Source organism: Rhamphochromis sp. 'chilingali' (genome assembly GCF_963969265.1).
Source record: "Rhamphochromis sp. 'chilingali' genome assembly, chromosome: 3".
Classification (NCBI taxonomy): domain Eukaryota; kingdom Metazoa; phylum Chordata; class Actinopteri; order Cichliformes; family Cichlidae; genus Rhamphochromis; species Rhamphochromis sp. 'chilingali'.
The window spans coordinates 44,196,668-44,307,171 of record NC_137931.1 but is presented as its reverse complement, the minus strand read 5'-3'; the positions used below and the strand labels follow the sequence as shown (position 1 = coordinate 44,307,171).

At 40.6% G+C, this 110,504-nt stretch overlaps 4 protein-coding genes and 1 pseudogene across 14 annotated transcripts; 1 reads left to right on the top strand and 4 right to left on the bottom strand.

Annotated features, from left to right (window-relative positions):
• Nucleotides 1–21,043: 21,043 nt before the first annotated feature.
• Nucleotides 21,044–24,140, bottom strand: uqcrh (ubiquinol-cytochrome c reductase hinge protein). Its single transcript, XM_080877445.1, has 4 exons — nt 23,975–24,140; nt 23,646–23,672; nt 23,144–23,305; nt 21,044–21,271 (listed from the first exon to the last, which is right to left on the bottom strand). Exons 1-4 carry the CDS (start codon nt 24,014–24,016, stop codon nt 21,239–21,241), a joined length of 264 nt encoding a protein of 87 aa, XP_080733571.1. The 5' UTR covers nt 24,017–24,140; the 3' UTR covers nt 21,044–21,238.
• A 1,108-nt stretch (nt 24,141–25,248) lies between these two features.
• LOC308393803 (cytochrome P450 2J6-like) lies at nt 25,249–38,424 on the top strand (annotated as a pseudogene). The gene is made up of 8 exons (XR_013974786.1): nt 25,249–25,488; nt 25,576–25,738; nt 25,982–26,131; nt 26,214–26,374; nt 27,357–27,533; nt 27,656–27,797; nt 28,042–28,464; nt 28,670–38,424. The product of XR_013974786.1 is annotated as a cytochrome P450 2J6-like (transcript).
• Nucleotides 38,425–46,840: 8,416 nt separating this feature from the next.
• On the bottom strand, nt 46,841–62,651 carry LOC308394599 (uncharacterized protein). 3 transcript variants are annotated; one of them, XM_080878999.1, is made up of 23 exons: nt 62,425–62,650; nt 62,107–62,221; nt 61,864–61,995; nt 61,705–61,771; nt 61,402–61,578; nt 60,836–60,961; nt 60,551–60,691; nt 60,248–60,373; nt 59,396–59,518; nt 59,098–59,220; nt 58,880–59,002; nt 57,228–57,350; nt 56,792–56,914; nt 56,290–56,415; nt 54,478–54,606; nt 54,279–54,371; nt 54,015–54,110; nt 53,652–53,747; nt 53,375–53,470; nt 51,501–51,602; nt 51,318–51,423; nt 48,219–48,335; nt 46,841–47,544 (listed from the first exon to the last, which is right to left on the bottom strand). In XM_080878999.1, exons 3-23 carry the CDS (start codon nt 61,984–61,986, stop codon nt 47,466–47,468), a joined length of 2,415 nt encoding a protein of 804 aa, XP_080735125.1. In that variant the 5' UTR covers nt 61,987–61,995; nt 62,107–62,221; nt 62,425–62,650; the 3' UTR covers nt 46,841–47,465. The 3 variants fall into 3 exon arrangements, with proteins under 3 accessions (XP_080735125.1, XP_080735124.1, XP_080735126.1); XM_080878998.1 differs by lacking the exon at nt 62,107–62,221 and having other exon boundaries at nt 62,425–62,651; XM_080879000.1 differs by lacking the exon at nt 62,107–62,221 and having other exon boundaries at nt 61,402–61,575; nt 62,425–62,649.
• Nucleotides 62,652–64,189: 1,538 nt separating this feature from the next.
• ghrhrl (growth hormone releasing hormone receptor, like) lies at nt 64,190–89,436 on the bottom strand. 4 transcript variants are annotated; one of them, XM_080877319.1, is made up of 13 exons: nt 89,307–89,436; nt 79,297–79,402; nt 78,639–78,746; nt 77,141–77,232; nt 76,219–76,322; nt 75,204–75,336; nt 74,869–75,022; nt 73,061–73,121; nt 72,696–72,765; nt 72,429–72,520; nt 71,582–71,711; nt 71,241–71,282; nt 64,190–65,571 (listed from the first exon to the last, which is right to left on the bottom strand). In XM_080877319.1, the coding sequence occupies exons 1-13, from the start codon at nt 89,352–89,354 to the stop codon at nt 65,470–65,472; spliced, it is 1,242 nt and encodes a 413-aa protein (XP_080733445.1). In that variant the 5' UTR covers nt 89,355–89,436; the 3' UTR covers nt 64,190–65,469. The 4 variants fall into 4 exon arrangements, with proteins under 4 accessions (XP_080733445.1, XP_080733447.1, XP_080733448.1 ...); XM_080877321.1 differs by lacking the exon at nt 71,582–71,711; XM_080877322.1 differs by lacking the exons at nt 74,869–75,022; nt 77,141–77,232.
• Nucleotides 89,437–91,093: 1,657 nt separating this feature from the next.
• Nucleotides 91,094–108,949, bottom strand: fyco1a (FYVE and coiled-coil domain autophagy adaptor 1a). Of its 5 annotated transcripts, none has more exons than XM_080877450.1 (19): nt 108,878–108,916; nt 108,112–108,159; nt 107,078–107,189; nt 106,269–106,375; nt 104,161–104,286; nt 102,977–103,083; nt 102,161–102,304; nt 101,927–102,020; nt 99,360–101,813; nt 98,759–98,851; nt 98,020–98,138; nt 97,771–97,938; nt 96,985–97,137; nt 96,574–96,803; nt 96,056–96,203; nt 94,434–94,520; nt 94,003–94,213; nt 93,261–93,370; nt 91,095–93,113 (listed from the first exon to the last, which is right to left on the bottom strand). In XM_080877450.1, exons 3-19 carry the CDS (start codon nt 107,136–107,138, stop codon nt 93,038–93,040), a joined length of 4,488 nt encoding a protein of 1,495 aa, XP_080733576.1. In that variant the 5' UTR covers nt 107,139–107,189; nt 108,112–108,159; nt 108,878–108,916; the 3' UTR covers nt 91,095–93,037. The 5 variants fall into 5 exon arrangements, with proteins under 5 accessions (XP_080733577.1, XP_080733576.1, XP_080733575.1 ...); XM_080877449.1 differs by having other exon boundaries at nt 107,078–107,192; nt 108,878–108,896; XM_080877451.1 differs by lacking the exon at nt 108,112–108,159 and having other exon boundaries at nt 91,094–93,113; nt 96,056–96,158; nt 107,078–107,192; nt 108,878–108,949.
• Between the last annotated feature and the right edge of the window lie 1,555 nt (nt 108,950–110,504).

Here is a 110,504-nt window from a genome sequence, read left to right as displayed (position 1 = left end):
TAAACATTAAAATGAAAGTCAGTACAATGTGCAGATTGCAGAAATATACATAAACAAAATCAGTGGCTTTACCACACTCAGTTTTTCGACATCTGTGAACTACTAGACAGTCATTCAATTAAAAAATATTAAATAAATAAAACTAATAAATAAAAAATACACACATCTTACTGATCTCTGCAGTCAGTAACATTACACATAAAGTGCAAACATAATAGCAATTGTATAAACACACACACAAACACACCTTTAAATTTTAAAGGCGTGAAATTGGACGGTCTAGCCTTCTGAATCAGAAGGCTAGTTCTGATTAGCGTCACCGCTGTCTCGGTGGAGTTTAATAAACTCGGCCGTCTGCTTCTTGCTATCTAAAATATAACCAGACACTGGCGTAAATTCTCGACTGTCTCATACTTCTGTTTAATAAGTTTTCTGTTTGACGTTTAGTCAGCTGTGTGAAAACCAAGGAGGAACCCACCCGGGGGATTAATAAAGTTTTATTTTATCTAATCTAATAACTTTAATCTCAGCCAAACCGATTTACTCACGAACAAACAAAACACTGAAAAAAGCCCAACAATAACATTTTTAGGTTGTCTAAGTGACTTATATATCACGTTTAACCCGAGCAGCGAAACTCCGCGGTGATCTGAAAATGATGTGCCGGGAGTTGTGCCGTTCTCGGCCGCATCAGTAACCCTCGAGCTCCCGGCTAGCTGTCGAGCTGGTGGGTAGCAGACGCCTCTGAAAACGTCGAAGCACTTTTGCAAATATGGGATATCTTGATAAACCGAGCAGATATTTGATGTTTACACAACTACTTTCTCGCCTGAAAATATGTTAAAAGTTTATTTTGTGACCCTGAAAGATTAGTATGAGTAATTTTAAAACTTAGTAGCGGCCGCCATTGTTGGAAATTGGAGTTTGGCTGGGCCGCGCTATGAATTCTGGGATATGGTAGTAATTTGGACAGCCTTCGGCGCGTCGCTGTGACGTAATCGGTCTACAAATGCGGCCTCAGGAGGATGCAGCCCATGAATTTGGACATGTCCAGAGTATAATTGCAGCCTTTGCGGTTAGAAAATTGCACTTGATCATGTCGCGATATTATCGCAAATGCGATATATCATTCAGCCCTAGTTACAAATGATCTTCTTATGGCCTCTGACAGTGGACTCATCTCTGTGCTTGTCCTGCTAGACCTCAGTGCAGCGTTCGATACTGTCGACCATAATATCCTATTAGAGCGATTAGAACATGCTGTAGGTATTACAGGTACTGTGCTGCAGTGGTTTGTATCATATCTATCTAATAGACTCCAGTTTGTGCATGTAAATGGAGAGTCCTCTTCACACACTGAGGTTAATTATGGAGTTCCACAGGGTTCAGTGCTAGGACCAATTCTGTTTACATTATACATGCTTCCCTTAGGCAGCATCATTAGAAGACATAGCATACATTTACACTGCTATGCAGATGACACCCAGCTCTATCTGTCCATGAAGCCAGATGACACACACCAATTAGTTAAACTGCAGGAATGTCTTAAAGACATAAAGACCTGGATGGCCGCTAACTTTCTGCTTCTTAATTCAGATCAAACTGAGGTTATTGTACTCGGCCCTGAAAATCTTAGAAATATGGTATCTAAGCAGATTCTTACTCTGGATGGCATTACCTTGGCCTCCAGTAACACTGTGAGGAACCTTGGAGTCATTTTTGACCAGGATATGTCCTTCAGTGCACATATTAAACAAATATGTAAGACTGCTTTCTTCCATTTGCGCAACATCTCTAAAGTTAGAAATATCCTGTCTCAGAGTGACGCTGAAAAACTAGTTCATGCATTTATTACTTCCAGGCTGGACGACTGTAATTCATTATTATCAGGATGTCCAAAAAACTCACTGAAAAGCCTTCAGCTGATCCAAAATGCTGCAGCAAGAGTCCTGAGAGGGACTAGAAAGAGAGAGCATATTTCTCCTGTTTTGGCTTCCCTTCATTGGCTTCCTGTTAAATCCAGAATTGAAATCAAAATCCTGCTCCTCACATACAAGGTCTTAAATAATCAGGCCCCATCTTATCTTAATGACCTTGTAGTACCATATCACTCTATTAGAGCACTTCGCTCTCACACTGCAGGCCTACTTGTTGTTCCTAGAGTATTTAAAAGTAGAATGGGAGGCAGAGCCTTCAGTTTTCAGGCCCCTCTTCTGTGGAACCAGCTTCCAGTTTGGATTCAGGAGACAGACACTATCTCTACTTTCAAGATTAGGCTTCAAACTTTCCTTTTTGCTAAAGCATATAGTTAGGGCTGGACCAGGTGACCCTGAATCCTCCCTTAGTTATGCTGCAATAGATGTAGGCTGCCGGGGGATTCCCATGATGCATTGAGTTTTTCCTTTCCAGTCACCTTTCTCACTCACTATGTATTAACAGACCTCTCTGCATTGAATCATATCTGTTATTAACCTCTGTCTCTCTTCCACAGCATGTCTTTATCCTGTCTTCCTTCTCTCACCCCAACCGGTCGCAGCAGATGGCCCCGCCCCTCCCTGAGCCTGGTTCTGCCGGAGGTTTCTTCCTGTTAAAAGGGAGTTTTTCCTTCCCACTGTCGCCAAAGTGCTGCTCATAGGGGGTCATATGATTGTTGGGTTTTTTCTCTTTATCTATGAAGCGCCTTGAGGCGACTTTTGTTGTGATTTGGCGCTATATAAATAAAATTGAATTGAGTTGAATTGAATCAAATTTAGGAGTATATATGCACGAAGTTTATTGTGTCTTTAATTAATAAGAAAACTCCAGACGATTCCATTCTGAGCTTAAGAAACTTCTAATAGGTTAGTAGAGTCCACGTGGATGCATATAAGACACCCCAAAACACAGAGCCCGTTTCTTTGACATGGGAAAATCAAGAGATATCAAGCAAGACACCAGGAAAAGAATTGTGGAGCTCCATAAGTGTGGCTCAATTTCTCACCCCAACCAGTCGCAGCAGATGGCCCCGCCCCTCCCTGAGCCTGGTTCTGCTGGAGGTTTCTTCCTGTTAAAAGGGAGTTTTTCCTTCCCACTGTCGCCAAAGTGCTTGCTCATAGGGGGTCATATGATTGTTGGGTTTTTCTCCGTTTCTATGAAGCGCCTTGAGGCAACTTTTGTTGTGATTTGGCGCTATATAAATAAAATTGAATTGAATTGAATACAATTTGGGTTCCATTTGCAATTAAAAAATACAGACAATTTCTCTCTTTACTTTGAAATTTAACAAATATGTTTTTTATATTTATCAATCTAAAATAAATAAACATTTAGTCTGATTTGATGTTTTACAATTAAAAAGTGTTTGTGTTTTTACCTGAAGAGTATGTAAACTGTATATTTGATGATGTTGGTGTTTGGCTTGATTGTCAGCACAAAGAGGGAGAGAGAGGAACAGAGAGGGAACAAGAGCAGGTGAGACAGACATGTTAGTCAAATGGTTGTTTGCCAAAACTCATCAGAACATGTATTCAGTCCCTAGTGTATCTTTTTAGGTTTGTTATTTTTCAAATTCTATATTTATTAAGTTATGCAGGCTTGTTTGCACAACAAGGCTAAATAGTTATGTAAACTTTTCTGAATCTAAATAGTGTACTTTGGTAGAATTAAAAAATAATATGGTACAAATTATGTATTGAAAAGCAATACTTGAATAATATTGACCCTGAAAATGTCATCAATAGGTTCGCAAAACTCAGGCCTCAATGATACAGTCTCATGTTACCACAATAAAGAGGTGTTGTCAGTGTCGTGCAGGTCTATGATGATTTTCAGTGCTACTATCATCTAGTTTTGATTCTGGTTCTGTCTTGGTTAAGCTCTAAAGTAGTCCAGATTTTGAACTGTTGTAGTCCTGTTTTAATTCCGGGTCAGGTCAAAATGCAATTGACTGCCTTCTGTTGTGTGATCGGAAGAGGTCTCTTGAAACGTCATTGGGAGTGTGAGGTGAGATAAGCTCTCTTCTGTGGGAATTTGTAACATGTGTTTTTGTACATTTTAACTTGTGTGACCACAGGTTTTTATGCTGTGTTCAGCCCTCTGGTTCTCCAAATGATACTGTCCCTCAACGATTGTTAAAGGAGATTGCCTAGGACAGGCTGTTCTTACTATTATAAACAGCAGTTTGATATCTGGTGTAGTCCCTGCTCATTTTAAGCATGCAGTAGTACAACCCTAGTACAACCCAAGAAACCTGTCTTGCAGGCATTCATGGTACTGCTTTGAATTGGTTTAGGTCTTATCTTTCTGTCAGAACTGTGTTAACTTTTTAGTGTATGAATCCTTTTCTGCTGCTCTTCAGTTTGAGGTTCGCAATTCTAAGGCCTCTGCCCTTTTCATTACATTTACAGCCCTTGGGAACCATTCTTAAAAGGCATGGATTATCCCTCCACTGCCAAAAACTGCCAGATTTATCTGCCTCTGAAGCAGAAAGATGCTTTCTCCATTAAACCGCTTCTGGCATGTCTAGAAGATATTAAAACATGTATGGCCCTAAACTTTTTAAAATGTAATTCAACCAAAACAGAGGTGATTGTGTTTGGTCCTAGCAGAGCCCTGGCAGGGCTGGCATGGGAAGAAGCAGTTATTTAGTCTATTGGTTTTGAACCTGATGGATCTGAACTTTTTCCAGAGGGCAGGATGTTCAGGGTGTATGATCTCTGGTTGCCAATCTCGACTGATTGTGAACGGTCTGTGAGAAAGTTTTTGGAAGTCCAAGTTGGCTTGGCTATAAGGATGTCTGGGATGATGGTATTGAAGGCCAAGCTGAAGTTAAGGAAGAGCATCCTTACTGATGTCCCAGAAAACATAGGCAAACAGGATCAAACTGCTTTAATTTAATCTAATGTGCTGATTTTATTGTTTTAATTGAATTTTGATTATCATTATTATTATTATTTATTTTAAATTAATTTATAGGGTTTTTTATGTCAAGTGTACAGCACCTTGTTTTCAGCTGGGAGTTGTCTGAAAGTGCTATATGAATAAATTGATTGCTTCCTAAATAAAGCTTGAGCCAAAAAGTGAGTGCTGTCAGGGCACACAGTGACATATCATAAGGTCATAAGGGAGCGACTGTCAGAGTTTTACCCCTGATACTGCTGGATAAACAGAAGCTCACCCAGGAACGAGGTCACACAGAGCTCAAATTTTCACTCGCGAGACAGAAGCAGTTGTCTCCAGCCCACTTCAACTTGCTTTCCCTCTGCAGGCTGTTTTTATTGGTTACACACATGAATATTCATAAAGCTTGTTGCTGTATTACCTATGAGAAATTGCTATAACTGGTTACAAAGTGTGATTGTGCTGTGCCAGGAAAAAAATCTAAGGAGTGAAAGGGTCAGACCCATACGAGCATAGTGGAGCATAGTGGAGTAAGGACGTTAGCGTGCTGCCCATCTTGATGACCAAGATGAAGGAAAAGAAAAACAGAAGGGAATTCTTGCACATTGCTGGGTAGAACTTTTATCTTTGTTAACACCTTTTGTGTAATGATTAGTTCATGAGTAGTTCATCCAATTTATAGAGGGTAAAAGTCAGGTAAGTGACATATCTACTTACTGGACCCATGGCAAGAGAATGTTCTACGTGAACAAAGGCGTAAAAAGAACACAGTGTTAGTTGTTTCCTTATTTCTTATTAATGTTCACAGTTTGAGCTGCTCTAAAATGCCTTTTTTTTTAAATTTACTCATTAACCAGCATCCACCAACATCAGAAAATGAATACAATACAGAGTGAGTACACCACTAACAAAAATCACTGCTATGTGATTAACAGCCCAAAACTCTGTTATGAACATATACATTCTATGTTATAAACCAACTGAGAAACCCAGTGAAAGAAACAATAATATGAAATAACTTATTTTCAGTGACTAGCTTTTGTGTGCTAAAGGAAAAAGTTAAAAATTTACCAAATGTACTTTGGTCTACCCAATTCTTGCCACATAGTAAAATCCCAAATGTTGCACTTGGAACAGAAAACTCCAAAATAACCTCCGTTTTAGCTTTGACCACTCAGTTTGGTTTACTGACTTTCATTATTGAAATATACTTTTGTGGCGTTTGAATTTTAACCAGATTAACTGATTGTGAACTCACATATTCGTTAATGTCACTATTTTACTTGTTAGGACAAAAAAGGGGGGATGGAGCAGAGGAAGCAGAGGTCTCACAGATTACACCTATGCTCCTAATTTTCTAAAACAATGAGATTTGCAGGAAAGATAGTGCCGGTCCTAAATCAACTCAATCATTTGATCACTTATTTATGATCAAATAAAAAAAAGATTTCTCTCAAAGAATTTATATGATGAATGGGAAACTAAACAAAGGCAAGTTTATTAATATAGCACAATTCAACAGCAAGGTGACTAAAGCAAATGCACTATGTACTAATTCATATATGCATACAACGTTAATCATTGAGACTTACTACCACATGCAGTAATTGCTCATGAGGAACAAAGTGAACATCATTATCAATGAAAATACATTTTTTTATTATTATTAAAAAATGTATTTATTTTCAAAGTAATTCAGTGAGTGCTGTTAGGACACATGTTACCTATCAGAAGGGAGCTGTCAGCAGGCAATTAGTGTACTTTAAAGTCCAAAAAGAGAAATTTATTGTTTTCTAACACAATTTCATCCAAAATTCTTTGTTGAAACATATACTGTCGGGTAAATATCACAGTATGTTAATGGGCAGCACTGTGGCACGGTGGTTAGCACTGTTGCCGCACAGCAAGAAGGTCCTGAGTTCAATTCCAACATCAGGCCGGGGTCTTTCTGTGTGGAGTTTGCATGTTCTCCCCGTGTTTGCGTGGGTTCCCTCCGGGTACTCCGGCTTCCTCCCACCGTCCAAAGACATGCAGCTTGTGGGGATAGGTTAATTGGATAATCCACATTGCGAATGAATGTGAGTGCGAATGGTTGTCTGTCCCTGTGTGTTGGCCCTGCGACAGACTGGCGACCTGTCCAGGGTGTACCCCGCCTCTCGCCCTATGACAGCTGGGATAGGCTCCAGCGCCCCCCGCGACCCTGAAAGCGGGAGCGAATGGATGGATGGATGTTAATGATATTTAAAAAATTAAAATAGGTGGCACCAGCTTCCTCAAAACCTTTTTTCAGAAGATTAATATCTGTCTGCAAACGGAGATATTGAAACACAGACGGCTCACTGCCACTGATTAACTAAAATATACACACAAACACTCACGTAGTTTATGTCTGTTTTGATATGTTAGTGACCTTATTTTTTAAATATTGCTTAACTTTCATTTAACCTTTAGCAAATAGACAAAAAACAACGTGTTTAAATTGAGCTTGTAGTGCTTGTAGTGTACTCCACCATTTATCAGCTGGTTAGCTCATTATTACAGGATATACTCAAGTTAACATGTTTCCTTTGAAGTCTGGAGAAAAGTTTATTTACAATCACCAGGTGAAATATAAACAAAGTGCCGGGTCGAGATTTCCAGGGATCAACGGGAAGGAGGGGGGGAGGTCCGTACACACAGTCACGATCACACGCCACACTCCTCTTCTGCCCAAACACACTCTCGCTCCGCTGGCACCACACCACACTGCCAAACTCAGGAATCCAGGGAAGGTAAACAGGAACAGGCCCAGGGTTTGTACAGCCTGTACACACCCTGGAGTCTTTGGCGGATCTAGAGGGGTGGTATGGGGGTGCATGTGCCACTCTAAAATGATCTCTTACCTCCTTAGTGCCACCCTCTTTGTGCATATGACAGTGTTGTTCATTAAAATAAGATGGCATTAACACTTTGAGCCTAGCAGCAATTAAAACTGAATATAAATTGTAACACTGAATATAAATTCTAAAACTTTTTGGTAGCAACAGATGCCTGTGACTGTGCCAGAGCACATTTGAATCAGCACCATGGGCATCGTAACACGGCCATCATGGGGTGTATCTGGGATGATCAGGAAGAGGAGTACAGAAGTCTGGTGAGGAACTTTGTCGCATGGAGTCACACAAACCACCTGCAACTCAACACCTCAAAGACTAAGGAACTGGTTGTGGACTTCGGGAGGTCCAGAGCAGGTCCACTGCCGGTTCAGATAGAGGGGGAGGAGGTGGAGGTGGTCAACAAGTACAAGTACCTCGGGCTGTGGGTGGACAATAAACTGGACTGGTCATGCAACACAGAGCACCTGTATAAAAAAGCCCAAAGCCGACTGTACTTCCTCAGGAGGCTGAGGTCTTTTAACATCTGCAGGAAGCTCCTGAGGATGTTTTACCAGTCGGTGGTTGCTGGAGTACTTTTCTATGCTGTGGTGTGCTGGGGGAGCAGCACAGCAAAGAAGGACTCATCCAGGCTGGAGAAACTGATCAGGAAGGCTGGCTCTGTGGTCGGCATGAAGCTGGACACTCTGGTGACAGTGGCAGAGAAAAGGACACTAAAAAAGCTGCTGGACATTATGGACAATGCTGGGCATCCTCTGCACACGGCCATTAACAACCAGAAGAGTCTGTTCAGTGACAGGTTGCTTCTCCCCAAGACAAGAACTAACAGACTTAAAAACTCCTTTGTCCCACACGCCATCAGACTGTTAAACTCCTCTCTGGAGGGGAGAGGGAGGGGAAACAGGAGGACAAAGGAGGGGGGAACAACTAAGCTGTAGTGCCTCTTCACCTCACTGTACAATACCTTGTGCAATACTTTTTGTAAATAGTCAACAGTGCAATTCACTTGTATTTTTATTTTTATTCCTATTTATTCTATTTATCCCCTTCGTATATTTTATTTATATTTGTCTCTGTATTTATATATGTGTGTGTATGTGTGTGTGTGTATATATATATATAATATTCTGTAACTCTGTAACTTCTGTCGGTGCTGTGCTTTTTGGAAATCGAATTTCCCAGAGGAACCCACCCGAGGGATTAATAAAGTTCTATCTTATCTTATCTTATCTTATTTCAGATTTGGCACAGGTGGTTGGTTGTTACACCGTGGAAATGGAATGAAGGTGAGTGTCATTAATCGTCTGGGGTCACAGGACACGCCGCACCTCCAAATCACATGACTGATTTAAGCTGACATAACAACAAGCTGCAGTCACGCTGAGTCTCTATTTCAGCTCGTGTTGAAAGTTCGGATTTCAAAGTATACATCAGTTTCTAAATTTTAATGACAGGCCACAAAATCCAGAGTTATAATAAAAAATAAAATAAAAAAAATTAAAGAAAGGTAAAAAGCCACCTCTTTCCTATTGGTGGAAACGTACTATGTCGACCAATAAAAAAAATTGCAACACATGATTTGGTTGTTTAGGGGAAGTTTTGGGAGTGACAGCAACGAGAGAGAGATTGATAGCGAGTTTTGAGATGTGAGAGATTTGTGACATTTAGCGTGGAGTGTATAGTTAGTGTGTTGTGTTGAACTTAGTGTGTAGTGTATTCCTTGCTCTGTTTTGTGTGTCAGTGAGGGTACTAATGAATGTCACACAGGCAGATTGGTAAACACTGTCTCCAGGTGGAAAATCAGAGGAGTGTTACACCTCCTGCTGTCAGGCCTGCAGGTTTATGCCTGTGGTGTTCGTGGCAGACAAGTAATTTTCTTTTTTACTTGTGGGGCATCTTATTGTGACACTTGATTCTTCTCTCATTTTAGTTATAGTAGTATTTTTAAATGGTTGTACAAATAAATAAAACAATTTGAAGGTGAGATACAAATGTAAAATCAAAAGTAGTCAAAAATGGCCCAATAAATCATGAAAAATTAGGTTTCAATGTTTGTTCATGACAGTGCAGATCTCTGACATTTTGTGTAAATTTAAGCACGTAACAATTTGATTTTTTTCTAACAAAAAACTTTGTTAAAGTTAAGTTAGACTTTTGTTGTGTTTGTAAATGAATGGTTATTAACATTCCAGAGAAAATGGCATTTTATTAAAAATATTTAACAATAATACTCATTAACTCAGATTATTTTTGATACACCCTAGTGATTTCTTAAGGGAAAATCAAATACAAGCAGTTGAACGTGACAGGGAATGTGGGGGATGACATGAAGTAAACATGCAGCTGGCTGAGAAAGAAAACTTCTCTGACACCATTGGTGGGTCACCGGCTATTGGACATTCTTTAAATTTTTTTATATTATTGAAACTGAAATGCAGCAGACGAACAGCTATACTGTAGGTTCCCTGGTATCACATGACTATCACATTTCTTAAGAAAATTCAGAAATGACTCCACTTTTTAAGGAAACATAAGAAGGCTGACTTCAACAATATGCACAGAGGAGTAATAGGAAACATCCAACCATGAGATCTACAAAGCCTAGGACAGATGTGCTACTGCAGTGGCTGAAACCACATTAAAGTACACGGATACTTTAATTCTGAAGTAGAATCACCGTGGTGATCACTTACAACAAAGATAGCATGTGCCTTGCCTTGGTCTGCGCCTGCTGGTGTAGTCTTTTGGGTTCCTGCCCTTTAGCCTTCACACCTAATTCTCATCATACCATCAAAGACAGGTTTTTATGGTCCATGTTCTTTGGAAAGGAATTACTAAATATTTACCAGTCATAATCACCTGCCTGTCAAGCCCCCGCTATCTCTGCCTACTTAAGGAACTCTAAACAGTCACACCCGTTGCTGCCTTCCTTCTGGAAAAAATCAAGTAAGAATCTAATCCAATCAGCACATTAAGGCTTCCTCTCTTCAAACCAATCAAATTATTCAAAATATACTTTTGGGTTCAGGTCTTACATTAGTCTTCCACCATAACTGCCTTGGTGGATATGACATTGCTATGGTGTGAGTGGATCAAAGTGACATAAATTTTGTCATCAGCTGGTGAGCATGGGGGTTCATGCAGATGTCCACATGAGTACATGTTTCTTATCTGCTGGATACCAAAAGTTGCTCGGCATCTGCTGGCCCAAGATATGTTTTGCTGCCATTTCAAGCAGCAATGCGCATCTACATTTTTATAAGGTAATATAGAAGCTGAAGACACGAGTGTACAATCATTATTCAATTCAATTTTATTTATATAGCAAGCACTTGGCGACAGTGGGAAAGAAAAACTCCCTTTTAACAGGAAGAAACCTCCAGCAGAACCAGGCTCAGGGAGGGGCGGGGCCAACTGCTGCAACCGGTTGGGGAGAGAGAAGGAAGACAGGATAAAGACATGCTGTGGAAGAGAGACAGAGGTTAATAACAGATATGATTCAATGCAGAGAGGTCTGTTAACACATAGTGACTGAGAAAGGTGACTGGAAAGGAAAAACTCAATGCATCATGGGAATCCCCGGCAGCCTACGTCTATTGCAGCATAACTAAGTGTGACAGGTGAGACCTGGAGACTTGGGACCACCCCTGGTGGGCGGAGCTGGTCTTCGCTCCTTTCATAAGCGCAGGTGTGGGCAATTGGGTATTCCTTTGCAAACCTGAAGCTGCGAGTGCTTGGTCCGAGTTGGGCATGTTGGTGTTTCTTAACTATGAAAGTCTGATACGCGTCCTCCCCTAAACTTCTGTTAGAACGGTAGGTTACACAAAAATGTACCACTTGAGCTCTGGCTGTTGGCAGAGGTTTACAGTTATTTGCACCCTTGTAGGTGGGAAACATTGCTCCCGTGAGAACGGTATAGTGGACTTCATCGCCACTGACCCACATTTATTAGGGTGTGACACGAACTTGCGGACAGGTAACAAAACCAATTTAGTGGAGGAATATTCCTGTGTTTTATTGTCCAGCTAGTGATCTCCTGCCTTTTATTCACAGAGTACCGAGCTGCTGCTTTGCCAGGTGGATCTCTGGCTGCGGGCAAAGGACCCGACACATCAGTGTGTTTTAATTTGTTTTAAACTGGTGTAAGCCGACAGACTGACTGCTGTGGCTGTCGATGGTTTTGGTTTTTTTTGTTTTACTTTTTCTGTATCAGTAGGCACCACAGATATTGATTCGCAGGCGGTGAAGGCGCTGCAGGGAAAACAAATCCTTTTTTTTGCCTCCCCGCTTTTGCATGCACAGCGGGGGGCCCGAGTGAAGACGGCACCGAAGATTTGCCTTTTTTTTTCTATAGTGTTTTACCCATTTGGGGTCATGTGTGAGTTGCCGTCCATTTTTAACCTGTGTGCTATGTCGATTTGTTTTTAAACTGTTCCCCGCAGCGCTTGTCCTGTCTCACGGGCAATCGTACAGTTTTATCGTTGTTAATAAGGTAACGTTTTTAATTGTTTTTAGGTGCTGCTGTTACACTGTTTCTTTTATTTTGTATTAAAAATTAAACTCTTTTAAACTGACTGTGCGCCTACGGCTCTGTCCTATTTTAAATAGGTACCTACCACGGACCACAAACTGGCGTTGTCGGACAGGACGAGCCTCTAGGTGTGCACAGCGATTAGTTGGTTTGTGTAAAATTATTTTTTTTTATTTTTATGGGTGTGTGTTTTAAACTGTTTTATATTTGTATTTATTTATTTATTTTAGGCAAAGCAGCAGCTGGTAAATCCTGGTGGTAACAAAGTATAATCTGCATTTAAACACAGTAGGCACTTACTGTTGAGGGTTTTTATTTTTGTATTATGGAGTCCCAATCAGGCATTTCTAGCCCCTGTAGACCTCATGACTCTACCCCTATGGAGGGCTCTCCTCGAGAGAGGCTGGTTTATATCCCTAGAGAGAGGTCGTGCCCCCTGTTTAGTGGAACTGGGGAAATTAGTGTCCAAAGTTGGGTGGAGGAAATAAAATCCGTAATGCGCACTCGTAGACTTGCCCCTGTTGATAGAGCCCATTATGTCTATGATCATTTGACTGGTGATGCTCGTGAGGAAATAAAATATAGGTCCCAGCAAGTAAGAGAAGATCCAGACTGCATTTTTGATATTCTCCTTAGCCAGTATGGTTGCCCCATGTCCTTTATTGCTGTTAAGGAAGCTTTTTATGCAAGAAGGCAGCAAGAAGGAGAGTCACTGAGGGAATTCTCCCATGCATTGTTTTCTCTCATGGACAAAATGATCCAAAGTTGTCCAGAGAGGCGAATTCCTGAGGCTGCTAGACTGCTTTCTGATCAGTTTGTAGAGGGTGTCCGGGATGGAAATTTGAGCCGCGAGCTTAAAAGGATTGTTCGCGAACATCCAGATTATGACCTCCATACTTTAAGAGATGAAGGCCTCAGGTGGGAGCGGGAAGGCAGAGTAGGAGTAGAACCCGGCCGGTTCAGGACTTATTCTGTCCCAGCAGTCTACAGCATTCAGCATACAGGACAAACAAAGGGGCCAAGGGATACTATTGGGTCAGAATTAGCAGAGGTTAAGGAAATGTTAAAACGGCAGCAGGCCCAGATTGATCAGCTTACACATGAGTTGAGAGTTGTCCATACATCAAGTAAGTCTAGGTTCACGCAGAGAGGAAGGCAGGTTATTTGCAGACGGTGTCAGAAACCTGGCCATTTTGCTAAAGACTGTGATAATGAGAGGGTAGTAGTCTTTGAATCTACAGCCCCTAGCCGGAGCTCATCTGGGCAGGGTACGTTTTCCATGCAGGCGGAAAACTAGCACCCTCTGTTATGTTGAGCCACATATCAGATGGGGACATAACTGGCTCCAACAGTTGTAATGCTCAAATGTCTGGTCCCCCACCCAAGTTGGTAGGCTCCTGTCCAAAGGTTACCATTAATATGGGAGGGGTAGATGTCTCCTGTTTATTAGACACTGGATCCATGGTCACTACCATCACGGAGAGTTTTTTTGCCAAACATTTTAAGAACTGGGGTCCAGAGAAACTGAAAGCATGCCATTGGCTGCGGTTACGGGCAGCTAATGGGCTAGATATTCCCTATGTTGGCTACCTGGAGCTTGATTGCCAAGTGTTAGGGAGGCAAATACCAAAACGTGGTGTGTTAGTTGTTAGAGATCCTTTGGAGCCCAGCCACAACTCAGAAACATGTGGAGTACTCGGCATGAATGTGATCCGTGAGTGTTATAGGGAGCTGTTTTTGGAACATGGCTCTGCTCTTTTTGACCTTCCTTTAGTGCAGGAGGATCCTTGGCAGCAGGCTTTGCAGCGTTGCCATACAGCGCAGCTACAGCCTGAAGCACAGGTTAGTGGCCCAGTGAGGGTTAAGGGTAGGAGAAAAATTTGCATCCCCGCAGGCACAATGAAGTTTGTACCAGCTACATGTCGGAAAGCCCCTCCAGCACACACTGGAACAGCGCTCTTTGAACCATTAGATGCCGGTTTGCCTCATGGTCTCCTTTCTTCTCCAGCTTTGGTCCAAGTGGTCAGTGGCACTGCATTTATCCCAGTTACCAATGTGGGATTAACTGAGGCCATTTTGCCACCTCGCAGTCAGCTTGGCACCTTGTGCCAAGTTGAAATTGTCAGCCAATCGGATGGCTCGACCAGGCTCTTGGAAGATTTGGGAGAGGAAAAATGTGTTACCATGGCAACCCAGAGTGTGGAATTCAACCCTCTGAAAACTGCAATTGATGCAATTGATCTCTCAGCCCTCACTGTACAGGATCAGGACAGGGTAAGGGCCCTTTTGCGTGACTACCAATCTGTTTTTTCTTCTCATGATGGTGACTTAGGGTGTACCAATTTAATGACTCATGAGATCCCACTTTTAGATGAGACTCCGGTCCGCCAGCGGTATCGACGGATTCCACCTTCAGAGTATGAGAGCGTTAAGGCCCATATTCAACACCTGTTGGAGAGTCAGGTGATCAGAGAAAGTTGTAGCCCTTTTGCATCCCCAATCGTGGTGGTACGAAAGAAGGACTCCAGTATTAGGCTTTGTGTGGATTACCGTCTGCTGAACTCAAGGACTAGGAAGGATGCTTTTCCCTTGCCCCGAATTGAGGAGTCCTTGGACGTGTTGTCAGGTGCATGTTGGTTCTCTACCTTGGACTTGGCTAGTGGCTACAATCAGGTCCCTGTTGCTGAGCCAGACAAAAAGAAAACTGCTTTCTGTACTCCGTTTGGGTTATTTGAGTTCAACCGCATGCCGTTTGGCCTCTGTAATGCACCAAGCACCTTTCAGAGATTGATGGAGCGAATGTTTGGTTCCCAGAATCACCAGTCTTTGTTGTTGTACTTGGATGATGTGATTGTCTTCTCTACCACAGTAGATGAGCATATTCAGCGCCTAGGAGCAGTACTGGAGACCTTGCGGGTACAAAACTTGAAGGCCAAGTTGGAAAAATGCTGTTTTCTGCAGACAGAGGTAAAGTACCTTGGGCATGTGATCTCCAAGGACGGGGTAGCCACGGACCCAGACAAAATATCTGCGGTGTCTAATTGGCAAACTCCTAGCTCTGTTGCTGAATTGAGATCATTCTTAGGGTTTGCTAGTTACTATCGCCGCTTTGTTCCAGGTTTTGCATCCCTAGCTGCTCCGCTCCACCAGCTGGTGGCCGAACTGGCTGGGACTAAGCACAAACGCCCCTCCAAGCGTGCATTGCAGGAAGTTTGGACCGAGCAGTGTGAAAATAGCTTTCAAGAGTTGAAAGCTCGGTTGGTGCATTCCCCCGTATTGGCTTATGCTAATTTTTCACAACCTTTTATCTTGGAGGTTGATGCCAGCCACTGGGGTCTGGGGGCAGTGCTTTCGCAACAGCAAGCTGATGGCAAGGTGCGTCCTATAGCTTATGCTAGTCGAGGGCTAAAGCCCACAGAACGTAACATGTCCAATTACAGCTCCATGAAACTTGAGTTCCTAGCCTTGAAATGGGCTATGACTGAAAAATTTAGAGAATATTTGCTGGGTAACAAGTGTGTTGTCTATACAGACAACAACCCCTTGAGCCATCTGACTACAGCAAAGCTTGGAGCTTTGGAACAGCGCTGGGCTGCTCAGCTCTCTTCTTTTGATTTTTCAATTAAGTATCGTTCAGGTCGTACAAATGGCAATGCAGATGCTTTGTCCCGACAGTGTCAGCCATCTGATCAGACTGTGTCTTTAGAAACACTGCTTCCTGGTACTTCCCTTCCAGACTCTTTAGTCCAAACAGTTTTACCACCAGAGCAAGTAATCCAATCTATGATTTCGGTTTTACCCTCTCATTCAGTTGCAGACCTTGCTACTTTGCAGAGGGAGGACCCCACGATTAGTGGCTGTTTGAAGTTTTGGCGCAGAGGAACTGGCCCTACTCGTCAGGAGAGGAGAGATTTGCCAGCAGCAGTGCTGGAAATGTTGCGCCAGTGGAGGAAACTAGTAGAAAAGGAGGGCGTCCTTTATCGGCAGATTTTTCAGCCAGATGGGGGGGAACCAGTGTGCCAATTAGTGGTCCCTCAGAGTCTCAAGAAGGAGGTTTTACATGGCTTGCATAATGACCATGGTCACCAGGGAACTGACAGGACAGCAGACTTAATACGCAAGAGGTGTTATTGGCCAGGTATGTTTAAGGAGGTTCAGGATTACTGTCAGCAATGTGAACGTTGTGCACAGGCTAAAGCAGTTTATCCCAAACCTAAAACAACCATGGGTCACCTCATGGCTGCGAGGCCCAATCAGATTCTGGCAATTGATTTCACATGCCTTGAACCCTCTGTTGATGGCCGTGAAAATGTATTGATTCTTACTGATGTGTTTTCAAAGTTCACTCAGGCCATTTCTACTAAGGATCAAAAGGCAACTACTGTGGCCAGTGTTTTGGTTTATGAGTGGTTTTATCGCTTTGGTGTTCCCTCTAGGATCCACTCTGATCAGGGGAGGAGTTTTGAAGGAGCAGTAGTTCAGCAGCTGTGCCAGTTATATGGTGTGGAAAAGACTCGCACCACTCCTTACCACCCACAAGGTAATGGCCAGTGTGAGCGTTTTAATCGGACTCTGCATGATCTGTTGAGAACCCTGCCCCCTGAGCAAAAGCGTCATTGGCCCATGTATTTACAGCAGCTCACCTTTGCTTACAATACCACAATCCATCAAACTACCGGTGAGTCACCCTATTTTCTTATGTTTGGCCAAGAGCCCCAGCTCCCAATTGACTTCCTGTTAGGCAGAGTGGAGGAACCCACCCATGGCCCGGTGCACACTTGGGTCCAAGAGCATCAGAAACGTCTAGATGTAGCTTATAAAGGTGTGAGTAACCGCACCAAAGCAGCAGCGACGCTGCGTGCAGATCGTCAACCTGCCCCAGCTTCTGACCCCTTGCCATTGCATCAGTTAGTGTATTTGAGAGATCATAGCATTCGGGGACGGAATAAAATCCAAGATTTTTGGGGTGTTACACCGTATTGTATTGTCCGGGCCCCTGCTGATGCTGGTCCTGTGTATACAGTGGCCCCACTCCATGATCCAGAACAGAAAAGACAGGTTAACAGACAATTGATCAAGCCGATCCCTGCTGATATCTGTGAGAAAATAAGGGCAGAGCTCCAGCAAACTCCTAACCCTAGAAGTTCACCTGACCGGTTACCCTTGTCTGAGGATGAGGGAGACTTTTATGTGTGGCAACGAAGGGAGTCCCCAAGAGGTGACCCCCAAAGTGTACAAACTGATTCTGCAACTTGTCCCCAACAACCCCCAGAAGACCTGGCTATAGTAATGAGGCCGCAGTCCAGTGGGACTGAGCCTGGTACCCTGACTCCACAGTGTAGTGTCCCCACTCCATTAGCTGAAAGTGGTACAGTTAGAAGAACGACACGCTCAACAGCTGGCCACCATTCCAATCCACATCTGCCCCAATCAGCTGAAGCCAGGCCACCTAGTGTATATTCAGTTACAGCTTTTTATAGACCGTGGCTTTAAAGTTTTATTGTCGGGTCGCCAATGCAAAAACCAGGGGGGAGAATGTGACAGGTGAGACCTGGAGACTTGGGACCACCCCTGGTGGGCGGAGCTGGTCTTCGCTCCTTTCATAAGCGCAGGTGTGGGCAATTGGGTATTCCTTTGCAAACCTGAAGCTGCGAGTGCTTGGTCCGAGTTGGGCATGTTGGTGTTTCTTAACTATGAAAGTCTGATACGCGTCCTCCCCTAAACTTCTGTTAGAACGGTAGGTTACACAAAAATGTACCACTTGAGCTCTGGCTGTTGGCAGAGGTTTACAGTTATTTGCACCCTTGTAGGTGGGAAACATTGCTCCCGTGAGAACGGTATAGTGGACTTCATCGCCACTGACCCACATTTATTAGGGTGTGACACGAACTTGCGGACAGGTAACAAAACCAATTTAGTGGAGGAATATTCCTGTGTTTTATTGTCCAGCTAGTGATCTCCTGCCTTTTATTCACAGAGTACCGAGCTGCTGCTTTGCCAGGTGGATCTCTGGCTGCGGGCAAAGGACCCGACACATCAGTGTGTTTTAATTTGTTTTAAACTGGTGTAAGCCGACAGACTGACTGCTGTGGCTGTCGATGGTTTTGGTTTTTTTTGTTTTACTTTTTCTGTATCAGTAGGCACCACAGATATTGATTCGCAGGCGGTGAAGGCGCTGCAGGGAAAACAAATCCTTTTTTTTGCCTCCCCGCTTTTGCATGCACAGCGGGGGGCCCGAGTGAAGACGGCACCGAAGATTTGCCTTTTTTTTTCTATAGTGTTTTACCCATTTGGGGTCATGTGTGAGTTGCCGTCCATTTTTAACCTGTGTGCTATGTCGATTTGTTTTTAAACTGTTCCCCGCAGCGCTTGTCCTGTCTCACGGGCAATCGTACAGTTTTATCGTTGTTAATAAGGTAACGTTTTTAATTGTTTTTAGGTGCTGCTGTTACACTGTTTCTTTTATTTTGTATTAAAAATTAAACTCTTTTAAACTGACTGTGCGCCTACGGCTCTGTCCTATTTTAAATAGGTACCTACCACGGACCACATAAGGGAGGATTCAGGGTCACCTGGTCCAGCCCTAACTATATGCTTTAGCAAAAAGGAAAGTTTGAAGCGTAATCTTAAAAGTAGAGAGAGTGTCTATTCCCGAATCCAAACTGAAAGCTGGTTCCACAGAAGAGGGGCCTGAAAACTGAAGGCTCTGCCTCCCATTCTACTTTTAAATACTCTAGGAACAACAAGTAGGCCTGCAGCGTGAGAGCAAAGTGCTCTAATAGGGTGATATGGTACTACAAGGTCATTAAGATAAGATGGGGCCTGATTATTTAAGACCTTGTATGTGAGGAGCAGGATTTTGAATTCTGGATTTAACAGGAAGCCAAAACAGGAGAAATCTGCTCTCTTTCTAGTCCCTGTCAGGACTCTTGCTGCAGCATTTTGGATCAGCTGAAGGCTTTTCAGTGAGTTTTTTGGACATCCTGATAATAATGAATTACAGTAGTCCAGCCTGGAAGTAATAAATGCATGAACTAGTTTTTCAGCGTCACTCTGAGACAGGATATTTCTAACTTTAGAGATGTTGCGCAAATGGAAGAACGCAGTCTTACATATTTGTTTAATATGTGCGTTGAAGGACATGTCCTGGTCAAAAATGACTCCAAGGTTCCTCACAGTGTTACTGGAGGCCAAGGTAATGCCATCCAGAGTAAGAATCTGCTTAGATACCATATTTCTAAGATTTTCATGGCCGAGTACAACAACCTCAGTTTGATCTGAATTAAGAAGCAGAAAGTTAGCAGCCATCCAGGTCTTTATGTCTTTAAGACATTCCTGCAGTTTAACTCATTGGTGTGTGTTATCTGGCTTCATGGACAGATAGAGCTGGGTGTCATCTGCATAGCAGTGTAAATGTATGCTATGTCTTCTAATGATGCTGCCTAAGGGAAGCATGTATAATGTAAACAGAATTGGTCCTAGCACTGAACCCTGTGGAACTCCATAATTAACCTCAGTGTGTGAAGAGGACTCTCCATTTACATGCACAAACTGGAGTCTATTAGATAGATATGATACAAACCACTGCAGTGCAGTACCTGTAATACCTACAGCATGTTCTAATCGCTCTAATCGATTATAGTCAACAGTATCAAACGCTGCACTGAGGTCTAGCAGGACAAGCACAGAGATGAGTCCACTGTCAGAGGCCATAAGAAGATCATTTGTAACCTTCACTAAAGCTGTTTCTGTGCTGTGATGAGCTCTGAAACCTGACTGAAACTCTTCCAATAAACCATTCCTCTGCAGATGATCTGTTAGCTGTTTGACAACTACTCTTTCAAGGATGTTTGATATAAAGGAAGGTTGGAGATTGGCCTATAATTAGCTAAGACTGCTGGGTCTAGAGATGCTTTTTAAGTGAAGGTTTAATCATTAACCTTTACTGTACTGTAGATTCATTACATTTTTTACCAGGATTTTGATGATATAACAATACAGAAGCTCAGACATTCAAAGGCAATGCAGATAAAGTTACTGCAATAGTTTGAAAAAAAAGAGAAAAAAAAAAAAAGAGACCTGGAGAAGAGGAAAAAAAAAAAAAAAAGTGATTTCTTTGCTTCTGGGGTTGACTTCTCCTTGATTTTGTCTAACTGGTGGAGAATACAGCAGCAAGTACTTGTGCTCTCAAAAGTGGTATGAATGGCATGGAGCTGCGGCGGTGTTCTGAGAATCCATCCTACCTGACAAACAATCCTACCCGTTGTTTCTACGCATGCGCACAACACGAAATTCAGTGGCGAACCGTCATACCTATGCAAATATAAGCTACTAACGTAAAATTAAGTGGCAAACCATCCTACCTTTGTGAATGTGACCTACAAGCATACTTTAACGGCTAAAATTTAGTGGCAACCCGTCCTGGCTTTATAATTATAAGCTACAAGCATACTCTGATGGGCAAAGTTCAGTGGCAAACCGTCATACCTACTGACAGCAGAAATGTGCATAAACTACTTACAGCAGGACGTTTTGCCAAAGTAGGACGTTTTGTCAGAACAGCGGCACCACTGTTTGTGTAAAACAGAACTGATGTGGCCATCATAGTTGGGATATCAGTAGTTGACTTGTTGGCGGAGCTGGCTTGCTGAAAGAACATTTCAGCAAGTATTTACCAGTGACTGTAGAAAAGCAGAGATTTTATCATATTGTAAAAAAATATATATTTAAAAAAAAAAAAAAATCACCATGGGGCAGATGGTAAGATGTTTAAGTCATCATCTTTAATGAAATGTTGACTCAGACATGTTAAATACTTTTTTACATAAGCAGATAATGTATACACTTCAAGTTACAACATACAGTAGATCCACAAATGGATGTATTTTACTCCAAGTTCTTCTTACGATACAATATGTGAAGAAAGCCATTAGCCAGTGGTCAGTTACTGAGAGCTTCATTTGACAGAATGGAACAATTTATGTGCCACCTGTAGAGAAGACATACAACAAATAATTCATCAGTGCAAACAAACAACACAGACATTTCATATCACTTAAGTTACTGCTCTTACATGTAGGCCATACAAATGGATAGTTTCTTGTATATGTTGCTCTTATGTTGGCAACTGCCAGATAAAGGTGTGTCATATTGCCATGGTAAGCTAAAGTTAACTTCATGTATGAGGGACTGCAGCTTTGCTTGCAAATGTTGAGTAAAAATGTAATGATGATTATCTCTATGATTTCTGATAAAAATCTCCCTTCAGTCACATTTATCTAAGCCTTCAGGAGATCAAAAATGTCTTCAAGAGTAAAAGCAGTCCTACTTTACACATCATAATACCACTCACTTTCAGGTTTGCACTCATACAGAGCAAAACATGGAGCTCAGTCATAAAACCGAAGGCCAGGTCTATTTATTAGTTTAGTTTATTATCACAATCCAGATTGCTCAATCAACTACAATTGGTTATAGATCAACTTGAAACTGGAGAACAGCAGTTCTTGAGACAGACAGTGGAGGTGGAAACACTGTCTAAAGATTTAAAAATTCCTCCAAGAGCATTCTTAAAGTAACAACAACTTTGGGGGTTGTTATTTATTTTCTATTAAATAATAAGACAGCCTAAGCAGCTATTAGCATTTATTATGATAAAAGAACAGTTTTTACAATTCTAACAAACTTCAAAGTCAAACTTAGGTATGCCCACCTTTATTATTCAACACAGCCTGAACTCTGTTAGGCAAGGTTTTCTATAATTTCTTTAAGTAACTTTTAATAACTCCCAATACTTACTGAAAGGGCTTTGAGAACTACTGCTCAAAATCACTTGAAAGATTCTGACACCCTCACTTTGATTTTTCAGACTCCTGAACACTCAGTGACTGGACTGACACACACACACACACACACACACACACACACACACACACACACCAGACTTAAAAACAGTTTTTACCAAGCCATACGACACATCAACCACAACACTTAAACACACAACACAGCACTCAGAAGCTACCCTGCAGCTTCACAAGTACTCTGTTTAAACTGCACTGGTCACTTCACTTTATTGTTATTGATATTTATATTTAAAAGTGCAATACTGTAATTTTCTGCTGCTCATTCCTGTGCAATATCCCATCTGCCCTCCCGTCATATTTCTTTTCAAGATTTTCTTATTTAATCACTAGTGTACATATATTTATAGATACATATATATTTAGTCATCTTTTCTCTTTTACCATGTCTCTCTAATATTTTGCTCCTTACTATTTTTTTTATTATTTTATTATATTTTCTCCTACTGTATCATGCTACTGAGTGACTGCTGCTCATCAAACACATTTCATTGCAATGTTGACCCTGTGCTAACTTGCATATGACAAATAAAACCGAAAACAGAACACACACACACACACACACACACACACACACACACACACACACACTCTATATCAAGCACTTATCTGCAAAATCTCATACACACATGCCTTTTTTAAGTTACTGTTTGTAAAATGCTCAGTCTTTTAGCACAACCCACTGTCATTGTTGCACTTTTCTATTGCACCGTTTTTGTTTTGTTTTCTTTATTTTGCAATTTTTGTACACTTGCACTTTATGTAGTCCTCTGTTGATTGTCTGTTATATGTTATACATAGCACCATGGTCTTGGAGGAATGCTGTCTCACTTCACTGTGTACTGTACCACAGCACATGGTTGACGTGACAATAAAGCCACTTGACATCGACTCTTTGAAAACAAAACATAAAGAAACGAGGGACTGAGAACACCTGCTCTTTTGTCAGTGTTTTTTTTTTAGTCTTTCTGTCTGGTACAGCTGCCTAACGGCACACTTACACAATGGTCTCGAGCATGTAGGAAGTCAAACAGCTCCTCGGTACAGTCCTCCTCCGTTGAAGACCGGGAGCCAACTCTGGTCTCACATTGCTCCAGACGTTCCCAGGTGTGAATGCAGTGTTCTGTCTCCGCACACTTCTGCCGCAGTGATTCAATAGGATCCTGAAGGAGAAAGTTTAACACTCAAAGCAACTGGCTTTCAATAAGAGACACATATGCCAGTGTCAGTGTCCAAATGAGTGCAATGCCATATAGCTGAGGAAAAAAGGAAAGTCCATTTGGAAAGAAAAAAAAATCCATGAAGTGGGTGGTTTGTTTTTGTTTTCTTTTTATATACGGGAAAACTGCCACACATTTTTTTCAAATATCAAATGACAAAGTAAATTATCACTTTTTGTTTTTTTAAATTGGTTTTGTTCAGTAAAGACCAAAATAAAACCATCAGTCATAATGGGATATATTAACATACTTTGATTCTGTTAAGGTTATTTAATTAACATACCACCATCTCTTCCTCTTCTTCCTCCTCCTGAAATACACAAGACCAAATTAATAACACCAATAAACTACCACCCTCGAGAAATTGTTATCAATTGCTTTTGTATCGATTCATCTTCACCAGTTAGTCCGTCATTATTATCACTGACTGCGACTTGATTCTACTGCGTTAATTAACCTTTAATCTTATTCTGAACAGAGATGTATAGAGAGGTTGGCTAATGCTAATGTCAACTAAGGATGCATCGTAGTTAGCCTCGGTGTATTAGCCTATAAGCTGAACGTCAAACGTCACTAGCTTACGAAATCGTATCTGTAACAAATACTAAGAACCTCTGGTTCTCCGTTCGTGATCCTTTTCTCCTCGAAAACCATGATCTGGTCTTATCCTTGAATCAGCTAGCTGTCAAATCTCAGATATTGGAGGACACACCAGGTCATACGAGCTAATAAGCTAACGAAGGCAAACACTTCCGGTTGCTTAACTTTCAAAATCAAACTGCTCTTCGATCATTGCCTGAACTTGGAACAGAACTTGGAATCCTTTTTTTTGCTCGATACGCAAACATGCCAAAGTTTCGCCTCGACTCACAGACGTTTTACATTGAAAGTTCCAAGTATTTATTTAAATGACATATGTTTTATTTTGAAGTTAATCATCTACTTCCCCCGAGGGTAGGATATCCGAGTTTTATCAGTTTTAAGATGTGAACGCAAGGTGCACATTACAAAGCCACTTATTTGTTTTTAAACCCATATAACAGATAATGCAATTCATTCATTTGAAACATGAGCCAAATTTTTAATGCACGACGACTTAAAAATTGTTACACTCTATACTACCATCGTGTGTTAGGAAGTGGTACTACATTATGAATTTGGCCACGTTCTTAAAGCCCTTTTTTGAGTACTTTGTTCTTCCTTTGTTCCCTTTAGAGTTTTTTGCTTCAAATGGGTCATCTGAGTTGCTTTCCTGTTTCAACAATATGAAATAGAGTTAGTTTGTTAAATAAGGTGAGAAGAACACCACTGGCTTTCCCAGAACTCTTCTGAAATGAAAGCTTAATGGCAAATACAAACCAAGCAAAGTTCTCATGGAATGGAAACAGGATTTTAGTTTTGGTACATTTAAAAGTCAGCCTTGAAGAAACGCAGATTTGACCATGGTTGGTTGTGAAAACATGTCGTTTTATGATCATGCAAGGCTTTAAAAATCTCACATCTTCCACTCTGTCAAATGGCAAAACTACAAACTCATTTTCAAGATTCCAATGAGCATTTTTTTTTCTGTGTATGTTAGTGTTGCCCCAAAGATAGCAGTTTTAAAGTGGTAAAAATAAGAACTGAAGTATTAAAGTTTGGCTATTTCTTAAATCTAATCAAGCCACCCTCAAGCCAAAAAGATTCTCTACTGTTGAGCAACAATACTTGATTTTAGCAACCTAGATTAAAAATGTTTTTCACATCCTTTTTTCTCCATGAAATAAGGCCAGAGTTCAGAGTAAACTTTATTTGCTTTACCAAGTGATAGTAATACTGAGCTTCGCCCTCACTGCAGTGATAGCACTTGTTGCCTACTCTCAGACTGAGTCATCTGTCTTACAGGAGAAATCGTACCCACGTACAGTGACTGTATTTACAGAATGGATTCAATCATTTCTGTAATTGGAACCTATGTTTCCTGGGATCTCAAGAGTCTGCTGCTCTTCGCTGCAGTTTTCATCATCACTGCAGACTATATTAAGAATCGTCGGCCAGCAGGCTATCCTCCAGGACCCCGGGGTCTTCCAATTATGGGCAACCTATTCACTATAGATCAGAACAGGGCCCATGAGAGTATGACACAGGTACCTGTGAATCTTAAAATTTTACTTATTAACTCATATTTTCATCTCAAGCCTTGTGTGTATCTTCTTTGATAAATCCTTTGCCAGTTAGCAGAGAGATATGGAAATGTGTACAGTCTACGGATGGGACAGGAACGGATGGTGGTTTTAAACGGGTTTGATATTCTGAAAGAAGCTCTAGTGACGCAGGGAGACAGCCTGGCGGACCGCCCGGACCTTCCTTTACAGATTGATAGAGCACACAGACTAGGTAAGGGTACTAAAGATCAACACAGATACAAAGTTTGATAGTTTAAACTTTTAAGGTTTTTGGCCTTACCCAGAACCAGTTGTATTATTCTGGTTTGCCCAAAGACTCTCGGTTTGGTTGCTTCAAATTTAACTTTAAGAAAGGAGTTAGGGATAAGAATAGAGAAGTGGTTATATAGTCCTAAAACACAACCTTCTTTTTTATAGTTGAGAAGTTTGCTGTCCCTGCTCTTTTTCTGATCAGGTGTCATTGCCAGTAGTGGAAACCTCTGGAAGCAGCAGAGACGCTTTGCACTTTCGACCCTTAGACAGTTTGGATTTGGCAAGAAGTCACTTGAATCTGTGGTCCTGGATGAATTTACATATTGTGCAAAAAACATCAGAAGCTATAAAGGTACGTGCTTATTTCACGGTAAGACTTTTAGAATGAACAGATTCACATAAATTTACATAAAAGTTTCTCTTCTATTCTGGAGGTAAGCCATTCGATCCACACCTCATCCTTAACAATGCTGTCTCCAACATCATCTGCTCCCTGGTGTTTGGCCATCGCTTTGAGTACAGTGAAGAGAAGTTCATTAAAATGATGCAACTGTTTGATAAAGGATTCCAGATTGAAGGCTCCATTTGGGGACAGGTACAGCATTTAAATATACTGATCACATCCTAAATTCACGGGCCACAGCTCTGCCATTTATTCCTTACGGGAATGTTTTTTTTAAATGTCAGTGAATGATCTTTTTCAACACAGGTATGTAAAGTTTATTAATATTAAGTCTCCTCACTACTAGAAGCATACGTACTGAAGTGTCTGACGCAGTAAAAGAAAAATAGTCACCTTTTAGGCGAGAAAAGAGGTGATAACAAACAGGAAATTAACACTGAGCAGTGACATGCAGAGTAGGAGAGAATATCCAAACTGTATAGATGAAGCTATAGAGGTTTTATATTGATGGACACATTTTTACACTAGCAATAAAGAAAAACACTTTAAAAAAACACACACACACACAAAGACAAACGATTCCCCCAATCAGAACTTTATCTTTTAGGTTTTGTACTCAGCAAAATCACTGACAGCAATGCTCAAATCCAAAGTCATGATGCTATATTCATCCTGGAGTCTTGTCTCTTCCTCTTTCTTTTGACCACCACTGTTTTATTTTGCTTGGTAAGCATGATTAGAAATCCCGCAACACTGTTGCCAAAAACCAAATTGTTACTTAGTTAACAGCTTAGCACACATTTTCCACAAAAGGTTAGAAAGAACAAGTAATCTTTTTCCCAGCATGTCTCTCCACCATCAGAACTTTAAGAAAAAACATGTATTTTATTCAGAAACCTATAAAATGATTGAGTTTGAGTTTGCAGTTAATATTCAATTCATAAGAAAAATGTATAGCATACAAAATTTTGGGACCTTTGGATCACAAAGTGGAAATATGACTTAATAAAACTCTTATAATATGTCCACTTTTTTGGCTGCCCCTCCCTGAGTCTGGTTCTGTATTATTAACCAAACTTTTGACTGGTGCTGTACTTTCCAGTAGTTTATTTAGACTGAGGCATGGCATTTGCACTAACGTGAATGTATTGTTCCAATCTGTTTCCGTTTGTAGCTCTACAATGCATTTCCTGTACTGATGAGACGTTTACCAGGTCCACATCAGAGTGTCGGGCAGATGTGGAATGAAGTGAAGGATTTCATACGAGTAGAGCTAAATGAGCACAAGAAGACCTGGGATCCCTCAGAAACACGTGACTACATTGATTGTTACCTCAGTGAGATTCAAATGGTAGGAGATTAGGCTTAATTTGCCATTATAAATTGCCATGTAATTCAGGTAACACTGCCAATAAAGGCACTTTTTTAAATCATTTCCAATGTTTTAAAATGTGTGTTTGCATGTATTTTCAGAATAAGGGGCAGGACGACAACACTTTTGATGAGGAAAATCTGGTTATTTGTGTTTTGGATCTTTTTGTGGCTGGATCTGAAACCACATCCACCACCCTGCGCTGGGCTTTCCTCTACATGGCAAAATATCCTGAGATTCAGGGTAAGAGTATTGACCAGGCCTGGAAAGCTCTCTGTTTTTATTAAATAATCTGGACATGTGTGGCACTAAAGGAACATTCTGGTCATAATTTAAGTGTAAACTTTACTATTTCCAGGTTATACTCAGCTTTTTAGATGTATAATGTATTGTGCAATGGTGCACAAATCTCTTTAATAATCAGCGCTGTTGCACTACGCTGTAAATTTCATTGCTGAAATACTGTTTTCTTTTGTCTTTTGCACAGAAAAGGTACAGGCTGAGATAGACAGAGAGATTGGAGAGTCCAGACAGCCTTCAATGGAGGACCGTGCAAACCTGCCTTACACTGATGCTGTTATCCATGAGATCCAGAGGATTGGAAACATAGCTCCTCTTGGCGTGCCGCATGTCACCAACAGAGATGTCGAGCTGGGGGGCTACACAGTCCCAAAGGTCATTGCTCAAACCAATTTTCAGTAAAAGACAAACATGGTTTATGTCATATTTCATTTTGTGTGTTTTATTTACCATTATTCCAATTGCCAGGGAGTTATAGTAATTCCCAATTTGACATCTGTGCTGTTTGACAAGAAAGAGTGGGAGACGCCTCACACCTTCAATCCAAATCACTTTCTGAATGAGGAGTGCAAGTTTGTGAAACGAGCAGCTTTTCTGCCTTTCTCTCTTGGTAAGGAACGACTCTGTAGATATTTTATTAATGTCTGTGCAAGATTTTTCAGCAGCCTCTCCAAACATGCACTGTAAAATGTGCTGTTTAAGAGATGGCTGGTGAAGGACAAAAAGAGATCCTAAGTAATTCTATTGAATCAGTAACTAATCTGTGCACAGTCATCCAAAGGAAATCTAGGACTAATGTCAGTGTCTTGTCTCAGGTAAGCGGGTGTGTCTTGGAGAGAGCCTGGCCAAGATGGAGCTTTTCCTCTTCTTCACCTCCTTCATGCAGCACTTCACATTCTCCATGCCTGCCGGGGTGAAGCCTGATATGGACTACCGCTTTGGGCTCACTCTGACACCGAAGAATTATGAAATCTGCGTAACCCCACGTCATTAGAAACTCTGATATAGTTCAGAGTTTAGAGAATATGACAAGTTTAATAGTTGATTGCATATTTTGATCTGAATTTCACTACGCACCAGTGAAATTTCTCTGCTTTCTTTAATAATAAGTGCATTATTTCCTTTAGTTGTTTTTGTTAGTTACATCAACGTCATTGTCTCCATACAGTCTTTGGTTTTGGTCCATTTTTTTATGTCAGTCCTTTTTTAGGGATGAGTACCGGTTCTGACATAAACGGTAGTAACCAGACCGAAAAGCAGCGCACATTTCGGCGCTTTATTCCGGTGCTTTTTTTTTACTGAGATGTCATACACTTTGGATTCTAGCCAATCATTTTACCTTTGCAATCGTAGTAGGCGGGCCCAGGTACGTACGTTCTTTTAGAGCAGAGCTACAGATTAAAAATGCCCAAGGCGAAGCAGTCAAAGTCTGGCTGTACTTCACAGCAAAAGATGCAAACTCAGCAGCAACAAGTGCTTTAAGCTGATACTGTGATACTGTCAAAGGAGGTAACACCTCGAATCTGATGAAACACCTGGCGACGCATAGCGGGGGTTTTTTAAAGCCAAGAAATGCACCGTATTTGATAGCTTGCTGCAAGCCCTCACACCGAGCACATCTACTGCGGGTGTGGTGCCTGTTATCAGACCTGGAGTTAGCAACATCCCCCAAGAACCCGAAGAGGAGAGTCCTGGCCCCTAGCCCTGCCAGTGTAGCAGAAATGATGACGGATGATGATGCAGCAGCAGCCGTTCTTCTCTGGGCGAGTAGCTTAATGTTGTTCGTGTGTAATTTACATTGAGTGGGCTAACCACGTTATTACATTAATGCATGTAAGGTGAACTAGCAAACACCGTCGTAGTTACATGCGGCTGTCTTCTTGTTTGATGGCAGATACTCCCTTCACCCTGGCCAAAAAGGCTAAAATGACCAAAGAAAAAGAGGGAAACAGCTAAACATGAGAGGTTTTTGGACAAAGTTTGTGTTTTTCATTCTTTAAGCACTGGTTCGAGCACTGTTTAAGCACCGGCACCGTTTCAAAAGTACCGGTTTGGTACTGGTATCGGATAAAACCTAAATGATACCCATCCCTATCCTTTTTTTTTACCTTTTTCTTTTTGATGGACTTTTATTATGCAGCTAAAGAGAGGACAAACAGGTAGATTGGGTGTCCTTTAATGGCCTAAAAGCAAAACCAAAAAACAAAAAGTATAAAAATTAAATAGGAACCAAATTGGTAGCTAAATACGGCAGCATGCACAGTGGTTAGCTGCATGTTCTCAGAGTCTTTGTGTGGGTTCTGTCCAGGAGCTCCTGCTTCCTCTCACAGTCCAAAAACATGCAATTAGTGGGGTTAGGTGAACTGGTGATTCTAAATTGTCCATAGGTTTTCAAGACTCTGTCAAACAGTCTGTGTGCATCACTACTGTCGTACATACTGTAGTTCCTAAGTTATATTAAAATGGAAATTTTACTCACTGCGTGATAGGAGTGTTGTTTATTCCTCCAATAAAATTCTGCTTACTTGACCTAGATGAGATGTAGTATTTACTTTGACTTGCTGTATTTGTTGTATAGATTCAGTATTTTCTGTAATCAGATCCTGTCTTTCCTGGGATTTCAGTAGTCTGCTGCTCTTTAATACAGTTGTCCTTGTCATAGCAGACTACATCTAACACATAAAACTACATACAGCACACACTTGCATTTAATTTTGGTGAGCCCATGGAAGTTGGAGTCTTGGTTTTCTGTTCTTAACTACTACTGTAGCCGATCCACTTCAAGGTTCACCATGCTGTGTGTTCACAGATGCTCTTCTGCATACCTTGCTTGTCATTAGTTGCCTTCTGCCTACAATTCAAAACCTGTACAACGCCAGGACCATGTGGTGGTGTGACCAGGAGATATTTTATTTTGTATTCTTATGATCACAGTTATAATTAGAAGTATCAATCATTAATCATTTACCATTGTGGAATCTGAGGACAGTATAATCTTTGTTTTATATCTATGGTAATCTGAGTAAAGATTAATGTATGCAGGTTATCATCATTGTAATCAAGTTTCAAATGGTATCCACAGCATTGTATTCACCGTCCATAACTGGAGGGTCTAGCAGGACCTTGTTCTAATTCATTTGCAGGCCTACATCAGAACAGGCACATAGAGAGTTATGTAAACACGCACGGTCACCCTTATTTACACAGGGAGGTCATGTCAGGACATTCTCTAGTTGGACACACAGGCTCACAGAACTGCACAACCTGACATGTCACACACTTGTTTTTCTCTAAAGTATCATCTGATGTTTGTATAAGGAAAACTTTGGACTATGGGGAGACTTATCATTTCCAGTAAGGTCTAACTGTGTGATGTCATCATGGGTTTAAATGAGGATGGGGAACGGTCCACTCTTTGGAGATCTGTGGCTGTACGCTTGTCTTCCCATGCTTCTGTCTTAGAAGTATGTAATAAAATCACTATGTTTGTCACCTACACGGACTCGGCTGTTTTTCCTTCTTACCCAAACTGAACCAGACGTAACAACTTGGTGCCGAAACTCCGGTTGGGGGAGAGGGGAGCTTGCAGCTATCGTGTGGGTGACAAACAGGGGCGAAGGCCAGCAGCCTATCTGAGTGACGCTAGGCGACATAAGAAAGGTGAGTGCCACCTGTTGATTTTTATCCAAAGGCGCTATATTGGAAGTTAAAACTAAATTTAATTAAATAATATTCACTCAGTCTGGGTTTCTGGTGTTTGTCCATAGTGATTTGTTTTGGGTAATTTGTGTTTAAAGTTTGGGGAACATTTGACTGATAAAATTTATTGCTGTTCATTGTGGGAGCGAATTTTAAGAGGTTTAAGAGGTTATATGAGGTTAAAATAATACGGTTTAAGGTGTGTGGAAACCGATGTGGGTGGCTGGATGCCAGCAGTCACCTGGTTAGTGTAGGGTATTTGGTTTAATCGATTAGCAGAGACGCGGTCTCGGGCGTCAGGTAATTAAACGGGGGGGCTGAGAGCTCACCGTGAGGCTTTTAAAACAAGTAAATTTATTTAGGACTGGAGACGCGGTCTCCTAGGAATGTAGTTCGTCCAGCAGGTGGCACTGACCCCTAATCGCGGACGCGTGGTTAGGTTTTAGCCCGGAGTTGGCCTTCCGCGGGGATTCGGACTCCCGTCAAAAAAGGCTAGACAATCAATGGGTGATTGTCTTATACTGCATTTTTTGATCGACAGGGTCGCGGACCCGGCCGTGACCTTTTAACGTGGCTGCCTTGTGAGTTTTAAGTATAGCTGAAGGCGTGGGTTTGATACTAGCGCCAGAGGTGGAGCTCCTTTCCAGCTGCGGGAAACGGTTATAAATTAAGTAGGATTTAGTAATGTGACCGTTTTCAAGGCGGCGTACTTGAAACGTGTAATTGATCAGCAAGGCTAGGCCTGGGCTATAGGTGCTTTTAAATTAGTCAAAAAGTTAGGTGTAACCTCTTCTGGCATAGGACGTCTATGCGGGCCCGTGTGTAAATAGATTATAAATTACCTGTGTGTGTAAATAAGTTGTATAAATCTGTTAGATCTGAAACTCCGGCTAAAAACTTCATCTCTAGAAAAACTCTTTTCTCTTCTCTCCCTCTTTCTCTCAGTTGGGATTCTGTGTGTGTATGTGTGCTGGAGAAAAAAGAAAAAAAAAAAAAAAAAGGAAAAGGGTCTCTCTCTCTCTGTCTCTGTGAGAGAAAAAAGGTGGGGGCCGAGGGAGCCCGCGGGGCCGAGCGGGTCCGCGGGAGCGAGCGTGTATGCTGTATAGAGGAGAATGAGGAAGAAGGGAGTGAGAAGGAGCGAGTGAAAAGAGTAACCGAGTGTTTGGTGATTTTTTTATTATTTCAGAGGCTCTGGGTAAGAGTTTTGACTATATTGATTTAATTCTGTGGTTTTGGAGTTGGTGACTTTAGCTGTGAGAGTTGTGAAAAGAGCAGGTTTTTCTTTTGTTGTGATGTTAAGTATAAATTCAATAGACTGTGAGTAATCGGTGTTTTTCTGCCTATTGTGCTGCGTGGAAGACACAGAAGTGTAGAAATGTTTGTGGTTTATCTTTGTTTGACGTTTTATATAGAGTTGGATTGTGGTTATGTTAAAGCTTTGCTGTAGGGGTATGAGTGTGAATTTGTGCTGGCTTCACATGTTTAAATGGATGCATAGAAGTTTGTGAGTGAGAAATTGTTATGGTGGGGTTTAAAGTTAGTAAAGAGTTAAATCAACCCTCCTCAAGAGTTCAATAATTTAGGCAGTTATGTTTATACGAATATTAAATGTATGTTTAGTGTCCTCATACAGGTGTTTTTTCTTAACCTGGAAACCTGAGTACGGCAGCAGAAGACAGGCCAAGCTTTGGCTAAAAATTCACGGCTGGACACCAGAGTTGTCCCCACCCCTCCCGGAAAAAGAGAGAATGAAGTTTTAGGCAGGTTTTTCTCGCAGAACTGCTCTGGGTGCTGTGTCCCTGAATCTCACCAGTGTTAACCTCTGGCGGAAGACATGGAGAAAAGGAAAAGATGTTCCTGGTAAATGACTGAAACAAATAAAACCACACACAACCAGAGAAAGGTATGAGAAGTGTGAGGAACAGACACATGTGCGTGTTAGAGAAATGCCTCATTTGAGAAAAAGTTAAATTAACCCATATACAGACGCACCCATACATGCAATGAAGAAACAGCTTACATACATGTGCACGTACATGCAAGGTTAAAGTAGCGACACTTAACATACACCTGTTTTTTAAATGATATAGTTTATACATTACTGACAAATAAACTCTCTGGGTTGCAAGACAACAACTTAACGTCAAAAGACAAAGGCACTGGTCTGATGATTAAGTGAGGACACGACAAATTTAGTGGTTAAAAGGGTCGAATTGGGACATGTTTTGTTGATTGTTTGAGACAAAGGACTACTGAATGGTAGAAAATTCCTTTTTAGGTTTCTAAACAGGATCTTAAGAATTTTAACACGTACCTGTGTTGTCCTGTCAACTTGGGGGGTTATGAGTTGATTATGTGGTGAGAAAAAACAAAAAAAAAAAAAAAAAAGGGGGGAAGGGAGATCTCGTTGTTTCTCCCCTCTCTGGATAACACAGCCAACACAGCACAGTCAGCACAACATCATTTTCCTGTTCGCCTGTTTTGTTTTGTTTTTGTTTTTTCTGAAAGCCGAAGCTGACCTGGACTCCTACCCTCCCCTCTACCATCGTTGCCCTCTCCGCGACTATCTTTGACCCTTTGACCCCTGAAGGCCTGAAGACCCTTTGACCCCTGAAGGCAGCTGGACTCACAACAACAACTTGAGGATGTCAACAGTGCTGCAAAAAAGCGATCTCATGCAGCAGAGACGGAGAGCACTAAACCTAAAGCCCGTTTCACTACACGGGGGAAATTCCCAGACTGCGTCAGCTGACAGAGCTGTGACGAGACGCGCATTAAGCCCGGAGGAAAAGGGAGGGTGAGCAAAAGAATGCTGACCTCTGAGAAGAGCCGAACAGCAGAGCTGCAGAAGGCCGTGGAGCAGAGTAAGGACAACATAAATAGACTCTGATCTGACGTGGAAGGAAAAGACTCTGAGGTCTTTGACAGAAATTGAGCATGGCTCCGGAGGAGCTGGCTGCTAATTGAACTCATCAGTCAGACTTGGAGTTTCACGTACAGGACTTGAAATCAGGCGGAAGCTTGCTGGAGTAGGAGGTCGCCAGACCTGATGCAAAGCTCCAACAGCAGGAGCAAGCCCGGAAGGAGCTACAGAAGCAAAAGGGTCAAGTTACAAGGAGAAGATGCAGGCAGCTGCAACAACGGATGAAAACAGACCCAAAGAGGAGGGGAGGACCCCAGGGCATGCGTCAGGCCGCTGGTTTACCTAAACTACAGAACAGGAAGGTGATGAACACAAACATACACCAACACACGAACACACACTTCTGCATGCGCCGACTTAGAATGAAGAGAAACACACACATGAACACTTATGCACTCGTTGAGGGAGTGAAAACTGATACATACCCATGCACCAAAATCAAAATGTTGATTTAATTCACTAAGAAGTGATACACAATGCTCCAGCTGCTGCAATGAAGAATGCTTTACTGACAAAGGCTCAATGCTGCACACAACAAAGTCAAATATAGAATTTGCTATAAGAATAAGCCCAGAGGGCATTTGTGTGGTCTGGGGAGCAGAGTCCAGAGCGGTTTGGTTATGAAAACGATGCCCGTGCGAGATATCTGGGGCTTAAGGCCTCGACTCAATTGTTTACTGTACACCAAAAAGAAAAGAAAACAGCCTGAGTAGTGGTGCAGAGTGAAAACGATGAATTAACAGTGTGAGTCTTATTTCAGAGCGCCACATCATTGTGATGGAGATTGAATAGAAGGAGGAACACACGGACAAAGAAGAAGAGAAAGGGGGGGCAGCCCTTGAACACGATTGCCTGAGGTATTAAAGTTCTGTGCTAAATTCTGGTTTCCAGTGTGAGAAAAGTCACGCAGTGCCAGTAGTAGAGCTAGGTTGAGTGATGATTCTAAATGACTGTAAGTAAATCATCGTACACCCGTTCAAGTTTCATGATAACGGGGATCTAGACTTTGTTGAACTCTAGGCAATTTGAACAGCTAAGATTTGAGTGACCAAGTAGCAGTTGAATAAAAGTCATTGAATAAGTGTTGAAATAAACTGGCAGAATTAAGAGAATTAAAACATTTCAAGAGCTCAAATTACTTAATATGGAAACGGTTCTATTTTGTTTCACGAACGCAAAACATATAGGTTTAGGAATAGGAAAAGGTTGAGGTGGTGTTGATTTGACTCTGTGTAGGTTTAGGTGGGTATTTTTATTGATGGGAGGAATATTCAGTGACAAGTCCTAAGACCCGGGCGTTGGTATTTTTGTTTTTGTTATCTTTTATTTTATTTTGTTTTATATTTTGGACAGTGCACTGATTTTTGTTAGTGAATCTTTTCTTTAAGCAGATCTGCACATCGGAAATTACAAGCGTTACACGTCGGCGAGAAAATTGTTGTAAGTGAGTTTCTCCGCATTGAAATTGGCTCTGGAGGAAACCACTTATGGGGACAATTAGAAAATGAGAGTCCCTGCCCAAAAAAGGATTCAGCGAGGTAATCCGATCTCAAGTTCTTCTTTTTCTTTTTGAAATGAGCTCATTTTGCTGAGGGCGGAAATCTAAATGCGGCGATGGTTTTCACTATCAGCAAAGAAAGAAAAATGGATGAATGAATGAATGGATGAAAGACTGGAAATAAAACAAACGGACTGACTGGTAAAAGCTGACAAGACTTGACTACGACTTAAGGTTAACCTCCACCGAGATAGAACAAGAGGGTGGATGAATTTATGTGTGATTCTTTTTACAGGAAATCTTTTTATAGCACCTATGGGATGTGGATGGCTGACTACGGTCAATATGCTGCTAATGTTTGCTTTGCTTTGGTGAGAAGGGTGCAGTAGAAAACAGACAAGTGACATGGAAACAAGTAATAATAACAAATAACTAATTTGGGGACAGTTTAACCTAGAGCCCACTAACTGGCCATTAGGGGCTCTCTCGCTCTCTCTCTCTCTCTCTCTCTCTCTTGGGGTAATATTGCCCAAGTGTGAATAAAACAAATTGTGGCAATAAAAGTGATTTAATGATCAGAGAAACCTGAACATGATACTTGTCTGTTGTGCTGAATCGTTTATTACTCTTATGATTTGCAGGTGGTTGTAAATAAGCTGTTTGCTTTAACAGGTTTGCTTTTTAGCTGAATTGCAAAATACAACTAGAACGATTAATTGAGACTAATCGCAACTAACCTGAAACTGAGGAGGTTCTATATAAGGAAGAATTAAAACAGGTATAAAGTGCATTTGATCTTTAATTGCAGGTGTGACCATGAAGATTTTTGGTACAGATTGTAGGTTGTTGCTCATTATTGAAGTGTGCTCATAAAGGTAAAAGCTATATAGGGGGTCTATGATTTGGTTTGTGTTTTAATAATTTAGGTATGGCAAAATTAAAGGTTTCTAGACAATTTAGGGGACCAGTGAGAAGCATAATTAGATGATCAGAAACTGAGTACTACACTCAAGTTAGAATTAAGAACGCCCAATTTGTTTGAGGTCTGTTGTTCATTTTTATACACACATTGCAAATGTGCTTATAAGGAGCTGGCACTTAGTCTGTGAAGGTCAAAAGCTTCATCCGACAACGGATCGGATTGATATATTGGAGCTATTGACTTCACGTGCAGAGGGTTAAGTGCATGCACGCTTACACACATAAGCATGGCATAGGATTGGAATAAACAAAGTCAACAACATTAGGTTAGGAGAGCCAGCGCAGGAGAGGTGGTGGCTTTCTGTCTCTTGCAGAGAAGGGAACAGACACCAGACGGGGACACGGAGATATGGGGACCCTCCACAGCAACGGGGGTCAAGTGTCATGGCCTTGGGGCTCCTTGAGAAGATGGATCCCATAACCACAGCGATAACCAGGAAGGGGTTGGCGAAAACTAGGAACACCAGAGACCAACGAGGTTCGAGAGGCTTTTGGCAAAAAGGGGGACACGGCGGTGACAACGGACATCAAACACACAGATCTTTGTTTGAATAATCCCTAGATCTGTGTAACGACTGAAGGGTGGTCTACCCCGGAAGTCGAAGAAAGAAGAATCCGAGGGCGTTTCTTCACTCCAAGAGGAGGTGGTGAAGGGGCCTGAAGCGTGACAGGCTGAAACTCGAGTCTGAAGCTAAAAGAACAGCTGGGTTGTGGGAAAATTGGAAAACAACGGAGGTGTTGGGGTTGATAAGTGTCATAACGTGTTTGTTTGGTTTGGAGACAAATCCTGGTGTGAGTTGGGCTGGCAAGCCAGCCCAAAGAGGAGGAATGTGACCAGGAGATATTTTATTTTGTATTCTTATGATCACAGTTATAATTAGAAGTATCAATCATTAATCATTTACCATTGTGGAATCTGAGGACAGTATAATCTTTGTTTTATATCTATGGTAATCTGAGTAAAGATTAATGTATGCAGGTTATCATCATTGTAATCAAGTTTCAAATGGTATCCACAGCATTGTATTCACCGTCCATAACTGGAGGGTCTAGCAGGACCTTGTTCTAATTCATTTGCAGGCCTACATCAGAACAGGCACATAGAGAGTTATGTAAACACGCACGGTCACCCTTATTTACACAGGGAGGTCATGTCAGGACATTCTCTAGTTGGACACACAGGCTCACAGAACTGCACAACCTGACATGTCACACACTTGTTTTTCTCTAAAGTATCATCTGATGTTTGTATAAGGAAAACTTTGGACTATGGGGAGACTTATCATTTCCAGTAAGGTCTAACTGTGTGATGTCATCATGGGTTTAAATGAGGATGGGGAACGGTCCACTCTTTGGAGATCTGTGGCTGTACGCTTGTCTTCCCATGCTTCTGTCTTAGAAGTATGTAATAAAATCACTATGTTTGTCACCTACACGGACTCGGCTGTTTTTCCTTCTTACCCAAACTGAACCAGACGTAACAGTGGGTAAGAAGTACTAGAGATGAACCTTTCACCATGGACATAAACTCCTCTGTACCAGGAGCTGTAGCCCATCAGGACCAGTACCCCTGGAAATGAGAACAGAATGTTTGAAAGTGTGATATTACTATAACACTGAGCTGTGTACTTTGCACATTATGTTCACAGACTTTGCACAACTGTTCTTCCTAGTTTATAATGTTTATGTATTTTTGTACCCTACTCTTCTAAATATTTCGGTTTGTATATATACAGTTGTGTGAAAAAGAACATTTTCAGTGAATTTGCTGCAGACCTGTGAAAAACTAAGCGTAACCTATCATTCAGGAACTTGTAGAACCATCTTTAGCAGCAGTAACATAGTCATTTTATCTGAGGAATCATTTCTTATATATAATTTACAGTGTTTAAAGTTGGAAGGCCTTTGTTTATGCACAGGTTTCTTAAGTCCTGTGCATAAACACAGCGTTTCATGCATTTACTTTTTCAAACATTCTGTCGTAGATTTGCTGCTGTGGTCAGGATCACTGTCCTGTTTTCAAACCCAGCTTCAGCCAAGCTTTACCTGTTGAGCAGAATTCCTTACTTTGGTATACAGAGGAGTTTATGGTATGGTCCTTTCTTTAAAGACAGTTTGCCTTGATATCTGGTCATCTGTGCAGTCATCATTATACCTCTTCAGATCTCTGGTTCTCCTGCTCTCTGGTAATATTTGCTATGCCCCTAAAGCGTCATATCTTTTAGAGCTCATTAACTGGTCAGAGACCAATAAAGTTAAATTATTGTGAAGTTAAGCAATAATTGTGGTTTGATAGAACTGTAGGCTGGATGCAGTTATTGTTTCCAGGATCATCTTGGAGAAGGACTTTGTAGGAGAATATATTTTGCATTGTGAAGATTGAACTTCTTCCATCAGGGGCAGGTGTGTTGTATTCATTAGTACACTTTTTTATTTGCCTGTCTAAGACTGGGGGTAGATTTTCATCTATATTACACAGTAACAAGAAATCCAGGTCATTAAAGATATAACTGCAATTAATAATAGTTTTTTATAGCACCTGGAGCTGGACTGAACTGATACACACTACTCCTCATGGTACACCCATCTTTGGATGAGAGTAGATAAGAGTCCCATCAAAAATATCAAACAAAAATGATCAAAAGAAAAAAAAGATTAAAAAAAAGATAAAATATTTGCATCTAAAATGCAAAAATGTAATCTTGTACAAGTGATATACAAGAAAAACAGTGAAGGAGTACATAAATATTATGCGTAAGCCAATGTTATTTTTACTTTCCGCTATTGAGCATCGTGAAAATCAACAACAACAACAAAACGTCTGCTGTACCTCCAACTTCAGCTTGTTTTTTTCTTAGCTTGTACTAATTTAACTGGATTTTATAACACAATGTAAATTAAAATACTAACTCTCTAAAACACACTGTCCTCAATACATCGGACAAAACTAAGTCATCATTCTGGTACCTTCTTTGTTATCTGCACTTTAGTGCAAATTCTCAAAGCTCTCTTAGTTAAATCAAAAACCAAACTGTAATTCATGGAGCGCGAGGCTTTTGTGTCCTCAGCTGTCTGCTGCTAATAGTATGCTAGCAGACAGCACAGAGTAAAAGGCACAGTATGAATGTGAGTATCAATGGAGGAATTTTGCTTTTAGTGGAAGAGCGGTCAATAAGAAAAAGCTCTAGAAAGACACAAGCTGATGAATGCCATTCAATTTAACACTCACCAGTTAACTGAACTCACCTGAGTTAGTAGTAGTATTATAGTAGTAGTACAAATACGCTAGTATTTGTTCTGGTAAACAGAACATAATTATAAACATACAAAGTAAGTACTAATTTATTATGAATGAATGAATTAGGAACATGCTCAAGGTTATTTGTCTCCAATTGACTCCAATTCACTTCTTAAAAACTGTATTAGATTTATTGAGAACACAGGAAAAAGAGTCCATGTGTAGTATAGCTTTGATGTTTGACATCGGTGGTGTTTATTTTCATCTTTAAGTAAATCTACCTGCTCCAACTGAAGCTAAGTATGTTTGTTGCGTGCAACGTGTAGCCATCTTGTTACTGGTTAATCTTGAAGGCTGAAGCTGAGCCTTTTTGATGTATACATGTTGTATACACACAAGCCCCCAGGCTCAATGCAAACTCAAGACTTTTCCCAGCTTGCTGCAATGAAAAAGCATGTGCATCAAAATAAACTATTTCCAACAGTGTGATTTGAGTTCTAAGCATCCCAGAAACGATACAGAAAAGCATGAAGTCAAACATAACTTTTAAAAACACCAGCATAGGCTTATAAGGCCCTGAAGGTAAAAAAATTACATTTTCCGCGCAAACGACGTCACTTCCGGTTTCGGGCAGATAATGGCGGACATGCGATAGTTCGCGCTGACCTATATTCCAACGTAGGAAGTGTTATGAACAGCTGATCGGATCAGCAAAGCGTGTTTCTGGAATATTATGTTTTTGTTGCTGCAAGCATTTTTTTATGCAATTTTTGCAAAGCTATATGTGCAAGTAACCCGTGACCTAGGACAAGCTAATGGCATAAGACGTAAGTACAACTCCTCTGGTTTAATATGCAAAAAAAATTATTGCGCTAGCTTACGTGGTTCCAGTTCTACAGGGATTTAAAAATAGTTAGGCAAAACGGAGCGTGCCTGCTCCGACCAGTTTTAAAGGGTTAATGATATATTTTATGTCATAATTTATAAAATTAGGTTAGAAACGATAGAAGACAAATGGCACGATAGACACTTTTCTATCGTCCACAAGATATATATCGTCATATCACCCAGCACTACTGTGGTGATGTGCAGAGGACATTGTAGTGTCAATATCCAAAAACTTACTGACCTAAGTGTACTTGTCAGGGGACTGAGTGAGCCATATGTCGATCACCAGCAAACCCAAGCAAACAAACACTATCAGTCAGATAGCTGGTAATTTAAACTCTTGCCAAAACCAGTGGAGAGAGGAAAGAAAGCCTTCAAGTAACATTAATCGATCCATTTTCTGTAAGGATATTATGGTCCACTTATGAAATAACAGATGCTGTAGCAGCATGACAGCATCTAGCCTCTTTACATGATCATCACACCAAAATCATGACTGTGGATCCTAATGTACAATAGGATCTCATATAGAAAGAAAACCCTGACAAAGATGGGTTATGCCAGATCTTTTAAGTTGAAGTAATAAGATGGTGTTTGAAACTATACACGATATGTCTGATGATTATATTTTGCAACTTTACACTTCATCCTACTTTAGTCACACCGTACAACCAATTATAATTCCTGCTGTAAATGGGAATAAATATTTTTAGGATCCATTTTTCAAATATTATAGGTCATTTTATTTAGGAATTATGGAACTTCCAAGAAGTGATCCCACAAAGACTGAAATTGCCTCCTGCATACACAATTTGTTTTCTCTGCTTTACTGTAGAACCTCAGTATTCGTGTCTTGATGCATCCTCAGTCATCCAGGTAATCCCAAAAGTTGATTCTGTTTATCTGGAAGAAGCATTTTCAGTTTTGTCACTTATCCAAGTGACTGAAGAAGTCACTTGGACGAGCAACAAAACGTTTCTCCCAACTCAGTATTCATTTAGCGTAACTGTATTTGCACGATGGTTTCAGTCTTTTTTCTGTGATTGGATCTGATATTTCCCAGGATTTCACAAGTCTGTTGCTCATGACTGCATATTATATTAAGAACTTGCTATTTTAACTTCTAAACAGAGAGAATGGGTATTCCAGATATCAGTGTAGCAGATTGGAAAGAGGTAGTCTGTCCTGAACTAAGCCAAATGATCAAACTCACCAAAATGAGTCTACATGGCACAGTGGTGATGACTGGCCTGATCTAAAAAGAAAATCAGGTATTAAAGTTCCAATTAAAGTGCTAAAAAAGAGAAAATGCACCATTCTTTTTTGTTTTTTTGTAATGTTAAATTCCAGTTTCACATCATGAATTGTGTTTATTGACTTGGTAAAGATAATCTATTCTACTTAGAATGGAAATACTAACCCATAATTTACATGCATCAAGAAATTGCTTATTATAAAGCAAATTATAAAGTTAATGAAACTGTCTGTAAAAATCTGTAAAAATCGCATCTGCATGAAATAAAACCACACTCTTCATGAAAATGGTGAAAATCACTTATGAAAATAGCAGGAGTCTTCTGAGTGCAGGGATTTACAGGCAGTTGATTAAGTTTGTGATGGCAGGAAAAACAACAAGTAAATTAACAAGCAATTTCATTTGATTATTATTATAATAAGATTTTTTTTTGGGGGGGGGGGGTAACAACAATAACAATAATAATATTTATATTTATAATAATTAATGTAAAATAATAACAGTGTGCAATACACATACACGTATTCTTCATTTTATTACTAAGTTAAGTTACTGTGTCGTGTTTTGTGTTGCACGTAGTGCCAATGTGGGACAGTTTTTTAATTTCATTGTACTATGTATGACTGTGCAATGACAAAGATAAAGAGACAGCTGGAGCCTATCCCAGCTGTCTTAGGGCGGCAAGAATTAACCTATCCCCACTACCTTGAAAGAACCCACGCAAACATGGGGAGATACCACATACCACGTGAACAGATCCACAGAAGACGCCATCGCCGTAGTTCTCCACTTTGTGATGATCCACCTGGAGCAGCGACAAAGCTACATTCAAATACTCTTTATGGATTACAGCTCAGCTGTCAATGCAATCATTCTGGATATCCTCATCACCAAACTGGTCGTTCTTGCCCCCCTCCCTCTCACATGTGCCTGGATAAATAACTGTAAGACTTGGCCCCCATCTCTCCTCCACTTGCATGCAGAGCACCAGCTCCCCACAGGGATATGTGTTGAGCCCCTTCCTGTATTGTCTCTACACCCATGACTGCAGTCGGACCCACAACAACAACCTTATCATCAGGTTTGCTGATGACACCACAGTAGTAAAATTAATCTCAAAGGGAGACGAGGCAGCCTACAGAGAGGAAGTCCTGAAGTTGGCAGTCTGGTGTTCTGAGAATAACCTGGCACTGAACACCAAGAAAACCAAAAAGATTGTCATTGACTTCAGGAGGCACAGCACTGACTTAGCCCCCCTGTACATCAACGATGAGTGTGTGGAGAGGGTCCACAACTTCCAGTTCCTCCACATCCTCATCTCTGCTGACAACATCATAGCAGTTGTCAAGAAGGTCCAGCAGTAGCTGTCCTTCCCGAGGGGCCCCAGGAAGCACAAACTGGACCCCAACCTGCAGTTGACGTTCTACTGCTTGTCCATTGAGAGCCTGCTGACATACTGCATCACAGCATGGTGCGGACGTTGCACCAAGAGAGCGGGGTGAGACTTCAGAGAGTAGTTAAGGCAGCTCAGAAGATCCTTGGCTGCTCTCTCCCCTTCCTGATGGACATTTATACCTCCCGCTGCCTCAGCAGAGCAACAAATATCATCAAGGACAGCTCCCACCCTGATTTTGACCTGTTCAACCTGCTTCCAATTTAATTCAATTCAATTTTATTTATATAGCGCCAAATCACAACAAAAGTCGCCTCAAGGTGCTTTATATTGTATAGTAGATACAGAAAAAACTCAACAATCATATGACCCCCTATGAGCAAGCACTTTGGCGACAGTGGGAAGGAAAAACTCCCTTTTAACAGGAAGAAACCTCCAGCAGAACCAGGCTCAGGGAGGGGCGGGGCCATCTGCTGCGACCGGTTGGGGAGAGAAGGAAGACAGGATAAAGACATGCTGTGGAAGAGAGACAGAGATTAATAACAGATATGATTCAGTGCAGAGAGGTCTATTAACACATAGTGAGTGAGAAAGGTGACTGGAAAGGAAAAACTCAATGCATCATGGGAATCCCCGGCAGCCTACGTCTATTGCAGCATAACTAAGGGAGGATTCAGGGTCACCTGGTCCAGCCCTAACTATATGCTTTAGCAAAAAGGAAAGTTTGAAGCCTAATCTTGAAAGTAGAGATAGTGTCTGTCTCCCGAATCCAAACTGGAAGCTGGTTCCACAGAAGAGGGGCCTGAAAACTGAAGGCTCTGCCTCCCATTCTACTTTTAAATACTCTAGGAACAACAAGTAGGCCTGCAGTGTGAGAACGAAGTGCTCTAATAGGGTGATATGGTACTACAAGGTCATTAAGATAAGATGGGGCCTGATTATTTAAGACCTTGTATGTGAGGAGCAGGATTTTGAATTCAATTCTGGATTTAACAGGAAACCAATGAAGAGAAACCTTTACATGCACAAACTGGAGTCTATTAGATAGATACTGCAGCACAGTACCTGTAATACCTACAGCATGTTCTAATCGCTCTAATAGGATATTATGGTCGACAGTATCAAACGCTGCACTGAGGTCTAGCAGGACAAGCACAGAGATGAGTCCACTGTCAGAGGCCATAAGAAGATCATTTGTAACCTTCAGTAAAGCTGTTTCTGTGCTGTGATGAGCTCTGAAACCTGACTGAAACTCTTCAAATAAACCATTCCTCTGCAGATGATCTGTTAGCTGTTTGACAACTACTCTTTCAAGGATGTTTGATATGAAAGGAAGGTTGGAGATTGGCCTATAATTAGCTAAGACTGCTGGGTCTAGAGATGCTTTTTGAGTAAAGGTTTAACTACAGCCAGCTTGAAGGCCTGTGGTACATAGCCGATTATTAGAGATAGGTTGATCATATTTAAGATTGAAGCATTACTTAATGGCAGGACTTCTTTGAGCAGTTTTGTAGGAATGGGGTCTAAAAGACACGTTGATGGTTTGGAGGAAGAAATTATTGAAGTTAACTCAGAAAGATCAATTGGAGAAAAAGAGTAACTTAACATCAATGGTACTAAGAGTAGCTGTAGATAATATTACATCTGTGGGATCATTATTGGTAATTTTTTCTCTAATGATTAAAATGTTATTTGTGAAGTTCATGAAGTCATTACTAGCTAACGTTAAAGGGATGGTTGGCTCAACAGAGCTCTGACTTTTTTCAGCCTGGCTACAGTGCTGAAGAGAAACACTGACAGACTCAAGTACAGTTTCTTTCCTAAAGCAATAACCGCCCTCAACTCACACATGCACTGACAAAACAGTTTCACCCCCCAAGGACTTCCCTCTATACACAGACTATGCAAACTACCATCATTACTGTGCAATATTTAATTCACATGCAATACCCCACACTGTAAATACATAACCCTATTTATTTCTTTAATATTTGTATATAGCGCCACAGAAACGGTTGATGTCTATATAGTGCTGCAGAACTGTGCACCTTCCCCCCTCTTTTTTTTCCCTACATGTCTGTACTGGGTAGGAGTTGCTCTGAATCTCATTGCACATGTGTATGTATAGTGACAATAAAAGGCATTCTATTCTATTCTTTTCTGTTGCATAGAAAGAGTCCTTGATAAATTCATAAATGCTCTCACAAATGCCGATCCAGTTAAAGTTCTTGTGGATAATGTCAAATGTTAACTACTTTTAATGGAATATTTCAATAATCATCACTTGCATCTGTATGTAAACTTTCAAAACAAATCTTTTTTTGTTTGTTTTTTTTTTTGCAAGATTTTTGTAAGATTTGATCAAATATAAAAATATAAAAATATATTTAAAAAAACCCCCACACAAACATTGACCATATTTAGTGCCATATTTAGTGCCATACCATATTTAAAGCAGCTTCAGCTTGCTTTTGTTAGCAAACTGAATCTGAATCTACATGGAACAGAATAGAGCACAGACTTCTTGGATGAGCTGTTCCTTGCAGAAGGCCTTATTACTTGCCCTAATAGACACTAAAAGGCACCAAGACCACAGTCGATAGGTCCAGTTCAATATTCGCAGGGTCGAGCTTAGCAGGTGGCAATCAACCATGAGGGTCTGTGATGACCCAGCTGTCAGTCAAAGCACTCAGAGGCCAGCCGTGTTGCTTCAGTTCAGTTTGCAGGGATTCATTTATGCATAGATCTGTCCTGCCCCCGCAATTCAGTCAAGTTCAGGTCTTAACATCGACCAGGCCATTGCAACACCTTGATTCTTTCCTTTTATAGCCATTCTGTTATAGATTAGTGTCCTGTTGCATGACCCAGTTTCTGCCAAGCTTTATCTGTCAGACAGATAGCCTCACATTTGACTCTAAAATACTTTGGTACACACAGAGGTTAATGGTGAACTCCTCGTCTGGGTTTATGCCGTCTCCGCACTTTCCACTCTCCTCTGCTACACTTCACAAATATCCCAATAAAATCATTAATTTAATTATTTTTTTAGGAGTTTTGATCAGTTAGGAGTATAAAACACATGCTTTCCTTTGTCAAAAGAAGGAGCAGTAATATAGGCAATAGTTTATTTTGAATTTGTCACTTTAGGCATTTTTTATGTTGCTATCATTGTTAATCTAGATAAAAAAAAACATGAGTAGAGCTCAAAACAAAAAAAACTGGCTGGATGTTAGCTATCTGAGTAGTGACGATCCATGGAGGTGACTGGGTTCGTTTGAATATACGTTCAAGCTGATTAATGTTTTACAGGAATTTCAAACACTGAACTTGTGCTTATTTCATAAAAGGTTGATTATCAGTACTACAGTGATAACATGGCTTACAATAAAACTGCTGCTGTCATGAGATCTACTCTGAGATGACTACAGAAAAACTGTCCCGTTCGAACATCTACGTGCTTGAAATCTTCAAATATTTGTTGATGTGAACTCATTTTTATTCAATCGCTGACATGATTTCACAGACATTATAAACCTTCTTTATGACAGAAGTGTAATTTAATTTCAACACAGAGGCTGATAATCAGGTAAGACTTCTCCCAGAGAAGCTGCAACACCCTCAGCACTTTACATATGATGTTACATCAGTCCGTTTCTATCTTCCTGTGTTGACCAAAAGATTGTCTGGAGGATGACATTTTCTTATGACAAACCACTTTCACTGTATCCAGCGCTGCTTATCTGCTCTTCCCCTGTGGACACTGGATTTTGTAGCCCACCCTGTAGGCCTGCAGGTATACACGTGCCTGGTTTATCCTGAAAACACAACCACAATCACACAACTGTGTGATATTGTATTCTAATCAAACTGGATTAACACAACCTTTAACATATGTTAAATCATTTGCACATGTTAAACTCAGTCAAGCCTCGCTTTTCATTGCGTTATTGGAAACGCTTTAAAAATACTTTCACAGCATATTTAATCCAGTTAAGTGCAAAAGTAATTACATAAAGAATAGCTGACAGTAAAGTCCTTGAAAGTTCATTTCTTTGACAGGAAATTAAACCACGTTGTGATTAGGAAAAACTGCAACTGCTGCCAGATACTTCAGTTCAGTTCAGTTCAGTTCAGTTCATTTTTATTTCAAACATTTCAAACATGTGCCTTCACAATCATTACAAAATATCATTCCATTATTTGTTTGAAAAGGAGTAGGCTGAAGTATTTACTTATTTGTCCCTACCCCCTCAAGTTTTACCTCTCATTCATTTAATTTTTTTTTTGTCTTAAATTAAACAAACAACATATGAAACATATAAACATATGAAGTAAAACAAAACATAACATACATAAATCAAAAACAAGAAATTAGCAAGCCCCACCACAGTATAGTTTCTTTCATATGAAAAATACAGAATGTGTATATTTGCAGATACACAAACTTCATGAATTAGTGTTGGAGAATCCAGGAGGAAAAACAGCTTACCTGTATTTAGTACAAAGCTGAACTCCGAAAGGTCCACAGCGGTCAACGTAGCTTTCCCTAAATGCTTTCCTCACCCCTCGAGCCATACTCACTACTGTAGTGACCACTGGGCATGTCCTAGGACACAAATAAGCACAAGACATGTATTGCAGTAAAGTGCTGTTCCTGAAAAACTTGAGAACAACAGATGACCTCACATTTGACCCAAGAACACTTTGGTACACAGAGAAGTTTATGGTGAAATCGTCACCTCTCCACCACTGTGCTTGACAGTATCACGTGTTTGTTCTGATACACTGTGATTGTTATGTCAAAAGTGGTGCATTATCACCAAATATTTCCATTTTGAAATCGTCTGTCAAAAGGACACTGTTCCAAAGGTTTTCTGGTTTGTTCAGATGCAACTTTGCAAACCTAAGCCGTGCTGCCATGTACTTTTTGAAGAAACAGACATAAAGAGGGTTACATTTCTCTCCATGTGAGAAATCCTTCTCATAAATTTTAAGGGCTTGAATAATCAGGCCCCATCTTATTTAAAGACCTTATAGTACCGTATCAACCCATTAAAGCTCTGAGAAATGCACAGACTGACCTCAGTATGAATTTCTATAACTCCTGGGAAGATTGTGGCAATGTGTTAACACATGCCTGAATGCTCCAGACAATAATGCTGGTAACGCTGATTAACAGTTAATCAAAAGGCCTTTGATTAACAGGGCCAGGCTACTACTTTTTTTATTTTATTTCTGTGTTCACAGAGTCCTGTGAAAACTTTCTTTTGCATATGATTTTAGTTTTGTCCTGTTGGTTTTTTGTGTTTATTATTGTTTAATTACTTCAAGGCACTGATTGATGTTTTGGGGCTAATTTGCAAGCTAGTAAAACTCAAATTTGGGGATTTCAAATCCTCGATGAGATTTCGATTTTTTTTGTAATGCTGAGTTTTATATGGGGAGGTTTGTTTTTCCAAAAAGAATATTGATAATGTCGAATTATGAAATTTGCACCAGGTTATGTTTGGACAAATTAGGTCCACTGAAAATAATTAATTTTAGGAAAGATTAATATTTTGTTTGTAAAGGAAAATAGGAAAGTTTGACCAACAATGTAAATGATCTTGTACCACTTTGAATGACAGACTTTAACTGAAGCTAAACAGCGCTTACAGTTTGGGGGAAATGTTAATCCGAGACATTTAATATTGCTTGTGTGAAGGTGATTTGGTGGCATCACGTTATAGCACAGACAAGCTGGAAGAGGACCCCATAACACTGGAGGATCTGCGTGACAGCAAACAAACCCAAACACCAGGAAGGACACTAGCCAGCACAACCAGGCCGCCAGGGCGCATGCCCAGCAGCACAGGATGACCCAGCCCCCCAGCCCCCGTTTTGTGCTGGGTAGATTAAGTGAGGAATCATGTTTATTGGGGTCAATTAAATAACCAATTGTGAGGTGAATGTTTTCAATATAAATGCTGATGAGTACACATCTTCTTTCTGGGTCTTTCTGTGATTGTAGTTTTGTGAGAGAAATTAATTCTGTTGTTAATCAAAATAGCAGCTTCTCTATCCGGTGTTACAATTAGCTGTGAATATGTGGGGAAACTGCAGTGACTTCAATGCTGTACTTTTGTGTCTGTGTTTCTTGCAGTAGACTTGCATCTGACCATGGATTTATTAACTCTCTGAAAAGCCTTCAGTTGATACAATATTCTGTAGCAAGAGTACTGACAGGGACTAGGAAGAGGAACCAAATTTCTCTCATATGGTTTCTCTTTGTTGGCTCCCTGTTAAATCCAGAATTCAATTTAAAATCCTTCTCATAAAATACAAGGTCTTGAATAATCAGACCTTATCTTACCTAAAGACCTAATAGTACCATATCACCCCATTAAAGGCAAGGCAAGTTTATTTGTACAGCACAACTCAACAACAAGGTGATTCAAAGTGCTTTACAGAGACATTAGAAACAAAAACAAATAAAAGCATGATTTAAAATTGATTAAAACAATCAAACAAACAAACAAACTAATTAACAAACAAACAAACAAAACAGTATATAAAATCAAAACAGATAAAATCAGAACAGTAGATAAAATCAGTAGTTAAATGTAAGTTTTGAAATTTAAGCTTAAAAGTGTGGATTTGGTGCTTTATTCAAATGCAGCTGAGAACAGGTGAGTCTTCAACCTGGATTTAAATAAACTGAGTGTTTCAGCTGATCTGAGGCTTTCTGGGAGTTTGTTCCAGATATAAGGAGCATAAAAGCTGAATGCAGCTTCTCCGTGTCTGGTTCCGACTCTGGGAACTGATAAAAGACCGGATCCAGATGACCTGAGGGATCTGGAAGGTTCATACTGGGTCAGGAGGTCACTGATGTATTTTGGTCCTAAACCATTCAGAGCTTTATAGACCAGCATCAGAACTTTAAAGTCTATCCTCTGACGGACAGGCAGCCAGTGTAAAGACCTCAGAGCTGGACTGATGTGGTCCACTTTTTTGGTCTTAGTGAGGACTCGAGCAGCAGAGTTCTGAATGAGCTGTAGTTGTCTGACTGATTTTTTAGGTAGACCTGTAAAGATGCTGTTACAGTAATCAAGCCTACTAAAGATGAATGCATGGACTAGTTTTTCCAGGTCCTGTTGAGAAATCAGATCTTTGATCCTTGATATATTCTTGAGGTGATAGTAAGCTGACTTTGTTATTGTCTTAATGTGTTTTTCTAAGTTTAGGTCTGCATCCATCACTACACCCAAATTTCTCGCCTGGTTTGTGGTTTTTAGATGTATAGATTGAAGTTCTCTGGTGACCTGTAATCGTTTTTCTTTGGCGCCAAAGACTATTACCTCAGTTTTGTTTAGCTGGAGAAAATTTTGGCACAACCAGTCATTAATTTTCTCAATGCATTTACCAAGAGCCTGTACAGGGCCTCGGTCTCCTGGTGACATTGTGATATATATTTGTGTGTCATCTGCATAGCTGTGGTAGTTTATTTTGTTGTTCTTTATAATCTGTGCCAGTGGGAGCATGTAAATTAAAGCACTTCACTCTGTGAGATATGTTATGTATGGATGCTGTAGAAGTTACTGATACTCACAGTCTCTCACAGCGCAGGCCTGCAGTGCCCTCGGGACAGGTACAAGTGTTGTGAGGGCTGCATGTGCCTCCATGTTGACAGGGTGGCACACAGGGTGTAGTCACCGCTGCAGACACAGCACACAGCATGATCCTTTGTACACATACTGTATATGTACACATTCTTCCACACTCATGGACTAACCTTGTTCACAGAGCTCTCCAGTGAAAGCTTTGGTACAGCGGCACCGGTTGAGGCCCACACACACGCCACCATTTATGCAAGGTTTCTGGCACACAACAGGCTCTGATCAAGACAGAAAAAAGAATGCATAAATCCAAACACATTGAGTCTTCTTATTAAACATGGAGCATAGATTATTTAGAGGATTTGGGCAGTTATAAATTACACAATGAGCAGAACATACATTTATCAACAACAGTGTAAGAACAAAAGGCTGGACGGTGTTTCCACAGAAGTGGTCTGCGCTTTGTGTTTACGTCCTTTTTGTGCTGATTCTGAAGCTGCAGGTTTTTATTTCTCTTGAAACAATATTGACTGAACCAGCAGCAAAAGAAGATCCAAACTATGCTTCACATAAACATCGTCATGAATTCACTCTGACTTTTGCTGTTTTGCTTCCACCACGATAAAAATCACACTTCATGCAAATCTTTTTCCTGCATTATTCGCACAAGTCTACCGTTGTTTACAGGCTGTCGGCCGCTGTTTTTTTCCTTTTACCAACTTCCGAAAACAAAGCCTCATTTCTGCTGTTCAATACTGAACAAATTTAAACTCATGCAAAATTGCGAAACGCTCAGCTGTGTCTCTAAAACCTCTGTAACTTTGCTCTGCTTCACTTCAGCAGCATCAGGTAATGTTCATATGTTGATTAATGGTTTTCTTTCGTTTTTGATCTACTGCAGAATATTTTTATATTTATTTTTATGTGTTTTATCCTCAGCTACTTTGACACAAAGGCATCTGCTGTGATGCTCACACCTTTGATAAAGTCTCACAAATGTCAGCTTTCTTTTTATAGATATAAAAATCTGGAAATGTACTGATGCATGATCTGAATTATTATATTTCTGACTGTCTGAGGCAAAATTTCCCCGAATCAAATCAAATTGAATCGAATTGTGGATCGAATCGATTCGAGACCTTGTGAATCGGAATCGAATCAATTCTAGAAATCAGTGACGATACCCAGCCCTAATGGTGAATCACCGGTGCATGATTAGAAGCAGGTGCGCGGGCCAAAAGCAGAAGCTCTCAGTGAGCAAAACCAAAACACATGTAGCCTTGCAGGGCTGGCCGGGTAGACACAGAGACCATGACAGTAATGACATTTTCCCACTTAAAAACACTGTTACTGATTGGAGAAATAAAAGCTCCAGATGAAAGTCTGGACATTAGAAACGTGTTGATTATGAAGCTATGCACTGGCAGACACCGCCGCATGTTATGATTGAAGGGCTTAGCTCTACACCACTGACACAGAAGAAAAATGTGAAGATTTTCAATAATTACTGAATATGCTCTGAAATGCCAGGTGACAAAACAGGATGGAACAATAAACGCTGCATATTTGTCGGTGTCTGGTTTCAAATATAAGAGAAAGAGTCCAGAAATACGTCACATGATTGCTTCTCTCCACCCATAAGCACATCGAATGAAAAACATCTCATCTTATTTGGTCAACGACAACAACAACAGCAGAGTAGTGCAACAATGGAAACAAACAGCAAGCAACAGGGAGAAGAAGAAACCACGGGAAACCATGCTGCATCCACTGGTGTCAACATCTAATTTCACATCCAATATCACACTAAAGCCTCCAGCTGCACAGAAGCAAATCCCACTCACTGCATAGAGGAAAGTAATCCGAAGACATGAGAAGCTTTATATTACTGTTTTTTTTTAAATAAACACAAGTGGTTGTTAAAATTACATCCATGATCATTTGTAACTTACTGTGTAAACATGGTTTGATCATATTTTAGTCTGAATATATTTTAATTATGCAGGAAAAGCTACACAGAGATACAGTAACAGAGAATGACTGATCTCACCTATCTGGCATCGAGCTCCTTGCCATCCACCAACACATGTGCATTTGTTGACGTCCACACATCTTCCCCCATTTTGACAGGCAGGAGTGCAAAGGGCTACAAAATGCAAAATAATATAGTAACACGCAGTCTGTGCAGAAAAATGTCTTCATGCTTTTTTTGTTTTTCTGCCATCCTATAGCCCATATTTTACCAGAAACTGTTTGGAGGCAGGTGGATGGGTAGATCTCGGTGGTGCCTACACACCTGGGATAATTTATTGTATTACATTACTCACGCAAGAGGCACTGGGGGCCAGTGTAGTCGGAGGGACACTGGCAGGTGTCAGGTCCCACACAGCGACCACCGTTGGCACAAGGAAACTCACACACAGCTGAGAAGAGACACGAAGAAAAGTCAAAGCTAACAATCAGATGTCGAATCCAGAAGAAAATGGCATTGTGACACACACGTAACCTGTGCACATGCATTTATACATGCATGGATATATGTACCAGTGCCTCTTTGTCTTAGGTGAGTGCAGAACATCTTATAAAAGCATTTTCTGGGCAACACATTGATGTAAACAGTGCTTCTAAACACTGTCCACTCTATTTATTTGATGTAACACCTGTCCCTCTGATCCCCAAAGGCAGTGTACCTGTGTGGCAGCCTGCTCCTGTCCAGCCGCGAAGACACAAACACTCGTTCCAGCGCATACAGGTACCTCCATGAGCGCAGGGAGGGGAGCACATGGCTGAAACATGCAACGAAAAGGGCTATAATACTCCTCTTTGCATTAAAACCTTATACTAACCTCAAAGGACACCGAAAAGTGCACAAAAAAAGAGACACAAATTAACTTTAATATTCCTGTGAAAAAACATTTTAATTATATATATATTATGTGCAACGTTTATTGTACCTGAGCAGCCCACTCCAGGATAGCCTGGAGGACAGTCGCAAATGTTCGGGGCAACACACACTCCATAGTTCTGACAAGGGGGGTCGCACACAGCTGGAAAGGCAGAGATGCTAATAAAGATAAGTGAAGGAATTGAAATAAATCTATTTTTAGATTTTTAAAAAGTCCTTAACACTACATAAGATTATGTTTGACTCACGCTGGCACTTGGTGGGGTCATCTTTTCTAACTATATAGCCCTCCTTGCAGGTGCAGTTAAACCCACCAGGATGATTCACACACAGCTGCTCGCAGCCTCCATTAGTGAAGTCCTCACACTCGTTCACATCTCATGACAGAAGACAGAAGGAGGGCAATTAAACATTAAACCTACGTGACAGTTGCTTAATTTATGGTTGGCTAAGTGACAAGGCATGCCCGCCTCTGTATTCATTCAAGGGAGTCGTTAGTCCATAACAGACTATCAAACTATCAAATTTCCTTTTTTATGAATAGCTTCATGAAAAGAAATCACATGGTGAATGCAACGCAAATGAGAAGCCGATCTAATCTCTGAAAGCCTCTCTGGCTCTTTAGCCTTTTCAAAATTGCTGTCTGGATAATCTACAGTCATCAGCCACTTTTGCTAGTACTGGGTTTTGCCTTAATTCTTCAAAGCACAGATTCAACAAGGTGCTGAAAACATTCCTCAGAGATTTTGGGTCTCAACTGGCATGACTGCATTGCACAGTTGCTGAAGAATTATCCGCTGCACATCCTTGATGTGAAGGGCCTATTCCACGACATCCCAAAGGTGCTCTATTCATTATGATTATGTATCATGACATAATCTGAGCTTTCTCACATAGCGCATCATCCTATGAGAAGCAGCCATCGGAACATGGTAAGCCTGTAGTCAGAACGGGATGGACATGAAAAAATACTCAGGTATACAAAACAATGCTCAGCTAATACTAAGGGGTTCAAAATGTGCCAAGGAAACATCTTCTACACCACTGCACCGTCACCAGCCTCAATTACTGATACAAGGATGGATCCATGCTTTCCTCTTGTTTATGCTAAATTACTCACAGCAGAAATCAAGATTTATCAGACGGGTGGTCTGTGGGAATTCTAGCTTCGGTTTCCTGTTGTCAGCTGACAGGAGTGGCAGAGTGATGCCCTGCTGTCGTAGCCCATCTGCTTCAAGGTTACACGTTGTTTGTTCAAAGATGCTCGTCTGCATACTTTGTTTGTAACAAGTGGTTATTTCAGTTACTGGTGTCTTTCAATTAGTTTAAAGCCGTCTGGCCATTCTCCTCTGACCTTTGTTATCAACGTGGCATTTTTACTGCCAAGAGAACTGTCACCCTCTTTCTCTTTTTCAGACCTTTCTCTGCAAACCCCAGCGATGGATGTGCTTAAGAAACCCTCAGACAAGTCTGTCTGGCACCAACAACCATGCCATGTTCAAAGTAATTTAAATCACCTTTCATCCTCATTCTGATGCTCAGTTTGAACTTTAGCAGGTTGTCTTGACCACATCTGCATCCGTGAATGTAAAAAATGTCTTATACAGTCTTTGGTCTACATGCCTAGAAGCACTTAGATATTTGCATTAATGGGCAGTTAAAGAGGTGTACCCAATAAAGTGGCTGGTGAGTGTATTTCTGCTGGATTCAAGAGATGGTAAAGTCATTTTAATTATTATTTTGATATTAGGCGTTATATGAAAAAGGATATCAGGGCTTGTTGCACCGATACGATCTCATAACTATGGAAGCCTGTTTCCATAACTCAAAATCTTTCTCAAAATTTTGACTTATAAACTCGAGATTTTGAGAAAAGTAACTTGAAATTGTAATCTATGTGAATGACATCATTTTCTTATTACCCAGAAGGATATGGCGCAGAGGAATGTGCACACAAACCAGATCGCAACAAATTGGTGCTTTCGAGAGTGCGTTTGCTGATAGTAACGCCATGTGATTCAGCTAATAATAAAGTGCTGGCAGTGAACATGAACTCTCACCCACACAGCTCCTCGCGTCTTCGTCCAATTGCCAGCCAGCTTGACAGCTGCACTGAACGTGGCCCTCAGCCCTTACAGTGCACATATGGTCACAACCACCATTTCTCAGCTTACAGGATGTAGCATCTTTTTGGGTAAAAAAAAAAAATAATAATAATTTTTAGCTTGGTACACAGAAATACTGAACAATAAAGAAGACTGCGTGAACTTGCTATTTCAGCTTTTAAAATGGGAAATTTGGTGCTATGCTTCTTCTTTTTGATAGAAGAAGCAATGTTTTGACTGCTGATCAGAAGGAAAAAACATATTTAGCTGTGTCATGTCACATTAAAAGATTTGATCTTGATGAAAAATCTGTGTTAAAACACCAGGACAAGAGTTCTTAATAAGATTTTTTTATTCAGATTTGAAAGAAGTGCCTACCTTCTGTTTTTGTTTTTTTTAATAATTATATATTTTTGTACACAAAAGACTGTAATGTCAACTCTGTAATCAAACTTACTCCTGCAGTTTAGGTTGTCTATGTCTAACAGCAGAGGAGGGGGGCAATGGCAAGTATGTCCCCCTGGAGAATTAGTGCAGGTGTGGGAACAGCAGCCATTCTGGAGTTTACATTCATCGATGTCTATGTACACAAACCCACACACAGAAACACACAGATCATAAACATCATGTTTGGACAGCTCTCTCTTATGCATGCAACAGATTCCTCACAGTCTGGCTTTCTCATCTCACTAATTTTCCAAAATGTGCCCTCAGGACAACTACTTCCAGAGTGTCTGCACAGAAAATATGCACAAGAAAAACCAGAATCACATGCACCAAAATAATTAGCAAGAGATAAGACATATTCATGGCAGATTACTACTGATGCTTGGCATGTTTAAATGACCGAAAATGATTGGGTAAACAGCAGTGAGTGTTTAAGAGGGACTGACCCACGCAGGTGTGGCCATCAATATGCAGCTGGTAGCCGGGTCTGCAGGAGCAGTGGAAAGAGCCCTGAGTATTGATGCAAATGTGCTCGCAAGTCCCATTTAGTCCCACACACTCATCCACATCTGGAGAGATCAGCAACATTTAGATTACTCTTGCGCCATGGCAAAACATGAAATAGATTCAGCACAAGGACTCATTTAGACTTGAAATAAACATCTGAAATTCTATTAGCACAAAATTGCACAAACCTGGAATACCAGCTAAGTGCAGAGTGACTGAATGGAGAGAGCAACAATGGCTATGTCTTTTGAGAATGATGCAGAAGCCCACAGAGATGATCTCTGCTGCCCTCTGTTGACTAGCCGCACTATGACTTGACCTTAGAACCTCGTCCCTAGGAAATACAGCAACTGTGTTTAGGTTTCAATTTAATGGTTACTGTGTGTAACTAATTAAAATGAAGAGGACGGTTACATTTTAACTACTGTACTGCCCATCTGATTGGCTGTTATGGTGGGTGGTGCAGCACATTTTAGACTGCAGTTTGTTTTACTTCACTCATCAATAATAAAGGCAGTTTAAAGGTCTCACAGCCATGCACTGTGACACTTTAGCAATTTCATACATTTACTGCAAGCAAAAATATGATGCAAGGATCTAATAAAAATGTGTATGACATCAGATTTGACATATACAGACTGTACAATAATAACAATAATAGTAATAACAGAGGTCTTGATCCATAGCTGTAGTTCCCGATCTATTTTTTTGCATGCTTCTGCTGCCATTCCCGTTTGTTCACTTAATCTGTTTGGTTTGGACGGTGTTATATCATCATCATCATCATCAGAGGTCATCCTAAATTTCTGAATTTTGTCCTGGACTACATTTGGTCACAATAACAAATAAACTCCTCTGACAGTAGCAAAGCCCACATTTTAGAGTTAATGCAAACAATATACCCAATACTTGGATTATATGGAGCTTTAGAGAATAAGCAGAGGGGAACAGGTAGACACAATCATGTGACAAATAAAATTTTCACAAGACTATGCAGTCAAATGAAAAAGTAAGCAAACCCCATTATTCAGCAGCTTGTAGAACCGCTGTTAGCAGCAATAACTTCATTTCAGCACCTCGATTCTCTCCTTTTCTCTCCATTGTTGTAGGTTTGCTGTTCTGCTTGGAATCATTGCCCTGTTTCATGACCTAATTTGAGCCAAGCTTTAGCTGTGAGGTCGACTCAGGTCCTGCGGCTGCAAAACAAGCCTAAATCATCAACTCACGTATACCAACTGTCAAGCACCATCCACCATGGTGCTTGACAGTTTGTATTAGCCATTTGCACACATGGTGTGTTTGATCTTTACCAAATGTGGCACTGTGCATTACGGAGTAACATCTCAGGAATTGGCCAGTATTTACATTAAGGGTGTGCTTACTTTTTCAGTAGATCCACAAACGAGTTGATTCTGATTATTTATAGAACACATTTCACAATAATAAAAGTTGTACAACTGTTAACCCACAGCAAGAATTAAGAAGCCTATTTTCTAAAAAGTCAAACTTTTTTTTTTTTAAAGTAACATAAGAAAAAGTCATGCTTACTCATGCCTACTTTAATAACATCCTACTACAGCCTGCCTTTTACCTGTGCAGCTGTGTCTGTCCGGGTCCAGCTGGTAACCCGAGGCACACTGGCAGCTGTAGCTTCCTGGCTCATTGGTGCAGTTGTGTTCACAGCGACCATTGTTCACAACACACTCATCAATGTCTGTAAACAAGCACATGTAATGCTCATACAGAGAAAGTAATGCTTACATGATACAAGTGGGTAACAACAAACACACACACCCACCCCTTACCCACCAAAACAAGAGTGTCCATCGCCGTTGAAGCCCTGGTAACACTGACAGAAATACGACCCGATGATGTTACCGCACCGAGCGTTGGCGTCACACGTGTGACCACCAGATACACACTCATTCTCATCTGAAGACAGACAGAGAGCCGGTTCATTTCTATTCAGTGAAGCTTGTACTACCACTTGGGATAATTTTAATGGAAGGGATAACAGCAAGCATTAAAACACGCGCACACAAGGAAGCTGACCCCGTCCACAGGAAACAGAGTTTTCCACGGAGGGACGTCAGCACTAATTGCTTACCTTCACAGTGTGTGCCGTTTCCCCGGTAACCCGGTCGACAAACACACTCGTAGCTCCCAAGCGTGTTCTCACATACGCTCCGTCCATCACACGCCACGGGACTCTCTATACATTCATCCACATCTGGGACAGAGACAAAAGGACAGAATAGTTTAGTGACATGGATACAACATATGACTTCTTCTTCTATGCATTGTTGACGCAATTTGCAATTAAAAATTATTTCATCTAGAGAAAAGGAAATTTAATTCCTGCAAAGCACTCCCTTAATTTACTGGCAAGCAATAAAGGTACGAAGTCATTTTCATGTCAACAACCTTGTTTTAAATAACTGTCACTGAACCACTTTGGGAAGCTGTGGTAATAGATTTTTTTTCTTTTTCTTCTTTTAATTCCCCTTTAGTCCATTTAACATTGCTACTTTCTGACAGTAGTGGTAAAATCATAGTACATAATCAAGCACAGCGCAGATGTTACTATGAAAATTTAAGCCATGAAAAGCAGGCACAGAAAGCACATCATGCCTTGGCACACAGAGTAACCTGGGTACACAGGATGTGCTGGAGGACCAGGGGCGCAAAGAAGTCGAAAAGAAAGTGAACAGACTTCTTTTTTTTTCTTTACAGAACAAAAGAGGAAATCAGCCTTTAACGTGAGGGTGAAAGAGGGACAGGAGCATATATAAGCAGGCAAAGCAGCAGATTGAAGCTGTATCTTGCTGCAAAGCATTTCTCTCTGTCAGACAAAGTTCTTACTTTGCAGAAACTCAAATGAAGTATGTTAAAAATTCAAAACACCAGATCAAATCTGGACATCGGCCTTTTTCAGTCGTGGTGATGTTTAATGATTTACCGACACAGGCAGCAGTCTCTGCTCTGAAGCCCAGCTGGCACTGGCATGAAAAGCTGCCAGGAGTGTTAACGCACACATTTCCCAGCTCGCGGCGACACAGCTCCTCAAAGCTGCACTCATCCACATCTACAGAGGAGTAACACCAATAAATTATAAGATAAATGGCCAAGTTTAACAGATGCAAACATTTAAGTCATCCCGGGTTATGATGTAGCGTGTCAGCCTGTATTTTATGCTGATATACATTTGGATGTACATGCATATTTTATCAAAACGCACACCAGACTTCAACATTAACCTCACCTACACAGCCTCGCCCATTTGTAGCCATTACATATCCCTCATGGCACGAACAGGTGAAGGAGCCAGGTGTGTTTTTGCACTCAGCCTCGCCTTGACAGGCCTGCAGGCCTGTCACAGCGGCCAAAGCACACTCATCAACATCTGCAAGACCCATAAGAAACACGTAAATTATGATCATACTAAAGAGGCGCTGTGAAAAATTTCTGAAAACCTGCATCGGACATTTCTTTTCCCCCCACAAACACACACACACAAATAGAAAAACACACACAGAGGTTGACGAACCCTGGCACCCGTCAGAACCCATCAGGTAACCACGGAGACAGCTACACGAGTAAGAGCCGGGGTTATTAATGCAGCTGGCATGGAGGTCACATGGTCCTGGTCTCTCTCCTTCGCACTCATCAACATCTGTCCAACAGAGATAATACGCTTAATCTAACTCAGACACCTGCAGTTTTACATGGTGATGTCAAGCTGACAAAAATATATGAATAATATATAACACAGCTCTGAAATATTAAATGCTAAAGTTTTGTAAATAAATTATAATGCAGTTAGATCAGCTGGTAGCTTGTTTCTCATCACTCATGCTTGCTTCTGAAAATTTGCGCAGTACAGTTAAAAGTTTAAACACAACCGTGATACTAATACACATTAATATTTTCCAAGAGAGGTTTAATGAGCCTGCGTGCAATTTTGTTCACTGGGCTCATGTAACGTAGCGTACCTCTATGTTGTGTTGCATTGCTGTAAATGTTAAAAACTCAAAGATGTCAAAAGCATTTTTATTTTTTTTGTGATTTTACAATTCTACAAAAAGCACTTTCCCAGTTTTGATCACTTCTTACCTTTACACTCAGCTGCTCCTTCCAAGGTGAAGCCCTTGGGGCAAGTACAGTTGTCACCATCCTTTACCATGATGGATGGACAGATGCAGACATTGCTGCTCTCATGCATCAGCTGGTTTCCTGGACACTGTGGAGCAAGGCTAGAGTTTGGGGAAGTTGTGGTGGTCAAAGGAGCTGCTAATGCAAAGAAAAAGAGGGAGCTGCTGAAAGGAAATGCTGAAATGTAAGACACAGCACAACAAAAGAGAGAAAAAATAAACACAACAAAAGACAAAATGACCAAAAAAACCCCAAAAAACTCACAGGTTGTAGGTGTGTGGCTTGGTGTTGGTTCACTGACATTTCTGAGTGCACTCTCGTTCACCTGGGTCTGCAGCAGGAAAAGGCAACAAACTGAGATTTATTTATAGTCTGATGCTGTCAGACTAACATACATGTAAGAAGCCTTCCTAAACCACTTGCCTGGCTCTTAGTGAACACTGTGTGTTTCACTAACTTGTTGTCATTTTCCTGAGGGCTGCTCAGAGGTTCAGCCACGGACATCAGCAGCAGGCCTGCTGACAGGAGAGTCCAGAGGTGAGCCATCACCTGAATCTGTGTGGAGAGGAAGAGGAGAAGATGAGGTTACTCAGCCATCAATAAACCAGAGTTTAAAAATAGATAAAATGACACAGAGCATTTCATAGTTACTGTAAAGGTGCTCACCTATTGAAAACACAGAGGCACACAGACACACAGTGCATGTCCGGGCAGGCAAAACAACAGCACGAGGGGGGGAAAGAGCACTCTGTTATTAAGTTAACCCCCGAGGCTGTCTGCACTGAACAAAAGAGACTTACATCACAGATCACACTGAAATGTGTCTAATTTAACTGAGAAGATAAGTTTTGGCAGCATCTGTATTATCCCGAAACTCTTTGCGAGAACAGCTAAAAGAAGGCGATAAAAACAAATGCGGGACTAACTGTTTCTGTGAGTTGGTGCGAAGCAAAAGATGCGTAGAAGTCGCGTAAATCGACGTACCTGGGTTTAGATTTACTCTTAAGTAGAGGGCTCGGGAACACTGAGGTTTCCAGAGGCCACAAAGCGATCCGGTTCTACAGTGTATCTTCTGCAGAGACGAGGTGCTCATGCAGACGCACGCCAGCTCTGTCAAGAATAGGGGGGCTGTACGATCCTGCAGTGACTCCACATCCTGTCCCGGAGCTCTGCACTTCCCATTCCACAAATCCCAAATCACCGCAAACAGGCAGCAAAAGGCTGGCCTGGAGGCTGCTTTAAACCCTGGCGTGGATGTCATAAACGAGCCCCGGAACAAGGGAGGCCAAATCCTTGCAGCTCAGCTTCCCTGGGCGGTTCATACAAACACGCCAAAGTAGAATCAGACTGATCAGAGCGAAAGATGAAAGCTCAACCGCTTCAGCTCACCTTATGCAAATATCAGATGGTTTAGAAATAGTTCTGTCATAACTTGGGACTGTGATAAGTGGGGTTCTCAAGGGGTCTAATCATTTGGCTTAACTGTAAAAAAAAATACCCCCTACAGGGCATTCCACATAGGCCACTGCACCCTGCACCTCACAGGAGAGTGAAGCACAGACCCCCCCTTATTAAAAAAGCCTTTTCCTTCAGGATATTGAGTGAAAAAACCCCTCACAAATCACAGTTCTCTGAATTTCACTGACTCATTGTTATTTTTCCCATAAAGCTTTTTTCTTATTTTTCTGTGCACATTTCAGTCACAGCTTTAAAAAAAAACGTATTTTTACAGAGCTCATCTTGTAGCTCACATCAGACCTACTACTTTAATGTCTCTCCTGTGAGTGACAGACAGACATGATAAAGAAAACCTTTATGTTCCTGCTTCAGTAGTCACTTTAATAAAGGGTGAATCTAACGAATCACAGAAACTGTCTCCTAGTTTCTTACTTTGTTCACGCTTGGTGTTACTTTAAAATAATATTTTAACTTAAAAAAAAATAGAAAACTGTTGTGTTTTCTATTAAAAGAAATCTCTATATATCGATAATTGGAGACAACTTATCTGGACCACCCCTCATACACCCCCCTTCTGGTTCTCTGTCTACGACCCTCCTGCTCTACAATGTTTGTTCTCTTTTTTTGTGTCCCTCCCCTTTTCCGTTCATTCACCTTTCATTAGCCCATAGGCTTCTGCCCAGTCAAGTCTTCTCTGAAGCCATTACTACACTGCAGCCTTAATTCACAATATATTATCTACAGGAAATGCTGCCAAGTGAGGATGTAGTCCCAGCTAGTGAAATTAAATTAATTAAATTGCTCAAGGATGCCGTAACTGTGTTTGGATCAAAGTCCATTATTTGGGATCCTCCTCACCCATTCCCACTGCGTAGAAAGGACTGCATCTTTTGTATGTAGTTGAAATAATGGAAACCATCAAAGCAAACACAATACAGCCTGTGATAATGTGAAACCTCTAATGGGTCATGATTATTTGAATTGTTTCTCCCAACTGGAAACCATCAGAATTTTTCTAATGGTTTCTGTTGATTCACTTCTCCACCCGCATGTGAACTGAACACATACTTCTACACATTTTAATGGCTATATTATAACAAAGGTGAGGACATAACATACAAGCTGCACTGCAAACCAGATCTAATTATTTAAGTATTTAAGCAAGTGGATACCCCATCATCTTTGCAGTGGCGTAAAAGTGTTAAAACATTTTGTAGCTGGCAGCAGATGTTTTCTGTCATTATGAAAGAAACTGCAGAGTCATAATTACACAGAGTAAAAGTGTTTATGCTGTAACCTACAGAAGTCAGACATGGTACAAGGTTTTAAAAGATCACAGAAAGAGGCTCAGTTGAAACAGTAAGTAAGAGGTGGTGATAAAGGAACAGTCTCACAGTTTATACATTCACGTCAAGGATAAGAGCTAATTTACATAAAATAAAATGTACACATTGCAGGCATGAAAAGTAGCGGTAATTATTATGTTTTCATCTTACATTTGATTTTTTTTTTCACTAAACAAGATGCAAAAAGCATATTTATTTGTGCAGTATTAATATTATTCTTTTAGCATGTAGGTGAAAGCACTCGACAATACATTAGCATGTAAAGTTAAACATTATATTAAAAAAAGGCTTTTTTCACATTTTTGTGCTGATAGTAGATGGCAGTGGAGATCCAGATCATTTGTTCACTTTGGCTGACTGAACAACTTGGCAGAACACAACATGCTGCATTAACTTTAACCTTCAAAGTCTGCAGAGTAGTGCATTTCAACGACGTGCCATTTAAGGTTGAGTGTGCAGGTTTTCATTCTTAAATAAAAACAGGCCGAGTGAATACATAAAAGAAAGAGGCAAAAAACCAAAGAAATAATCATAACTTGTACAATACCTCTCCCCCATGTGCCGAATAATATTTAAATACCAATGAACAATAAGAAAGCCATTAAGAATAAGACATTTTAATTGTCATTTGAGTGATTAAAGAGGTGAGTCATGTGTGCGTCAGCTGGCAGTAGGCTACAGCTTCATATGTAGTGTCCTGCAGGCTATCAGATTTCAATATACTTGGTCTTATTTAAGCATCTAAAATGCAAATGCTAATCATAATATGTAGTTTCCTGGTTAATAAAAACAACAACAACACCTAATGACTTGCTAACTGATGGTTACGTAATTGATGGGCTATGCAAAATTATTATTCTTTAATTTGACCTTTGATGCCTCCAGGGATGTTTCAAATTCTAATTCAGTTGTCATAGTGCCCTTTGGGAAATGCAGATGGAAACTGACAGGCTCGCTTGTAGGATGTGTAAAATGTCAAGGGATTTCAGAATTATTCTCCTTTTGATAGTTCACCCCAGTTCATTCAATCTGACTGAAGGAGAACAGTCAGTGAATCAGCTTGAAATGACTTCCAGGCCCCGGCTTCACTGATGCATGTTCGACAACCTCTTTTTATTGTGTGTGCTACGTACAGCTCGTTAGAAATTATGATGTGCACAGAAGCAATTCTCTGCAAATACTCAGCAAAGGTTCTGCAGGAAGGAGCAAAAAGCATCTCGGGCTTCTAGAAAGGCGTGTCCATCTGACTGCCTTTCGGAGCGGGAGACACTACCCCATAACTCCTTTCCTGCCACCTCAACCACTGCATGTGGACCTCTTTCTGGACCTATCAAGCAAACACACAGGCATAAATATCTGTTTAAATCAGTGTTTAGATTGTATCATTATGGTAAGAGCAATAGCTTAACATTTTGGGAAATTCATTTATTTGTTTTCAAAGCCTTTTGATACATGTGCAGTGCTTAGACCACCACTCAATGTAAGGTTTATGCCAAAGCCGCCCTAAACTAATAGTAATGGTCATAACCAAAATCATCTTTTATGTTTCTGTAAAGGTTAATCACAAGTATCTGTAAGCTCTTTGAAATTCTTAATGGTTTTCATTGTAGTTTCATTTTAGTTAACCGTGAATTTTCAAATTTACAGCTTTACAACAACAACAACAAAAAAATAGTTGAAAAAAAGTAAAGCACACTCTTTTTTATTGACATGCCAAATTAAAGTTAATTACTTGCATTCCTGATTGGGAAAATAAGTTTTAGTGTTTGACTGCTGTGCTCGGTCTCTCATAGAAGTCCATATTTGGGTATAAAAATGTGCATTCAATTTGTTATACACAACATAATGTCTTGTTTTACGCAAGTTTTTCACATATTTTTTTTTTTTTTTTTTTTCCTTTTTTTAAATGACATCAGAAACAGCAGTATGCGACATTACGTGATGGCAGAGCTTCAGTTCATCCTTTGTCATTTTTTTTTTTTTTTTTTTTTTTTTTTTTAATAAATAGGACAGGGGGAATGAATGAGAGAAAGAGGGGGAGAGAAAGAAAGAAAACCAAAGGGGAGAAGAGACGGTGAGAAGGGGGGGAAGAGAGAGAGAAAAAAAAAAAAGAACTCCTGGGTCACCTGTATGGAGAGAAAAAAAAAAACAAACAAAAAAAACAAACAGAGGAGACAGCAAACAACAAAGAGCAACATAATAATAGAGAAAACAAAGCACCATCACAATAAACTAGCTAGTCATAGATATCAATATTTACTAAATAATAAACGATATTGTGCAGCACGCAAGATAGACAGCGCACAGTGTGCTTTGAGGCAGCAGCCAAGAAAGCTTTAGTCCGCGTCTGTGAATACCCATGTGTGCATACCTGTGTGGATCAGCATGCTTGCATTCCAAAGGTTTCTCCATGTAATGATCTGCTAGGGAGTGTGGGGGGGGCCACAGCCCCGTCCTCCAGGGTGTGAAGCAGGTATGGAGGAGATCAAAACTCCAGACATCCAGAGGCCCCCAGAACACAAGAGACCATGGAAGACCAACAGAGGGGCAGCCGCGCCACTGTCCCAGAAAGAGCTGAGGAGAGTCCCAGATGAGGGCTCGCCCAGCAGCCGCGGAGCAGAAGTCAGGGGGAGTTGCAGTGACGCGCCCGTGAGCTCCGCCGGCCCCCAGCTGTGCCTGAGTGACCGAGCCCCAGGCCGAGAGGCCGGGGGCACCCCACCTCCAAAGGGGCCCGAGCGAGCCCCAGGCCCCAGGCCCCGACAAGCGGCCGCCAAGGAGTGAGCCGGTGTGTACCCGGACGCCCACCCCCAGACACAAAGAACCACCAACACACCGACACCTGAGGGAGTCCGCCACCGGCAGGGGAAGTGGTGGTGGGTGGAGATAGGCCTCCAAACCTTGGAGGGCCTGAGGTGTCCCCAGAGAGGTGGCGTCTGATACCCAACCTGACATATAGACACAGACATACAGGCACACACAGACACAAACATCCATTCCCACCCTCATGCTCTCATATGCACTCACTCCACACTCAACCAACGTGGAGACAGACATAAAGAGACGCTGTACACACAATCACACTCCCCAAGCGTACTCTACAAACCGGGTCTAGGTACCCTTGCCCCTGGAGGGGGGAATTGCACCCAGACCCAGGTGGTGTTACCCTTTTCCCTGCGGTGGGGAGAGGCAGACCACCCCGACTCCGCAGCAGCAGGGAGGCCCCACACCCCAGACCGCAGTCGGACGGCCAACTCCTCCTACTAGCCCTCCCGCTCCAGCAGGCCGCAGAGAATGGGGGTGGGAGAAGACTCCAAACCTCCCTCCACCCGCTCATTGTAGTGTTGATGCATATGTGTTCTAAGGTGCAATTAAAACCCAGGAGGGCATGGAGCTACCTGCCAAGGAGCAGCAGGTAAGCGCAGGTAAGTTTTTCACATATTTATAAAATATTTTCCTTTATTTTTTATGACAGTTGGTTCTGTGTGTTAGCCCTGCGACAGACTGGCGACCTGTCCAGGGTGTACCCTGCCTCTCGCCCTATGACAGCTGGGATAGGCTCCAGCGCCCCCCGCGACCCTGAAAAGGATAAGCGGAAGCGAATGGATGGATGGATGGTATAATAAATTTGTTAAGCACTATATGGCAAACTGGGAACCCATAATCTGGTATTTTGACTTAGCCTCTTATTACAACAACCATTTTTGTGGTTGGCAGTGCTCATGAATATCCGAGCCAAGACAAAAGCTTAACTGACATCAGACAATGCCGATGGCTTGAGTGCATTTTGGCAAAAGCAATCCCTCATTTAGTCTCCATCAAGCCTTTTACCTGCAAGCTTTGATGGCATGTGCACTACAAATGGAAATCATGTTCAGTGCCTACAGGTTCTGCATATTCATATAAAGATATCTGTTTATTCTGGTTAAATATACAGGGAGCGCAGAATTATTAGGCAAGTTGTATTTTTGAGGAATAATGTTATTATTGAACAACAACCATGTTCTCAATGAACCCAGAAAACTCATTAATATCAAAGCTGAATGTTTTTGGAAGTAGTTTTTAGTTTGTTTTTAGTTTTAGCTATTTTAGGGGGATATCTGTGTGTGCAGGTGACTATTACTGTGCATAATTATTAGGCAACTTAACAAAAAACAAATATATACCCATTTCAATTATTTATTTTTACCAGTGAAACCAATATAACATCTCCACATTCACAAATATACATTTCTGACATTCAAAAACAAAACAAAAACAAATCAGCCACCAATATAGCCACCTTTCTTTGCAAGGACACTCAAAAGCCTGCCATCCATGGATCCTGTCAGTGTTTTGATCTGTTCACCATCAACATTGCGTGCAGCAGCAACCACAGCCTCCCAGACACTGTTCAGAGAGGTGTACTGTTTTCCCTCCTTGTAAATCTCACATTTGATGATGGACCACAGGTTCTCAATGGGGTTCAGATCAGGTGAACAAGGTGGCCATGTCATTAGTTTTTCTTCTTTTATACCCTTTCTTGCCAGCCACGCTGTGGAGTACTTGGACGCGTGTGATGGAGTATTGTCCTGCATGAAAATCATGTTTTTCTTGAAGGATGCAGACTTCTTCCTGTACCACTGCTTGAAGAAGGTGTCTTCCAGAAACTGGCAGTAGGACTGGGAGTTGAGCTTGACTCCATCCTCAACCCGAAAAGGCCCCACAAGCTCACCTTTGATGATACCAGCCCAAACCAGTACTCCACCTCCACCTTGCTGGCGTCTGAGTCGGACTGGAGCTCTCTGCCCTTTACCAATCCAGCCACGGGCCCATCCATCTGGCCCATCAAGACTCACTCTCATTTCATCAGTCCATAAAACCTTAGAAAAATCAGTCTTGAGATATTTCTTGGCCCAGTCTTGACGTTTCAGCTTGTGTGTCTTGTTCAGTGGTGGTCGTCTTTCAGCCTTTCTTACCTTAGCCATGTCTCTGAGTATTGCACACCTTGTGCTTTTGGGCACTCCAGTGATGTTGCAGCTCTGAAATATGGCCAAACTGGTGGCAAGTGGCATCTTGGCAGCTGTACGCTTGACTTTTCTCAGTTCATGGGCAGTTATTTTGCGCCTTGGTTTTTCCACACGCTTCTTGCGACCCTGTTGACTATTTTGAATGAAACGCTTGATTGTTCGATGATCACGCTTCAGAAGCTTTGCAATTTTGAGACTGCTGCATCCCTCTGCAAGATATCTCATTATTTTTGACTTTTCTGAGCCTGTCAAGTCCTTCTTTTGACCCATTTTGCCAAAGGAAAGGAAGTTGCCTAATAATTATGCACACCTGATATAGGGTGTTGATGTCATTAGACCACACCCCTTCTCATTACAGAGATGCACATCACCTAATATGCTTAATTGGTAGTAGGCTTTCGAGCCTATACAGCTTGGAGTAAGACAACATGCATGAAGAGGATGATGTGGACAAAATACTCATTTGCCTAATAATTCTGCACTCCCTGTATGTCTACAACCAGCAATCGCTGAGCCACAGTGACTAGGTACCAGCTAGCTTGGCAAACCCTGCCTACAGCATTTTTTTTATCCAATGTGTTTAATGATTAACAAAAAAGACCAAAAAAAAAACACAAGTCTGATTGCAGTTTGCATCATTATGGAGCATTATATGCCAACCTACTGCTGGCAAGGAGAGGCAGGTAACCAAACTGCTTGGATTAAAAATAATTCTGGATTTTTCGCTTCTACACTTACATTTTTGCAGAACTAAACAAAGTTAAATGAACTAGAATATTAAATTACGTTTTTAAATTAGTGCAAGGATAAGATAGGGTTGCAGTAGTTTTATATAACAGAGGTGCAACTTGTATCAATTTTCTTAGTAACCAATGAAGAAAAAAGTTGTAGAAGACAAACATCTATATTTAGCAAAATGTCAGACTATTTCTTTTATACTTTAAAAGTGAAACAAGAATCACCTCACTGTTGACAGATGAAAGCTAAACACAGTGTTTTATATATGTATATATTTATATATTTCTTGCTGAGAATCAATGCATTCATTCTGTGTATCAGTGAAACAATTAAATAGGTTACATAGGTAATCATACAAATAGTACATTAAATGAAATAATTCTCATGACCATTCGGTGACTCTAACGTGTTTCTCGTGTCTCTAAAGCATGTGAGTCATATAGTGTACACTGTCTGCTTCTGCCCCCAGTTTTTTGGAGGCTGGCCTTACATTAATCTTGCCAGTTACATAAGCATGCTGGGTCCTTTCCTTATGCAATGCTGGGAAGAGAAGTGGAAAATATTTTTTGCATTTTTAGCACTGACAACTCTAAACCAGTTACCTCCTGCTGGAATACAGATTAGCCACAATATTAAAATGCTCACTGAAGCGCCTGGGGAGCAAAGCCTTGCCACACAGCAGCTACTTTAGCACAAACTGCTCAAAATCTTAATGATGGGTATGATAGGGGTCTAGTGGATACATAGCGCATAACAGCTTGCTGACTATATGAGCCATGGCCTGCCAGATACATTGTGAGAAACAGACAAGCAATGTTCCTCTGGGAAACTCCCCATGTTCCTTTGTCATGCATGACATACCTAAATATTGTGGCAGACCATCTGTCACACTTCTCCACGGCAGCACTATTCCCTGATGGCATTGGGCTCTTTCAGCCAGTGAAAATGCTCCGTCGCAGTGCAAAAAGCTGTTCAGGAATCGTTTCAGGAACACGAGAGAGTTCAAGGTGCTGACTTGGCCTCCAAACATTCCTCATCTCAATATAACTGAGCCTCTTTGAGGTTGCGCTAAGTGTGACCCATGCTTCTAGAATAACAATAATACTATGCTTCTGAGACACCATGGGACAGTTTTGCGCATTGTGGCTGATGTGTATGAGTCTCACGTGAAGGCTAATTATGCACCACAGTGTGTGTAAATTGTGTGTGCAATTTTCTGAACACTTTAGAGTAGTGTGGTTTGTGTACTGACCTCTTGATTTAGAAAGCAATACAGAATGGCCACAAGAAGCCCCTGTGAAAGAGATGGGTTTAATCATTAATATTTATGATAATAATAAGTGACACTTTCATTAATAAATGGAACATGCTGCCTAAAAGGACAGAAAGTGAAGCAGATCTAATAACCAAACTGACTTTCAATTCTAGGCCTGCAACACAAAGATCTAATGTCGTCGAGATGCTGTCTCACACCCATAATGCTCAAACAGTGGAAGCCAAGTTAACATGAAGGATTATCACAGGATGCTGAAGAGACTATGGTACAGCATGTACAGTATGTGCCATTAGTGTTGATGCAATCCATGTGTGTACCTGGAAGGACCCCATACAGAGCTCGATACAAAGGCGCAGGTTAATATTGAAGTAGTCGGGCAGAAAATTGAAGAACATGTAGTGAGTTCCAAACAAAGGGATGAGGAGGAGGGTGGATTTAGTCAGGCGCCTGTTGCACAAAAGCAAAGGAAAAAGAGTCTGCTTATACGTACCTCATTTGAATGCTGCACCTGATATCATCATGCATGCAGACACAGTAATGATCAGATGCCAATCAAGATGATCTTTGTCTTTGTGTGTGTCATTCTGTATGCAGCCTCTCTTTACAAGAGGAAAGGTAAGCAGCGGGGGCATGATTTCAAATAGGGCTATTAAAATGTAGCTGCAGAGATAATGTCTTTATGTGTCAGGGAACATGTGAACTTAACTGGTGCAATTAAGTCAAGCATCATTTAACTTACTGTACCTATGGTATTTCTTTTATGAGATCCGGATTTACGTGATGTGCCTGAACATTTTCAGTTAATTAGTGAATCTATTTCAATTAGAAATTCTAATGAGCCTCTTGGTAAGCGGAACTGCAGACGTGGCCAGACTGAATTACTGAATTATTCATGGCCTACAATAGTTTTTAATTTTTGGCACAACTTGCAATGTTCTCAGCATCAAACGGTAACTATCAGAGTAAAAAAGTACCAGTGAGTGAAGAAAAGTATTTCAAAATGTCTGAAAACGTTTGCCAATTGAAGATAAACACGTCTTGTATCAGAAACGAGATGAATTTGATCGTTTCTGTGTTCAAAATGCAATAATGACTAAAATATGAGATTCTGTATCACGGCCGAGTTCCCATTGTCTACAACTGTGTCTGCACCTAAAGGATTACCTGTACTGAGAGGAGTTATTGAACTGGATCAGACGTGGATTGAGCTTTTGTATTAGAATTCTGATGATATTCATGAAGAGCATAAAATTGACCTGTTGAAAGAAAAAGCAAGAATGCAAAAATCAATACTAATACTAATAATAAAAATTTTAAAAACTGTAACAAGTATTACATCAAATGCTGCTTTCAGCAACATGATTATTGAATGTCATGGCAACAATATGAGCAGCCAAGCGTATAATTAACTTAGGCTGGTGTGGCATTTACCGCTATAGAGACAACAATCGGCCCCTTGATGATCCACCAATAGGGTGAGTCCTCATTGATGTCCCAACATCTGTGCAAGAAATGTGCACTTTAGAAGATTTCTTCAAGCATTGCATGCAGTAAATTTAATCGACGTCCTAAAAATAACACCCAACAATTACTGCTGAGTACAAAGTGAGTGCAAATTATCCATGTAAATGCACTTACAATATTATGTACAGTAGACTCACGTTCACATTCCCCTCTAATGCGTTTATATGCATCATTTTCATTAATTTAGCACAATTTAGCATTTCACCTATTGCTGCTTATGAGAAATAATAATGATTGTGGCTATAGAAGCTGTAATTCAAGTTTATACAAACTCTGTGTCCTCAAAATACACCCTGGATCCAATCCACAGGACTATGAAGAGCACCGGCACACCTGTTACAGAAATCAAAACTAGTGTCAGTGAGATGCAATCATTACACACGAAAATGGCTGAATCAGAGTTAGGAAGCTACCAGTGTGTGAACTGATTGGACGAGTATCAATTTTCCTAATATCTGCACCATGCAGAAGGAATAAAATGTAAATGAATTATTTTAAAGGTTGTGTGCACTACAGTGTACATCTTACAGTAAGTACAATGAACCCACATAATTCTATCCAAGATCTCATAGTGTGAGAGGCAGGTACATTCAATCTATAGCAGATCTAATAAATTATCAATATAAACGTTAACCTCCTAAGACCCGAACAGCATGCATTTTTAATTTCTCTTTGATATTTGGGCTGATTGTATTTACATTCATCAGGTCCCAAAGAATTACCAGGATTTTTTTTTTTACCTAATTTTTGTTTCTAAGAAAAATGAGAGACACTTATGAGGATATTCATTTAAAATTTCGATAGAGCAGTAGCAGTACAATGTCCTCGTAAGTGGATATCAGGCCCTTGTAGAGCAAAATTGAGTATTTTGGTCTAAATAACCCAAAATGTGATGTCCACATATGTGGACGCCAGGTATTAGGAGGTTAATATAGATAAATGGTAAATGGCCTGCATTTGTATAGCGCTTTTCTAGTCCCTAAGGACCCCAAAGCGCTTTACACTACATTCAGTCATTCACCCATTCACACACACATTCACGCGATGGCAAGCTACATTGTAGCCACAGCTGCCCTGGGGCGCACTGACAGAGGCGAGGCTGCCGGACACTGGCGCCACCGGGCCCTCTGACCACCACCAGTAGGCAAACACGGGGTTAGTATCTTGCCCAAGGATATTTGGCATGCAGCGAGGAGGCAGCCTGGGATCGAACCACCAACCTTCTGATTAGTGGCTGACCTGCTCTGCCACCTGAGCTACAGCCACCCGAAGATCAATGCTGCACATGCCACTGAACCAGGAAACTTTTTAGCTGTTATAATAATATGCACATGTTGGCTGATGTTACCGTTTCTGGTTCTTTTTGACCTTGAAGGCTGCTGTGAAACTTTGCTAATCAGCACTTTAGGTGTGATCCAAATAAAATCCCAATGGGAAAGTAAAAGGTAAAAATGTTATTTTGGTATTTGCTATGCTTTATTTACAGACACTTGAATATTAACTGGGAAAAAATGACAGCACGAGGCAGAAGTTTTCCAAAATGAAATAAATGCTCCAAACTACCTGCAAGTTTGATGGAGTTAAAAATTGAAAATCCCCACTGCCAGTATTTGTTCAATCCAAAAAGAGCAACAAAAAACAGGGATTTTTTTCAGATTCCTGTTTGTATTCATGTATTTTCTTCGTTTAAAAACACACATACAACAGTACAAACAGGTGGAGTAATTTACTGAAACATGCAAACACAAATGGAACAAAAGGTAATTCAGGCCAAATCTGAGTTCTAACAAGCTCGAAAGGTAATATTTGGTATCTTCAAGCCTTTTGAAGACTTATTGCTCAAGACTTTTCACAGTATTGTAAAACTTTTTTTAACCTGATTCTTTCTCTAAAGTGTTTTACAGTATCTCTAAAAAAAGATGAGTTATAAAACTGTAATTTTTGGAAAATTCTAATGTTATCATACATGTCTTCTCACTATTGTTAAATCTGAGATATTGCAAAGTAGGGCCATGTTCTTTAATTTGGTAGGCGGCTCAACATAGCAAATGTTGGGGAAATTGTATGTCAAGGTCCTCACCCCATCCCAGCAAGCTGAAGCCCCACAGGCATCGGCGGCTATGATAGAAAGAGGAGAGCAGCAGGGAACTGAGGTAAAGTGCCTCCACCAGGAGCCAAAAAAAGTTTGCCATTACACAGTAGTGACAGAAGACCACAGAGGCTTTACAGGCAAACTGACCAGAAAGAACAAGAAGAGGGGAAAGGACAGAGAGCAAAGTGTAAGGAGGAATTAGTGTGGTAAGGCGTGCATAAGCAATATGTGATTATGCATAAATACATGAGATCAGGGAAATGCACCCAGAGGAATTTCTTAATACAAACAAGAAGCACTTGTCCCGAGCATCATTATCTTACTGTGGAAAGGGTGCAGTGGTTGGTGTCGTCGCTTGAGAACAGAGTAGCATCCTTTATAAACACCGCCACAGCTTTCAGGATGAACGTAAGAAAGAGCTGGATGTGAATAAAGTTCCTGGCACAACGCAGTTTCCTGTAAAAGAGCAGGAATACATTTATAACCAATACGAGATTTTGCATTGTACTGTATCATGAACAGCAAATGCAAAAACATCACATTTCTACAACTGTGCAAACTGGCGCAGTCTGTGGTTTTAGTTCATAGTTTTGATCAGTGAACAAAGAAAAATGTGAGTGGCAGAGAACAAAAATAAAAAAGAGACAGAGACGTAACTGATGCCAGTGATCTTGTTCGTGAAGCAATTTACTGGCAATCAGATTAGATTCATAAACAATCAGCTGGAAAGAGGAACAAACAAACTGTAACCCACAGAGCTGGTGCATAAGTTTTCAAAACGCTGTCTTGGCATTTGGTTACAGACTTGGTGAGGAGACTAAGGCACGTGTCAGGCCTACAAAACAGATAGGTGTTGGTCGGTGGGCTTATTTAAATGTGGAAAGAGCCAGGAAGGTTATTTCATCTGTTTCCAGTTTTCATGCAACACGAGCCTTTTATGGCACCACATGCACTGTACAGACATCACAGTGTTATCAGCTGTGTAATCTAAATCCTACAAAGAGTGTAAATTTCCCAACTCCCTTATCTCTTACACATTCCATCAGATCTAATTCCAAATGGGGACACAAAGACGTGGCAGAGTTGCAAAACTGCCATGTGCTGTGTGAGTGTCGATGAGTATCAGGCACTGGTAAAAGTTTTTCATAAACCCAGACTTGAAGAGAGTGCCTTGAACCCATCAGCAATCCCACTTTATTGTTCTGTGAACAATAAAGTTGCATCCTTTGTAAAGCAGTTCATCTGAATTTCGAGCTGTTATTTCCATTGCTTATGTCACCCAAAATGTGCTTTTTACTGACAAAAAGCTAAATAAAAATCAGTATTTTCGGTTTATACCTGAAGAGTAGCAGGATCAACACAGCAACAGCCAACACCACTAGAGAGATGCTGTAGCCAATGGTGTATATGAGCTTCACTGAGGCAAAGTAAGACTCCTCCATCTGGAAGCAGGATGAAAATGAAGATTTTGAATGAAAGGAAATTACACTCAAATATCAAAGCTTTTCAAAATGATGTCAGACATCAAAATGAATGTAATGTCTTAAAATGAGTCTAAATTACAGGCAAGATTGAGACTAAACTGCACTGAGGAGATGACTGTGGAATAACTGCAAGAAAGCTTTCCATATTTTGTGTCTTAGCCTAATGGCAGAAAGAGAGTTGGCTAAGCACATAGCTAAATCTACTATGAAAAAGCTACTTAATTACAATACACTGTCACATTTAATTACTAATGTTCTACTTCAGCTATTTGGAACATTTAAGACGTCTTTTTAAAATAACAATAATAATAATAATACAAAAATATGCTCTTTTTAGCATCAAATATGGAATCTTTCCAAAAGAAAAGACTTCATGCTCTCTTTGTGAGCTATTATGCAACGGGTCAAATTAGATCCACTCATTCTGCAAAAGTGTTTATATTTGTATGATTTTTCATACAGCCAATTATCATGTGTTAGCTGTACCTGAATCTCCAAAGAAGCAAAAGTAGGAACATGCACAGTGGTTCAACTACAGTCCCAAATGTGTCCTGAAACATGGAATATGTTAATAATTTTGCTAGCTTTTTTTTGTTTATTTCCACAGGTGCATTTCTGTCCTTCTGTTTTCTTTCCTCTTTATTGCTGTTGGTTGCCTCTTTGTTCCTGGTGCTTCTCCTCCTGTTTCTAATTTTCTGCCTGACCTCTGTGCTCCCAATCTAGTCTCACATTCCTCAGTCTGACATCCCTAGCTGCCTCGCTTCAGCAACTCTCACCTCGGGAATGTCATCATCCACATTGCAGGCAACATGGTATGGTGGGAATGGCCTCGACCAACCTCCACTTGTACAGTTTTGGCTCACTGACCCTAAAGACGAAAGATGTGAGCTCAAGAGTCAGTTGTGCAATGCTGAGACTGACTTTAGTAATAATCAGGGTTACATATTTATGTGTGATATTTTGATGCAGACTGAAATGTCAGAAAAAGTTCTCGTGGATTGTCATAAAATTTCTTACTTTAGTGCTGACCCCCCTGACTCATCATCTAGACTTCATCTGCAAAACTGACATTCTCAACTGTAGCTTGTGTGCAGTGGTAATCAGGAGCATGACAATTCTGAAAACACCAAAACTGCAATACAAACATCTGCATTATTGTATCGCAGTTTCATTTGACCATATCCTGATACGTGCGTAATTCTGTTGAAGCCTAGTTAAAGCAAGCTAATCTGGTGAAATCAGTCAAATTTAAAAATCATTCAAGAAATTGGTGAGCTGAAAATAAGTTTAATAGAGGTAAAAAAAATTCCCCATCTTTTGCTATTAATCCCCTTTAAAGAAAACCAGTGCACTAACGACATAGTGGCTCCTCCAGCTAATGATGATCACAGTTCACATGTTATTGTACAGTGTGAAGAACAGAACGAAACTGATATGTTTATATCATATCATATATATTGATTACATTTTCAAAATAAAGCAACATCAATTCCTTAAGTATTTGCTAGTGTTAAACATGACTATTATTAAAAAAATGTCAGTTTCTGGGGGGGACGTATCAAATGTGTTCAAATTCATTCACCATGACTGGCGCCACAGACGCCTCCTTTAATGGAAACAAAATGGTTTCACAGTTTAGCACCAGCAGTGTCTGTAGCTGGGACTGACCAAATACGTGGTTGATCCTACTGAATCCGTAGGAGGAGTTTGCTTGTTGGGGTTAGAGCAGGGCTTTCACACTGTGAGTGCTCGGGCCCTAATAAATCAAATTTCAGATATTGCTACTGTATGTCTGAAAATGCTGATGTTTTCAATCCTTTTAAACCTCATGTCTGTCATTGTATTAACCTTTTTCAGTTGTTAGATTTCGCTCGCAAGTTAAAGTCCTGCTCACCGACTTGACATAAAGTTAATATGGTGCTTGAATTTTGCCCAGGGCATCAATGTACTTAAGTATGGCTTCACTGAGCTGCTGCCTCTTAGTGGTGGTCAGAGTCTGTTGAGTATGTACATCTTGTTTGCTCATTTTGGGTTTGACTATCTGTGCACACTTTCAAACTTGCTTATTTATCTGTTAGTGAAAATTTAATTGGATTGCAGTCTCCTGTGACAACACAAATTCATAGCCTGCCCAAAAGATCAATTTAATCACCGAATGAAAAAAAACACGCACTTTATGAAGACATCAGTATTACAAAAAACACCCTTTGACGTCAGAGGATTAATAATTTAGCTTAATAATGGCCCGTTTCCAGCATGTGATCTGGCACTCACCTGTGCTATTTCTGAAGAGGGAGAAGACTGCAGGACAAGCTCTGTGCACAGTCTCCCCAACAACTGCATGAGGCCAGCAGGTGACCGCATCCCAGAAGGGCCAACAACCTTTTCGACAAAGGTTTAGGAGGAGAAAGAAGGTTAGAAAAGGTGAGTATCAGAGTGCTGAATCGGAAGGAAAGACAGTGAGATTCCATAAATTATATCTGAAATACACAGTTAAAAATATATAGATAGAGTGTAAAAGCAAGTGGTGTAAATCATGAGCTTGCTTCCAACTGCAATCTTCAACGGCCTAGCGCCCACCTCCTTGTACATTTCATAAGGACAAAAAAAGTACTGTAGGTCCCCAAGCAAAAGCCTTATCTTGTGATAGATTACATACATAAACCCTTATGTTGCTATCCTTATTGGTCTCATTTACTGATGCATCAAAGTGATATATCACCTAGTTTGTTTTCATTCTGCAGTTAGAACGCCAACAAGAATATTTCCCGATAATGGATGGTTTTCTGTGAAGCTTCTATTCCAGCTCAGACCCCTGCACTTAATGTGAGCATTACTATATTTCATAACACAACTGCAACCACCCATGAATTCATATGAGCAGTTGCAATGATGAGAACAGGATGGTTAGATTTCAAAAAGGAAAACACACCTTCTGTGCTTCTGTTCTCCTGTTCTGCAATGTACTGAAGGCAGTGACGCTCTTCTTTCTCCAGCTGAAAAATGTATTCACATTCAGGATGCAGACTTGAGAACACCTAGAGGTACAAAACAAGGCAAGGGGAGAGATGTTTAGTACACTGAGAGGTATAAGCTGTGCTAAGTTAGTGTCTCATTACATGAAAGAGACTCCGTGTATGTGAAAAAAAATTGCGCCTTCTTTTAAAAGAGCAGTGACTCATTTTACTTTCTAGCTAAAACACAACAAAACAAAACAAAACACATACTTATTTCCATTGATGGCATTTACCAAAAATATCTTTTAATACATCACACAGAAGACGTTTGAAAATGAGCAACTATCCATCCATGCTCCGACTCAGACATTCTTCTTTTTATCGGTGTCCTAATTTTTCACTGTGATGTTTTTTGGGAGCCCAACAAATAAGGGGGTAAAGGGTCGATGTAAGGCAAGTGTTGGATGGTAGAGAGTGCAGGGAAGAAAGCAGCAGAGTGGCATGAAACTGTAAACTTAAAGTGCATGAATTTGTGTGTATTGCTGCAATCTGTTGCACTAAAATATATTTTTGTAAAAATACATTGTTGTTGTTGTTGGGTTGTTTTTTTTTGTTTTGTTTTTAAAAGGTCAATGCACTCTCATGCCAGCACATCAAATAATATCCTTTTGTCAGATGCTGTCTGGGTCCAGCTGAGTCCTGCAAAGGTCAGCTTGAGAGGTAAGTCACTGTTTATCCATCGGGGGATTGTGGTTCCCATGCTGCTTGGAGCTTTGGAGCTTTGCGTTTTGCACCTTACTTTGCTGTTATCCCGCCTCTCGCCCTATGACAGCCGGTTTAGGCTCCAGCTTCCCAGAACCTTGAATTGGCAGTTAGGAAAATAGATCGATGAATGGACCGTGACCCTGAACTGGATAATCGGACGTAAATGGATGGATGGATGGTTTAGGCACTAAATGCTGATTGGTTAGGTTTAACCAATCAGAGTTTTGGCTACATTTTGCTTTATAGCAGTACTCTTTAATATCAGTAACCCTGCACATTGTAAAATGAAAAATGGGAGCCATAAACCTGTAAGTCAGGGCAAAGACTCCAAAGAACAAATGCAACATGCAACCCCCTTGGACTGAGAACGCACTACATATACAATAAACCATTCTCTGTGATATGGGTAACATACCATAGATAGGCAATGCTGGGTGAAAAACATCCACTATTATTTTATAGCCTAACATCCGACCCTCCAGTTAGGGTCAACATTAATGTTTTTTATGTAATCTATCTTACAAAACAAGCACACATAAATTTAACTGAACATTTTTTTAAATATACTGCACAACAATTTCTCTCTCTGCAGGAATGCAAATGGTCGGCAGTGACTGAGGTAGATTTGGGGGGGCTACAGTGACAGCTATGGGTTAAATCAAAAAATCTATATATCTCATTATTTTATCCTGCCAGCAAACTTATGTGGTCTCAATCTAAAGGTCAGAGCAGCAGAGGGGGTCTTGTTGAGCTGTTACAAGATACTGCAACAGTGTGCTTCATATTATTGCTACCCACCTGTACATAGATAGCTCAATATGGTGCCTCACCATATGAAGGCAACAGAATCTCTTACTGTAAAAGCTTCCTTGACGTCAGTTACTACATTCCTCAGTTTAATAATCTCTCTACTAATTCCAAAGCAATATGGTTATTTCCATTTAGAAATGGAAATTATCTGGAGCATCTGCCATAAAAGAAGAAAAACATTAAAGCAGAAATATCACAGATGGAAGAGATAATGAGTCAGTCCACCTGACCGTGTGGCGCTTGCAGACACTGTACGTGTCCACAGGAATAACACTGGTAAGTCACACGACTTACACGTGTGTGGTCAAGGTACAGCTCTTGTTTTGCTGACCTTAATCTTAACTTTATGAGGATGTGTTTTCCTTATGGGGATAAAAGAAAGTCAAAACATAATGTTCTCTGAATTAATGGATATACAACTCGTGTGTGTGTGCGGATTATAGTAGTAGAACTATCTTTATGAGGGCTGGTTTGAGTCTTAAATCATCAGAGTGAGGGTATTTTGGCCTATCCTCACTTTCTCACACCCGCTTTAAAGCACTGGTTGAAGATGAAGACTTGTTTTTAGTTTATTCTAGAATTAGTTTTATATTAGAGTTAGGATAGAGGATGGGAGCAGCACTTATTTGTGATAGTTAACTTCAAGATAAGGCACTAGGAAATGTATTGTGTCAATGAATGCCCTCATAAAGATAATCAAACAAACGTGTGTATGTTTAAAACATGGCACAAGGACAAAACAAGAAAACGGAGGCAAATATATCATAACGCCCCTCTAATTTTAACATTTTGAGCCTATCTTGCAATTTGTAACTACCCAATGCCGAGTAGTTACAGGGCAGCTCTTTGAGCTGTTTCTTTACTTTGAATCCATTTAACCTCCACAGATTAAGACAGCAGGTCACACAGCCCTAAAACACAAAACATCTGTTACAGATACACACATATTGCTAAGACTTTTGTCCTTGTTTCAGCTCATTTCCATCTCAGTTTAAAAATCCTTGAGGGGAAAACAAGTGTCTTTCTGACAAGATGCTACCAAGCTCTTAATGAAACAAACCCTCAGAGGCTAAATTCCTGTGGGACGACAAAGACTTCCTGTGGAGAACCCTGATTAGTCACCACCTTTCTGAGTGCCATCCAATAGGATGAACTGTTTGTGCGCCACAAGCATTTGCCTTTAAAAAGACGGGTTTTTCTGTAGGTGAAACAGCCTCATTTGAAAGGCCACCAGGAGTGATTTCATGAAATTACATGTGCATACTCGTGCACAAATACAGTGTTTTTAATATCATAAACCTGTGCTTTGATTTGAATTCAGTGAAGTGTAAAATTATCGGGGGGAAAAACACCGCAGTTTCATTTTACTGAAAAATATTGGTTGACTTTCAGGGTTGTTGCACCAATTCTGCTGAAAGACATGAAAATTGGTTTGGAAATGGAAAATAAAATGATGAATGAGTAGCAAAAGACCTGATTTAAAAAAAAAAAAATCTAATATATACGTGTTATTCTAAAGTTGTCATTTAAAGAAATGGTGAAATGGTGCAGTTATGAATCTCCTCACTATCAAACACTAAATAAGTGTCAGTTTTACATGTTAGATAAGATATTTATGATCAGGTCTGCCTTTGAGATTCTTATCAAAGGCAAACAGAAGGTTGTTTATCCAAACAAGAAGAAACCTGTACCTTAGAATTCATGATTTATTTAAAAACAGATATCTAAACTTGGGGAATGAAACTGTTCATTTCTATTACTCATCTCAGCCATTTTCATCTCACTGTGAACAAGTTCATCATCTCTCTCTCACACACACACACACACACACACACACAGATAATGATAGTCTTACAAATAACAGACCGCTTTAGTATGTATGCCAAAACCACCTACAGAATAAACACATACAGGAAACTCGCTGGAAATTAACACAATCTCACTGACAACTGTTGGACACAAAAATTGTTTCCTCTTCATTTTCTTTAAGTAAGTGGAAACAAACATGCAAGCACTCAGTACTATCCCCCCTCCATCAATGATACGTGGAAATGTTAGAAACAACCAGAGCATACATATCCCTGCCAGTCCTCTTTGTTCCTAATGCAATGCTAATAATATAATGAGAGGTGTTATGGTGAATTTTACCCAACAATTACTACTCTTCTCGTTCAAAGGCTGGCAGGGGATTTTTTTTTAAAGGCTTCCCTTGTCTTCTGCAGATATAATGAATGCAAACAGAAAGACTGTGCAGTGTGTTGTGCTTCAGTTTGTATAGCGCTAAATTGTTTCCTTCTAAACCAGGGGTAATTCATTGTAAAATTAGTTCTAGGGCATTTATATTCATTGTTGAAAAATCATAAATATGACTAAATAGCTGTTTCTCATGCAAAAGGGTGCTGTGAGGACATTTATTCTATAGGAGTAGCGTGCAGGTTAGGGGAAGTAAGACCCGTTTTGAATGCAGGGGGTGAAGAATACAGCAAGTCAAGACTGGATGGTTACAGGCACCAAGGGTGCATGTCGTGCTCATGCATTTCAAGAGCATGATGGAGACAGTATGCTGCAGTTAAAAGACAGAAACAGTGGGAGATTTAAAGATGGGTGGGTGGCTGCACAAGGTAAGTCTGAACAATATGAGCCTTGAAACTAAATGCAAAGCCAGTGGTCCATTTGCGTTGCCAGGTTAGCATGCTGCCTGCCATAAAATATGTTCCCTGAGAGGTGAAGCCTATTATCCACTAACTACCCAAAAAGGGGCCATAGGAATGGGCTCACTTTGCAGATGCTGCCATCTATTTTCAAAAGCAAATGGGGTGCACTTTTATGCTGCTTTACACAGTACTCAGGCACAGTGCAAAAACATAACATCGTCATTCAATCAGAAAGATAGAACAAACAAGGTCAGCCTCTAAAGTTCAGATTATGTCAACAGAAAGGAACAGTTTGACTTTTTTTCCCTTTTTGTTTTCTTGCAGGTAAGATAGATATGAACGAAAGAGCTGGTGTAGTTTAGCATAATTGGATCAAACAAAGTCCGTTCTAGATTTTCTCTTCTCTTTTATAGAATGTAAATCTACACGTAAGCAATCAATCTAATAGCAGAATGAACATGGTTTACCTCAGAAGGGGTGCCATACATTTTTTATGTGTGTATGTAACTATGCAGCCAAAACTAGAGTTCCTTTCCACCCTTTTGTCTTTCTATTTGTTTTTCACTCACGTCCTGATTAAAATGCAAATTTTCAATCATATCTGAGCTTTCAGCAGAATACAGACCTCCCATACAGTACTGTAGCACTGGTCTTGTTTGTCGTGATTGTGTGCGTCTATGTGTGTGTGTGTAGTTCATTATGATTCTCAGCAGTCCTGAGTAGCGAAAGAGAATGAAGAGGTACACGGGGATGAGTGTTTGCCCTGTTCCCATTCTCTCTTTGCCACACTGAGCATCACACCACCCGTTTGTCTGCTTTTCATATTTCTAGTCCGTTATGGAAATTAGCGAGGTGGCCCTATAATAATATCCCCATAAAATCTGTTGATTAGGAAAGAAGAAGTGTTGGCATATGAATGTGTGCAGATGTGTGTATGGTTTGTTGCCTGTATTGCTCCTTCACAGTTGACCAGACAAAACAAATTGAGCACTAAAAGAGTAAATAATTTATAATAATACTGGCAAACAAAAGTCACTCAGTTATTTTGATCTCACTAGATAATTTTAGTGGTGACTATGATAAATCAGATAATATATAATAATATATTATCTGATAATATAATAGACTGAGGGTCGCAGATGCCAACAGACTTAATAAACTGATCCGTAAGGCCAGCAATGTTGTGGGGATGGAGCTGGACTCCCTCAAGGTGGTGTCGGAGAGGCGGATGCTGTCCAAGATAAAGACAATGTTGGATAACACCTCCCACCCACTCCATGACATGCTGGTCAGTCACAGGAGCTCATTCAGTGAGAGACTGAGATTACCGAAAAGCACCACTGAACGACACAGGAAATCATTCCTGCCTGTGGCCATCTCCCTGTACAACGCATCCACTTAACACACTGTTTACTGCTACAACTACACATGTTTCTTTTCCAAATATTTATTTATGAGTGACTTATGTATGTATGTATATATATGTATATATTGTACTATTCTTAGTTAGCGTATTGTCTGTCTTGTCTTAATGTTGGTTTATAATGGAGCACTGTAACAAAAAATTATTTCCCCCAGGGATCAATAAAGTATTCTGATTCTGATTCTGATTCTGAATATACTGTACTTAGTCCCTTAAATACACCAGCAACACAATATATACATGTTTCCATCAATTACTACCTGACTGTTTGTTATACTTACTATAGCACCAAAAACGACAAGTGTTCAGTGCAATGGTACACTGTTATTTTCATTATCATCATCAATCTATTTTTTTCTTTAATCAAATTAAGACTGAATTGTTTTATGCAGAATATACAGAATGTAAAGAAAGCTATATTGTTCAAACTACAGGGTGGGTCATTTATATGGATACACCGTAATAACATGGGAATGGTTGGTGATATTAAAGTCCTGTTTGTGGCACATTAGTATATGTGAGGGGGCAAACTCCTCAAGACGGGTGGTGACCATGGTGGCCATTTAGAAGTCGGCCATCTTGGATACAACTTTTGTTTTTTCAATAGGAAGAGGGCCATGTGACACATCAAACTTATTGGTAATGTCACAAGAAAAACAATGGTGTGCTTGGTTTCAACGTAACTTTATTCTTTCATGAGTTACTTACAAGTTTCTCTTTGTTCACAGCCATTGACATGTTGAAGAGGTTAACACGTGAGGAGCGGATCGAAATTGTGTTGATATCTGGTGAACGCAGTAACCGGGTCATTGCAGCAGATTTCAATGCAAGACACCCTACGAGACCACCCATCTCCCATGCTACAGTTAGCAAACTGCTTGCTAAGTTTCGTGAAACTGGTTCAGTGTTGGATTTGCCAAAATGTGGACGCAAGAAAACTGTCACTAATGAAGAAACATCAGTGGCTGTCCTAGCTTCATTCAGCAAGAGCCCACAGCGTAGCACTCGCCGCATGTCACTGGAGAGTGGCACTAGTCGAACATCCCTTCGGCGGATATTAGCTACTCACAAATGGCACCCTTACAAACTCCAGCTTCTGCACCATCTCAACGAGGATGACCCAGATCGGCGCACAGAATTTGCAGAATGGGCAAAACAAAAATTGGAACAGGACCCTCAGTTCACGCAGAAGATTTCGTTCAGTGATGAGGCAAACTTTTATGTGAATGGTGAAGTTAACAAACAAAACCACCGCTATTGGTCTGACACTAACCCACATTGGATGGATCCAGAAGGCAATTGTCTATGGTGTGAAGATACGAGATGTGCAGCACCTGAAACTACGGATGCTGGATGCCTGTGCTGGCATTTCTCCTGCGGTGTTGCTATCAGTGTGTGAAGAGTGGGAGAAGAGGGTTGCATTGACAATCCAACACAATGGGCAGCACATTGAACACATTTTATAAGTGGTCAGAAACTTGTAAATAACTCATGAAAGAATAAAGTTACATTGAAACCAAGCACACCATTGTTTTTCTTGTGACATTACCAATAAGTTTGATGTGTCACATGGCCCTCTTCCTATTGAAAAAACAAAAGTTGTATCCAAGATGGCCGACTTCTAAATGGCCACCATGGTCACCACCCGTCTTGAGGAGTTTGGCCCCTCACATATACTAATGTGCCACAAACAGGACTTTAATATCACCAACCATTCCCATGTTATTACGGTGTATCCATATAAATGGCCCACCCTGTAGTTTGGAAATGCTGAGCAAGTCTAGAATGTGGCATTTTGTGGCAGACCAAAGACAGAGAAAACTAAGAAAACTGGCAAATATTCACATTTGGAAAAAGAAAAGGTTTGACTTTCTCGCCCATAAATACATGTACAACATCCACTCATATACAGAGATACACAGAAATCCTCCATCTTATCCATATTAAACCCATAATCGCACATAAGCACATATAAACTCACTGGCCACTTCAGTAGTTACACCTTGCTCTCTGGGGACACCTCAGGCCCTCCAAGGTTTGGAGGCCTATCTCCACCCACCACCACTTCCCCTGCCGGTGGCGGACTCCCTCAGGTGTCGGTGTGTTGGTGGTTCTTTGTGTCTGGGGGTGGGCGTCCGGGTACACACCGGCTCACTCCTTGGCGGCCGCTTGTCGGGGCCTGGGGCCTGGGGCTCGCTCGGGCCCCTTTGGAGGTGGGGTGCCCCCGGCCTCTCGGCCTGGGGCTCGGTCACTCAGGCACAGCTGGGGGCCGGCGGAGCTCACGGGCGCGTCACTGCAACTCCCCCTGACTTCTGCTCCGCGGCTGCTGGGCGAGCCCTCATCTGGGACTCTCCTCAGCTCTTTCTGGGACAGTGGCGCGGCTGCCCCTCTGTTGGTCTTCCATGGTCTCTTGTGTTCTGGGGGCCTCTGGATGTCTGGAGTTTTGATCTCCTCCATACCCGCTTCACACCCTGGAGGACGGGGCTGTGGCCCCCCCCACACTCCCTAGCAGATCATTACATGGAGAAACCTTTGGAATGCAAGCATGCTGATCCACACAGGTATGCACACAGGTGTACACATGGGTATTCACAGACGCGGACTAAAGCTTTCTTGGCTGCTGCCTCAAAGCACACTGTGCGCTGTCTATCTTGCGTGCTGCACAATATCGTTTATTATTTAGTAAATATTGATATCTATGACTAGCTAGTTTATTGTGATGGTGCTTTGTTTTCTCTATTATTATGTTGCTCTTTGTTGTTTGCTGTCTCCTCTGTTTGTTTTTTTTTGTTTGTTTTTTTTTTTTTCTCCATACAGGTGACCCAGGAGTTCTTTTTTTTTTTTCTCTCTCTTCCCCCCCCTTCTCACCGTCTCTTCTCCCCTTTGGTTTTCTTTCTTTCTCTCCCCCTCTTTCTCTCATTCATTCCCCCTGTCCTATTTATTAAAAAAAAAAAAAAAAAAAAAAAAATGACAAAGGATGAACTGAAGCTCTGCCATCACGTAATGTCGCATACTGCTGTTTCTGATGTCATTTAAAAAAAAAAAAAAAAGTTACACCTTGCTAGTTCTGTGTTGAGGCAAAAATGTGTGATGTCATGATAGCATCGCACATATGCTGCAGATTTGTTAGCTGCACATCTACAATGACAATCTCCCATTCCACCATATCCCAAAGGTTCTCTACTGCATTGAGATCTGGTGACTGTGGAGACCATTTGAGTGCAATGAACTCACTGTCATGTTCAGGAGAACATTCTGAGTTGAGCTTTGTGACACAGTGCTTTATCCTGCTGGAAGCAACAAGAACGGGATGGACATGGTCAGCAACAATACTCAGGTAGGCTATGTAGGGGCCCCAAGTGTTTGATACAAGGCTGGATGCTCTCATGTCGTTTATGCCAAATGCTGCCGCAGAAATCGAGAATCATCAGACCAGCCAATGTTTTTCCAATCTTCCGTTGTCCAATTTTAAAGAGGCTGTCGAATTGTAGCCTCAGTTTCCTCTTCTTCAACTGACCATTCTCCTCTGACCTTTGGTATTGACAAGAATCTTTCACCCAGGGAGCTGCTGCTCACTGGATATTTTCTCATTTTTGGACCATTTTCTGTAAACCCTAGAGACTGATATGTGAGAAAATACCAGCAGATCAGCAGCTTCTGACATACCCAGCCATCAGGCACCAACAACCCTGCTTCCTCAGACACTTAAATTACCTTTGCTCCTCATTCTAAAGCTGGGCTTTAACTTCAGCAGGTCATCCTGACCATGTCTACATGCCTAAATACAATGAATTGCTATGATATTTGCATCAGGCACCTAAAACTGTACCTGACTGTAATCCGTGATGCTCTCTGTAATCTATAGTCTTAAAGCAACAGCAGTACATTAACATTGTGACAATATTTCAACTCCTTCAGTGTGCAGCTGAAACGCAGTATATCAGTGTGTACATTCACGTCAGAAAAATAAATACTTTAAACCTCTGTGAAGAACAATTGTCTGGAAACAGACACAGAAGCTCAAAAAGGCGGATTGATTTGTTACCGATGTGCTTTTCTTTTAAGTAATGCAGTCCAAATCATGCAATCTGCACAGTCAGAGAAAATGTTTAAAAACATGACCTGGAGCTGATGCGCTTCAGCCGTGTAATTACACTGTTTTCTTGCTGCTTTGCTTCAGACACATTTATTTAATAATAGAATTATCTCTGGAAATTCGGCGACTTATAAGCTTTTCAGCTGATTATTACTTAATAAAAATAGTTCATCATGACTTTTCTTTAAAAAAAAAAAAACAACCCAACAAACATGCAGTCAAAGTAAAGACACTCACAGCTGGAGCCAAACACAGAGTGAGGAAAATCCCTCGGACACTGTACATGTCGTCCGCTCAGTAGGTTTCTCTCCGCTGAGTCCAAACTGCTTTCCTGAGACACTCTCCAGCAAGAGGACGGGATGCTGCGCTCTTTCCAGGTGTAAATACTTTTATCAATATGGCAACAATATAAATGTAGGGATTCCGGGATGCATTTTCACAATAAAAGCCTCGCCCCTGGGCTTCTCGTATGTAATGCTTGTGGATAAACAACTTTTCACACATCTCCATGAAAACAACAACAACGCCAATAACGCAGGAATAGGGGAGACTGACCTGTATCAGGTACGTGTGGCGAATTTGGACCATATCGTTCTTGTCTTTTATTTTGAAAAGCAGCATCAGTTCCCAGCTTCAGCTGCAAGCTTCACAGCTCAGATGCAGTTAGAGCTGTGCTCCTCTGCCTTCCAGAGCCAGGCTGGGTCGCCAAATACGCATAAATGTGTGCTTTGATAATATCACTTGCGTACTGTAGTTGGACAGCGTGTCTCATATCAAGCTGTCTTAAGGTTTTTTGTTTTGAGAGAGAAAAAACTTAGTACATTGCAATTGTACATTGCTAAAAAATAAAATAAAATTTAAAAAAATCAAGGGAAGCTCTAATATTTACAGTATAAACACAAAGTCAGTTAAACTTCAAGGTTATTCTATTCAAGTTTTCTTGATAATTTGTATCACGTTTTCTTGCAAAAAAGAAAAGAAAAGAAACGAGAAGACAATCTCTCCTCATCCCTCCTGATCTTTTCTCTAGATTTAGCATGAGATACTTGCAGCCCATTTACATTGCACAGGAAATCCAACTTCTCCAGTATAGCACATCCATACGTGCCATTGCAAGGCTTTCTCTGACTACTAGCACAGGAGTTTGCCAGTGGGACACTTGTACATGTTTCTGGCTAAACTGTCAGACGCAGAATCTCTGAGGGAGGTATGAGGGCCCAAGGTCCTCTACAGGGAGTCTTGAGATGCCATCGTTTCACAAGACTATTTCATGCCTGTCACATATGCTCAGTGTGAACTCGCTGTCATCTGTAATACAGGTCCCAGTAAAGGATGGGAAGTCATACCGCGGAGTCCATTTCTGACAGTTTGGTCAGAAATATGGACATGTGTAGTCTGCTGGAAATAACTTTGCAGGGCTCTGGCATTGCCCTTCATGTTCCTTCTCTAACAAAGGAGTCGATATTGGTTGTACTCCTTAGCTGATGTCCTTCTACTATCCTGCCCAGCTTTCCTAGTGTAACAGCCTGTCTCCTCATATCTCCTCCACACTCTTGAGGCTCTGCTAGAAGACTCAGCAAAGCTTCTTGTGATGGCAGATATTGACGGGCCATCCTGTGGGATCTGAAACACCTGTGCAATCTGAATGGGCTGCCTGTACCATTTCACGCAGCCAGTAATTACACTGTGACATTATCAAAGACAAAAATAGAGAAAAAAACAGTCAAGAGAGATAAGGATTAGGCTGCATAGGTCTCTGCTTCCTAACATCTATTATTGTACGATCTACTGTACAATATAAAGCGCCTTGAGGCGACTGCTGTTGTGATTTGGCGCTGTATAAATAAAATTGAATTGAATTAAAACTGTGGTGACTCAGAGTTCCTTTAATTTTTTTGAGCTATGTATTTCATCTTTAACAGAGAAAAACACTCTGTGGTTTCTTTGTTTTGCAAAGCCATATCAGAATAGAGGATATAGGATTTACAACAGAGGAACCAACTAGCAGCTTTTGAACTCAGTTACTCATCAAACACAGAAAAAAAACTTTCTTGTTTTTGGAGGTCATACAACAGAAAGCAAATGTACATGGATGTAATGTTAAGAAACACGTTAAAGAGCTCATCTTGTTCCCTTGAAATACTAAATCAGACACAGATTAGTGCAGAGACATCATTTCTCTCATTTTATTCATGTTTGTAGGCTGTCTGACAGGTCTCTTAGTTACACTCAAGTCTCTGTAGCATTGGTTACCACACAATTTATTCCCCCAGAGTAATCATTCAAAACCAGCTAGTAGAAAAATCTGTCCCTGTGTGCACTGTTGAAAAAGATAATAAAAACAGATTTTCATTTAATTTGTAACAAATTAAATATATTTTTCACAAAGTGCAGCTTTGTAAAGAAAACACCTTTGCATAGTTTTTGCATCAATTACACCCATCAAAGCTGATAAAAAGAGACCTGACTATAGTGGAAACAGGCCTCTACAAAAAGCAGCATACTTGCTTGACCCAGACCGTAGGGCTGTGTTCAAAAGTGACCAAAGTTGCTTTTTCTTATTGCCTTGCTCAGAAACAAACAAACAAACAAACAAAAACCAGAAATGAACATCCTACTTCATCACAAGAAAAAATGTATCATCCAGAGCAAAGATGAAAGGATTCCAGAGATTCATAAGGGGGAAAAAAGCAAAAAGACATTTACACCGATAAAATAAAAAATATAGTATAATGTGCAGAACATGACTTAGATGCCATTTCACACAGAAAGTTAGTTAAGTATCAGTTAACAGAGTGATATCAATTCATACCAGATGATGTGTTCTAAGTTGACAACACAACTAAAAATGTGTAATTTGAACATCAAACATCCCTGACAGTTAGAATTACAAGGCACTTAGAAAGTACAGTAGCCTGTTACTACTCAGCAACATATTTAAAGTTAGAGTCATGCAAAGACTCAGTCTGGATACTGATACAAAGAAGAAACAGCATAAATTTAGTTCAATCTTTTTTTTTCTTTTGTACCTCATAAGACTTACCCGTCCCCATGCTGCAGTTCACTCATAAAAGCAACACAATTAAAATAAAAATTTGCAAGTAATTTATAAAACAAACTAATTGGGAAGATATACTTCATCTTATTCCATAACCTGGATACAAAGAGAGCAAAATGGCAGTCTTCTATTTTTTAAAAATACATTTTTCAAAAACATAAAATGGGGCACGCATCCCCTAAAGGACAATTGCATTTCTAACTCCTGAGATTTGCACAAAGTGCTTATGGCATGTTGTGGAGCAGTAACTGCTTTTTCCAGGCCCCCTAAACACATTTCTGCTTCGCTTCTTTCTTGCCACAGTGTTCAAAAAAGTGACAAAGTGAACCAATGGTTTGCACCATAAAGATTGCACGAAACATTTAAAAATAACCACAAATTGTATTTTAAAAAAAAGAAAAGAAAATCATTCTGTCTTCATAGACAACTTTTATAGTAAAGTATTTGTTGCTTCTGAACAATCTTATCAAATGTCATATTAGTGTTACTTGCGGTGACCTTCGTTCCTTAACACAACAACATTTTTGCTAAAACAGAAGCAAAACTAAAACTACCAAACTTGGCAAACCCCCCCCCAAAAAATCCAGCTTAATTAACTAAATATACTTGAACTAAAGCCATGAATATTACTTAGTGCATGTATTTTTTTTAAATACCCTAAAAGTTGCATAGATATTTTTCCTTCTAAAACCTTTCTTGACAATATTGCATAGGCCACAGTTTACCAATAAACATACCTCAAAACACCAACACCGCACTGTTAAAGTGGTAAAGAGCATTTTTTGGAATAATATACTTGGTTTTGGAAACAAAAGTGGAAGTGGTCAGTGATAAGCCATAATGTCAGTTCTCCTTTAGGTTTGACAGTGGCATCAGGATGACGTCTCTGGGGGCAGAGTGAGAGAGAGTTTCATGGGCAGTCGCTGCCATCGTAGATTATGGACTTCTCCATGGTCAGATGGTAGAAAACCTTCTTGGAGATAAACCTGTTGAAGAATAGTTTTGGTTGAAAAGAAATTTAAAAATTTACATAAAAGCCAAACACAAATGCTGGCAAACATAATGGCATTTCTGTAATTTACACACTTCTGCAAAAAAAGAGGAACAAACTGTTCTAAACTATCGTGACCTACCGAGAGAAAGAGTTGTCAAAGATAAGGGTGTAGAGACCAGGATGCCGAACTTTCAGCTGTCCTTGAATGGTTTCTTTATGGGAAACGCAGCGAGTGAGAGGAATCAGGACCTGAGAACAGAACAGAAACAGGCCTTTAAAAATAATCTCAGTGCACAGGTGAAAGATTTGCCGCAGGTTTTCATAACAAATATAAATAAAGAATACGACGGTCATCAAAACTGAACCAAATCAAATTAAAAAAACAAACAAACAAACATCAGGATATACCGACAAGGGAGGGAGTTGATAGAACGCCAGATGAAAGGTCACAACTCATTTAAAACCTCTGACATTTTAAGTAAAGAATGTGCAGCTCACCCTGCTGAGCAACAATGGCTTCCTGCAGTGGTTTTCTTCAGTCAATAATGTTTGAAAAATAAAGCAAAAAGACCGTGCAGTCTGTAGGGGTGACCATGAAAGCACACACTGGGTCTGGTGATAACTTCTGCTTTGAAATCATCACCTGTGAGTGTGGGGTATTTGAGTTTGGCAACAACCGGAAAGCCTTTCATGCAGGTTTGCGATTTCCTTCCATTTAAAATGATGTAATCTGCAACAGTTGCTTTTATGGACGCTGCCAGTGGCAGACTTACAAGATGTGCACATCAACACATGCTCACAGTGTTTAGGCCTCTACACAAGAGGCTATATAAAAAAAAGGTAGACAGAGATTTCCTGAGCTCACAGTAAGTTAACTGTACCTTTGACTGTTGCACCGGAGTGTCAGTGGACTCCCGGTAAACCACGCTGAAGAAGATGCTCTTGGGCTCGGAGGAAAACATCCAGCTTATAGTTGGCCCAGAATCAATCACAGCAACAGTAATAACACTGTAGCTACTGGACTTAATGAAGAGCTCCCGGGAACTCTCACCAAACTTAGCGATATCATCAATACTGAGAGGGACAGCCACCCTGTAATGATAATGAAGGTTTATGATTAGGGATGAGACCAGAACCAGAACCCATAGATATTTAAAGGATACCTTTTAATAGCAAACTTCTGACTTCAGGTTTTCCAGCCATATAAGATTTATTGCCAAGAAGGATTGTTACAGCAAAGAAATAATCAAATTTCCTTATGTTTTGTGCTAAGTTTAAGCATGATATATATTTAGACCACATGAAAACTCACGTGACTTCTCCTGATTTGAGAAGGTTGATCTCTGAATCCTGAACAGTGGGAACTTGCTCGTCATCAGGGGTCACTTCTCCTGTGCTTCTACAAAATCCGAAACGAGACGCAGAGAACAATCGTTATGAAAACTGTTGTGCAACACTTCAGTGGCAAAGACCTATTAAACAAAATAACTCACATCAACATAAAACTCCACAGCATCTACACAGAGTGCAGCTAATTTTAATCTGTATTTTAAATTTTGCTGGGACATGCTCAAACATCATATGCATTTGAAGTGGACTCAGATTTGTACCCACGGGTCAGTACTTTTGCATTTTAATGGATCATTTCTGCATGTTTTACCTCATTTCACCCAAACACAAATGCTTAATGTTAAAAACGCCAATTACATTGATTTTCAGCAACCTCACATCTTTGCTGCATAAATGTTATGATGATGCTGGTTAAGTAACCTGTTTCACACTAATAAAGCACTTTTTTGTTATAAAAGTTTCTTTATTTTAAGAACTATTAAGAGCAGTACACAAACATGTGTTCTCCAGAAAATGAAAGTAATCTGGTGGTACCGCTTCCTTTATTTCTTTTCTCTTATCTGTAAACACAACCCAGCAAACACGATCGAAACCCCAACATAACATCCCTGGTCACAACCGGTCGCGGTAGGCCTGCAAACACCGAACCACAGACATGTTGTCGCTGTTTCCATGTAGAACAGAGTGTTTTTAACAAAGTGATACATCTATTCAGATTATTGCAACGAAGGAATTAAATGCAACTGTCTTTCTTTGTTTTTTAGAAACTGACAGCTAATTTGTTTATTGCAGGATTGTGAACAGATGGCCACATGTCTCTGTGCACAAAAACAAGCATTACCAGAGTCTCCTCTTTAAAAAAAACAAAACAGTTTTAGGTCATTCATGTTTGCAGCCATCTGCTGTTTCATTTGTTGCTGTTGGATTTAACTTTTCTATCTGTGATGTCAGCATAATAAATCCAGGGAACATAACCTAGTTGAGCAACAACTCAATTAGCTCAGTAGTATAAGAACTGGGCTTGTTCATCACCACTGAGGTAAATGTTTGTTCTTTTTATTCTTGCTATGGACAATGTTTTATTTTGTTTTATTCTAATCAACTAAGATTACTAGAAAATAATTATTGAATGCCTCTTTCTTACGAGGCCTCTCAAAGTGATGTCAGTGGGTTTTTTTAAACCAGGACTGGACCTTGACAAAAACGCCATCCGATGGTTATTCAACACTGAAATGTTTGCTTTGAAGTCTGTGAAGAGTTTTGTATCAACTCGACATTAACAAGCCGGCTGGTGCCACGTTTATGGTCTTTTCTAAGAGCAAAGCGAGACACTCACAACAGTTACGTGTTTTAAACAGATAACGATAATGTTACTGTTAATAATATAAGTTAAGAGCTGCTTAATTACTGGTGCTCAGCACTGTGGTATCTTGTGTTTTTTCTGATTGATCTCTCCAGCTGAGTTTCACCTGAGGACCCTGAGCAGTTAATGACAGAGTGACACGCTGACTCTGAAAACAACACGCGGAGCAATGACTCATCGGCATCCGCTCCGCTTTGTCTGCCCATAGACGCTGCACTCACAAATCCAGCGCTCCTGGATGCCTGCGGTCTTGTTCTCCCTCCAGGGACCCTGCAGTGGTCTGAGAGGTGGTATCACTGTCGTACACACCATTTACCTCCTCTTCTGTGATGATGTCAAAAGCTTCAGATGTGTTACTAGGATCTGACACTGAGAGCGAACAGGTAAATAAAGCAGATTAAATGCAACAAAGAACAATGTGCAGTCTGGAGTAAATAAAAAATCATGCAAGCATTAAAAAGGAAAAATGTAACAGGACTGAATTGAGACGAATGACGCAGTTTGGTTTTTTTTTTTCTGAATTTGAGCCAAACTGCGTTTTTCTCTGAATGAAAATGTCATCATCTTCCCCATTTGTCTATTGCACAGGAATTCACAGTAAAGGTTTCTGTCCTCCTTCCTCAACTAAACTTTCACTTCTGCTTACATGAAGAGTGAGGGTCAGATACGTACACCAATAAACTATCGGTGCATGTGGACATTTGTGAAATTAGTGAGTAAACATGTTTCTTCTTCTCACCTGTGACCCTGGGAGTTGGTATGTATGAAGCTGGTTCAGGAGGTGGTTGAGGTCCAGCTCCAGGTGGAGGAGGCTGCACATCCGAGGGGCTTAACTCTGCTGCCGTGAACCTCTCCACCACTGCACTATGTTGGGTGTAGCAGTGCCTGCAGCAGCGCTCCTTTTTCCCACTTTGCTTGGTCACAACATAGTTGTTGCTGCAGTAGTAGCAGAAGATGCGGCCACAGAGCCTACAACATTACAAATAAATAACTAAACATACATGCATAGAAATATTTTACCCATAATCCACATTTTTATCATCACTCGAGTGTGAAAGTGGATTTGATTCTACGTTACATGCAGTGTGAAAATCAATTCAGGGTATGCACAAACATGAAAAGGAGAGTAGGCCTTGGTGCAGAACCAAACCTGCAATGATGTCTGCGCAGCCACCAGGTGAACTGGCCTTTGCAATCGAGACAGTTGGTGGCCTCCTGATCCACCAGCCACCAACGCTCCTCTGCTCGCAGTTTCTGCTCAAATTCCAGAGCATCAGACTTCTGCCACAGAGCATCTTTGTCCCTGATTCAAGCACAAAAATGACAATGAAACGTCAGATTTCAGTCTTGTCTTCAGTCTAGCCTTTAAATTTTTTTGCGTGGGATGGATTTGGCTCAATTCTCAATATCAACTCAATATTCAAAGCAGTTGAAGTATCGTGAACAATTACTCGCTGAACAAAATTTGTCATTTAGTTGGACTTCATAAACTGCTTTAATGCAAAAGAACGCATACAAACTGAAACATGGAATATCTCTCCATTTCTGAAACGATGCAACTAAGACAAATAATGAAGACGTGCATAATAAAAGAGCACAAATGGAAGAACTAACGTGGGCACATCCCACTGGAGTTGCATGAATCACTGTTTTTGTGTTTCATTCTATGCAGAGTATGAAAGCGTTTGAGGTTTCTGAATACAGTGAATAATGGTACACAAAAAGCTGTTGTTTATGTCAGTAGAGTCTCTCACCAACATTTTCTGCTCTTGTCTCCATCAAAGTCTTTCTGTCAAATCCAATCTCAGTAATTTAGCTCAGCATTTAGAGAAGCCTCCCCTCACCTGCTCCTCAGACCTAATGACACCTTTCCTCACTAAAATTTTCTCTCCTTGTTGACAGTCTTGCAAAGAACTACAAGAGACAATGGCCATACTTTAAGAGTTCGATGAGCCGCTCTTCAAGGTTCGTCTTGGTTCTGTTGAGGTCATCGATCTCTGCGGTCATCTTCAGATGACTGCTTTGTTTGTCAGCTTCCGCCGTCTTCAATTTCTCCTTTAATTCCTCGCAGGTCTTTTGTGCGGCCAGGAGTGCTTCTTCAGCCCTTTAGACACGAGAAAATTAGTAGAGATCCCTTTTTCCATTAAAAGTTGGAATTCACAAGTATTACTGATTATGAATGTACCTGGTTGCTGCGTCTTTGAGTTGCTCAATCTCGCTTTCATTTTCACGAATGGTTGCTTCTGTCTTGGTGATGTGAGCATCTTTCTCTCTCGTTAGGTGCAAGCATTCCTCATTCTCAGCCTTCGTAAAACAAATGCATGCAGTGTATCCATTAGCAATTTTTGTGTTATTTATAGAAGGTTTTTCCATATAAAAAAAAAACAACCCTATTTATAATTGTTTGTTTTTCAAAGCCCTCTTGCTCTATAGGAGGGTATAGAAAAATAAATGGGAGCAACAACAGAAACCTGTGTTAAACCAGTATTTGATGATATAAGGCCACAACTGCATTAAAACACCTAACCTCATGCACAAACATATGACCTCAAGCACACTTAGGTAAGCCATGTATCTGATGACGATCACAGAGCTTGTGTATCTACTCCACTTTTACAACTAAAGACAAATTGGTCTTACAATAAACATGTCATTACCTGTGAAAAGAATAAAAGTAAAAGAGACTTAAAGGAAATCTGCTGAGGAACAAAACAAATAATAGAATTTGTCATATTTTATGTAATGTTTAGCTTCCTTTGCTCCAATCATTATGCAAATAATTAAAATGTTGATGTCTGCTCCAGGCTATATATTAAATATTAGAATTCTTGGTGATCTAACTAGTATTTTTCCAACATGACTTTGTATCTACTTGTGTTGTTGCCATAAATGGCTGGATTAGACTGCATTTGAAAAATACAAACCTGTAGTTCAGAAACTTTAGCCTGCAAGCTGGACTTGTTCCTCTGCTCCTCCTGCAGCTCGGCCGTCACCTTGTCCAACTGTTCGTTCAAACTCTGAAATGTGAGCGTAAGAGAAGGGTTTCACAGCCATGCTCGTGTCTTTGAACTAAACGATAATGAGCTAACAGATTATAATAACAATGTCAACATGCTGTTACTGATCGTCATTTTATTCTAGGGTGTTACCTAAAAAAAGTTTAATGTGCTCATTAGTGCTAAACGCAAAGTACAGCTGGAGCTGAATGTTTTTGATCATAAATCAAAAGCTCTGAGACCAACTGAAATTTTATCTAGTCATGGCTCTAGATGAAAAAGCCAGAGGACGCCAGAAGGAAACATGTACACCAAATATTCTGAAGTTGTTTCATCTGAATTAACAATGACAACAGGTGCTGCTGAAGACAAAGTCCGGGGTTCAATCCACTGGTGCACGTGAACGGTTTTCTGAGATATTCTGGTGAAAGCAATGAACTGACTGAGATGTCTATCCCCGAGTTCAGTTATTAAAATTAATTACTGCTGGTTTAAGACAAGTCGTGATTAACACATTTATTCCTCTCACCTTTATCTGCACTTGATAGTTCATGCTCTCTGAGCTCATCTGGAACTTGATGGCCTCCATCTCCTCTTTGTTTGAGTCCTTAATGGTTTGCACTTGGTTTTTAGTCTTTTCCAGTTCTTCTTGGAGCTCCACGATAGTCTGCGGAAGTGCCTCTTTCTGTGTAAGCTCCTTTCTTAAACTGTTATTCTCCAGTTGTAGTTCTTCCATACACTTCTCTAGTCGCTCAACCCCTTTCTCCAGCTCTATAATCTTCCCAGAATCGCCTTCCCAGTGCCCTCTGACCTCCTCTTTTTCTGCACTCAGTTTACAGATGGTCATCCCCAGCTCTGCCATCTCGGTGTTTGCCCTGTGCAAACCCTCGCGGATCTCGTTGTTCTCTAAAGCTAGCTTTCTATTGTCTGCCTTCAGGGTAGACAACTCTTCTCGCATGGCGGCTGCAGCTATGGCTAGCTCGGCATGAGCAGCGACTTCGTGATCATGCTTTTCAATGAGCGCCTCTTCCTTCTTTTTGCACTCCACGAGCTCTGCAACATGCTTCTGATTCAGTGCCTCTGTCTGGGATTTAAGTTGCTCAGTCAGGGTCCTGAGCTCATTTCTTTGGGCTTCTGTCACCTCCAGCTGTGCTTTTAACTTTAACTTTTCTTCCTCAGATCTCTGCACCTGCACCCTAAGGTCCAGCACTTCTGCCTGGAGTCTGGACACTTCTTTCATCCTGACTTCCAACTGGACTTCAACCACAGCTAGTTTTCCGATTATTTCCTGATTTTCCTTGGCTTCGACAGCACTCCTCTCCAACTGCGCCATCTCCATCACCTGCTTCTCAGAGGTCACACTTTTAAGCATTTCACTCTGTTTAGCACAGGTGGCTTCAGCATCAGCTTTGGCAATCTCAAGTTCCTTCTCCTTGGTCTCCAAATCTTTTAGCCTGGACTGCAACTTAACAAGGTCAGTCTCTTTACTCTCGAGCTGGGCCTCTTTGACTTGGAGCTGTTCCTGAAGACTGGCTTCATTATTGCGTGAAGCTCCTACGTTTTTTTCCAATTCTCCAATTTGTCCATGAGCATTCTTCAAGTCTGCCTGGATGAGGTTAAGAGCTGCTTTCCCAGTGTTCTGCTCCTCCCTCAGACTCTGATTCTCCTGCTCCAGACGCTTCAATGTGGTCTCTGAGAGCTTTGCAGCCATGGTGGCTCGCTGCAGACTTTCATCCAGCTTACAGTTCTCTTCACGCAGTCGCTTTTCTTTTTCATCTACTGTCACCTTGGTGTCATCCAGCTGGCTTCTAAGTTGTTTCTCAGAAGCTCTTAAAGCTGCTAATTCAGCCTCAAGCACCGATCTGTTTTCTGCCATCTCCTTTTCTAGCTCGGAGTACTCTGTCTTGCCGTTTTCTATCTTCGTAGCTTGTTCTTTGACATTCTCCTCCAGCTCAGCAATCCTAGTATTCAGTTTGTCTCTCTCTGTGATCAGACCCTGGTTCTTGCTTTGCAGCTGTTGTAGTGTCTCAACGCTGCAGGCTAGCTCCACCTCTTTTCTTTTAAGCTGTTCTATAAGGGAAGCAACTTCTGCTTCTAAAGACTCTTTCAAGTCACCAATATTTTTCTGCATCTCATCTTTATCTTCTTGTGCCCTCTTCTTCACCTCTACTACCTCTTTCTCTTTCTCCTCTAGAGATCGTTGGAGGTCTTGCAGTTGCCTCTGTAGGTTGCTAGCCTCCTTCTCTTTCACTACCAAGGCCCCCTGCAACTTGTCAACTGTAAAGCACTGCTCCTCCACTTTTTCCTCCAACTTGACTTTCTCCTCAGACACAGACGAAAGTAATGCTCCGAGTTTTGTTTCAGCATCCTTTGCAGATGTCTCTTTGACTCTAAGCTCTTCCTCTAGCCTTTCTGTTTGCCTCCTCTTCTTCTCAACCTCAGCTACTGCTTCTAACTTCCCTTTCTCTGCTTCTTTCAACCTGTCCAGCAACTCGTGTATCTTTTGTGCAGAATCAAAGGACTTGGCCGTCTGCTGGTCCTTCTCATTCAGAAACCCGCCCATCTTGGCCATGAGCTCCATGTTCTTCCCCTCAGCAACAGCCAGCTTTTCCTGAAGCAGCAGCTGCTCAGCCTGCTTGGCTTGTTCCCCAGTTCTGAGTGCTTCTACCTCTCTGGATAAAGCCGTCTCTCTCTGCTGCAGAGCATAAAAGTTTTCTTGCAAGCCTTTTTGTTGCTCATTAAGTGTAAGCGATGCATCCAGCTGTCTCTGCAGATCTACAACAACTCCTCTCAGCTCTTCACTCTCCTCGCCAAGCTGCTGCATCTTATCTTGGAGTTCTCGGTGCTTCAATTCTGAACGGTCAAGCTCAAGTCGAAGTTCTTCAACTTCACTGACATCTTCTCTGCAGGCAGGCAGCGACTCATTCAGGTCATTCAGCAGACCCTGACCATAGTCAGGGCTGGAAAGGAACTCAGATGCTTGCTTTATGATTTCAAGGGAAACAAAGGAAGAAGAAAAGGAATAATGAAAATCTTGCAATCATTTGAAAGTTAATAAAAAATTAAATGATGTTATTAGAGACAGACATCAGTTACCTGGGAGTAAGAGCTGGCCAGACTGTTAATACTGGAACTGCGACTGGGTGGTTTCCACATATGGCCAGGTGAGTTTGCACTTCCCAGTGTCCTCCTGTTAATTATAAAACAATTCAGATAATGAGAAATATGGATTAATGTCAGACAACCTGACTAAGTGGGTTCAAAGGCAGAGATATATCACCTTTTAATGTTCTTTTAATTTTACATTATTTTCATTAGTTATTTTGTTACCTTGCAAAAGTCGGCCAGGAGGCATCAAGGTCATAACCTCTTGATGCTACGTCAAACTGGACTTCGTTGAGCTCGTACAGGTGACTGATGATGTCCACACTAAGGTGAGGCTTCAAGAAGGGACTTCTTGCATAGTACCAGTCACTGTGAGGACAGAGGTGAGAAAGACAACGTGACAGCACACAGCAAAACCACAAAAAACAAATTAAGTTTAAAATTTGAACTTTAATAATATACTTTTGAAAGTAAACACTAAAGAAAGGAAATGTCACCTAGAAAAATTACACACACACACACACACACACACACACACACACACACACACACACACACACACACACACACACACGCACACACACACACATTAAGCTTCTTAGGCTGTAGTAAATAGTCTGTAGCATCAAAAATCAACCATATTTCTCTTTAAAATTAAGATTGAGAATTTTGCATTTTTCTATTCATTAAAATAAGTCTACCGCACTAAACACACTCATTTCACTCAAGTAAGTGACTGAACTGAAAGCGACTTCATAATAACTAGACTGTTATACATACTCTACTATTATTTCGTAGGAGAGCTACTTCTAGGACGTTCATTAAGAGAACAGAAAACAATGACGTCAAACGCTACATCAAACAGAAAAATCAACATCTGATTCAGTTTCCATGATTGTCAGCCATAAACAGCTGGCTCACTTCTGCCAGTGTTTCATGGGCTTTATTCAAATTTAACAATCTTGTCGATTTAAATCAAATATGTGTGTTCTTTTATTTTTTAATGTCAGCATAGAAATAATCGGGCTGTGACAGGCTTACCTGGTGACTCTCTGGTTCATTAGGCACTGCTGCAGCGTGTCAGCCAGTCGCTGATGTACGAGGGAGTAGCGAATAAATGCTCTTCCTTTCCCCAGAGATGTTTTTAGCTATTAAAGCAAATCAGAGATTATTACACATGGTCCTTAAAAAAACATGTACTGACATTGCCGGGAGTCAAAGACTACAAAGAAAAATATCTTTCTGTTTAGCCTTTCCGAAAACAAAATGAACAACTCTAGTCTCTAAATAACCATACAAAATCTAACTGAAAGACAGGCACAAATAATATAAAACTGACAACAAGAAACACATTAAAAAGCAAACAAAAAAATTCACAATATGTTGTTAATTAAAGCCACTTAAACTACTAAAATGCGTCCTGAGTTTTATATATTTATATATATACAGAGTACACACAGCAAAAGACTGATCGCCGTTAAATGCAGAACTGACCCCCACAGGAAATCCGTCTTACCTGTTGCAATAAGACTGTACAACTCTTTCTCGCTCTGTAGACGACTTTTTTAGGATTGATATTAATGTAATTTATGTCTTTTTACTCAGATTGTGCATTATTATTATTATCGTTATTCATCTGTATGTTATTGAATGTTTTTCCCATTCCCCCATTATATGCTGGTACTCTATTTTTATTCATTGCACCGACATTATGTCACTTGCATTCATAGTTATTTTATTTTATTCTATTCTTGTATAATCATTTTTTCCTCTCTTGCCGCAGTGAACATGTCTATGACAAAATAATTTCCCTCGGGATAAACACAGTTTTTAGATTTTTCAGATTCTAAGTAACAAGGCAAAAATTGAAGTATGTAACTAGCATGAATGTTTAAAGGTCTGTCTGATATTGTCACCATGCAACCAGAACTATGTTACTCTGTTTCCACATATCTCATTACTGTTTCTCACACCTGGCACAAAATCGTAAATAGTCAGCTTCAGATGGTTGAGATTAATGTGCCGCCTGAGGACACATGACGCCCACTCATTTTCATGACTATTACCTGCTCTATTCTCACTCAGGTGCACTGTAAGGGTTATAGGGGTTTAAGGTCTGACCCGACAGTGCTGGACACCTCAATCTGGTGATGTCTAGGAAAGTTCAGAGCTGCAGTGCATTTGTGGAAAGTGGCTTTAGTGGTATCATTATTAACAAATCTCACCTCAGTGATGGATTTGACAAAGCGGATACCGTCATTGGCTCCTTTGATCTTAGCCAGGCATTCACTGAAGTAATCCCAGTAGTCTTTCTTTGTGCCAAGAAATGTGGTCTTCTCCTTCTGGTCAAACTGAAAGAAGGTATCAGAAACTGTAAGAAAGCGACATGGCACCCAAACTATCCTGAATTGAAGTCTATATGAGATTTCCACAGCAGCAAAAATGGTGAAAGAAGTATAAAGTTAGGTCCACAGGCTGTAAGACATCTTTTGTGGTTTTGACTGTAAAATCCTGGAATTTTAAATCAAACAATCAAGATATGATTAAAGTGCAGACTTTCAGCTTTAATTTAAAAGCATTTTATTAACTATTAACAAATTAAAGCCACTTTTATGTATTGTGTGTATAGTTTCCAAGGCTCAAAAGTAATTGAGCGCCTGACTGATAAATAGTTTTACAGCCAGATGAAGCCTGTATTAGACATAAAAGTTCTGGAGTTGATTCAAATTGTTCAACTTTGAAGTCCAAACAGTTGCCAATACATGCGAATGCATTTACCAGCTCAATAACACCAAAAGGCCTGAACGGCCACAGAAGACGACTAAAGCGGATGATGAATGAATTACAAATAAGATAAACACCTTCATAGCATCTAAGTAAGTCAAGAGCAATCTCGAACAGGTAGGTGTATCCCTGTCAAAGTCTGCAATCAGAAGATGCCTTTATAAATGTTAATAATACAGACCGTTCACAACAAGGAGCAAACCACTAGTTGCACTCAAGAACAGAACAGCTAGATTGGACTTTAACAGAAAACATCTGAAACGGTCTGTCCAGTTCTAGGGAACAGGAAAAAAGTCTTTGGTCAGATGAAACATTTAACTTATACCAGAATAATGGCAAGATGGAGAATGGAGAAAGAAACGAATAGCTCACCATCCAGAGCATACAACATCACATGTCAAACATGGAGGAGGCAGAGTTATGGCATGGCTTTGTATGGTTGCCAGTGGAACCAGGACACTGATGTTTGTTGATGTGAAGGCTGACAGAAGGAGCAGAATGAAGGAAAGTGTACAAGGCCATGCTCTATGCTCAGATTCAGCCAAATGCTCCAAAACTGATCAGAGCTTCACAGTACAAATGGATAATAACCAAAAGGACACTGCAAAAGAAACCCAAGGGTTTCCTCAAGGTTGGGAAATACTCTTCAAAGGTCAAGTCAAGTCATCTGATCTCAACCCAATAGATCAGGGGTGGGGGAACCCAAGGGCCGGTGTCCTGCAGGTTTTAGATGTGTTCTTGATCCAACACAGCTAATTTAAATGGCTAAATGACCTCCTCGGCATGTCATGAAGTTCTCCAGAGGCCTGGCAATGAACTAATCATTTGATTCAGGTGTGTTGACCCAGGGTGAGATCTAAAACCTGCAGGACACCGGCCTTTGAGGCCTGGAGTTCCCAACCCCTGAAATAGAGCATGCAATATCCAACTGAAGACAAAACTGAAGGCAGAGAAATCCACAAACGTCAACAACTGTAGGATAGCTGCAATAAAAGCTTAGAAGAGCTTCTGAAGGGAGGAATCACAGCTTTTAGTGATGTCCATGAGTTCTAGACTTTAGGCAGGGAAAGCATTTCATCAGAATACAAACAATCCTTATATTTAAAATTATGTTAGTCTGTCCAGTTAATTTTAAGCTTCTGAAAATGGGGTCTATGATTTATGATAAACAGTTAATGCAAATTTTATGTTAAATCCCATAAATTAAAGGTGAAAGGTTGCACTTCAAGAAATAAAGAGATGGAAAATTACAAAAAGTTGTCACTGTCAAAAAACCCTTTGGACCTAAACTTCCTGTTGAAGAAGACTTTTTCTTTAATATATAGATATATTTTATATCAAGGCAGCAGAATTTTTCAATTTAGTGCCTGGAGAAGTCAAACAGGAAGGTAAGTATTTACAGACACTAGTTAAGGACAAATAAGATCATTGAGTAATGTGTCATGTAAAATGCTGTGTTTCTCCAGTTAATTAGCTTCCTGTCCATTTTCTTAATTTTGTTTCATCTAAGAAACTACGTGTTGTTCCTTAGCTAGCTGTGTAACCTCACCTGCAGCAGGTACTCCAGTTTGTTGGCAAATTTCTGGAGATTGGTGCTGTCATCTGTGATTGGCTCCCCAGTTTCTCTGTATTCCTTTGCAAGCTCTGCAACAGACTCTGAAATAGACACAAAAATAATTCCAAACCGATCACTGGCAAAGCAGGTAGATTATGTTGGAAAACTGGGAACTGTTCATACATTTTATATAAAGTAAACTTAAAAACAGAAAGAAGCAGCATGTCTTCATTCAGCTAATTTATTAAGACAGGAAACTGAGTGAATGCAAAGTGTACATTTCGGTAACACACAAACTCAAATAGTCCTGGTACCTATAACTCTAACCACTTCCACTGTCACGCTCTTCCAGTAAAGCTGATTTTTACATAAAAACTTGCCTCTTATCCATCGTAAAAACTGGAAAGACACCCGTGATGGATGCACTCTGAGCACGCATTCTCTGTCTCGCTGCATGCTGACAGAGGCTGCCACCACACCCTTACAACACAAACATGAGGTCAGATGCCTGTGCTTCCAAATGGTTTGTTGGCAAGGGTCAGTCAGTCTCCCTCTGCTAAACTGTACTCAGACTTGACTCTATGGCAGACATCCTGAAATCACAGCTTGCTAACTCTCTTTCTCTTCTTCTCAGTGAGGCCATGTCAGTTAACAACTGACGTCTGCCAGTGTAATTGCACACACACACACATTCAAACACACACACACACACACACACACACACACACACACACACACGCACACACACGCACACACACACACACACACATTCAAACACACACACACACACAAAGCTGACAAACCATGCAAATCTCGGATAATCCTCTGGAGCTGGTTCTCCTCGACCCTAGTCCCCGCAGCCATGGCCCCACCTCTCGCTCCCTGGCAACCAGGGGTCACAGGGTCGTATAAAGTCTGCTGAATCAGAAAATCAGAACCAGTTAGGAACAAAAGGAGGATCACAGCTCCCTCTTTATTCTCTTATGGCCACATATGATCCACACAAACGTGTGTGAGGATGAGAACACTTCTCAACATCTTTGCGGCAAATGCAGTTTAGGCCAGAAATTCAATCTAACAGAGGTACAATAGTTTGTGACAGAGCACAGTATTTACTGTGGATATCAGATTTCAACAAAAGGCTAAACATAAATACATCCTCATAGGTCTCTACTACAAAGCAAGTTTAATGCGCGGACGGTATCTTTCTGTTATCTGGATTCACTTCTCCTAACATTATCAATCAGGATAAGCAGGTTATTAATTCACTAAGTTAGCTCATCTAATCAGTTACAACTGCTGATAAGTGTACTGGCAACAGAGCTGCTGATTATTAAAAGTAAGATGAAACTGTACTATGAGAAAATACATTGTGGTTAACACACAGCACAGACTGAAAGAATAAAAGAAAAGAGGTGCTATATTAATAACATTTAACCTAGTTGAAGTCAGGAAAGATTGTTGACTGTGTAAGTTAACAGTCTTATCAAAATCAGGTTTCTGTCATTACAGACAGGAGAATCTGATGGATCATAACTGAGTATTTTATTAAATTAATTTTCAAAGTACAGTTTTAGTTCTTATTCTTTAACCTACAGCCTCGGTGGTGTTTAACAGTCTGAGAGTAAAAAATAAATATATTTTAAAAAATTCAAGCATATGTTCAGGCTATCTGCAAATTTGGTCAGCAAGTTCAAACAGCTGCTCTGTTTTAGGATCATACATTAAGGCTTACAGAAAAATAAAATTGTTTTTTTCAAATTGTTTGAAGCCATCAGGTTAAAAAAATCAAACACAAAAACTTTATAAGCTATAAACAAACTTCAGAGCCTCTTACAATCGGAGGACAGAGGTCAGAGGAACCGTCCAGCAGTAGTGAAGTTACCTGAATAAAAAAAAAATAATCCTATTTTATACTGCAGGCCTCAGATAATTGAAACAGTAAAAAGGCACAAACATTTGAAGGATCAACTGTAAAGGCAAGATTGTTGCTCACACACAGAGTAAACCTCGTTGGGGTGGTATGCTGGAAAACGACGCATATCGGCTTATAGTATTTATTAAAATTGTTGAGCTGTACATAAATACATGAAAACCACAACCAAAGGAAGTTAATACATAACGTGATAATCCTGTCGGGGGTATTAGTTACAGCAGGCATTTCTTAATTGGTTTGTAATTAGTATTGTATGTGTCTAAAACTTGGGAATGTAAGATAACACCCATTATGATAGCACGACGAGCATTTGTGGTGGCGTCAACGTACGTTTTGGTTTAACGTTACATTTGTATGCTACCTGACCAGGTAATGTGAGTCTCCTGGTAACAACGTTCAAAACGCTGGTAACAGCTGTAACTAACTCTTCACTATCGCTTCTCCAAACCCCTTATAACCATACCGTAGGACACACAGCTGATATATGAAACTCTTAATCACGTTCCTTTGTGTTTTTGTCACGGTGACGTTACTTTCGCTTCGACACATTTAACGGGTATTTTAAAAATAACCCTGACATCAGCGGGAAAAGCTAACTTAAATAATCTGACATGTTTCTACATAGCTGCTTAATAAAAATAACAAAAGAACAACAACTTTAACATACTTTTAGTGGTTCAACTCAACCCATAACAACCAACACAGAGCGTTTAATGCGTCCACACAAACTTGTTAGGAGTGTCCTGATTGACAGGAAGTCACCCCATTGAGAAAGCGACATTCGGTCTCCCCACCAATCACTGCGGGGCTTGTAGGCGGGCTCTAGATAAGCGCTGGATAGTTTGTTTGCCTAGCAAACAGTGTGGTCATGTGACCTAGTGTCCCTATTTCCACGAGTGTCCCACTTTACTTGTCCTTTACTTGTCAGCAGAGCAGCTTTGTGATTAGAAAAAGTTTGGTAGATTATTATACTCTACAAATCTGCCCAGAAAAATAATAATCTTTGCAATCAGCACTGCAACATCTCTCGATCAATGTTTGATTCATTTTTATTTGTTTTTAAATATGTACCATTGTTTTTATATTTTATATTTATATATTTATTACTTCTATTTAAACCTTGCACTGAGTTTTTTTCTATATGTTTTAGTCTGAGCTTGTGCATCGTAATTTCATCCTGCATTGCGTCCTTGAGGTTGTGCTGAATGACAATGAAATGACTCTTGAATATAATAGCATGAATCAATATGAATGTCCTTCAGAAAGCTTGTAATTTTTTAATATACATTTCATTCTAATTCATGAGTGATTTCTGAAATAAATTTTCAAAAATTGGAAAGCCATTATTTGTTAATAATTTGGTGTGCCACAGAACAGATATTGTGACATCTAATGTGGATTTCTGTTTCTAGCATTTACACCCTATTTTTTTTAAACCTTTACAGCTTCCACAGGAGCACAAATAATTAGAAACACATTTTGGTGATATCACTATAGTTGAGGTAAAAAAAGTTGAGGAGTACAGAGGTCTGACCCAAGACTTTGTGGACTGGTGCCAGCTGAACTACCTCCAGATCAACGCCAGTAAAACCAAGGAACTGGTGGTAGACTTCCGCAGGCACAAGCATTCTCCACTGCAACCACTGAACATCCAAGGTATGGACATTGAGGCTGTGGACAGCTACAGGTACCTTGGTGTTCACTTGTATTTTTATTTTTTATTTTTTATTCCTATTTATTCTATTTATCCCCTTTGTATATTTTATTTATATTTGTCTCTGTATTTATATATGTGTGTGTGTGTGTATATATATATATATATATATATATATATATATAACAATTCTGTAACTGTAACTTCGGTCGTTGCTGTGCTTTTTGGAAGTCGAATTTCCCAGAGGAACCCACCCGAGGGATTAATAAAGTTCTATCTTATCTTATCTTATCTTATCTTATCTTATCTTATCTTATCTTATCTTATCTTATCTTATCTTATCTTATCTTATCTTATCTGAACAACAGACTGGACTGGACTCATAATTCAGACGCCCTCTACAGGAAAGGGCAGAGCAGGCTGTACCTGCTGCGGAGACTCAGGTCATTTGGGGTGGAGGGCCCACTCCTGAAGACCTTCTATGACTCTGTGGTGGCTTCTGCTATCTTTTATGGTGTGGTCTGCTGGGGCGGCAGCATCTCTGCTGGGGACAGGAAGAGACTGAACAGGGTGATCCGAAGGGCCAGCTCTGTTCTAGGATGCCCTCTGGACCCAGTGGAGGTGGTGAGTGACAGGAGAA

Coding starts and splice junctions, on each gene's coding strand:
- uqcrh (XM_080877445.1), bottom strand. CDS start 24,016: ATGGTTTTCGAGGAGAAAAGGATCACGAACGGAGAACCAGAG. Junction 23,306..23,645: donor AAGAAGAGGAAGAGATGGTG/GTATGTTAATTA, acceptor TTTCTCCTTCAG/GATCCTATTGAATCACTGCG. Junction 21,272..23,143: donor TACATGCTCGAGACCATTGT/GTAAGTGTGCCG, acceptor TCTTCTCTACAG/GTGGCACATAAATTGTTCCA.
- LOC308394599 (XM_080878998.1), bottom strand. CDS start 61,986: ATGGCTCACCTCTGGACTCTCCTGTCAGCAGGCCTGCTGCTGATGTCC. Junction 61,772..61,863: donor CAGTGTTCACTAAGAGCCAG/GCAAGTGGTTTA, acceptor TTCCTGCTGCAG/ACCCAGGTGAACGAGAGTGC. Junction 51,603..53,374: donor AGGAGCTCGATGCCAGATAG/GTGAGATCAGTC, acceptor TGTCTTGATCAG/AGCCTGTTGTGTGCCAGAAA.
- ghrhrl (XM_080877319.1), bottom strand. CDS start 89,354: ATGTACAGTGTCCGAGGGATTTTCCTCACTCTGTGTTTGGCTCCAGCT. Junction 75,023..75,203: donor ACCACTGCACCCTTTCCACA/GTAAGATAATGA, acceptor CTTTCTGGTCAG/TTTGCCTGTAAAGCCTCTGT. Junction 72,766..73,060: donor GTGTATTTTGAGGACACAGA/GTTTGTATAAAC, acceptor TTTCTTGCACAG/ATGTTGGGACATCAATGAGG.
- fyco1a (XM_080877447.1), bottom strand. CDS start 107,138: ATGGCTGCGGGGACTAGGGTCGAGGAGAACCAGCTCCAGAGGATTATC. Junction 102,305..102,976: donor ATGAACCAGAGAGTCACCAG/GTAAGCCTGTCA, acceptor CTGTCCTCACAG/TGACTGGTACTATGCAAGAA. Junction 98,852..99,359: donor ACTATCAAGTGCAGATAAAG/GTGAGAGGAATA, acceptor CTCACATTTCAG/AGTTTGAACGAACAGTTGGA.